A 144,179-nucleotide genomic window follows, 5' to 3' on the forward strand; every position below is an offset into this window, starting at 1 on the left:
CTGTCAGTATCCCTCCTCATCATGTGGCAATAAAACAAAGCCTAAATAGCCAATGCAATTGACTTCTCACTTACTATTTATTAAAAAACATGTATTTGGCTAGGAAAACATGCTGTCACTCTTTATGACATTAGGGCTGTGTATGTTCCCATATTTAGGTGCTCTGCCTAGTAACTGCCCCTGGAGAGTCTATTATCCAGACAACTTAGAATAAGAGATCTCATGCTATGTGCTATATTTGTAGCCCTGCTGTCACAGAAAACTGGGAAATTAACTCGTCGGACAACATGCAGGTTTTCAAGTTGGTAAGCCAAGGCATATTCCCAGGTGGGAACTTCTGAGATAAGAATGGAATCTGTCTGGAGACCTTGGGCTCATGGAAAAGTGAGAGAAGAAGCCTGCTAAATTCTGTGGAGAAATACGTATGAAGAGCTCTTTTTCTGAAGTTAAAAATAAGAGATAAAGACTGGATCCAACAATTTTATGAAATATATATTGGTTGATATTTAGCTGCAGCAGTGTGTTGTTAGATAGTTTAGATGGTGTGTGTAATTTTTAAAATTGTGTACAACTGTGTGGAAAAATAGTTCTGCATGCAGTCCTTCTTGTAGTTAGTGAAATGCCTGCGCAGGACAAAATAAATTGCTGTAATGTAAACAAAGATTGCCCTTTTTCCACCATTCCTCAAATAGCTTGTCCTAGTTCAGCAGGTGGGACCAGTTTATCGCTGTGTGTGGGTGATCAAAGCTATGTATTCTATCCCCTCTATTCATTTCCCAAAAACAATGCACCATTTGCAGCAGCCCAGGGCACACCTGACCCCTCAGGGTGTGAACTGGCTGTGACATCTCCCTTTCAGGGAGTCGTTAGCACCTTCACACCCAGCCTGGGGGGGGCGTGTCTGCCAATGGGCCATCAACGGTTCCAAAATACCCCATGACTCACAGAGTTAAATGACACATTGTGTGATTCCCCGCCCTGGGGGAGGGAGTGGGTGCTCCCACCTGGACCTGGGGATATATATATTGGGGTAAGAAGACCTCAGGGAACCACTTGTCGGACCCAGAGGAGCAGCAGAACCTCGACAGGAGACCATCACTTTCAACCAGACTGCGACCACCACTCTTGACCAGACTGGGACCATCATCTGCACCAACAGGTTTTTTCCTTCCTTCTACTTTGGACTTGGGGGAACCACGTAAGGTTTGTACCCCAGGGTGCTGGGTCATACTGGGTTTTGAGGGTTATAACCAATTTCTCTTTGTGCCATTGTATTTATTGTAATATTGTTATTAAATTGCAACTGTGACTTATAATCTCTTTTGTGTTGAGTTCATTTCTCCTGCTGGTTTACCTTTAAACCAGCACATAGCTGTAACCCATGACAAAGAGGACTTTGAATAAATCACTGTGCTGGTTTAAAGGTGAACCAGCAGGGAAAATGAACTCACCACAAGAGAGATTATAAGAGGCTAAAATTTAATAATAATATTACAATAAATAGACTGAAACAAAGAGAAATTGCTTTTAACTCATAAAACCTAGCAGTATAACCCAGTGTCCTGGGGCAGAAACCCAAAGGGGTTTGTTAGCCCTTGTGCTGAGACCTGCGTGGTTCACCCCAAGTCCAAATCAAAAAGAAGTGAGAAACCTGTTGGTGCAGGCAGGGGCAGTAGTCTGGTCGAGAGCGGCAGTCGTAGTCTGGTTGAGAGCGGTGATCTCCTCCTGTTGAGGTCCTGCTGCTCCTCTGGATCCGACGAGAAGTTCCCAAGGTCTTCTTACTCACCACTTATGTACCCTCAGGGAGCACCCAGTCCCTCCCCCTGGGTGGGGACTCACACAATGAGTGATTAACTCTGGAGCCAGGGGGTATTGTTGAACTGTTGATGGCCCATTAGCAGCCACACCCCCTCAGGCTGGGTGTGAAGGTGCTAATGACTCCCTGGGCAGCTGCTGCTAATGGCCCATTGTCCTTGGGGAATGAATAGAGGGGGTAGAAAACACACCTTTGATCACCCCCACACAGTGTTAGCTGGTCCCTCCTGCTGAACTAGGACATTATCCACCCCTTATTCTACTCCATCTAGTCATTCCCTTTTTACCTATATATATATATGTATATATACACACACATATATACAGTGAAACATTACAAACTCGTCTCACTCAAAATTAGGTCCCCTTGTGGTACACAACGTTTTTCTCCATCTTTTTGCATTACCCACCAAGTGCAACCAGGTCCTTGAGCAAAGACAATCCCTCGGATGGGTTTGCCTTTGTTTGAGGTGGGACTAACCCAAACAGTCTTTCCTAACATACCTCTCATATGGACCACAGGGACTTTATCTCCATCTACAGTATTCAAGAGTTCTGATTGGGCAGGGCCAGCTCGATTGATGGAGCCCCTGGTGTTGACCAACCAGGTGGCCTTTGCCAAATGCAGCTCCCAGTGTTTGAAAGTTCCTCCACCCAACGCCTTCAAGGTGGTTTTCAGCAGTCCATTACATCGCTCAACTTTCCCAGCAGCTGGAGCATGGTAGGGGATGTGATTCACCCACTCAATGCCATGCTCTCTGGCCCAGGTGTCTATTAGACTGTTCTTGAAGAGGGTGCCATTGTCATATTCAATTCTCTCTGGGATGCCGTGTCTCCACAGGACTTGTTTTTCAAAACCCAGGATGGTATTCCGGGCAGTGGCGTGAGATACGGGGTATGTCTCCAACCATCCAGTGGTTGCCTCTACCATGGTCAGCACGTAGCACTTGCCTTGCCATGTTTGGGGAAGTGTGATGTAGTCAACTTGCCAGGCCTCCCCATACCTGTGTTTCGACCACCGTCCACCATACCAGAGAGGCTTCACCCACTTGGCCTGCTTGATGGCAGCACATGTGTCACAGTCATGGATAACCTGTGAGACACTCTCCATGGTTAGATCCACCCCTCGGTCACGAGCCCATCTGTATGTTGCATCTCTGCCCTGATGACCAGAGGCATCATGGGCCCATCGGGCTAGAAACAATTCTCCCTTGTGCTGCCAATCCAGATCTACCTGAGAGACTTCAATCCTGGCAGCTCGATCCAGCTGCTCGTTGTTACAATGCTCCTCATTAGCCCGGCTTTTGGGTACATGAGCATCTACGTGACGGACCTTCACACTCAAGTTTTCTACCAGGGCAGCGATGTCCTGCCACATCTCAGCCGCCCAGATGGGTTTCCCTTTGCGCTGCCAGCCGGCCTTTCTCCAATGCTCCAGCCATCCCCACAAAGCATTGGCCACCATTCACGAGTCAGTGTAAAGGTAGAGTCTTGGCCACTTCTCTCGTTCAGCAATATCCAAAGCCAGCTGAACAGCTTTCAGCTCTGCAACCTGACTTGATCCACCTTGTCCTTCAGTTGCTTCTGCAACTCGACGTGTAGGACTCCATACAGCTGCTTTCCATTTCCGGCTGGTCCCTACAATGCGGCAGGAGCCATCTGTGAAGAGAGCATATTGCTTCTCCTCTTCTGGCAGCTGGTTATATGGTGGGGCCTCCTCAGCTCGTGTCACCTGCTCTTCTTCTTCAGAGGACAATCCAAAACTCTCACCTTCTAGCCAGTTGGTGATGATTTCCAAAATCCCAGGGCCATTTGGATTCCCTATCTGGGTTCGCTGCATGATCAGAGCGATCCACTTACTCCATGTGGCATCAGTGGCGTGATGGGTAGAAGGAGCTTTTCCTTTGAACATCCAGCCCAACACTGGTAGTCGGGGTGCCAGGATGAGCTGTGCCTCAGTGCCAATCACTTCTGAGGCGGCTCGAACTCCTTCATAAGATGCCAGGATCTCTTTCTCAGTTGGGGTATAACTGGCTTCAGATCCTTTGTATCCCCGACTCCAGAATCCCAGCGGTCGTCCTTGGGTCTCCCCAGGTACTTTCTGCCAGAGGCTCCAGGATGGGCCATTCTCCCCGGCTGCAGTGTAGAGCACATTCTTTACATCCTGCCCAAGGGCTACTGCATGGGTCATCTCCTGTTGAATCTGCTCAAAGGCTTGTTGTTGTTCAGGGCCCCACTGGAAATCATTTTTTTCCGTGTCACAAGGTAGAGAGGGCTTACAATCTGACTGTACTCAGGGATATGCATCCTCCAAAAGCCCACGGCACCTAGGAAAGCCTGAGTTTCCTTCTTGCTGGTCGGTGGGGAAATAGCTGCCATTTTCTTGATCACCTCTGTTGGAATGTGACGACGCCCGTCTTGCCACTTCACTCCTAGGAACTGAATTTCCTGAGCAGGTCCCTTGACCTTACGTTGTTTAATGGCAAAACCAGCTCTTAGGAGAATCTGGATTATCTTCTTTCCTTTCTCAAAGACTTCCCCTGCTGTGTTCCCCCATACAATGATGTCATCGATGTACTGTAGATGTTCTGGAGCCTCACCCTTTTCCAGTGCAGTCTGGATCAGTCCGTGGCAAATGGTGGGACTGTGTTTCCACCCCTGGGGCAGTCGATTCCAGGTGTACTGCACCCCCTTCCAGGTGAAAGCAAACTGTGGCCTGCACTCTGCTGCCAACGGAATGGAGAAAAAGGCATTGGGAATGTCAATGGTGGTACCACTTGGCTGCCTTGGACTCCAGCTCATGCTGAAACTCCAGCATGCCCAGCACAGCGGAAGTCAGGGGGGGGTGTGACGTCACTGAGGCCATGGTAATGCACCGTCAGCCTCCACTCTCCACTGGACTTATGGACTGGCCATATGGGGCTATTAATGGGTGAGCGAGTCTTGCTCACCACCCCTTGGCTCTCCAGCTCACAGATCATCTTGTGTATGGGGGTCACAGAGTCTCGGTCAGTGCGGTATTGCCGACGGTGCACTTTTGTTGTGGCCAGCGGTACCAATTGTTCTTCAACTTCCAGCAGTCCCACAGCAGAAGGGTCCTCTGAGAGGCCAGGCAAGGTGCTCAGCTTTCTGATTTCCTCTGTCTCCACAGCAGCTATGCCAAAGGCCCAACGCAGTCCCTTTGGGTCTTTGAAATACCCATTCCTCAGGTAGTCTATGCCAAGGATACATGGGGCTTCTGGACCAGTCACAATGGGGTGTCTATGCCATTCCTTCCCCATCAAGCTGACTTCAGCTTCCAGTACAGTCAGCTCTTGGGATCCCCCTGTCACCCCAGAAATAGAGATGGATTCTGTCCCGATGTATCTTGATGGCATCAACGTGCATTGTGCACCAGTGTCCACTAAAGCTTTGTATTTCTGTGGGTCTGATGTGCCAGGCCACCGAATCCACACAGTCAAATAAACCCGATTGTCCCTCTCCTCTAATTGGCTAGAGACAGGGCCCCCCTAGTCCTGGTCATGGTACTCACTGCGCTCTCCTTGTGAATATGACCAGGAGGTTCCTTCAAGAGAATCGGGCATGACATCATCATTCCTATACTGTCTGGAGCCTTGCCCACGAGAGACCGGAGCAGCCTTCAACCTTGAAGAATTCCCTGTGTTAGTTGTGCCTCTTTGCAATTCACGTACCCGAGCTGCTAAGGAAGATGTGGGTTTCCCATCCCACTTCCTCATATCTTCTCCATGCTCATGGAGGTAAAACCACAAATTGCTGCGTGGGGTGTACCCTTTCTCCTTAGCCGGAGGACGCCTGCTTCTGATGGCACTCTCGCTTGTTCTGGAGAGTCCTTCCTTAATCTTCTCTTCCAGTTCAGCCAGTTTTGTTTCCACAGCTGAGACGTGGGCTCGTAATGGAGCAGTGACAGTGTCTTCATAAATCCTGAGTTTGCTGACCAGTGCGCCCACCTTGTCCTCTCCCTCTCTCCACTGCAATGTTGCAAGGTAGCGGGAATACATTTCTGGCCCAAGTCGTGCAAATTTTAACCACATCTGGGATGTGCACTGGACACCATCTGGACTTTTAGGGAATCTCTCATCCTCTGAAAAGATTATCTCCAGTATGGCTAATTCCCTTAAGCACCGGATACCTTGTTCCATCGTGTTCCACTGTCCTTGCTGTACGTGGAGGTCCTCCTTACAAAGATATCTCTCCCTCACGCTTGACAACAGTCGCCGCCAGAGGCTGAGAGTTTCCTGTCTCTTTCCAATGCCCTGATCAATGACCACATCTAAAGAAAGGGATCCCAGCTGCCTTGCCTCACTCCCATCTAGAATTGTATCATTGGCCGCTGCATCCCAGATTCGAAGCAGCCAGGTCAAGATGGACTCATTTGCCTGTCGTGTGAACTCTCTCCGGAGCTCACGCAGCTCTCCCAGGGATAGGGACCGGGTGATTATTTCTGGCTCTGTTTCTTCTGCTCGATGTGAAGATCCTGCCTCTTCCTCGTCACTCACTATACAAACTGATTTGGTCTTTGATTTTCTTTTCTGGACAGGGGCAACTGATACCGGTTTCTGTTGTCCTTCTGGCTCCTCCACGGTTTGGGTGGACATGGTGCTGCTTGATCTATTTCCCTTTCCCTCCGGCTCAGATGTGGTTTGAGTGGACATGGTGCTGGTTGATGTATCTCTTCTTCCCTCTGGCTCAGCCGTGGTCTGGGTGGACATGGTGCTGGCTGATTGATTTCTTTTCTACTCTGGCTCAGCCATGGTTTGGGTGGACATGGTGCCTGTGGATTTGCTCCTTTTCTCCTCCTCCTGATGATACTGTACCACACCAAGCAGTGTGTGGTAGGCGGTGGCCAGGGCCCAGCAGGTTGCTGTGAGCTGCCCATCTCTGGGGCTGCCAGAGCATTTGCCTTTCACATAGCTTATTATTTTGTCAGGGTCCTGCAGTTGTTCGGGGGTGAACCTCCAGATTACTTGAGGAGAGAAACTCTCCAAATACTGGCCCATGTTCTCCCACTTTCCATGCCACTCAGCATTATCAACTCCCAGAGTGGGCTTCCAGCAAACCTCCCTAGACGGCCCTGTTCTGACCTCAAGCATGGTGTATACAGTACAGAGGAGACAAAGCAATACTAATAACAACAATACACTGTCCTTAACATTGAAAGGAAATTCAATATTCTCAAAGACTATTGTAGCAAGTCTGAAGGGTGAGGAAAAGGTGAAAAGGTCAGAATAACCCTTCCCTTCTGTTCCCCACACAGGCTGGTTGCGGTTGGTATTGAGACTCAAGAGGTAGCAACCCAAGCCAGGACAGGCAGACAAGACAGAATATACATTCATAATGAAACTCACTACCTCAGATGTTATAAACGTAATATATAAATAAGGCAATTTTGATTCCTCCTCCTGGTCTTAAAAAGAGCATCAAAATAGGCAAATAGTTCCCCATATGTGGGAATATGAACAGGCTCAGATACATCATCCACGTGCACACATCAAGCAACATGGTGATCAGGGAGTTTCTATATCTAAATGCACAAAATGGAATTGTAATTCTGACTTCTCTCTCGTGCCCCATGTTGGGCACCAAAAGATGTGCTGGTTTAAAGGTGAACCAGCAGGGAAAATGAACTCACCACAAGAGAGATTATAAGTCAGAGGCTAAAATTTAATAATAATATTACAATAAATAGACTGACACAAAGAGAAATTGCTTTAAACTCACAAAACCCAGCAGTATAACCCAGTGTCCTGGGGCAGAAACCCAAGGGGGTTTGTTTGCCCTTGTGCTGAGACCCGTGTGGTTCCCCCCAAGTCCAAATCAAAAAGAAGTGAGAAACCTGTTGGTGCAGGCGATAGCTATAGTCTGGTCGAGAGCGGCAGTCGTAGTCTGGTTGAGAGCGGTGATCTCCTGTTGAGGTCCTGCTGCTCCTCTGGATCCAACAAGAAGTTCCCAAGGTCTTCTTACCCACCACTTATGTACCCTCAGGGAGCACCCAGTCCCTCCCCCTGGGTGGGGACTCACACAATGAGTGATTAACTCTGGAGCCAGGGGGTATTGTTGAACTGTTGATGGCCCATTAGCAGCCACACCCCCTCAGGCTGGGTGTGAAGGTGCTAATGACTCCCTGGGCAGCTGCTGCTAATGGCCCATTGTCCTTGGGGAATGAATAGAGGGGGTAGAATACACAGCTTTGATCCCCCGCACACAGTGTTAGCTGGTCCCTCCTGCTGAACTAGGACAATCACCAAAAAATTAAATTAGATGCAGTCAAGGTGCTTTATTTAACAACTAGAGGTTGCTGCCTCATCAAAGGCCACTGAAATCTGTGTCTGTAAGAGATTTAGGCGTCGTGACATTAACTCTCTAACCTGTTTGTTATGTTAGAAAGGTGACATTACTTTTGTTCAATGTTGAGGTACATGAGGATAGCTCCATAAAACATGTATGTCAGTTATCAATATTTTAACTGTTTATACATTTTAGCAAACAAAGGAATTAGTGTTCATCGGCTTACAAGTTATGTAGTTCGCTTCATTAATTAGCATTCTATCTTCTATTGGTTATTGATTTCTCACTTCTTATGCTATTTAGTCCTCATTTTAGTATTTTTATTGTCTTTTTTTTCCCAATAGGGAGAGTCTCAGTAATTGTTTTTGTTAGTTTCTTTTTCATCTCTGGTTTCTGTGTCTTTGTGGTTTATAAATTCTGCATTCTTTGTGTCCAGGTCTCAACCATAAATTTCTCTCAAGAGCACTGAAGCATGTCAGGTTCTAAACTTTTAGTTTGTTTTTCTAACACATGGGCATCACCCAGAGCTTGCCTGTCATCCATTATGTGTTTAATGGATTAAATCTCCTCTAAACAGTTTCACCCCCACTGCTGCATTGGCCCTTTTTAAAAGAAATATCACTTGTTCAGTAACAAATTCCCCCTTTCAGACATTAATACCATTTCTTTAAAGTCTCATATCCACTTATTATATCTACTTAGTCCACACATTGTTACATCCTAATTTGCAAATTTGGAATAAAACCCATAAGCCAAAAAGTCAAAACTGTGATCATTATGCTGTCACATAAAAAGGGGGGCAGAAAAAAAAGAATTTTTTGTCCAACCTGTATTAATTTATTTTTGTCTATTAAGGTCCCCCCAAGGTATCAAAGCCTTTTTTGTTAATGTCCAAAACAGGAGACTCTTCACTTAACAGATTCACTGTGAAGACAAAACATTTGACATATTTTATAGAGACTGCACCTGACAGTGATAGAGAAAATTCCTCAGCAAGCCTTCTCTTATGAGTTATTACATTGTCGACCGAGACTGCCAGCACCAGAAAGACGGACTAACTCTAACAGCTCACGTGATAACACATTTATTAATATAGATTTGTGACAATTAAAAGGGTTTGGGTCATCGGTGATAGCAGTTAAATGGCTAATTTACACTTAAACTAACAAAGTGCACCCTCTAAAAGCACAACAAAATACTAAGAACACTATGTAAGAATTAAAGCAAAACATATGCACACACTCTAAAACAAAGTAACCCAGCAATGTAACTTAAATACACATTTTAAAGTACAGTAACTTACTAAAAACCCAGTGAAGTAATTCACTAAAAATGAAACAAAATATAAGCACCAGAAGTCCCTTACAAAGAACAAAACTAAATATAAAGCAAAGTCAAAGTAGTATCTATATGCCCACACATATATATATATCGACCATCTCCGCAGAGCTTGATGGAACTTCTCCCCCCTTTGCCGCAGGTTCGGCCTAGCTGTTGCCAACCCTGGACTGCCCCCCCCCCTTTCCCCTCCCAGAACCTTCCCAGCAAAGGAAATGGAAAAAAAAAACAACAGAAAAGACACACACTCTAAAGAAACTGAACTGAATAAAAAGAATAAATTATATTTACTAACATTTACAAACCACACAGTATACACAATACATAGGATCCCACCCCCCAGGGGAGAGGGGAAGGGAGAAAAGGGGATTGATTAGCCGAAAAATAGGGAAGACAACAACCCAACCCAAAGAAACCGAATGAATCTAAACAAACACAATTAAAAACCTCAAGGAAAGGGAACAAGAATGAAACAATCTCACCCAGGACAGGAGAACCACCAGGGACCGGAGGGACCAGACTTCAACCACCTCCCTCCAGCTCCTCAGCCAAGGAAGGGAAGCAACAACAAAACCACTCCCCCTCTGCTACGTGGAAGACACATGTGGAATACTTGTAACTTCCTTAGATACAATGGTTACTGAGGAAGCCATGGGTCAAACCATTACACCCTTTTTGCTTATTTCCAATCTCTTTTTATCCTTTTCTTCTTAGGCAGTTTGGGTGGCTATAGTCAATGAACTAATTCTTTTGGAGTGACAGGCAGGTGACATAGGCCTAAGGATTGTCTTCCTGTGATCCCATCCTGACAGGATTTGCAAAGAAAGGTTGTGCTATCTCCATAACACTCCTTTCTTCATTTTAATCCCTTTATCAGTTTCTGGGAATTGTCTCCCCCAGGTGCTGGGGTTCTCCAGGAACCCATTAGGAGTTTCTTTGTCCTTTTGTTAGCCCGAGCATATGCAATCAGTTTTCTTGTGATCACACTTAAATTTGGGATCCATGATGTCATCCAATAAAACACAATCTTCCACTTGTTCTTTTTCTATTTCATGAAAGATTTTGGTGTTCTAATTTCTTCCAAATCAGTTTGAATTCTCAAAATCTGATCCGTGTATACATAGCAACTGGTGTTAATGAATGTGCACACACCACCTTTGGAAGCCAAAAGCAGATCTAGAGACATACAATTTTTTGGATTACTTTTGAAAGGCTTCTAATTTCTTGTTGCAAAGAGCTGATTGCATAATGTGTTTGGTTTTTTAGCTGTTTGATAACTGAATATGTTCATCATAGCCTTCTCCAATTCAGGTACTCCTAACCATGGTAGGAATCCTCTCCCAGACTTGTGGAATCCAGAGGACCTCTCAACTAATGGATTTAAACTTCATTTGTGTCTTGTTTTAAAAGATTGGAGATGTCCTCTGGGGAATTCTGATTTATCAATGACATCTACTTTTGGTACTACAGCTCCAATGGTGCATTTTCCTTGCCATCCAGGAAGTAGAGCTTTTCTAGTCAGATTTCCACAAAGCCAGTAGTATCCCAAGGCAGTTAAATGCCACCCTGATGCCTGAACCTGTCTGATCTCAGAAGCTAAGCAGAGTCAGGCCCAGTTAGTCCTTGGATGGGAAGCCTCCTGGGAATACTGGGTGCTGTAGGTTCTAGTCTTGAGGACTTCACTGTTACCGTCCAAGATCGCTTGGCTGTGGCAGATGAACCTTAAGAGTTAAAGGGTGGGGCCAGTTCTGCGCACACTGTGCCTCACCTAAAAAAATCCACTGCGCAGGCTGGAAGGGCACACCCACGTGAGTAGAGCCCTTCCCACAAAAATCTTCATTTGCAAAGCCTAGCCATGAGTATCCCATATTATCCGGAATAGGCTACCATCGTGTATTTAAAATACTCATTCCTGTTACATCCAAATATGAAAGACGCTTGAGATAATCTCCTACTATCAGTCCTTGCTTACAATTAGGTGACTCCATTTTCTGGTGAGGTGCTGCTCCTGGTCCTTTTAGGCATAATTGAACACAAGAGGTCTCAGTGACTACTAATCTACCAAGAGGATTTGTTGATCTATAGGGGTTTGGGGTGTTTCTCCCTCCAAAAGGTACATCACTCCAGTTGCATTTTGCCAAGTCAACCTACTACAACATGTAATTCACAAGGCTTAGTAAAAAGTTGCTGGAATCTGACTGCCTCTGTCCTTCCTGTCCTCTTTGATACCCCTATGAACCACATCCTGCTCATGGCTCTAGGCTTGCATGGATGAATAACAGGGAAGCAACTGTTTCTCATTAAGTATGTCTCAATCTTCAGAGGCTTTTTAGAAAGTAAGATTTCTCTAGAGCAACTTCAAAGAAACTCTCTGGTATTATACAATAGCCTGTACTATTACCTACTCACAAAAGCTGCTGTCTTCTATTTAATTGGGTTTTTTTCTTTTAGCTATGATGGAAGACATTCTTAAATGTTCAGAAAGATGTGTGGTGTTTCTTTTAAGACCTGTTGCAAAACTTGTCAGGATAGTCCTCTGGAGAAGTTGTTCCTATATGCCAAATATGTACAGAATAGTTGGTTCCACAAGTAAATATTCACTCTGAAAACAGAGGCCTTTTGAAAACTATAATTCGGATGTTTACAAAATCAAACCCTTCCCAAAGCAGAAAAGAAATTTCATAGAAGTAAATTCTCATTTGTAATTAATTTTATAGCTTAATTTATTAAACACAGTATGTAAAATCTACATTGTTGTTTCACTTTAAATGTTTACACATGGGATGATTATTTTTTATTTTTAATCATAATGTGACAAGAGCTCCCCATAGCCTACCTTCCTATGGGACATACAAATATTAAATGCTACAAGACTTCCTGGCTCAATTAACTCTCTTTCCATTGCCTTCCCTTTATTTCCTTCCAGGCCTGGCAAAAACAGGCTTGTATTACAAAAGTAATTTTTAAACAATTCCAAGGGAAAGTCTGCTGATATGAACTCCTGGAAATGGAAAGAACTCCTAGAGAGGTTTACACTTCTTCATTTGACAATTCATTCTTACATGAAAGGTCAATCTTTTTGGGGTACTGACTTGCAAAAATAACTTGAATGCCACCACCTAAAAAGTGCTGATACACATGGTGCTATTTGACAGAATTCAGGTACTTATAGGATTTCTATTAGTACTAGGTAGAGGTATTGTGAAAATCCTCAGTTGATGCACTTTTACCTCACTTTTCAGCTGATGGCACTGTACAATGGGAAAAACAGGTATTAGTTACATTTTTTAAAGCAACAGAGCTACTTTAACTATCTGCAAACTACAGTTAATGTACATGTAAGCTTGTCATGCATTAAAGGCCAAATTTTAACAATATGTGAAATGTATTTCTTTAGCTGTATCCCTGAATTTTGACAGTTAGCCTATCCATATGCAGAGGTCAGATTGTACCTTTATTCTGACTGCATTATCACACCATAACACATACTGTATATCTAAGATACAACTCTCCTCAGTACTTAAAATTACCCTTTATTATACAACAACCAATGTATTTTTGTTATTTTTTACCTTTTTTGGTGTTTTTTTTTTTAATTACAGAGAAAATGTTAGATTATATAACTATTCTTTATGGTATTGAAATAAACCTAAATTCCAGATTTTTTACAAGGAAAATGGAATGTACAGCTGTATGTTCACTCTAACAGCTCTTGCAGTTCCTGTTCGAAGGATATGGCACATGTTGTGAAATGCACTAGCCACCAAGTTAAAAAAAAATCACAAAATGCATTTAAAATATACACACACTAAAAGTAATTTATATTGACTAATAAGGAATGTTGTTTGTTAAGTCTGTGCTTCAGAAAGAGGATGTTTAGGGTTAAGTAGCCTTCATCAAGGCACAGAATGGGAAGAGGTAAGCACAGCTGTCTGTAGAAGACAAGTTATATAAAACCACTAGTGAGGTACGCATGCAGCAACACAATTTAAAACTGCACAACTTCTCTTTGCAACAAAACTGAACATAGTTAAAAGGCAATATTGTGACTCTTCAATTGTCACAGTTTTACTTCATTATTAAAAACACGGCAAATATTTCCAAACATAAAAATCACAAATTGAATAAATGAAATATTTTAAACAAAGTGCTTCACAGATCTGAACCCTGTATGGTTGTAATGTCTGGTCTAGAAGCATTTTGTAGACATCATAGAAGCATTTCACACAAAACTGAAAATATAATTCAGATGAATAATAAACAGGACATTTCTAACATTTTTACGCTTTCAAGTAGTTGAGGTCTTACAGCCACTGGGTTTTGTAACAAATGTGTCCTACAGCAGCAGAGGTTCATAGATTCCTTTAGCAGCAGAGGCCCATTTCAAAGGGCACGTGGTCTTTTCAGGTTGATCTGTTTACTGGCCTGTTCCTCCTCTTGTAGAGCTGCCCGGAAAGATTTCACTTTATCTTTAATGAAAAAGAGAGAATGAGTACTGATGTGCCTGTGCTCAACACACATCCTGAAACTAAGGTCTGATACCCCATATACTGGCTCTAATTCAAAACAAAGAACATTCCTCCACAAAAATAGCTGAAGATACAAACTACAAGAGGATTGAGATAAGCTTAAATTTAATACTCACCATACAAACAAGTTGCTTAGCAACTTAGTCCTTTCTTAGAAGCTACCCCTGTCTCTTTGTAGGAAGAAATTCTTCCCTGTGAGGGTGGTGAGGCACTGGCACAGATTTCACAGAGAAGATGTGGCTGCCTAATCCCTGGAAACATCCAAGGCCAGGTTGGATGGGACTTGGAGAAACCTGATTTAGTGGAAGGTGTCCCTGTCTGTGGCAGGGGCTTGGAATGAGATGATCTTTAATGTTCCTTCCAACCCAAACCATTCTGTGATTCTATGATAACTTTTCTATGAATGTGAAAAGCATTTGTGATGAAATTTTGTAAGTAAATAGATAAATGCATCAATCATTTGTTTCATCATAGCTAGAACGATAATGGAAGAAACCTGAGAAAAGAAGTATGTCATCCTTTCATATTTATATTCCTCCCCCACTCCCATTCCCCAGTAATATGCCCATGAATGGGAAGAAGAAAACCAAAATGACAGCATAAAAAAGTCGGTCCCAAAGTAACAGGAATAAAAGCTGAAATAGTCAGTAATCATTATGTGCCATGAGCATAACACAAAAGTTACTGGGAGAAAGAATCTTTAGATTAACAGTTCTTCCTGACTATCATGCTGCCTGTAAAGATGCAAGGATCTTTTAGATATCCTTTATCTCCAGTATCTTATTTCAAAAGCCATAATTAATAAGTTATGGAAGAACAGGGAGTCACATAAACTGTTTTTTCATTGCTGTTATCTCAAATTATCTTTCCTTGAAGAGGAAGAAGCAAAGGAATGTACATCTAATTCTTTGCTAAAGTATACTGGTGCCAATATATGTATACAAAGAAAGCAGGTCATATCCGATTTGCTTGATGTATTATTCTAACTTACAGCAGATGCTCAGTCTGAGTAAAATGTAAGGTTTTATCTTATAAGGAGTTTTCTAACACAGATAAAAAACCCCAAACCAGTATTGCATGTCTGCGGGAATGCAGATAGATACAGAAATTAAAATGAAAAATTCATCTCCATGAGGTACCAAGCTGACATGCTGATTTTGGAAGACAAGTGGAAGAGTCAGTTTTGGGAACTAAGAATTATCTGCAGTTGGTTTTTCAACAAAAAGGCTGAAAAAATTTCAACAGAAAGGCTGCTAAGGAAAAATAGGCTAATAGCCAAGCTACTCAGAACTTGATGTTACTCTTAAGCACAGACTGAAAAACAACAGCAGGCTCCCTGCTACATTACAGAGTGCAATCAAACAGGAACTGGGAATTCCTAATACTTTTTCCTCATTGCATTGCCTTCTTTTTTTCATGCAGTTCTTTTGGATTTTCTTTTTCCTTCCTTTATTCTTTTGGAACAAAGAAAAAAAGTCCCAAAGTTGCAGAATCAAGTTTATAATTCCTGGAGGTAAAGCAGACTCTTCCTTTAAACTAGGATGGATTGAATACAGATGTGAACTTGTTCTTAGGCAACAGACTAAATGTTCCTTTCACAGAACATTACAGGACAGCATAAGGTGAAAAAAAGACCCCAAAACATAACCACACTTTTTCCTCCTCATTATTACTGCAAATGTCCATGGCATATGAAAATGCACACAAAAGTGATTAAAAGCAATCTACCTCTAAGTTTGGTCAGAATATCAATTTTTTGCTCTAGAATTGCTTCAAGTTGGGTCGCATAAGAATCCACATCATAGTCTACTTCTTCTGTCATCTCAAGAAGAGCTTTTTCATCTTCCAGCCATCTAATAGATTCCTAGGTAAAAGTTAAAAAAACTCAACTAAATACATTAGCAAAGTTTCAAGGCAAATTTCAAGACAAAGAGCTGAATTACTCCTTTTCTCACTTATACTGTCTAGTCACCTCACTATAACAGTTTTCAATTCTAAAATGAATCTTTATTCCTAATTCCACAAAACTGTATGTTTTCTACATAGTTTCTTAACTCAAGTGGTCATAACAGCAACAGATAAACTCCAGCTACCCCAGTTCTCTTCAGATTCAGAACTTAGATGATTGTAAAACTAAGAAATCAAGAACTTTACGTCATGGTTATGTACCCTTGGGTAGGTATCAAACTTTGAACCCAGACTTCAATTTTAAGTATGGGCTGATTGCTATTGACTATAATTACAGTGCTGTTATTATAGTCAAAGAGCCAAAATAATTCTGTCCATACTGTAAACCAGCTTTGAGAGAAGGTACATAAGAGCTTTTTTAATCTCTCTATTTGAAGAGCTGACTCCTCAGACAGATAAGAGGACCGTAAAAGATGGTTAAAATAGCTCTTAGGCATCTTTGCACTATAAATACTACAAAGAAAAATAAGAGGAAAAGAAAAAAAGAAAAATGCAACCAGGAGTTTAAAGCTTACAGAATCATGCAAAACTCTGATCAGGAGAACCGATCCCATCGGAAGTGCTTTGATCAAAAATAAAGCAAGCAGCTGACAGTTCTATGCATGCTGAGCCTGAAATACTAAAATTAAGTCTTTTCCACTGCGCTCAGTAGTCCAAGTAATATTTGAAAGCATAGTCCAAATCCCATATATGTTTTGTTGGCTTCCAGGACACATGGAGCTGTCACATAGGATTCATGCCGTTTAACATAAACTTGTATAGTCAAGAAAAAAAGGAAGACTAAGACCTCTAGAGTACAACTCATTCAGCTAATCTATTTTAGACATTTTTGTTAGGATGGGATGTTTTGCATCCCAGAATCAATAGCTTCCAGGAAAAAGCTGACAGAAGACAACTTCTGCATGTTACAGCTTGTAGATTTTGTATTGATGCAGGCCATCTTCACCCATGGCATAAACTAACAAGTATTGCTGCAAACGAAAGTAGCTGAGACTCAGACACATTTCCTTCTAATGACTGCTGTGAGGAGCAGTAATCTCCAGCATAAGGCCAGATGGACACACGGAGGCAGTAACATCTCAAACTAATGCAGTTTGACTCTCAAGAAGTTGCAAGCATTAGGACACAGCTACAGCATATGTCATAAGACTTTCACACTTCTGCATGCTTTACTTCAGGGCTAATGTTTCACAATAACTAAATCTCTACATCTGTCGTAAAATGTGTTATTTAGCATCCTACTGTATTACACGAATGCACATCAATGTTCCACTAACTTAGATACCTAAATTGAGGAGATGTGTGTATTCCCTATAGGTTTAATGATTTGCTATTTTCTTGCAGCAGATGCTCCAAACAGACAGCCTGCCTCAAGATTCTAAGGTTATAAACAGAAGCAATTCACATTTCCTTCTGAAAACTAGCAACTCATAAATATTATTACCATTTATTTTGTGAATGTAAAAGGCTCCATGGTACTGACTAGCATTACACTATGTGGCCAGTACTACTTTCAAAGACCTTGACTAATAGCAAGTGAAAACATTATGTATCTGTAAAAAGGAAGGAAACAGGCAGTTAGAAATATATTTGTTTCTTTTGGATCTCAGTATCTCAGAGGAAGATGTCATAGAAGGATATTTAGAGAAAATATTTGGAGGGAGTATTGCCATATCTTAGAGGGAGATGACCACACAGAAATTATGCTGACAGAGACATTACTATATAGACACATTACTATTAATTGGCAGGTTTGGCATAGGAATACTGGCATAGATTAGACAGTGAAATTGAATATTTTAAGACAAATTTGAGTAAGCTCTCTACAACTAGAAAAGCATTTGCTAATGCTGGAAAAGGACTATCACAGAAAATATACTAAATAGTTGAAAGAGTAAAAAGAAAACAGCAACTTTTCTTACAATGAACACAGTCTGTTTAGAAATGTTTGTTGAGAAGAAAAGCAAAATTTTACTAAATTTCTGGAGTGGTTGGAAAATAGGCTTCTTTTTCATCATGGGGACAAAGAATAATGGTTATGGGATCTAAACATCTATTCCTATTTGTTTCCTACAATGGGATTAGCATATTTAAACAATTTAGAAATCTCTGACAGCAGCAGAATGACCAAATGATATCCTACATCTTCAAGAGTATGCACTTTCATTGGGAAAACCTGAATTCCTGGATTAGGATAAAACAAAGTAGAGCTCCATCTTTTACCTGGAAGATAGCCCTGTGATCTTCGACTACTTGCTCTTCCATTTCCACCATTTGTGAAACAGCTTCATGGAAACTAAACAACTGTGGAGAAACTTCCTCTTCCTAAAAACAATAGTTAAGCTTGTTAGTCTGGAAAGAACTGTGGCTACAGGATATATATTGAATATGATCTATCCCATCACAGAACATGAAAAGAAATATGCAGAAAGCAGAACCTGTCAAAAATAAAACAATACTTCTAACAAGAAAATCTCCAGAAATGAGTGGAGAGAGCAAGAAATTTAAACTGCTCACAGAGTTAAATTTAATTTTTATTCATTAAAAAATTCCAGCCACTAACACTAGTGGATACTGGAAAACAGAATATTCCCCATGAAAAAAACCCCAAGTTAAAATAGTGGGAGGAGGAAGTCACGAGGGAAGAATGTTGATTTCTAGTAGGTTTTAATAAGAAACCTTGTTTTCCATAGGGGCTTTTCAAAAAAGAGAACAGCAATTACATTCAATACATTTCAGGAAATCAAAATTAATTAACTCTTTGGAAAAAAAAAGCGGAATGAATGCAAGGTGAAAATTCTAAAAGTATGTAGCGATTAATACATTAGAAGAATGCACAACATGGATTTACAAACTGGAACAAATAGGACTTCTTCAGACATAAATAGTTAATCACAATCAAAGAGGAAAGCACTAGGTAGGCTGTAATTAATGTTTTAGCAAGACAGTATGGTTCTTTATACTATGCCTTTAAAATCTTTGATCTTAAAGCTTAATTGAATTCCACGTGAACAACAAAAAAGTATGATATTAAAGGATATCTGGCTGTAACGACTTTCCAGTGGGAAGCTCTAGGAATCACTAGCATGTTCTTATAAAATAGAGTCCTGGAAAAAGACAGTTACTAAAATAAGTAATACAGCAAACACTTTGAGAAGGTGTTTGAAAGGTGTTTTGAGAAAAATAAGTTAGGGTAGTAAGGATTTTTGTTTTCTACCTTTCATCAGTATTTTCACAAACAAAGCTGAACATTTAAGGAAACATGACTAGAGCTGATAATCAGTATGGAATGCAAAAATGCCCTTTAGAAGATGCCTCTCAGTCCCAGTTCTCCATTCATTCAGCCCAGGGAGACATCCTGGGAACATGATGTGGCTTTCTCCCAAACATTGCTCTTGGGTTTCACTCCATGAAAATCAGGATGTTGGGAAAAGGAATGATGGGTAGTCAGATTTCTAAACACAGAGAAGGGCAAACTCACTCGAAACAGGTGTTTCATGCAGGAAAAATAATGGTCAAAACCACAGGAGTGTTAAATAAAACAAATGGGTTTCTCAGGCTACTTCTAGCTACCTAATAACAGATGAAGATATACTGGAAAAATGCACACTAAAAATGTGAAAGCCTAGAGCAAACCCTGTATAGATATGTAAATCCCTAATCAGCAAGGAAGATACAGTAAAACATTCTCCTCTCACCATTCAAGAAATCTTTTTTGTGTGTATGGGAATGAACATAATACCATAAAGTGAAAAGGTGAAGAGGCATGCTGTATCTAATGATATTGCTATAAATGCACATTACTCTGGATTTGTTCTGTCACTGTATTTATCATCTCTTTCCATGTAATGCTGCAAACTACTCACATTTTGTTCACAAAGTAGTTTAAGATCATCTCTCTGAGGAGAGCTCCCCGCACCCCACTGTGTCTCTAAGTTATCAATCTGATTGGGAGCATGGTGTATAATAGGACAGATATCTCCTGCAGCACTAGGATCAACCATCAGCTCCTTCACCCTACATTCAGAAAATATTTAATTTGTAAATTAGTAAATTCCTGTGCAAAAGAGTCACAACCAAAAATAAAGCTCATTTAGGCACAATTTAATTCATTTAATAAGGAGGATGATGTCAGCTTCACAAATTTAATGTACTTTCAGTGACAAGAAAATGTTATTCCAACTCCTAAAAGCATGGGCTTTCAAGTACTTACAGGTGGATTACAGTCTATCTTCTAGTAAGAGGCATTTTTGGTTGAAATCTTACTACTCATTAACTGTTAAGAGGGCAAAAATCTCCAAACCCTCAATATTAACTCCTTATCAACCAATATGACTTGAAAAAAAGTTCGTTCAGCATCCTAAACGTGACCATCTTTTTTTTCCTGTATACACAATTGTGCTTTTCAAAAATTAGTCAGTCAGTACCCTACTAGTTGTTATAAGCAAATCCAGCAAGAATTCTGAAGAAAATAAGAATTTGCAACCAAGTATCCCAGAGAATTAATAGATCCTTTAATTAAAATAATTTCAAAGGTGAAAATATCTTATTAAAATGTTAGGTTCTTGCATCATGAAAATATTTTGAAAAATTGATAATGATTCTATCAAAAACCCCCAACATTTAAAAGAACATTTATGAAACAGACACATCAAAATTTGCAAGTATAGCAAGTTTTAGAAAAAAAATCTTCATTTTTAAGGGGATTTTTTTTCAAGTAGCACATATTTACTACAATTGAAACTGCATTTCATTCATCTTCAGAATGATTAGTTTTAAAAATATATACATATAAAATTATTTTTCTTTTTTAAGTAGATATATTCAAATTACCCTAAACACAGATTTGTCAGATTTAGCCCACTAAATATACAAAGGTGACATCACCTTTAGTTTTTTTTCTTTTAATGTATGAAGGAAACTAGCAAGCCTTGATACAGTGTCATTATTGTGAACAAAATAGTGGAAAGATGATTTCAGATCATGCAGAACCATGACCTGACAAACAGAATAAAAACAAAGTATGTGTGACTCAAGACAAGGGGACTGATGAAAGGTTGGTCTGCAAAATTACATTGCCAAAAAGAAAACTCAAAAATAAAGATCCCATATATAGAATGAAGTAGACCTGGCAATTGAAGGAGAACAGTCATCATACTCATAGGAAGGAGACAGATCAGAGCGACTGCCACTACCCTGTGAGAAGGGAATGTCTGAAGGACTAATTCCAAATTCTTTTACTCTGAAGTAGCAAATTAAAAGAAAATGTTCTCATAAACACAGTTAAAATGATAACTCTGTTTAGCATTCTTCTTTAATAGTTTAAGAATAAAATTATTTTTACATTAAAAAATAAGACTGTTGACATATTTAAATCTTCTGGAAATAAAGTTACAGATCACTAACAAAACCAGTGCTGGTAATTTTCAGGAGAGTATAAAAGCAATGTTTTCAGAAGAGTAATTCCATATTTCAGTTTGTGCAGTTAATAAAATTTGCTCTACATTCAGTATTTCATTAAAGTGCTCCTTTTAACATATCAAACCACTACAATGCTTTAAATTCTATACTGTCTTACACTGCACACACACTGGTGTTCAGCACTTAAAAACTAATTGTACTATGAAAATTATATATTGCTAGAAAAAGTTAAAATACTACACAAAACACATGAAGCCACTTTACAGTGATAGGCATAGAAAATTAAGTCTACCCCAGCTAAAATCAGCACAACTCTATAACAACATACAAATTTAACACCAAGGGAAAGAAAGTTTCAGCACAACAATTTAGTACACTAGAAATAGGTATTTAATTTGTTTTTCAGTGTCTATTTCTGGAGTCACTTCAGCAATATGTATTCTATAAGGGATAGAAAGATCCAACGAGTCTTGATTAATGTCACACATTCTTTGTTATGTTACTGTAAGCAGGAGGGTAGATGCCCCCTTTTCACCAGGAAGGAAATCGCATAGACTGGTCCAAGCCAGGTAGATTTGCTACTAACTTGATGCAAACCAAAAGACATTTATACATCATGGAACAACAGTATTCCAAATATCAGTGATTAACAGCCAATATATCTATAAGCAATAAGATTTTCCATACCTATTTGCATATCTTAATGTATTTAGAGTGTTTTCACATGATGCCATCCCTGGAGAAATTGTAGCAATCTGAAGAAAATAATCCATGCATTAATGAATCACTTTGTACAGAACAAAGGGTAGATGAACTCAAATTGACTTTATTATTTTTATCTTCACTTTCATTTGAGATGTTCTACAAAAACTGTCTACTATGTACAGCTCTCCTAATACAATGGCATCTCAAGAAGAGATGTCAAGTCAAAGCTTCAAATATTAGGAATTGATAGAAATTTCAGTCAATTACACTCATCTCACAGTCTTGTAAATAATATGTAAATGCAAAACTCTCATTAAAAAAATAAGACTCCTGAAGGAGGGAAATATGTAACTCAGTAGAAAGCAAGTCTAATATTGTGCTGGTTTAAAGGTAAACCGGCAGGAGAAATGAACCCAGCTCAGGAGAGATTAAAAGTCAGAGTTACAATTTAATACAAAATATTACAATAAATACAATGACACAAAGAGAAATTGCTTTTAACCCACAAAACCCAGAAGTGTAACCCAGTGCCCCGGGACATAAACGCAAAGGGGTTTTGTTAGCCCCTGTGCTGAGCCCCCATGTGGTTCCGCTGAGTCCAAAGCAAAAGGAGGTAAATAACCTGTTGGTGCAGATAATGCTTGCAGTCTGGTGAAGAGCGGTGTTCGCAGTCTGATCGACAGTGGTGGCCTTCTCCTGTCGAGGTTCTGGTCCTCCTCTCGGTGCGATGAGTAGTTCCCCGAGGTCTTCAAAGCCCAAGCTTATGTACCCTCCGGCCCAGGTGGGAGCACCAAGTCCCTCCCCCAGGGCGGAGAGTTCCACAATGGGTGATCTGACTCTGTGAGTCAGGGGGTATTTTGGAATCGTTGATGGCCGATTAACAGACATGCTCCTTTAATCTGGGTGTGGAGATGCTAATGACTCCCTGGAAGGGAGTTATTACAGCTATTATCTCACAGATGTCTTTCACACCCATCTCACACCCTGAGGAGTCAGGTGTACCCTGGGCAGCTGCTGCAAATGGTCCATTGTTAACGGGTCTTCGGAAATGAATAGAGGGTGTAGAATACATAGTTTTGATCATCCACACAGTGATAAACTGGTCCTGGCTGCTGAACTAGGATATTATCCACTCCTTATTCTACACCACCTAGTAATTCCCAAATTAATACCCTTTTTAACTATATACATATATATACACATATACTAACATATGTACAAAGAAAAATTACAAACTTTTTTCACTCAAAATTAGGTCCCCTTGTGGTACACAATGTGTTTCCCCATCTTTTTGTATTACCCACCAAGTGCAACCAGGTCCTTGAGCAAAAACAATCCCTCGGATGGGTTTGCCTTTGTTTGAGGCGGGACTAACCCAAACAGTCTTTCCTAACATACCTCTCATATGGATGACAGGGTCTTTATCTCCATCTACAGTATTCAAGAGTTCTAATTGGGCAGGGCCAGCTCGATTGATGGAGCCTCGGGTGTTGACCAACCAGGTGGCCTTTGCCAAATGCAGCTCCCAGTGTTTGAAAGTTCCCCCACCCAACGCCTTCAAGGTGGTTTTCAGCAGTCGATTACACCACTCATCTTTCCCAGCAGCTGGTGCATGGTAGGGTATGTGATACACCCACTCAATGCCATGCTCTCTGGCCCAGGTGTCTACGAGGCCAATCTTGAAGTGGGTGCCATTGTAAGACTCTATTCTCTCTGGGATGCCGTGTCTCCACAGGACTTGTTTTTCAAGGCCCAGGATGGTATTCCAGGCAGTGGCGTGAGATATGGGGTATGTCTCCAGCCATCCAGTGGTTGCCTCTACAAAGCGCTTGCCTTGGCGTGTTTGGGGAAGTGTGATGTAGTCAACTTGCCAGGCCTCCCCATACCTGTATTTCGACCACCGTCCACCATACCATAGAGGCTTCACCCACTTGGCCTGCTTGATGGCAGCACATGTGTCACAGTCATGGATAACCTGTGAGACACTCTCCATGGTTAGATCCACCCCTCGGTCACGAGCCCATCTGTATGTTGCATCTCTGCCCTGATGACCAGAGGCATCATGGGCCCATCGGGCTAGAAACAATTCTCCCTTGTGCTGCCAAACCAGATCTACCTGAGAGACTTTAATCCTGGAAGTTCGATCCAGCTGCTCATTGTTATGATGCTCTTCATTAGCCTGGCTCTTGGATACATGAGTATCAATGTGACAGACTTTCACACTCAGCTTCTCTACCCGGGCTGCGATGTCCTGCCACATCTCAGCCGCCCAGATGGGTTTCCCTTTGCACTGCCAGCCGGCCTTTCTCCATCTCTCCAGCCATCCCCACAGGGCATTGCCCACCATCCATGAGTCAGTGTAGAGATAGAGTGTTGGCCACTTCTCTCATTCAGCAATATCCAAAGCCAGCTGAACGGCTTTCAGCTCTGCAACCTCACTTGATCCACCTTGTCCTTCAGTCGCTTCTGCAACTCAATGTTTAGGACTCCATACGGCTGCTTTCCATTTCCGGCTTGTCCCTACAATGAGGCAGGAGCCATCCGTGAAGAGAGCATATAGTTTTTGCTCTTCTGATAGCTAGTTATATGGTGGGGCCTCCTCAGCTCGTGTCACCTGCTCCCCTTCTTCTTTAAAGTATAGTCCAAAACTCTCATCTTCTGGCCAGTTGGTGATGATTTCCAAAATTAGGATACCCTATCCGGGTTCGCTGCGTGATCAGAGCGATCCACTTACTCCATGTGGCATCAGTGGCGTGATGGGTAGAAGGAGCTTTTCCTTTGAACATCCAGGCAAGCACTGGTAGTCGGGGTGCCAGGAGGAGCTGTGCCTCAGAGCCAATCACCTCTGAGGCAGCTCGAACTCCTTCATAAGTTGCCAGGATCTCTTTCTCACTTGGGGTATAGCTGGCTTCAGATCCTTTGTATCCCTGACTCCAGAATCCCAGCGGTCGTCTTTTGGTCTCCCCAGGTACTTTCTGCCAGAGGCTCCAGGACGGGCTATTTCTCCCCGGCTGCAGTGTAGAGCACATTCTTCAAGTCCTGTCCTTTCCTGACTGGCCCAAAGGCTACTGCATGGGCAATCTCCTGTTGAATCTGCTCAAAGGCTTGTTGTTGTTCAGGGCCCCACTGGAAATCATTTTTCTTCTGTGTCACAAGGTAAAGAGGAGTTATAATCTGACTGTACTCAGGGATATGCATCCTCCAAAAGCCCAGGGCGCCTAGGAAAGCCTGTGTTTCCTTCTTGCTGGTCGGTGGGGACATAGCTGCTATTTTGTAAATCACCTTGGCTGGAATCTGGCGACGTCCATCTTGCCACTTCACTCCTCGGAACTGAATTTCCTGAGCAGGTCCCTTGAGCTTACTTTGTTTAATGGCAAAACCAGCTCTTAGGAGAATCTGGATTATCTTCTTTCCTTTCTCAAAAACTTCCCTTGCTTTGTTCCCCCATGCGATGATGTCATCAATATACTGAAGATGTTCTGGAGCCTCACCCTTTTCTAGTGCAGTTGTGATCAGTGCATGGCAAATGGTGGGACTGTGTTTCCACCCCTGGGGAAATCGGTTCTAGGTGTATTGCACACCACTCCAGGTGAAAGCAAACTGTGGTCTGCACTCTGCTACCAACGGAATGGAGGAAAAGGCATTGGCAATGTCAATGGTGGCACCACTTGGCTGCCTTGGACTCCAGCTCACACTGAAGCTCCAGTACGTCCAGCACAGCAGCACTCAGTGGGGATGTGACTTTATTGAGGCCATGGTAATCCACCTTCAGCCTCCACTTTCCACTGGACTTATGGACTGGCCATATGGGGTATTAAAGGGTGAGCGAGTCTTGCTGACCACCCCGTAGCTCTCCAACTCACAAATCATCTTGTGTATGGGGGTCACAGAGTCTCGGTCAGTGCGGTATTGCTGAACGTCCTCTGTTGCTGTGGCCATAGGTACTAATTGTTCTTCAACTTTCAGCAGCCCCACAGCAGAAGGGTCCTCTGAGAGGCCAGGCAAGGTGTTCAACTGTCTGATTTCCTCTGTCTCCACAGCAGCTATGCCAAAGTCCCAGTGAAGTCCTTTTGGGTCTTTGAAATACCCACTCCTCAGGTAGTCTATGCCAAGGATACATGGGGCCTCTGGACCAGTCACAGTGGGGTGTCTATGCCATTCCTTCCCCCTCAAGCTGACTTCAGCTTCCAGTACAGTCAGCTGATGGGATCCCCCTGTCACCCCAGAGACAGAGATCGATTCTGGCCCTAGGTATCTTGATGGCATCAAAGTACATTGCGTGCCAGTGTCAACTAAAGCTTTGTATTTCTGTGGGTCTGATGTGCCAGGTCACCGAATCCACACAGTCCAATAAACCCGATTGTTCCTCTCCTCTACCTGGCTAGAGGTAGGGCCCCCCTAATTCTGGTCATGGAACTCAATTCTCTCTCCTTGTGAATATGACCTGGAGGTCTGTTCAAGAGGATCGGACATGACATCACCACTCCTATACCGTCTGAAATCTTGGCCATGAGAAACCGGAGCAGCATTTAACTTTGAAAGATATCTTGTGGTAGATGAGCCTCTTTTTAATTCACGTACCTGTGCGGCTAAGGAAGAGGTGGGTTTTCTATCCCACTTCTTCATATCTTCTCCACGCTCATGAAGGAAAAATCATAGATTGCCGCGTGGAGTGTACCTTTTCTCCTTGGCCGGCGGGATTTCTGCTCCTGATGGCAGAGACTCTTGTTGGTCCTGGTGAAATATAGAAGATTCCTTCCTTAATTTCCTCTCTTAGCTTCTAGTGGCCTTCTTCAATCTTTTCTTCCAGGCTTCAGACATGTTCGGCCAGTTTTGTTTCCACAGCTGAGATGTGGGCTCGTAATGGGGCAGTGACAGTGTCTTGGTAAATGCCAAGTTTGTTGACCAGCGCTCCCACCTTGTCCTCTCCCTCTGTCCTCTGCAACGTTGCTAAGTAGGGGGAATACATTTCTGGCCCAAGTCATGCAAATTTTGACCACATCTGGGATGTGCACTGTACACCATCCAGACTTTTAGGGAATCTTTCATCCTCTTGAAAAGATTATCTCCAGTATGGCTAATTCTCTTTAGCACCAGATACCTTGTTCCATCATGTTCCACTGTTCTTGCTGTACATGGAGGTCATCCTTACAGAGATATCTGTCCCTCACGCTTGACAACAGTCGCTGCCAGATACTGTTTCCTGCCTCTTTCCAATGCCCTGATCAATGACCGCATCTCAAGACAGGGATCCCAGCTGCCTTGCTTCACTCCCATCTAGAATTGTATCATTGGCCGCGCCGTCCCAGATTTGCAGCAGCCAGGTCAAGATGGACTCATTTGCCTGTCGTGTGAACTCTCTCCGGAGCTAACGCAGTTCGCCATGGGATAGGGACCGGATGATTATTTCTGGCTCCGTTTCTTCTGCTTGAGGTGAAGGTCCTGACTCTTCCTCGTCATTCACTATACGAACTGATTTGGTCTTTGATTTCCTTTTCTGGACAGGGCCGACTGCTATTGGTTTCAGTTGTACTTCTGGCTCCCCCACGGTTTGTGTGGACGTAGTGCTGGTTGATTTGTTTCCCTTTCTCTCTGGCTCAGCTGTGGTTTGGGTGGACATGGTCCTGGTTGATGTATTTCTCTTTACCTCTGACTCAGCCGTGGTTTGGGTGGGCATGGAGCTTGTGGATTTGCTCCTTTTCTCCTCCTCCTGACCATGCTGTACCATGCCAAGAAGTGTGCGGTAGGCACTGGCCAGTGCCCAGCAGGTTGCTGTAAGGTGCCCATCTCTGGAGCTGCCCAGAGCATCTTCCTTTCACATAGCTTATTATTTTGGCAGGGTCCTGTAGTTGTTCCAGGGTTAATTTCCAGATCATTTGAGGATAGAAGCTCTCCAAATACTGGCCCATATCCTCCCACTTCCCGTGCCACTCAACATCATCCGATCCCAGGGCAGGCCTTGAGAAAACCTCCCTAGAAGGCCCATGAAATGGGAAATGAATAGAGGGTGTGGAATACATATCTTTGATCATCCACACAGTGATAAACTGGTCCCACCTGCTAAACTAGGATAAATATATATATATATACACATATATATCTTTATCTTTTTAGTCATATTTGAGAGACATATTTTGGTCACAGTCTAAAACTGTACTCAATAATAATAAAGATAAGAATGTGTTTATTTCCCTAAGTAAATATTCTTTTTCTAAACTGAATATTATCTGTAAATAATACTTATTAGCTCATTTATTATCAAACATTTGGAATCTATAAGTCTTTCCTTTTCCAGGTAAATAAAATACCCTGAAGATCTTGCCTTCTTTTCAGCACTCAGCAAAAATAATAATTGTGATCAGGCAATAGTGGCATCATTATTTGCACTAGCTTCTCTCAGTAGTTCAATTTTGTCATCTATGCTTCTTTCAGGAGAGCCATAAAGGCTTTACCCAGGACAAACACCTCTATGATCCTACAAACTAATATTTTTTTTGGCAGCACAGCATCAGGAGACTGAAACTGATGAATATTAGATAATTCTGATCTTCTCATTCATCCTGCTGCTGACATTACTGTACAAAAGCACAGGTAGTCATCCCGAGAGGAATTTCTCTTACTGGGAGGAAAGGAAAAACATGTGGTGGGAGTGAGTTAGAAAGTCTAAAGAGCCTGCTACCACATAGACTTAAGTTTAAATCTCTAATACTGTTATGCATCAGTTATTAATGAATACAAGTGTAGATTTAAAAATGTCATATGATTCCATGTCTCTCTGAAAATCATTCTGAGTGCTAATCAACAAAACCCTATGAGTTCCTAAAAACCTTCCAAAGTCATTGTCTTAGGTTTGAGGGGAAAAAGCAAAATGTTTACCCACAAACAGAGGAGGGGATTCCTCCACAATAATCACATCACTCTTTATCAAATTTAAGAAAAGGAACTTTAATCAGAAAATGGATATAAGAAGGATAACTGTTCTTAACTGATATATATATATATATATATATATATATATATATGTAGGTATAGATATATGTAGGTATAGATATAACTGTAAACAGACCAGAGCAAACTGCTTCCCCAACACCACAAGAAAAAAACCCAAAAGAGAACAAACTCCAAACCAGCAGGTTTCCTCCTGGAGAAAAGTTATACTTATGGGCAATGTCTGTATCACACCCCGGCTCGCTGCAGGGTGAGCTCCCAGTCCCTCTCCATCGAGACAGACGAGCGGTGAGCACTCAGATGAATTCTGTCTCTCCCTCTGTGTCCCTTGTCCCAAACGAAGAAGGAAAGCTGGAAACGGAGAGCCGCAGTGTGTCCCGGGAAGCAGTTGTGCCTTCTCTCTCCCGGGTCACTGCTGCAGCCGGGGCGGGCAGGCCACAACACTGCAGGCGGTGGTGAGACTGGAGTGGTGACCAGGGCCCCAATCTGAACCAGGAGAACGGCCGTGGCAAGGAGAAATGAACCAGCTCACCAAAAAACAGCAGCAGCAGCAGCAGCCAGGAGCAGGAGAAAATGGCTTCTCCTCTACTGCAGCACACACACACACACCCAGCTCCTGCGTTCAGCTGAGCTAAAAAAATTGGACTGTCCCCAAAAACAAAAGACACAGTCTGCCCCCCACCCAAACGATCAAGAAGCCCGTAGCAGTTAGCTACTTTTTTTGTTAACTGATGGTATGGGCAGTTAGTGACACGGAGAGAATTTACATTATAATTCGAAACTACAACAGTCATTTAAGACAAAAGATGCATGCATCTCTTCCATCAGTTTAATGTTCAGAGTACATCACACATGGCAAATGTCATAATGTCAGGGTACTGCTCCAACTTTTTGAAAAGTATAAGGTACAGCTGCTATAGGGAAGTGCCACTGTAGGTGCTGTCAGTCATAATGATACCCCCTTCAGGGCACAACAACCCATGCATAAGAATCAGTCTGTTGAACAGAAACATACACTACATATATCCTCATGTCTCAACAAGTCCAGTCCCGGAAGGACAGGAGGATTACAACCTCTCCATCACTCACTTCCTCATTTGTAATTCCAAATGAGGATGGAAAAAGCAACACTATTTATGGGCCGGAGTATCCTTAAGAACTGTAATTATCATTCTTCCTATTTTGAATGTGTCTACATTGCTTATAAGCCATCACAGTGGGATCAATGGTCCTTTTGGGACACTGAAGTCACCAAGTTCCTACTTTCTTCCCCTGGAGAGCTGAGGGTTTTGGCACTTCAGCTATGGCTGAAGCATGTCAAGAATGCAGCATGTAGAGGATGCAGTACTGGTTAAAAAATGAGACTATACTATGTATCTACCTGTGTTGGGTTGACCTTGGCTGGACACCAGGTACCCATCAAAGCCACTCTATAACTCCTCTCCTCAACTGGAGAGAGGAGAGAAAATATAATGAAAGGCTCATGAGTTGAGATAAGGGCAGGGAGAGATCACAAACTGATTATCGCCACAGGCAAAACAGACTTAACTTGGGGAAATTAATTGCATTTATTACCACTCAAATCAGAATAGGATAACGAGAAGCAAAAACAAATCTTAAAAACACTTTCCCCCCACCCCTGCCTTCTTCCAAAGCTCAACTTTATTCCCAATTCTCTACCTCCTCCCCCCAGTGGCACAAGGAGATGGGGAATGGGGGTTATGGTCAGTTCATTACATGTTCTTTCTGCCACTCCTTCCTCCTTAGGGGGACGACTCCTTCCCCTGCTTCAGCATGGGGTCCCTCCCACAGGAGACAGTACTCTACAAACTTCTCCAGTGTGAGTCCTTCCCAAGGGCTGCAGTTCTTCATGAACTGCTCCAGCATGGGTCCCTTTCCACAGGTGGCAGTCTTTCAGGAACAGGCTGCTCCAGCGTGGATCCTCCATGGGCTGCAGGGGGACAGCCTGCTTCATCATGGTCTTCACCATGGGCTACAGAGGAATCTCGATTCCAGCTCCTGAAGAATCTCCTGCCCCTCCTGCTCCAGTGACCATTGGTGTCTGCAGAATTGTTGCTCTCATATATTCTCACTAGCCTCTCCTCTCTCTGCAATTGCTTCTGTGCAATAACTTTTTTCCTTCTTAAATTTGTCATCCCAGAAGCACTACCACCATGGCTGATGGGTTCAGTCTTGGACAGTGGCAGGTCTATCTTGGAGCCAGCTGGCACTGGATCCATAGGACATAGGGGAACCTTCTAGCAGCTTCTCACAGAAGCCACCCCTATAACTCCACCCGCTACCAAAACCTTGTCATGCAAACCTAATACGCTACGTTGCAAATGTCAAATAATGATATATTATCTACTATGTAGCTCTACAAAAATGACTTAAAATACTGTGTTCAGTTTTGGGCCACTTGCTACAAGAAAGACATTGAGGTGCTGCAGCATGTCCAAATTGCAGCAATGAAGCTGGTGAAGGGTGTAGAGCACAAATCTTCTAAGGAGCAGCTGAGGGAACTGGGAGTGTATAATCTAGTGAAAAGGAGGCTCGGGGCTGGTGCACCTTCTCACTCTCTACAACTACCAAAAGAAGTTTATAGTGAGGTGGGTGTTGGTTTCTTTTCCCAAGTGTCAAGTGATAGGATGAGAGGAAACAGCCTCAAGTTACACCAGGGGAGGTTTAGATTGGATATTAGGAAAAAGTTCACTGAAAGCATTTTCAAACCCTGGCACAGGCTGCTCAGGGCAATGGTGGGGTCACCATCCCTGGAGGCATTTAAAAGTCATGTAGATGTGGCACCTGGAGACATGGTTTAGTGGTGGGCTTGGCAGCGCTGGGGGAACATGATTCTATGAAATGGTTTTTGAAAGTATTTAAGGACAAGAACTTCATTAAAATTGCAATGACTAATAAAATTATTAAAAAAATATGCTGACTGTATGTCTCTGGATTTCTTTAGAATTACATGAATCCTAGTCAGAACTGTCCACAGGGAAGTTATTTTCAAAATAAGTTTTTGATTTTTTTTTAAATTTCACAAGAATAATTTTTAGAATCATATATTAGCCTTCTATATAGTTGTGATGCTCCATGCCTAAAGATGTAACTTTAAAAATTGCAACAAGAAATTACATAAATGATAAAAGGCAAAGTCAAATAAAAATTAAGTGTAGAAATTACCAAAAGAAATTTGACTCAAACATCCCATTCAAAGATTGCATATCAGAAAAGAAGTGGAAAAAGCCCAGGTTGTTTCAGAAATCTCTCAGAAATTTAAAACTACAAGTTTTTACTACATCATTTTATATGCTTTCCATATTAAAAAGTATCACATATTTGCAAAATTTCTTACTCTGTAATAGCACATTAGAACATTGGATCAAATCTTTGTATTGTTGTGGAATTTTATAACAATAAATGCCTGCTTATTGACAAGCAAAACCAGCATCTTGAAAGAGATAAAATTTTGATTAAGTATCTTACGTGTTCAATAAATAATATTCTCCAATTAAACAATACTTCTATGTTTCAATCTCTTCAATTTATTTTGCCTGTAACAGGCTAAAATATTTTTGAGGAAATGTTATCATGTTACCTTGATATAACAGTATTGTACAGTTTTATTAGGTTTTCAAGGCCAGGTTTTGTTAGTGGGGTCGGAGGGCTACAGGGGTGGCTTCTTTGAGAAGCTGCTGGAAGCTTCCCCTATGTCTGACAGAGCCAATGCCAGCCGGCTCCAAGACAGACCCACAGCTGGCCAAGGCTGAGACTGTCAGCAACAATGGTAGCTGATTCGATTGGCAATAAATTAAATTAATTTTTTTCCACAATTTGAGTCTGTTTTGCCCATGACGGTAATTGGTGAGTAACTGAGGCCTTCAGGGCCTCGGGATGGTTGGTAAGGGGATCTGGGGCACAAGTTATATTCTTCTCTATACTTCCAGTTGAAGGCAACAACATTGGAAGAAACAGATGGGCCCAGTCTATTTGTACATGTGTCCACAGCTGGCGTCACTGCCAAAATTTTAGGGTTTTTGACAATGGGATGGCCTATGCAGCACTAGGCATGCTGGCACCAGATGGGATTCATCTTTCTCAGCGAGGGAGGAGAGTCTTTGCTTGGGAACTAGTGGGGCTCATTGGCAGGGCTTTAAACTAGATGTGATGGGGAGGGGGACAATATCAGACTTGGCCCTGGCAAGCTGTGGGATGAGAGGCAAAGGTTACAGAGGCAGGGTGTTAGTGAGGGCCCTCTGACACGGACTCACAGATGTGCTGGCCACACTGAAGCACACTTGCAATCTTATGGAGACAAGACAGGGACTTCTGAGGTAACAGAAGCCAATAGGAAAACACCAGAGAATTATCTCAAAGAAATTAAGGGATGTTCCTCTGGGAAGGCAACACAGCCACCAGCCCAGCTGATGTTCTGGGTTGCACTCAGCTGGAAGCCACTGTGCTGCTAGAAAGATATGACCTTGCTATTACTGAAACTTGGTGGGACGAATCCCATGACTGGAGTGCGACTATCAAAGGCTACAGGCTGTTCAGAAGAGAAAGGGGAGGAAAGAGAGGTGGAGGGGTTGTCCTCTAAATCAAGAAGTGGATTGAGTGTGAAGAGTTGTCTCTGAAGAACAGCCATGTGCAGGTCGAAAGCACCTCTCCTATGAGAAAAGGTCGAGAGAATTGATATTGTTCAGCCTGGAAAAGAGAAGGCTTTGGGTTGACAGAATTGCAGCTTTCCACTACCTAAAGGTAGCCTACAAGAAAGATGGAGAGGGACTTTTTACAAGGGCATGCAGGGACAGGACAAGGGGGAATGGAGTCAAACTGAAAGAGGATACATTACGATGAGATATTAGGAAGAAAATCTTGACTTTGAGGGTGGTGAGGCACTGGCACAGGTTTCCCAGAGAAGTTGTGGAATCCCCATCCCTGGAAGTGTTCAAGGTCAGGCTGGATGAGGATCTGAGCAACCTGGTCTAGTGAAAAGTATCCCTGCCCATGGCAGGGGAGTTAGGGGGATTGAAACTAGATGAGCTTTAAGGCCCCTTCCAATCCAGGACATTCTATGACCTTTCCCTGTCCTTATCTCAACCCATGAACCTTTCATTTTATTTTCTCTCCCTTGTCCAGCTGAGGAGGGGAGTGATAAAACAGCTTTGGTGTGCATCTGGCAGCCAGTCAAGGTCAAACCACCACAACAGTATATAACAGTATTGTTCCTTAAAATTTCTTCTATGCTTTAATTTGCTTCACATAAAGTAGACACTCTTCTAGAGAACATAGCAGTGAACTCTACAGTCAGCTGCAGAAACCTGAAATGAAACTACACATTATTAAATTATATTTGCATTAATTTTTAGAACTTTGTAGCACCACAGTTAATTTTATAGCTCTCCTGCAAACAGGCAGACAGTGCACCCTAATAAAATACTGTTCAACTTTAGCTATTATAAACCATAACTATATGCCCTTTTTTTACCTGTATGTTTCATCAGTAAAATTTTGTCAGTGTATGATATAAAACCTAACCATGAACATGCTTAAAAACCAGGCACACTCTGACAAAGAACCAAATGCATATACCCCACTGGAAGGCTGAATACATTTTCTTGATAAAGAGGCAAAAGAAGACCCAGAAGCTGCAGATCATTGTCCACTCTTCTCACCACTTGGTCACTGGAGTACAAATCTCCTCTCCTCTTTCCAGGGAACTGGGGAGGACTGGAGGTAATTCCGGGCTAAGGTATCTCCTACATCTCCCTCAATTCAATATACATTGTTCAAAAACCTGTCAGATCTCTAGAGGCAATTTTTTTTCTGCATTCATCTAGTTATCACAGGAAGAAGTGCTGCAAATGTAAGAACTCAATTCGAACAACTATAAAGATGCACTTGAGGTTTCTATTCTTTCTCTCCTTCCTTTTAACCGTAATTCAGAGTATGCCATAATCACCCAAGTGCTACTCTTCCTACATCAGTATCTTAAGAAAAAACATTGCTGATTAAATTCTTGATAAACCCAGAATGTTACAAATGGTCCTAGTACTGAGAAACTACATAAAATAGTAACAGGAAGAATGAGTTTGAAAGTAGTATCTCATCATGAAAGGGTTTTCTTATTCTTAATTATAAAGTGACTGCAGTTCTGTGAATGCAAAAATAAAAAAAAAATCAAGCATATTTTCACTCACTTTCAGAGGGGATTTTTCCTTAATTTAGGACTATATTGAATATAAAAGGAAGGAATGCAAATTTTATCGGAAATTAAACACCCACAGTTCATGAATTATTTTCAATTCCAATCTTAAGCATTTAAACAGGAAAAATGTTACATCAACTCTATGAGAAGAGTAATAATTAAATAAAAAAACTTCACCAAAATGAAGTCAGCTTGTTAGCACTTTAAGGAGTGGTAAAGGTGATGGTGAGAACTTCATGAAACATTCACAAATGTTAATCCTTCTATGTACAGAGAGAAATTCCCAACAGGCTAACTTTCAGAAACTTCTTCAGCAGTGTGGATACACTGACTAGAGATGCACAGTTTAGCTTTCTGATCTTGAATATGATTTTTGAAGTTATGTCTCAGTGGAAAGAAAACAATTCTGTGTTTTCCTTAGAAAATCAAAGAAAAATAAAAGATTAATCAAAAAGGCTATTTTATCACCAATTTTATATTAGAACCCTACCTAACATCCAAACACAGGACTAGGCTGCCCTAACACCATGGTATCCATGTTGTGGTCTGCAGATTTCTGTGACCTCTAGACTAATTCCAAGGAGCCTGTGGAAAGTAACCAGACGAGATGGAGTTCATTTCCCCATAGCAGCCCTCACAGCATTGTGCTTTGCATTGGTAGCTAGAAGGGTGTTGATAACATACCAGTGTTTTGGCTACTGCTGAGCACTGTTTTCCCCAACATTCCATCCCCTCACTCCCAAAGGACAGTAGGCTAGGGCTGGGCAAAATATTAGGAGGGAATATAGCCAGGCCAGATGATCCAAAATGACCAAAGGGATATTCCATACCATATGACGTCTGCTCAGCAATAAAAGCTAAGAGAAAGGAGGAGGAAGTGGGGCATTCATTATTATGACCATCTTACAGAGCAACTGCTACGCGTGCTGAAGCCCTGCTTCCCAGGAAGTGACTGGACATTACCTGCTGATGGGAAGCAGAGAATAAAACATTTTAGTTTTCCTTTGCTTTTGCACATGACCTTTGCTTTTGCTTTATTAAACTGCCTTTATCTTCACCTGCAGGTTCTTTTCCATCTTATTTTTTCCCCCACTTTCCTGCTGAGGAGAGGAGTGATAAAGTGGCTTGGTCGGCACCTGGCAGCCAGGCAAGGTCAACTCACCACAGCAAACAAGCCTAACAGTCAATGTTCACTGCAGAGAGTTTACATTTCCATAAGAAGAAACACTAAGGATGCACAAGTAAAACCACTGAACATCTGTGCTTTTATCTGTTCTTTCCACCATCTGACAGAAGAATTCTGTTTTTTCAGATTCATGCAAATGCACATTTATACAGTACACAACTATTTATCCCATCTATCCCAATCACTTCTCCCCTTAACAGCTCAGTTTATTCTGATGACTTTGATACCAGTTCTAAATTTGCCTTTGTCATTTAAAGATCATAACTCACCACTACACTTCCAGTCTATATCACTTTTTCCAAAATTCTGATTCAACAAGCAATATTCTCATATAATTAATACATTATTTAAAACAAGCAATCAAACAAAAAAAACCCTCAAGCTTAAGTGCTTCTAGCTATGTGTCTAGCTAGAAAACTAGAACAAGCAAAAAAGTCAATAACAAATGAGAAGGGAGCAAGTTATCTGAAATTACTCTGCTGAAAAACTCACTCCAAATATAGTCTCAGTTAATGTATAAACTTAAATTAATTGTTAAAACATACAGCTAACTAAACAAACTTACCATACAGGTACGGGAGTTTTCTCCTATGAATGAATCTCTTAGCACCTGAGTAAGTTTACTTGCCCTGAATGGTGTATGAGGTTTGTTTCGGCCTAAGGCTCTAATGCACTCCTGAAAGAACAAACAGGTTTATATTTAAGAAAATCAGAGTAAAAACTCATATTTATAAGATCCATATAAAAGAAAAATATATAATACAAATGCAATTCAAAATCAGAAAATATATGCCTTAGTTATGTTGAAGTTATGTAAGCTTGAATTCAAGAAGTGTTAGGCTTTCATCTCATCAAGCTCAGTAGAGAGGTAGGAACCTAAAAAGGACTTAGGAGCCTAAAAACTTTCTAAATCTCATCCAAAATGTTTATATATATTGTATTCAACAACAACAGAAAAAAATCATTGTTGATGTTAAATCTCGAGATTAACAACTATTTCTGATTATGATCTGCAAAAGCTTGAATGATCTACAGCCTCTGCCAGCAGAAGTGTGGACAGTGACTCATGTTACCTCTATCAGTTAAAAGCAGTAGCTTTGATTCCAGCTCTACTAAAGTAAACTAAAAATAAACGGCGGAGGAACTGGACTACACACAATCTATGAGATTCATAGTGAAGACATTTTATTACACAAAGCACACAGTTTATATAGGGTTAGGACTACAGCTTATTGGCTAAAAGAGTTACACACCACCACGCCAGATACTTCAATTGGTTAAAGCCTATCTCTCACAAGTCCCATGTTTATATTATTTCATCCTGGCTGTTTTCATGCACCTGCAGAGTCTTGTGAATTCTTACTATGTGAATTCTTGGGGAGCAAACCTCCTCCCTGTCAGCCAGCAGCAGCTGAGCTCTTTGCTGCTTCTGGCTGATAGCTAAGTCTCACAGGGCTTTCTATAGATCTGAATTGCTCACTTTTCATTTTGCTGAAACAACACTCTACCACTGACTTTTTTTACAGCTCAGAAGAAAACACTGGTGCTCAAAATTTCTGAAAGCCTCCACAGATCGCAAACCTAGTAAGCATAGCTCTGTATTGATGTACTCAATATTGGAAAACACTTGAAAATGTCATTCCCTGTTATAAAACATTCATGTGAAGAACAGGGAAAACATCTCCCTCCCCTTTCACTCACATGAAGGGTATAGGGCTAATTAAATAAATATTAAGAAATTACTATAGAGTTTCATCAGTAACTAAGTACAATAGTGCAAACCAAGATCACACTAATCTAAACATCACTTCTGCCCACTCAGAGCTCTAACATCAGCTAATAAATGACTTCTTACAGAAAAAAGTTCAAATTTAAATTTGTTTTGCTGTTGTTGTCATATTTTGATCATTAATTCCAGTTTCTGGCTTTGCTTTAATACTTTGTGTACAAGCACCTCTTGAGATTCGGGGCTTCCTTTGTACAGTTTTAACATGTTTACACACAGAACTTCTTCAAACAACTGTGCAACAAAATCTTTTCATATTATAGCTCTGCTTTTATCAGGACTAACAGATGGAATGGCTTTTGTGTTAGATGAATAGTTCTACAGTAATTCAGCTAATCCTTATGTTGCATCTATATCCTTGTGGCCTATTGAAATTTCCTAGAAACAGCTTCTTCCAAAAGCCAGGCTACAAACTGTGGCATGATAATCTAAGAAAGCATTGCAACCATGAAGCAGCATAAACCAACTAAACAGGCTGTTAAAGGTTAAAACAAAAGTGGGATGGGGGGCTGGGAAGAAATTTTTCTCTCCCTCCCAACACAAAGGTTTGTTGAAGTCCCAAGACTGAGAAGAAAGGACTGCTTGATGACTCTAGATTCCAACTTAATGGTGGGGATGAGGACGGACAGGGGGTTTGCACTGGTTTTTCCAGTGGCTGCGGGGACTGCAAGCTAGTTTGCCGAGCTGGTGAGTGCCCCTTTTCCTAGCTTGGTTCTTCCTGCTTTCCCCCTCGAACTTCTCCATGCACCCCTGGGTTTCAGAGAGAGCAAGCCTTTTGGATTTTGCTGCAGACTTCCTGATTTTCAGCTGTAAGGGGTTGCTGAGAACCACCACCCCACTCACCCTCAGCTCCCAGCGCCTCTTTCTTAGGACAAAGGCACAAGGAGAGAGAGCCTACTCTGCCTTGAGAACAGTTCCATCTTGACCCTTGTGACTGCTATTACCACGTGACTCCTTTGGAGGGGTCAATACCCCACCCCCACCCTTTTCGTCTTTGTCTTACTGGAAGACTTTGCAGCCAGTTGGGACGTGGCAGTGACCCCTACTGTCTGTGAATATAATTGCACCAGACCAAAGACAAAAATTCAGTTTCATTTAAAGGGGTTGTCCTTTTCTTTGGGGGGTACAGTGTAGTTGTTTATTCTGTCCTAGTTTTGGTTATATATATCTATTTGTAGTTAAGAACTGTTATCCTCTGAGCATTTTTATAAATTTTTCTGATTAAAACTCCTAAATTCCAAAGCGGTGGTGACTCTTTGGGGGAAGCTCCTCTTTTCCTGGTCCATATAAATATCTTAGTTTCTTCTAAACTAAAACATAGGCTCAGAATAAAATCACCATGATACAGAACAGAACAAATACAATGGAAAGCTGGCTTTAACTAAAGTGATTATTTAAAAACTCATCAGCTGAATGTTATAGAATAACTGATAAACAGAAAGTCCAAAGATGGTTGAATGTGAATTTCACATGTGTGCTGGTTTAAAGGTAAACGGGCAGGAAAAACGAACCCAACAAAAGAGAGATTATAAGCCAGAGTTACAATTCAATAACAATATTACAATAAATACAATGGCACAAAGATAAATTGGTTTTAACACATGGAACCAAGAAGTGTAACCCAGCACCCGGGGCACAAACACAATGGTGCTGGCCCCTGTGTTGAGCCCCACGTGGTTCCTCTGAGTCCAAAGCAAAAACAAAGTGAAAAAAACCCCTGTTGCTGCAGATGATGCCTGCAGTCTGGTGAAGAGTGGTGGTTGCAGTCTGGTCGAAAGTGGTGGTTCTCCTCCTGTCGAGGTTCTGGTCCTCCTCTGGATCCGACGAGTGGTTCCCCAAGGTCTTCAAATCCCAAGATTATGTACCCTCCGGTCCAGGTGGGAACGCCAAGTACCTCCCCCAGGGCGGGGAGTTACACATGGGTCAGTGAGTCATGGGTTATTTTGGAATTGTAGCAGGCCCATTAGCAGACACATCCCCTCAGGCTGAGTGTGAAGGTGCAAATGCCTCCCTGGAGGGGAGTTATCACAGCTCTTATCTCACAGATGTCTTTCAAACCCAGCTCACACCCTGAGGAGTTGGGTGTGCCCTGGGCAGCTGCTGCAAATGGTCAATTGTGAACACTTCTTGGGAAATAAATAGCGGGTGTAGAATACATAGCTTTGGTCACATCCACACAGTGAGAAACTGGTCCTGGCTGCTGAACTAGGACATTATCCACCCCTTATTCTACACCATCTATGTAATTCCCAAATTAATATCTTTTTTTTTTCTAACTGTATACAAGCATGCATATATATATATATATATATATATATATATATATATATATATGTATATACAAGAAAACATTACAGACTGGTTTCACTCAAAATTAGGTCCCTGTCTCGGTTTGAGGGGAAAAACCAAAATGTTTACCCACAAGCGGGAGAGGGGGCCTTCTCCACAATAATCACACCACTCTTTATCAAATTTAAAAAAAAGGAATTTTAATACAAGAAGGATAACTGTTCTTAACTGATATATATATATATATGTAAACAGACTAGTGCAAACTGCTTCCCCAACACCACAAGAGAGAGGAAAAAAAAACAACAACAAAACCCAGCAGGTTTTCCTCTGGGAGGAAAGTTATACTTAGGCAGTGTCAATGTCACAGCCCGGCTGGCTGCGGAGTGAGTTTCCAGTCCCTCTCCAGAGAGACAGACGAGTGGTGAGCTCTCAGATGAACTCTGTCTCTTCCCCCTGTGTTCCTTGTCCAAGAAGCGGAAACACGAGCAGCCAGAAGCAGTCCAGGGCAGGGCAGGCAGCAGCGAGCAGCCAAAAAGCAGTCCTGGGGCAGGCAGCAGCAGCGAGCCGGCTTCTCCTCAACCCCGCACACACCCCCAACTCCCAGCCGTGTGTAGTCCCCAAGAACAAAAGAGACAAACCTGCCCCCACCCAAGTGATCAGCAGTTAACTAATTTTTTTGTTAACTACTGGCATGGGCAGTTAGTGGCAGGGGAGAGAATTTACATAATAATCCCAAACTACAACATTATCCACCCCTAAATTCTCTTCCATGCCAATACTCTACATTAAACTTAAATTTTCTTTCAAATATTTAAATGTTTACAAATACAGTAATATGAGTCGTTTACCCAGAGATAAGTTCCCCTTGAGGTATACATTGTGTCTCTCCATCTTCCTGCATCACCCACCAGGTGGAACCAGATCCTTGAGCAAAGACAATCCCATGAATGGGTTTGCCTTTGCCTGAGGCAGGGTTAATCCAGACTGTTTTCCCTAGCATACCTCTCAGGTTGTTATGGGTTTAGCCAGGTGGGCCTAAACTTAGGTTTTAAAGTTCAGCTAGGCCTAGGATTGTCAGCTGATTTAAGCTGGGCTGAGCTAGCTAACAGCTGACTTCTTCCAGCCAATAATATTGTATTCCATACCATACTGCATCATCTCAAAGGGTGTAAAATCCAGTGTGTGGGAGTGGCTTAGTTAATTCCATCATGGCTGCACTAAGAGGAGGACATCTAGCAGCTCCTCTACTATGCTAGGCCCTGCTCCTGTTGCCTGTGCTTGCATTTTGTTTGCATTCAGGGAAGTAGAAATATTTTGTTGTTATACTTTCTCTTTCTTGCTGAGTGTCTTTTGGAGTGCTTATGAATTTAGAGTAACAGACTTTGCTTTGTATTAATTGGGGAGTGGGAAGTTATTCCTTGTTATATATATGTAAGTTGTGTAAGTGTGTGTTGTATTGTAGTTTCCTCTTAATTTTTCTCTTTTCTGTATAAATACATGTAGTTAGTTTCAGCATAAACCTGGCTTTGGAAGTTTTTTTTTCCTCTCTCCCTCTTCTTTTCCCCTTAGCTGGTTGGGGGGAGGAGGAACCCTTTTCACTCTGTCCTGGACAGTTGGTGATTTGCCAGCTCAACCCAGGACACAGGTGTATTACGGGGACTTCATCTACAGTGTGAAGGGGTTCTGACTGGGCAGGACCGGCTTGATTGACAGAGCCTCTAGTGTTGACTAGCCATGTAGCCTTTGCTAAGTGTTGATCCCAGTGTTTTAAAGTCCCTCCACCCAATGCCTTCAAAGTGGTTTTCAACAGTCCATTACACCGTTCAACTTTCCCGGCAGCTGGTGCATGGTAGGGGATATGATACACCCAGTCAATGCCGTGCACTCTCGCCCAGGTAGCCACTAAGCTGTTCTTGAAATGATTTCCATTATCTGACTCAATTCGCTCTGGGGTGCCATGTCACCACAGGACTTGTTTTTCCAGGCCTAGGATGGTGTTCCAAGCAGTGGCGTGAGGCACTGGGTGTGTCTCCAGCCACCCTGTGGTTGCTTCCACCATGGTGAGCACATAGCGCTTGACTTGGCGGGTCTGTGGCAGTGTGATGTAGTCAACCTGCCAGGCCTCCCCGTACTTATACTTATCCCAGCGTCCACCATACCACAGGGGCTTCACTCTCTTAGCCTGCTTAATGGCAGCACATGTCTCATAGTCATGAATAACCTGAGAGATAATGTCCATGGTTAAATCCACCCCTCGGTCTAATGCCAATTTATAAGTGGCATCTCTGCCCTGATGGCCCAAGGCATCATGGGCCCATCGAGCCAGGAACAGCTCTCCCTTGTGCTGCCAGTCCAGATCTGTCTGTGATACTTTCACTTGTCCAACTCGGTCTGCCTGTTGGTTTTTGCAATGTTCCTCATTGGCTCGATTTTTGGGCACGTGTGCATCTACGTGGCGGACTCTCACAATCAGCTTCTCTACTCGGGTGGCGATGTCTTGCCATATATCGACAGCCCAGATGGGTTTCCCTCTACGTTTCCAATTGGTTTTCTTCCATCGGTCTAACCATCCCCAGAGAGCATTGGCCACCATCCATGAGTCAGTGTAGAGGTAAAGCTTTGGCCATTTCTCTCGTTCAGCAATGTCCAGGGCCAACTGCACGGCTTTAAGCTCTGCAAACTGACTCGACCCACCTTCTCCTTCAGTAGCTTCTGCAACTTGTCGGGTGGGACTCCATACAGCTGCTTTCCATTTGCAATTAGTCCCTACAATGTGACAGGAGCCATCAGTGAAGAGGGCCTAGCGTATTTCCTCTTTTGGCAATTGATTGTATGGTGGAGCTTCTTCCGCACGTGTCACCTGCTCTTCCTCTTCATCTGCTAGACCAAAATTTTCACCTTCAGGCCAGTTCGTGATGATTTCCAGGATCCCAGGGCGATTTGGTTTTCCCATACGGGCGCGCTGCGTAATCACGGCAATCCACTTGCTCCAGGTAGCATCAGTGGCGTGATGTGTAGAGGCAGCCTGTCCTGACAACATCCACTTCAGCACTGGTAGTCGAGGTGCCAGAAAGAGCTGTGCTTCCGTGCTGTCCTAGTTCAGCAGGAGGGACCAGCTAACCCTGTGTGGTGGTGATCAAACCTGTGTATTCCACCCCCTCTATTCATTCCCCAAGGTCAATGGGCCATTAGCAGCAGCTGCCCAGGGAGCCATTATCACTTCACACCCAGCCTGAGGGGGGCGAAGCTGCTAATGGGCCATCAACAGCTCAACACCCCCTGGCTCCCAGAGTTAATCACCCATTGTGTGAGTCCCCGCCCAGGGGGAGGGACTGAGAGCTCCCTGAGGGTACATAAGGGGTGGGTAAGAAGACCTCGGGAACCTCTCGTCGGATCCAGAGCAGCAGCAGGACCTCGACAGGAGGAGATCCCCGCTCTCGCCCAGACCACAGCCCTCGCCTGCACCAACAGGTTTTTCTTTTCCTTTTGCTCTGGACTTGGGGGAACCACAGGGGTCTCAGCACAAGGGCAAACAAACCCCCTTGGGTTTGTGCCCCAGGACACTGGGTTATACTGCTGGGGTTTTGTGAGTTGAAAGCAATCTCCCTTGTGTGTCAGTGTTTGCTATTGTAATATTATTATTAAATTTTAGGTCTGACTTATAATCTCTCTCTCGTGGTGAGTTCATTTCCTCTGCTGGTTCACCTTTAAACCAGCACACAACAAAAAGCCAATATATTATACAGGATGGCCCTGATGAACCCTAAACTCAATACACACATGGTGCCACAAGAACAGTTATCCTTCTTTGTTTACAAGCCTCAAACTTTGGGCACCAAAAATATGTCTCGGTTTGAGGGGAAAAACCAAAATGTTTACCCACAAGCAGGAGAGGGGGCCTTCTCCACAATAATCACGCCACTCTTTATCAAATTTAAGAAAAAGGAATTTTAATACAAGAAGGATAACTGTTCTTAACTGCTATATATATATATGTAAACAGACTAGTGCAAACCGCTTCCCCAACACCACAAGAGAGAGGAAAAAAAAAAAACAACAAAACCCAGCAGGTTTTCCTCTGGGAGGAAAGTTATACTTAGGCAGTGTCAATGTCACAGCCCGGCTGGCTGCGGAGTGAGTTTCCAGTCCCTCTCCAGCGAGACAGACGAGTGGTGAGCTCTCAGATGAACTCTGTCTCTTCCCCCTGTGTTCCTTGTCCAAGAAGCAGAAACACGAGCGGCCAGAAGCAGTCCTGGGGCAGGCAGCAGCAGCGAGCCGGCTTCTCCTCAACCCTACACACACCCCAAACTCCCAGCCGTGTGTAGGCCCCAAGAACAAAAGGGACAAACCTGCCCCCACCCAAGTGATCAGCAGTTAACTACTTTTTTTGTTAACTACTGGCATGGGGAGTTAGTGGCAGGGGAGAGAATTTACATAACAATTCCAAACTACAACAGTCCTCTTGTGGTACACAATGTGTTTCCCCATCTTTTTGCATTACCCACCAAGTGCAACCAGGTCCTTGAGCAAAAACAACCCCCTGTATGGGTTTGCCTTTGTTTGAGGCGGGACTAACCCAAGCAGTCTTTCCTAACATACCTCTCATATGGACCACAGGGACTTTATCTCCATCCACAGTATTCAAGAGTTCTAATTGGGCAGGGCCAGCTCGATTGATGGAGCCCCGGGTGTTGACCAACCAGGTGGTCTTCGCCAAATGCAGCTTCCAGTGTTTGAAAGTTCCCCCACCCAACGCCTTCAAGGTTGTTTTCAGCAGTCCATTACATCGCTCAACTTTCCCGGCAGCCGGAGCATGGTAGGGGATACGATACACCCACTCAGTGCCGTGCTCTCTGGCCCAGGTGTCTATGAGGCCATTCTTGAAGTGGGTGACATTGTCATATTCAATTCTCTCTGGGGTGGCGTGTCACCACAGGACTTGTTTTTCAAGACCCAGGATGGTATTTTGGGCAGTGGTGTGAGGCACAGGGTATGTCTCCAGCCATCCCGTGGTCGTTTCTACCATGGTCAGCACGTAGCGCTTGCCTTGGCGTGTTTGGGGAAGTGTGATGTAGTCAACTTGCCAGGCTTCCCCATACCTGTATTTCGACCACCGTCCACCATACCAGAGAGGCCTCACCCACTTGGCCTGCTTCATGGCAGCACATGTGTCACCGTCATGGATAACCTGTGAGACTCTGTCCATGGTTAGATCCACCTCTCGGTCGCGAGCCCATCTGCATGTAGCATCTCTGCCCTGATGACCAGAAACATCATGGGCCCTTCGAGCTAGGAACAATTCTCCCTTGTGCTGCCAATCCAGACCTACCTGAGAGACTTAAATCCTGGAAGCTTGATCCACCTGCTTGTTGTTACAATGCTCTTCATTAGCCTGACTCTTGGGTACATGAGCATCTACATGACGGACCTTCAAACGCAGCTTCTCTATCTGGGCAGCAACGTCCTGCAACATCTCAGCTGCCAAGATGGGTTTCCCTTTGCGCTGCCAGCTGGCCTTTCTCCATTGATCAAGCCATCCCCACAGAGGATTGGCCACCATCCATGAGTCAGTGTAGAGGTAGATTCTGGGCCAAGTCTCTCATTCAGCAATATCCAAAGCCAGCTGAACATCTTTAAGCTCTGCAACCTGACTTGATCCACCTTGTCCTTCGGTCGCTTCTGCAACTTGCGGTGTGGGACTCCATACGGCTGCTTTCCATTTCCAGTTTGTCCCTACAATTCAGCAGGAACCATCAGTGAAGAGAGCATATCGCTTCTCCTCTTCTGGTCGCTGGTTACATGGTGGAGCCTCTTCAGCTCGTTTCACCTGCTCCTGTTCTTCCCTCATATGATTGTCCAAAACTCTCACCTTCTGGCCAGTTGGTGATGATTTCCAAAATCCCAGGACAATTAGGATACCCTATCCAGGTCCGCGGCATGATCAGAGCGATCCACTTACTCCACGTGGCATCCATGGCGTGATGGGTAGAAGGAGCTTTTCCTTTGAACATCCAGGCAAGCACTGGTAGTCAGGGTGCCAGGAGGAGCTGTGCCTCAGTGCCAATCACCTCTGAGGCAGCTCGAACTCCTTCATAAGTTGCCAGGATCTCTTTCTCAGTTGGGGTATAGGTGGCTTCAGATCCTTTGTATCCCTGACTCCAGAATCCCAGCGGTCGTCTTTGGGTCTCCCCAGGTACTTTCTGCAAGAGGCTCCAGGACAGGCTATTCTCCCCAGCTGCAGTGTAGAGCATATTCCTCACATCCTGTCCTTTCCTGACTGGCCCAAAGGCTACTGCATGGGCAATCTCCTGTTGAATCTGCTCAAAGGCTTGTTGTTGTTCAGGGCCCCACTGGAAATCATTTTTCTTCCGTGTCACAAGGTAAAGAGGAGTTATAATCTGACTGTACTCAGGGATATGCATCCTCCAAAAGCCCAGGGTGCCTAGGAAGGCCTGTGTTTCCTTTTTGCTGGTCGGTGGGGACATAGGTGCTATTTTGTTGATCACCTCTGTTGGAATCTCGCGACGTCTGTCTGTCCACTTCACTCCTAGGAACTGAATTTCCTGAGCAGGTCCCTTGACCTTACTTCATTTAATGGCAAAACCAGCTCTTAGGAGAATCTGGGTTATCTTCTTTCCTTTCTCAAAAACTTCCCCTGCTGTGTTCCTCCATACGATGATGTCATCGATGTACTGTAGATGTTCTGGAGCGTCATCCTTTTCTAGTGCAGTCTAGATCAGTCCATGACAGATGGCGGTACTGTGTTTACACCCTTGGGGCAGTCAATTCCAGGTGTACTGCACACCACTCCAGGTGAAAGCAAACTGTGGCCTGCACTCTGCTGCCAACGGAATGGAGAAAAAGGCATTGGCAATGTCAATGGTGGCACCACTTGGCTGCCTTGGACTCCAGCTCACACTGAAGCTCCAGTACGTCCAGCACAGCAGCACTCAGTGGGGATGTGACTTTATTGAGGCCATGGTAATCCACCTTCAGCCTCCACTTTCCACTGGACTTATGGACTGGCCATATGGGGTATTAAAGGGTGAGCGAGTCTTGCTGACCACCCCGTAGCTCTCCAACTCACAAATCATCTTGTGTATGGGGGTCACAGAGCCTCGGCTGGTGCGGTATTGCCAACAGTCCTCTGTTGCTGTGGCCATCGTTACCAATTGTTCTTCAACTTTCAGCAGCCCCACAGCAGAAGGGTCCTCTGAGAGGCCAGGCAAGGTGCTCAACTGTCTGATTTCCTCTGTCTCCACAGCAGCTATGCCAAAGTCCCAGTGAAGTCCTTTTGGGTCTTTGAAATCCCACTTCTCAGGTAGTCTATGCCAAGGATACATGGGGCCTCTGGACCAGTCACAATGGGGTGTCTATGCCATTCCTTCCCCGTCAAGCTGACTTCAGCTTCCAGTACAGTCAGCTGTTGGGATCCCTCTGTCACCCCAGAAATATAGATTCAGCCCCTACGTATCTCGAGGGCATCAAAGTACACTGTGCGCCAGTATCAACTAAAGCTTTGTATTTCTGTGGGTCTGATGTGCCAGGCCACCGAATCCACACAGTCCAATACCAATAAACCCGATTGTCCCTCTCCCCTGCTTGGCTAGAGGCAGGGCCCCCCTAGTTCTGGTCATGGTACTCACTTCACTCTCCTTGTGAATATGACTGGGAGGTTCCTTCAAGAGGATCAGACATGACATCATCATTCCTGTACCATCTGGAGTCTTGCCCACGAGAGACTGGAGCAGCATTTAACCTTGAAGAACATCTTGTGGTGTTTGTTCGTCTTTTCAATTCACATACCCGTTCAGCTAAGGAAGAGGTGGGTTTTCCATCCCACTTACTCATATCTTCCCCATGCTCATGAAGGAAAAAAACATAGATTGCCGCATGGAGTGAACCCTTTCTCCTTGGCAGGGGAATGCCTGCTTCTGATGGCAGAGACTCTTGCTTGTCCTGGTGAGATATGGAAGAATCCTTCCGCAATCTTTTCTTCCAGTTCGGCCATTTTCGTTTCCACAGCTGAGATGTGGGCAGTGACAGTGTCTTGGTAAATGCCAAGTTTGTTGACCAGCGCTCCCACCTTGTCCTCTCCCTCTCTCCACTGCAACATTGCTAGGTAGCGAGAATACATTTCTGGCCCAAGCCATGCAAACTTTAACCACATCTGGGATGTGCACTGGACACCATCCGGACTTTTAGGGAATCTCTCATCCTCTGAAAAGATTATGTCCAGTATGGCTAATTCCCTTAAGCATTGGATACCTTGTTCCATAATGCTCCACTGTCCCTGCTGTACATGGAGGTCCTCCTTATAAAGATATCTCTCCCTCACCCTTGATAACAGTCGCCGCCAGAAGCTGAGAGTTTCCTGCCTCTTTCCAATGCCCTGATCAATGACCACATCTAAAGACAAGGATCTCAGCTGCCTTGCTTCACTCCCATCTAGAACTGCATCATTGGCCGTGGTGTCCCAGATTCACAGCACCCAGGTCAAGATGAACTCATTTGCCTGTTCTGTGAACTCTCTCCGGAGCTCACACAGCTCACCCAGGGATAGGGACTGGGTGATTATTTCTGGCTCCATTTCTTCCACTTGATGTGAAGGTCCTGCCTCTTCCTCGTCATTCGCTATACGGACTGATTTGGTCTTTGATTTTCTTTTCTGGACAGGGGCGACTGCTATCCGTTTCTGTTGTCCTTCCGGCTCCTCCACGGTTGGCATGGACACGGTGTTGGCTGATGTATTCCTTTTTCCCTCTGGCTCAGCCATGGTTTGGGTGGACATGATGCTGGTTGATTCATTTTCTGTTCTCTTTGGCTCAGCTGTGGTTTGGGTGGACATGGTGCCTGTGAATTTGCTTTTTTTCTCCTCCTCCTGAAGGTGCTCTACCATAAAGAGCAGTGTCTGGTAGGCACTGGCCAGGGCCCAGCAGGTTGCTGTGAGCTGCCCATCTCTGTAGCTGCCAGAGCATCTTCCTTTCACATAGCTTATTATTTTGGCAGGGTCCTGTAGTTGTTCCGGGGTGAATTTCCAGATCATATGAGGAGAGAAGCTCTCCAAATACTGGCCCATATCCTCCCACTTCCCATGCCACTCAACATCATCCGATCCCAGGGCAGGCCTTGAGAAAACCTCCCTAGAAGGCCCTGTTCTGACCCTAAGCATAGTGTATACAGTACAGAGGAGACAAAGCAACATTAACAACATTACACTGTCATTAACATCGAAAGGAAATTCAGTATTCTCAAAGACTGCTGTGGCAGGTGTGAAGGAGGAGGAGGTGAAAGGGTCAAAAGAACCATCCCCTCCTCTTCCTTCCACAGGCTGGGTGCTATTTTTAATGAGGCCCCAAAGGTAGCAACCCAAACCACGATAGGCAAACAAGACTGAATATACATTCACAATGAAACTCACTGCTTCTGATGTTATGACAACATAAAAATAGTATAGCAATAAAGCAATTTTGATCCTTCTCCCTGGTATTAAAGAGAGCATCAAAATAGGCAAATAGTTCCCCATATGTTGAGATGTGAACAGGCTCAGATACAACATCCACATTAATACATCAAGCAACATGGTGAACAGAGAGTTTCTGTATCCAAATACACAAAATGAAATTGTAATTCTGACTTCTCTTTCTCCTGCCCCACATTGGGTGCCAAAAGATGTGCTGGTTTAAAGGCAAACCGGCAGGAGAAACAAACCCAACACAAAAGAGATTATAAGTCAGATTTACAATTCAATAACAATATTATAATAAATGCAATGGCACAAAGATAAATTGGTTTTAACACACAAAACCCAGAAGTATAACCCAGCACCCTGGTGCACAAACACAATGGTGTTTGTTGGCCCCTGTGCTGAGCCCCACGTGGTTCTCCTGAGTCCAAAGCAAAAGGAAGTGAAAAAAACCCCTGTTGGTGCAGATGATGCTTGCAGTCTGGTGAAGAGTGGTGGTCGCAGGCTGGTTGAGAGTGGTGGTCTCCTCCTGTCGAGGTTCTGATCCTCCTCTGGATCCAACAAGAGGTTCCCTGAGGTCTTCAAATCCCAAGATTATATACCCTCAGGTCCAGGTGGGAGCACCCAGTACCTCCCCCAGAGCGGGGAATTACACAATGGGTCATTGAGAGTCATGGGGTATTTTGGAATTGTTGATGGCCCATTAGCAGACACATCCCCTCAGGCTGGGTGTGAAGGTACTAACAACTTCCTGGAGGGGAGTTATCAAAGCTCTTATCTCACAGGTGTCTTTCACACCCAGCTCACACCCTGAGGAGTCGTGTGTGCCCTGGGCAGCTGCTGCAAATTGTCCATTGTTAACACTTCTTGGGAAATGAATAGACGGTGTAGAATACATAGCTTTGGTCACACCCACACAGTGGTAAACTGGTCCTGGCTGCTGAACTAGGACAACATGCAATTGCTAAAAAGTACTCAGTATTTATAGGTGAGCATGGCGGTGCATTCACTAATTTTTTTTCATTTGTTTGTACATTACTACTATACTTAAGTAAGAAGAAAAGCAGATTATACAGGAAAAGGGGCGACAGAGTTTCAACAAGTGGCATTACAAAATGAAAACAATATAAATGTGTATGTTGAATTACTGATATGGCAACCAATAAGTTTAATTAAGATATTTTAATAAACTATAATGATTTTTAGTTTGGTCACCCTTGAAAACTTAGTTACATTGTCTCCTTAATAGTAAAAGGATTATAGAAGGACACTGGCAGCTTCTAAATTAATGGAGTTTTTAACTGCTTTTACTTTTCATCATAGCTCAGAAAACCAGGTACCAAAATGACAACACTACTTCTATGTAGAGACATTACAGAAATAATTTCCTGTACCAAAAATCTGAACAGGTAAAGACCATATGCAAATAGCAAATCTTGGAGCAGCATCAAAACTGCTTCTCAGAATATATTAGTTCCATTAGAACATGACAATAGCTTGAATACAAATAGAAAAAGCTGTGTAATGTTTTTGGGGATAGATGAAAAATGGAAAACATATAATTGAGAAACCTTTATATCTTCCTTTACCACATTTTAGACCTCTGCAAGGCTTCCACTTATTTTTATTTTCCATTTCCCATATAATTTAGATCACAATCACCAGTACAGTAACAGCAGAGCATTTCACTATAATTAAAAAGACAAGTTGTATGAAAATGAACTAATTATGTTGTATGAGTATTGCACTGAAGGCACTAGATACCATGAAACCAACAATAAACTAAAAAGATCAAAACAGTGTTATTCAGTTACATATGGAAATGCATGCTAATGTCAACACAATGTTGTTTCCATTGTTTATTTTTATACTAAATCAAAACAGTTTTGGAACTGCTACTTCCAATTTTTCAACATGAAATACAATTTTGTAATGACACATTACAATTTTCTGGTGTCTTGTAAGATCTGCTTTGAGTCTGACACAAGTCTTACAAGTTTATACTGGGATAAAAAAGTAGGCACAGTGATTTTGGGGTTTAGATGCAATGAGATTTTGGTGCAGTGAAGAGTAAACAAGCAAAGCTGACTAACAACTGAAAGAAGTTCTGGGCCATTCAAAACTACCATTTTCCCAACTGAGACAAAAAAATTAATTTCCCTATTTAGACTGTCTTTTGAGTACTATAAAACAAATAATAAAAGCATTTGAGTATTTAAATAATATTTGTTAGCTCTCCTGATATCTTCTTGATTAATGTATGAAAAACTGCAGTGATTGTGTCAGCAATTTGCTATAAAGAGCAGTCAAAAAACTCAAAAAAGAGCAGTGTTTCAGATGTTTTACTGTAAAATATTGTAATGAGACAAGAGTCCTGAAATCCTCATTTAGGCAAAGTCTCTCAATATCGGGAGGAGTTTCTTTGGGAAAGACTTCTCTGAAAGTGTTATGAAACCCTGACACAGGCTGTCCAGGGCAGTGGTGAAGTCACCATCCCTGGAGGGATTTAAAAGACATGTAGATGTGGTACTTGAGGACATGGTTTAGTGGTGGGCTTGGAAGTGCTGGGTTAACTACTGGGCTCGATGATGTTAAAGGTCTTTTCCAACCCAAATAATTCCATGATTTTATGAAAAATGGATTCCAAATTTGAAGGGTTATTTTAGTTTATTCATTAATTTTTTCTGGATGTAGTGCTGTTGTGTAGTTTTCTTCTTTAGTTAATTAATTAACAGTGGTCATAAAGCAAAATATATGCAGGTATTCCCCCAAAGAATGGCAAAAGAGTGGAAAGGATTCAAAGGTTTATTTCAGAGGTGAGAATGCTGAAAACTTATAGATCCTAACGGCATTGTATGGGCAGCACCGGGCCTTGGAGCACAACAGAAAAAGCAAGGCTTTCATTTGTTCCTCAGGCTTTATCATCACTTCATCCCACTCAGCTCCCCCATTGGCTGCTAAGGCCTTGCAGCACATCTGTGTTCTCTCTCTTGTGCCTGGGGAGTAACCTTCTGTGGAATGCATGCAGAGAAACATCCCAAAACCATGTCTGGGAAAGATGCCTCGTTCCAGGCAGGAAAGCTTCCTTGGGGAAAAATAACTGCCTCCTTGGTAGCAATATCTTCCAGGAAAGAGCTATTTACCCCTACAGTGGTAAATAAATCTGTCATAAAAGTGTTCTGGTTTTGGCTGGGAAAGAGTGCTGGAACTGAAGTCAAAAGCAGCTGAGTAGTGCCACAATTGATATTGCTAATGCGTTTCTCTCAATCTTTTTGGGGGCAGAGTGCAGGCCACGGTTTGCTCTAACTTGGAGAGATGTCCAGTATACCTGGAATCTACTGCCCCAGGGGTGGAAACACAGCCCAACCATCTGCCATGGACTGATCCAGAGTGCACTGGAATAGGGTGAAGCTCCGGAACACCTGCAATACATTGATGACATCATCATGTGGGGCAATACAGCAGAAGAAGTTTTTGAGAGAAGGGAAAAAAATTGTCCAAATCCTTCTGAAAGATGGTTTTGCTATAAAAAAAAGTAAGGTCAAGGGTCCTGCACAGGAGATCCAATTTTTAGGAATAAAATGGTAAGATAAACATTGTCAGTAGCAATGTCTCCACTGATGACGTGAGAGACCCCTAACAAAGCTGGACTCTGAGCCACATTAGTATGGGATAAGATAAAAAGTTAAGTCCTTTAATAACAGGCCGAAGGCCCACAGGAATACATGATGACATGCACGTGCCCCCCCAAGCTCTAGTTTCCATGGCTTTTATAATATGATCTATCCAAATGAAGCAGAGCAAAACCAGAACCTAGGGGGATTTACTAAAGGCACCCAACTTTCAGGGGAGTTTTCAACAGATAAGGTTTAATTTACTGGAGGCATCTAACTTTCAGGGAGTTAAAATTTAAGACCCATCCAAGACAGGGCAAAGTATGTATAAACAAAGACAGGACAGAACAAGTTAATCCCAAGAAAGAAGATAAGAAATTCAAAGTACCATGTTTGGCAAGACCAACTGCAAGAGTCAGCAAAAACCAGACCAAGTTGAAAAGTTCATGAAGATGAAGAGTAAAAACTACAACCACCACCAGATGAAGTAACAGGATCTCCCACCATAATATTCCTCAAAATGGACAGCTCCGCCCCAACTCCGCCTGCTATGAATATTATAACTAGATGTTGCAATATTATAATTGTGCATGAATATGTATGTAAAACTGTTGTAATCCCTCATTAGAGATGTATAAATACTGTAGCTTCTCACTGTTGACTTTGGAGCTCTTTGTCCGATGCTAATCGGAGGGTTCCCCAACATTGCCTTAATAAATACCTTGCTGTTTATTGACTAAAACTCTGTCTCTAAACAGTTTGTTCTGCCTCTTTGGGCATCACAATCATTACTTTACACATCTCTCAGTCCAGCCCCGGTTCCACCCCTGTTCCACCCCCCAGGATTTGGGGCTGGGGTCGTTGAGACCCTCTGTCTTCATCATCTCCTCTTTTTCAGCACACAAAGGTCTCTTGGAGTTCTTCCAGTTCTGACTTCTGGGTCACTTTGCCCTGTGTTTATGTCTTGTTCTGCAGGCATTCTGATAGTCGTCAGCATTCTACCTTGAAGAGAATCTAAATAACTAAAAGAATTTGAGCTCCCCATTCTGGGGCAGGGGTAGTGATAGAAAGACATTAAACTTAAGCCAGAAATATTAACCTACTAAAAATCTACTTTGCTACAGATACAAGTACTTCTAAAATCTATAAAAATGGAAAAATCAAAAATCGAAAATCCCTTTGGCATCACCACCAACTAGTAAGAAAGAAACAAGCTTTCTTAAATGTAGGATTTTGGAGAATGCACATTCCATATTAGTCTGATTGTCAGCCCTTGCTATCAAGTGACCTGGAAGAAGAATGATTTCAAATGGGTCCCTGAACAACGGCAAGACTGAACAAATGAAACAGGAAATAGTTCATGCTGTAGCCTTCAGGCCAGTCCAGACAGGGCAAGATGTATAAAATGTGCTCTACAGTGCAGCTGAGGAGAATGGCCCTACCTGGAGTCTCTGGCAGAAAGCACCAGGGGAGACTTGAGGTCGACCTCTAGGCTTTTGGAGTCAGGGATACAGAGGAGTTGAAGCCTGCTACACTCCAACTGAAAAGGAGATACTGGCAGAAGGAGTTCGAGCCGCTTCGGAGGTGATTGGTACTGAAGCACAGCTCCTTCTGGCACCCCGGTTACCCATGTTAGGTTGGATGTTCAAAGGGAGGATCTCCTCTATGCATCATGCAACTGATGCTACATGGAGAAAGTGGGTCACACTGATCACACAACAAACTCAAATAGGAAACACAGTCATCCAGGAATCTTGGAAGTGATCATGGACTGGCCAGAAGGCAAAGATCTTGGAATGTCACCAGAGGAGGAGGTAACGTGCTGAAGAGACCTCACTGTATAATGAAGTGCCAGAAAGTGAGAAGTAATATGCCTTGTTTATTGATGGATCCTGCCATCCTGTGGGAAAGCATCAGAGATAGAAAGCAGCTGTATGGACCCCCCTACAACAAGTTGCAGAAACTGCTTAAGGAGAAGGTGAGTCAAGTCAATTTACAGAGGTGAAAGCCATCCAGCTGGCCTTAGACATTGCTGAACAAGAGAAATGGTAAATACTTTATACTGATTGATGGCTGGTGGCAAATGCCCTGTGGGGGTGGTTGAAACAATGGAAGCAGAATAACTGGCAGTGTAGGGGCAAACCCATCTGGGCTGCTGCATTGCGGCAAGATATTGCTGCCTGGGTGGAGAATCTGGTTGTGAAGATACATCATGTAGATGCTCATGTACCCAAGAGTTGGGCTACTGAAGGACATCGGAACAACCAGCAGGTGGATCAGGCTGCTAGGATTGAAGTATCTCAGGTGGATTTGTATTGGCAAATAAAGGTGAATTATTTCTAACCTGATGGGCCCATGACACCTTGGGACATCAAGAAAGAGATGCAACATATAACCATAACCATGGACACTATCACACAGGTTATCCATGAGTGTGAAACATGGGCTGCAATTAAGCGGGCCAAGCAGTCAAAGACTCTGGTATGGAGGACAAAGGCTGAAATATAAGTATAGGAAGGCCTGGCATATTGACTCTATCACACTCCCCCAAACCCATGACGGCAAGTGCCATGTGCTTATGATGGTGGAAGCAACCACTGGATGGCTGGAAACATATCCTGTTCCCCACGCCACCGCCCGGAAAACTATCCAAGGCCTTGAAAGCAAGTATTATGGTGACACGCTCCTCCAGAAAGCATTGAGTCAGACAGCGGAACCCATTTGCGAAACAACCTCATAGACACTTGGGCCAAGAACATGGCATTGAGTGGGTATATCACATTCCCTATCATGCACCAGCCTCTGGGAAAATCAAACAATGCAATGGATCATTAAAAACTACACTGAGAGCAATGAGTGAGGGGACCTTCAGACATTGGGATACAAATTTGGCAAAGGCCACCTGGTTAGTCAACACCAGAGGATCTGCCAATCAGGCTGGCCCTGCCCAATCAAAACTATTACATACTGTAGAAGGGGATAAAGTTCCTGTAGTGCACATTAAAAACATGCTAGGGAAAAAAGTCTGGTTTATCCCTGCCTCAGGCACAGCCAAACCCATCTGTGGGATTGCTTTTCTGGGTGTACTTGGTGGGTAATGGGACAGGATGAGGAAGTCCAGTGTATGCCTCAAGGGGATTTGACTTTGGGTAAGAATGCCAATGAATTAAATTGTATGATGTCAATTGCTATATAACACTGTATATTATCACTTCTATGGTGGCTATACATCCATCATTGCAAGTCTATGCCACTCCATATTTGGCGATCTGAACCCAACTCCCCTTCAATTGCCACATTAATGAAGAATGAACATTGATGAAGCTGGACAAGTGCAGCAGTGATGGAATCAGAACTGGCTTCAGAATGCAACAATCCAACACCACACATCATCTTTCCTTCCCTGAAAGACTGTTATGACAAAAGGTTATGGACTAAATGAACTCAATGGACTTTGATAGGGATGGTCCATAGACTAAGGGAATGATATCTGTGTATATCTATCAAAAGACAGGAAAGGTGATAGGGTATAGGGAACTGTGCAACCTGGCATGATGTAAATCATATGGAATAAGGGGTGGATACTGTCCTTGTTTCGGCTAAGATAAGAGTTAATTTCTTCTCAGTAGCTGGTACAGTGCTGTGTTTTGGATTCAGTATGAAAATAACACAGTGATGTTTTGGTTGTTGCTGAGCAGTGCTTATCCTTAGTCAAGGGCTTTTCAGTGTCTCAGGCTCTGCCAGGGAGGAGCTGCACAAGAAGCTGGGGGAGAACATGGCTAGGACAGTCAAGCCAAACTGGCCAAAAGGATATTTCACACCATAGAACATCATGCCCAGTATATAAACCAGGAGGAGTTGGCCTGGAGGAGCTGATCGTGGTTCGGGAATGAGTTAGGCATCAGTCAAGTGGGGGGTGAACAATGCTATTGTGCATCACTTATTTTTCTTGGGGTTAATTTGTCTCTCTCCTTTTCAATACAATTATTATTATCATTGCTATTATTATTGTCTTTTACTTTATTCCCATTATTAATCTGTTCTTATCTCAACCCATAGGTTTTACCTTATTTCTGATTCTCCTTCCCATTCCACTGGGGAAGGAGTGAGGGAATTCAAAGAGCAGCTGCATGGTACTTAGTTGCTAGCTGGGGTTAAACCACTACAAAAGGTATCTTTTTTATCTTTTCTTAATAAAAAATAGGTGTGTATCAAAAAAAAGTGTTCAAATTCAACTACTAGGGATTTTGTTGGGATTTGTTTTAAACAGCATGAAAATTGATAGCACAATGTTTCTGCAATTTTCCTACTTGGAAATTACCAAGTGTTTTTTCAGGCATTTAAATGAAAAACAAGATGTTATTTTACCTGTCACATCAGTAGACAATGTAGACAAGCAAAGCCTGCAAAACCACTTGTTTCAGTAGTCATTGCTATTATATGTAGAAGGTTTTCACCTACTCAAAAGCAATGGAAATATTTCAGTTACCTTGAGTGCTAAAAGGCTCTTGTTAATTTCCGCACCTTCCAGTCGAGTCAGCCTGTCTGCACTGGAAGTATCTGTTCCTCTTTCATTGCCAGCCAAATCAATCAGAGAAAATTTACCATGCAATTTCCCTTTCCTTCTGAGAATAATCTGAAACACTGCATGGCTTCGAGATGAGTGTGCATTTGCAGATGTCTGGCCAGAAGTCCTTTAACAAAAGGAAAGAAAGGAAGGACATATGAACAGGCAAAGGACCATACATGTCAAACACATTACCCTCAGAACATTAGTTTCTTCAGGGCAGAGTCCTGTTTTTACCCTAATCATTTGATGTACATAGTATAATTATACCTATTTTTCCAATTCTTCAAACAGAAATGGAAGATTAGTAACATTTTACTCCCCTCTTAAAAGCAAGATTAATCAGATCTCCAAAGATTTCAGACTATCAGAGAGCTTATATGCAAAACACCACGTGTAGTATTTTTATCTAATCATGCAGCAGTCTATCACAAGGCTGATTTTAAAAACAATAAAGCTGGATCTTAACAAAACCCCAAATTTTATGCTTCTGACACTACATATCAAGGCCTTTTAGAACTGAAGAATCTGGTAGTATTCCAAATTATAAATTATGTGAATTTAAGTCAGCAAACTGATTATATAATGCATGCAATTCACATTCTGTAGAAAAATCAGTTATTTCTCTCTAGCTGAGAAACTCTAGACTATCTTTATTCAAAAGATAGGCAGATTCCTCACTTGCAGTCAACATTATCAGAAATACTACTGCATATTTAAAAAGCCATCATTATGAAGAGACACAAAAAATAATCTTGTTCCAATTCTTTGATTTACAATGAAAAATTGGTGAAAGCTATGGGAGATACCTGCAGCTGTTGCCTATTTCAATAAGCTTAAGAACATCTTCAACACATTTGACTTCCCGTTCCTGTAATCCAACCACCTGGACTTGCTGTTTACCATCTTCTAACACTCTTAATTTTGTCTTCCTGTTCAACAAGTCAAAAACCTTGGGGAGGAGTGGAACAGAACAGTTATAGAGGAGCTTTAAAAGACATTTTTGCTTCAAATCTCATATCAAAATATGCAAAGCTTTCCATGTGCAATCCTGCTTTAGCAGGGAGGTTGGGCCAGATGATCCACTGTGGTCCCTTCCAATCTGACTGATTCTGTGATTCTGTGATTGAAAGGGAAGTGTAAAGAATTATTTGAAATAAAGCTTTCAGTACAAAATGAAAAAAATCTTTTATGTACACAAGCTCACAATCTGTTTTGTGAAAAAGAAACTCTACCTTCCTCAGAAAAAGATCAGGTACTTACCTTGCCACTATAGATCTCAAAAAATGTTGCATATACTTGAAGTTCTAACTTCTTATGGTTTGGCTTCTTTAGCATTAAAAAGACATCTCTAGCTGTGAATACATTTAAAAATAAAAAGAAATATAGTTATATATTTTCATTTAGTGGAGATTTATTAATATATAGCAGTCTATTTTATAGCATCTCATATTTTGCAAGTGTAACAGTCAATCAAGTCAATCAAGTAAAAAACACTGCTGTTTAAACTGCCACATTACATTGGAAGATGCAGAAGACATCAAATTTATAAACTCAATCATCATTTATATTTCTTACATTTTTGAAGTTATCTATATATATTTACCTTACTGTGTAAAATCTACACACCTAGGAATTAATTTTTATGTTACCAAAGTTCCACTGTAATGCAAAACATGTAGATCCTTATTTTTGTTCAAAGGGAAGTAGAAATGTATTGACCTCAACTAATTTGCAAAAAACCAACAGAAATATAAAGTCTCACCTGCAAGTGCATATATTCCTTTAGAACAATCTTGTTTTTTTCCGTAAAAGTCACCACCCATAGTCTAAATCAAGAAAACAAAAAAGACCAAAAAACACTATAAAGATCATAGAACTGTAACTTACATATCTGTTACTTATTAGAATTTATTGAAGTGTATCATACATAAAAAGATGTGTATTGCTGGCATGTAGAAGAAACACTTACATGGGTTTTTCCACTGCCTGTTTGTCCATATGCAAAACAAGTGGCCATTCCCCTTTCAAATATGGTCTCTACTAATGGTCGAGCTGTAAACCTTTAATGCAAAAAACAACAGTACTTAAGAAATTTAACTACATTAAAATCCCACACTACCACAACGACACTATAAATTTTAATGCCAGAAGTGACAAAACTGGTTCTGTACTTTGAGAGGCCAAAGGACATCTCTACATTAATTCCAGAACTAGAGAGGCTACCAGCGCTACGACATTCAAATATCCTATACAATTAAAGAAAAGCTACAAGGTGTTTCCCATTTATTGTACAAAAATATTATCTTCCTACAAACCTGGAGAAAAAAACACCTTGGTTTGGTGATGCAACATGGTACAGCTTATTACATGGAGTTTGGAGCTCCCTAAAGAAGGCACCATACAGAAGCAGGACAGGGCAGCAGCTAAATACTTATATGTTGCCAATACAAAAATTCTACTATAGTTTTTTTTCCTAAATCAACTTCCAAGATTAAGTTTATGTCCTATTTAAAGCAGCCAGGACCAGTTTATCACTATGTATTCTACACCCTGTAGGTCATTTCTCATGAACCGTTGTCCTAGTTCAGCAGGAGGGACCAGCTAACCCTGTGTGGGGGTGATCAAAGCTGTGTATTCTACCCCCTCTATTCATTCCCCAAGGACAATGGGCCATTAGCAGCAGCTGCCCAGGGAGCCATTATCACCTTCACACCCAGCCTGAGGGGGGCGGAGCTGCTAATGGGCCATCAACAGCTCAACACCCCCTGGCTCCCAGAGTCAATCACCCATTGTGTGAGTCCCCGCCCAGGGGGAGGGACTGAGTGCTCCCTGAGGGTACATAAGTGGTGGGTAAGAAGACCTCGGGAACTTCTCGTCGGATCCAGAGCAGCAGCAGGACCTCGACAGCAGGAGATCCCCGCTCTCGCCCAGACCACAGCCCTCGCCTGCACCAACAGGTTTTTCTTTTCCTTTTGCTCTGGACTTGGGGGAGCCACAGGGGTCTCAGCACAAGGGCAAACAAACCCCCTTGGGTTTGTGCCCCAGGACACTGGGTTATACTGCTGGGGTATTGTGAGTTGAAAGCAATTTCCCTTGTGTGTCAGTGTTGTTATAATAATATTATTATTAAATTTTAGCTCTGACTTATAATCTCTCTCGTGGTGAGTTCATTTTCCCTTGCTGGTTCACCTTCAAACCAGCACAACCGTTAATAATGGATCATTTGGAGCAGCTGCCCAGGGCACACCTGACACCTCAGGCTACAAGCTGTGTTAGAAAACCCTGCTAGGCACGGAAATGTTTCTCTTCACACCCATGACTCAGCTGTGATAACTGCCATCTGGGGAGGCATTAGCACCTTCACACCCAGCCTGAGAGGTCATGTCTGCTAATGGGCCATTAGGGACTGGCACAATAGGCAGTTACAACAACCTAGACCATCAAAGATTCCAGAAATATTCCATGAGTCACAGAGTTAAATCACCTACTGTGAAACTCCTCACCCTGGGGGAGGCACTGGGCATTCCCATCTGTACCTGAGTGTATATAATCTTTGGGTTTTGGGACTTCAGGTACCATTCGTGATATTCAGAGGAGGACCAGAACCTCAACAGGACTGCGACTGCCGCTCTTGACCAGACTGTGACCATCATCCTCCATGGATGTAAAGTTTAGTCCCAACTGCCACCACAGCATGTCCGTGGCAAGGGGAAGGGGGGGTCACCATGAATGGCTGGCTGGGACCAGGTCAAAGTGGCTGTGTTGAACATGTGCAACCGCTGGTCCGTCACCAGCTCTGCGTCCCTGTGCCCACCCCCGAACATGAACAGCTGGGCCCCGATGGCTACCAAGGATGTGTGGAATGTCTGGGGCTGCGGCTGCAGCCCCTGCCCCACAGGGGTCTCCCATGTGCCTATTTCGGGGTCCAGCACCTAGACGCAGCTGCGGTTCCCCGTGGGGTGGGCGCCACTGAACACCCAGAGGTGCAGAGGGCCGGGGTCGGGCAGGAACATGGCGTGTTCGTAGCATGTCTAAAGCCCACGCCAGCTGGCAAGCACCCAGCGGAGCGCAGCTGTGGGCAGGGACAGGCAGTTGGACTGGCCTCAGTGCCTCCCAGCACCCTCCGGCCCATCCCCGGCCCTGCCCTCACCCAGCTCCATGAAACGCGTGCTGCCCAGCAGGAGGACACGTCCAGGCAGGACAAGGCACCCGAGTCCAATGCGCACACGGGGCCACTCCCTGTGCAGGCTCAGCCAGTACCATTGCCCGTGCCTGGGTTGCCTCCCTGGTGGCAGCTCCAGCAGCGGTTGCAATCCCATCACGGCCTCAGCCCGGCAACTTAGTGCCGTGATCTAGTAATCACAGTGGTGTTGGATCAAGGGTTGGACTTGGTGATCTCGGAGGTCTCTTCCAACCCAGTTGATTCTATGATTCTATGATCCTCACCTACAGGTTTTCCTTTCCTTTTACTTTGCACTCAGGGGGACCATGTGACGCTCAGCACAGAGGCTAATGAACACCATTCTGTTCATGCCCCAGGGTGCTGGGTTATACATCTGTTCTTGGTGGGTTAAAACCAAGTTTTCTCTATATCATTGTATTTATTGTAATCTTTTAAGTAAATTGTGACTCTGACTTGTAATCTCTCTTGAGCTGGGTCCATTTCTCCTGCTGGTTTACCTTTAAACCAGCACAGTTTAGAAGACAGGTGGCCAAAAAATCATTGCACATGTCTTTGAATTTTGAGAACAATGTTACGCTGAGACAAAGCTCAATAAAACAGGCAGCCAAGCTCATCAGAATGGAAAAATCTAGTTATCTCTTAATCATTATTTGATGTGCGAAAAATATTTTTCAAATTATAATTTTTCTATTTTAGAGAATTATTTTTTACTTAAATAAATGTTGCTATTGCTCCTACTTCAGCTGCTTATCACCATTACTCATTAAAACCGCCAAACGCGAAGGATAACTTTATGGAGGGTTACCTCCACCAGGTGATGGAAGTAAGAGCCTCTCTTTCAAAAAATTTTCCACGTGTTTACAAATAAATTATGTTTAGTGACAGAAACAATTGTTTACAGAAACACTGAGATCTTATAACATCCTTTCATTCTACTTTGGAACAAGCACAACATCACTGGGTAAGACCGAGCTACCCAGCAAACAAGGGTTATAAAAATATCTAACTGAATCAGGTTACAACTGAAGGGTCAAACAAAGTGTGTCCACAGGCAGGATGGGCTCGCTAGCCCCTTGGCAACCAACCAAGGAGAAGGACAACTCTAACTCCAAAACCCAGGCAGATGGAGCTGGCTTAGCCCTGTAAGGCCATCCATCTAAGAGAAGGATACTCTAACTAAACCTACGTCCTGAGGTATTCGCTGTCACCGTCCAAGTTTGCTAGGCCCTGGCAAATGAACCTAAGGAGTAAGGGGTGAGGCCAGTTCCGCACACACTGTGCCTCACCTAAAAAATCCATTGTGCAGGCCCGAAGGGTTCACTCACATTGCAAAGCCCTGTAGTGACAGGCGAGGGTCGAAACGGCAGAGGATAAGATGCACTGGAAGCCGCAGACCCAACCCTTCATGCAGGTGGTTCAGGAAATTGGTTGCTCGAGGCTGACCCCAGAGATGACAGTCTGGTTCGGCAGCATCCTGAATGACCAAGCAGCCTTTTTTAAGGAGAGCACTGCTTGCTCCACACAGAGTGGCCTAGAAAAGGGGGCCTAACCAAAGCTCATCTCCACCCCCCACGCAGTTGGATAACCGGTGCCAATGGGCATCTTCTGATGCGGTCAAACAAAGACAAAGAGATTTCAAAGGCATACACCTGCTTCCAAAGGTGCGTACAAATTAACACTTGCATGTTGGAACATCAGAACCATATGGCGGATAGTGGATGTCCTGAGCGTCATTCTGCTTTAATTGCCCACGAACTGTCACAGCTCAACATTGACATTGCTGCTCTCAGTGAAGTTCATCTTCATGAGGAAGGCAGCCTTAAAGAACATGGTGCTGGCTACACACTCTACTGGTCAGGCAAACCCAAAACAGAAAGACACCTTTCAGGAGTTGGCTTCATGATTAAAAACTCCATTGCCTCCAAACTTGAAAATTTGCCGACAGGTCATTCTGATCACATTATCTCCTTACGCCTCCCACTACACAACAAGCAACATGTTCTTTTTAGCATATATGCCCCAAGTCTCCAAGCTGCCACGACAGAAAAAGACAAATTCTACACTGACCTGCGCCGCCTCACCCAAAAGGTTCCTGCAGATGATAAGATCATAATCCTTGGTGACTTCAGTGGCAGAGTAGGAAATAACTCTGAAGCCTAGAAAGGAGCACTGGGCAAGCATGGTGTTGGAAACTGCAATGACAACGAACGTCTCCTGCTAGAGTTTTGCGCAGAACAGCAGATCACCATCACCAACACTATCTTTCAGCAGAAAGACAGCCTGAAGAAAACCTGGATGCATCTTTGATCCAAGCACTGGCACCACATCGACCATGTCTTAGTCCAACAGAGAAATGTTTGCGATGTCCGTCATACCCAAGTGATGACTAGTGCACCATGTCAAACAGACCACCGCCTTGTGCATTGTAAACTTAACCTCCACTTTAAGCCCAAACGTAAGAGGGGCGGCATTCCAAGGAGGAGGCTCCAAGTTAACAATCTTCATCCAGGCTGACCCTGCTTAGCTTCTGAGATCTGACGGGATCGGATATCAAATGCTGTGTTGCTTATCGCCTTGCCTTCGCAAAGAGCTGAAATCACTGATGCTTGAGCTGAAAGTGCTCAACGCTGATATCACTTGCTGAAATCGCTTATTGCTTTTTTTAATAAATAAAATTACTCATTTTTTTCCTTATTAAATAAAATAAATGCTGATATCTCTAGCTCATCGCCTCGATGCCTATAACAAAGGAGGCAGCTATTTTTCACTAAGGAAGCTTTCCTGCCTGGAACAAGGCATCTTTCCCACAGTTTTGGGACGTTTCTCTGCATGCATTCCACAGAAGGTTACTCCCTGGGCACACATGTGCTGCAAGGCCTTAGCAGTCAACAAGGAAGCTGAGGGGGGGGGGGAGCGGTGATAAAGCCTGAGGAATAAACAAAAGCCCTGCTGTGCTGGTTTAAAGGCGAACCAGCAGAGGAAATGAACTCACCACGAGAGAGAGATTATAAGTCAGACCTAAAATTTAATAATAATATTACAATAAAAACACTGACACAAAAGGGAAATTGATTTCAACTCACAAAAACCCAGCAGTATAACCCAGTGTCCTGGGGCACAAACCCAAGGGGGTTTGTTTACCCTTGTGCTGAGACCCCTGTGGCTCCCCCAAGTCCAGAGCAAAAGGAAATGAAAAACCTGTTGGTGCAGGCGAGGGCTGTGGTCTGGGCAAGAGCAGTGATCTCCTCCTGTTGAGGTCTTGCTGCTCCTCTGGATCCGACGAGAAGTTACCAAAGTCTTCTTACCCACCACTTATGTACCCTCAGGGAGCACCCAGTCCCTCCCCCTGGGCGGGGACTCACACAATAGGTGATTAACTCTGGGAGCCAGGGGGTATTGACCTGTTGATGGCCCACTAGCAGCCCCGCCCCCTCAGGCTGAGTGTGAAGGTGCTAATGACTCCCTGGGCAGCTGCTGCTAATGGCCCATTGCCCTTGGGGAATGAATAGAGGGGGTAGAATACACAGCTTTGATCACCCCCAAACAGTGTCAACTGGTTCCTCCTGCTCAACTAGGACATTATCCACCCCTTATTCTACACCATCTAGTAATTCCCAGATTGAATTCCCCTTTTACCTATATATACATATATACAATGAAACATTACAAACTTTTCTCACTCAAAATTAGGTCCCCTTGTGGTACACAACGTGTTTCTCCATCTTTTTGCATTACCCACCAAGTGCAACCAGGTCCTTGAGCAAAAACAATCCCTCGGATGGGTTTGCCTTTGTTTGAGGCGGGACTAACCCAAACAGTCTTTCCTAACATACCTCTCATATGGATGACAGGGTCTTTATCTCCATCTACAGTATTCAAGAGTTCTAATTGGGCAGGGCCAGCTCGATTGATGGAGCCTCGGGTGTTGACCAACCAGGTGGCCTTTGCCAAATGCAGCTCCCAGTGTTTGAAAGTTCCCCCACCCAACGCCTTCAAGGTTGTTTTCAGCAGTCCATTACATCGCTCAACTTTCCCGGCAGCTGGTGCATGGTAGGGGATATGATACACCCACTCAATGCCATGCTCTCTGGCCCAGGTGTCTATGAGGCTGTTCTTGAAGTGGGTGCCATTGTCAGACTCTATTCTCTCTGGGGTGCCGTGTCTCCACAAGACTTGTTTCTCAAAACCCAGGATGGTATTCCGGGCAGTGGCGTGAGATACGGGGTATGTCTCCAGCCATCCAGTGGTTGCCTCTACCATGGTCAGCACATAGCGCTTGCCTTGGTGTGTTTGGGGAAGTGTGATGTAGTCAACTTGCCAGGCTTCCCCATACCTGTATTTCGACCACCGTCCACCATACCAGAGAGGCCTCACCCACTTGGCCTGCTTCATGGCAGCACATGTGTCACCATCATGGATAACCTGTGAGACACTGTCCATGGTTAGATCCACCCCTCGGTCACGAGCCCATCTGTATGTCGCATCTCTGCCCTGATGACCAGAGGCATCAGTGGCCCATCGGGCTAGAAACAATTCTCCCTTGTGCTGCCAATCCAGATCTACCTGAGAGACTTTAATCCTGGCAGCTCGATCCACCTGCTCGTTGTTACAATGCTCCTCATTAGCCCGGCTCTTGGGTACATGAGCATCTACGTGACGGACCTTCACACTCAGCTTCTCTACCCGGGCAGCGATGTCCTGCCACATCTCAGCCGCCCAGATGGGTTTCCCTTTGCGCTGCCAGCCGGCCTTTCTCCAACGCTTCAGCCATCCCCACAAAGCATTGGCCACCATCCACGAGTCAGTGTAAAGGTAGAGTCTTGGCCACTTCTCTCGTTCAGCGATATCCAAGGCCAGCTGAACAGCTTTCAGCTCTGCAACCTGACTTGATCCACCCTGTCCTTCAGTCACTTCTGCAACTTGCCGTGTAGGACTCCATACAGCTGCTTTCCATTTCCGGCTGGTCCCTAAAATGCGGCAAGAGCTATCTGTGAAGAGAGCATATTGCTTCTCCTCTTCTGGCAGCTGGTTATATGGTGGGGCCTCCTCAGCTCGTGTCACCTGCTCCTCTTCTTCTTCAGAGGACAATCCGAAACTCTCACCTTCCGGCCAGTTAGTGATGATTTCCAAAATCCCAGGGCAATTAGGATTCCCTATCCGGGATCGCTGCGTGATCAGAGCGATCCACTTACTCCATGTGGCATCCATGGCGTGATGGGCAGAAGGAGCTTTTCCTTTGAACATCCAGCCCAACACTGGTAGTCAGGGTGCCAGGATGAGCTGTGCCTCAGTGCCAATCACTTCTGAGGCAGCTCGAACTCCTTCATAAGCTGCCAGGATCTCTTTCTCAGTTGGGGTATAACTGGCTTCAGATCCTTTGTAGCCCCGACTCCAGAATCCCAGCGGTCGTCCTTGAGTCTCCCCAGGTACTTTCTGCCAGAGGCTCCAGGATGGGCGGTTCTCCCCGGCTGCAGTGTAGAGCACATTCTTCACATCCTGTCCTGTCCTGACTGGCCCAAGGGCTACTGCATGGGTAATCTCCTGTTTAATCTGCTCAAAGGCTTGTTGTTGTTCAGGGCCCCACTGGAAATCATTTTTCTTCCGTGTCACAAGGTAGAGAGGGCTTACAATCTGACTGTACTCAGGGATATGCATCCTCCAAAAGCCCACGGCGCCTAGGAAAGCCTGAGTTTCCTTCTTGCTGGTCGGTGGGGACATAGGTGCTATTTTGTTGATCACCTCTGTTGGAATCTGGCGACGCCCGTCTTGCCACTTCACTCCTAGGAACTGAATTTCCTGAGCAGGTCCCTTGATCTTACTTCATTTAATGGCAAAACCAGCTCTTAGAAGAATCTGGATTATCTTCTTTCCTTTCTCAAAAACTTCCCCTGCTGTGTTCCCCCATACAATGATATCATCGATGTACTGTAGATGTTCTGGAGCCTCACCCTTTCCAGTGCAGTCTGGATCAGTCCATGGCAAATGGTGGGACTGTGTTTCCACCCCTGGGGCAGTCGATTCCAGGTGTACTGCACCCCCTTCCAGGTGAAAACGAACTGCGGCCTGCACTCTGCTGCCAACGGAATGGAGAAAAAGGCATTGGCAATGTCGATGGTGGCATACCACTTGGCTGCCTTGGACTCCAGCTCATACTGAAGCTCCAGCATGTCCGGCACAGCGGCACTCAGGAGGGGTGTGACCTCATTGAGACCACAGTAATCCACCGTCAGCCTCCACTCTCCACTGGACCTATGGACTGGCCATATGGGGCTATTAAAGGGAGAGTGAGTCTTGCTGACCACTCCTTGGCTCTCCAGCTCACGAATCATCTTGTGTATGGGGGTCACAGAGTCTCGGTCAGTGCGGTATTGCCGACGGTGCACTGTGGCTGTGGCCAGCGGTACCAATTGTTCTTCAACTTTCAGCAGTCCCACAGCGGAAGGGTCCTCTGAGAGGCCAGGCAAGGTGCTCAGCTGTCTGATTTTTTCTGTCTCCACAGCAGCTATGCCAAAGGCCCAACGCAGTCCCTTTGGGTCTTTGAAATACCCATTCCTCAGGTAGTCTATGCCAAGGATGCACGGGGCTTCTGGACCAGTCACAATGGGGTGTCTATGCCATTCCTTCCTTGTCAAGCTGACTTCAGCTTCCAGTACAGTCAGCTGTTGGGATCCCCCTGTCACCCCAGAAATAGAGATGGATTCTGCCCCAACGTATCTCGATGGCATCAACGTGCATTGTGCACCAGTGTCCACTAAAGCTTTGTATTTCTGTGGGTCTGATGTGCCAAGACACCGAATCCACACAGTCCAATAAACCCGATTGTCCCTCTCCTCTACCTGGCTAGAGGCAGGGCCCCCCTAGTTCTGGTCATGGTATTCACTGCGCTCTCCCTGTGAATATGACCGGGAGGTTCCTTCAAGAGGATCGGGCATAACATCATCATTCCTATACTGTCTGGAGCCTTGCCCACGAGAGACCGGAGCAGCCTTCAACCTTGAAGAATTCCCTGTGTTAGTTGTGCCTCTTTGCAATTCACGTACCCGAGCTGCTAAGGAAGAGGTGGGTTTTCCATCCCACTTCCTCATATCTTCTCCATGCTCATGGAGGTAAAACCACAGATTGCCGCGTGGAGTGTACCCTTTCTCCTTAGCCGGAAGACGTCTGCTTCTGATGGCAGAGACTCTCGTTTCTTCTGGAGAGATATGGAAGAGTCCTTCCTTAATCTTCTCTTCCAGTTCAGCCAGTTTTGTTTCCACAGCTGAGACGTGGGCTCGTAATGGAGCAGTGACAGTGTCTTCATAAATCCTGAGTTTGCTGACGAGTGCGCCCACCTTGTCCTCTCCCTCTCTCCACTGCAATGTTGCAAGGTAGCGGGAATACATTTCTGGCCCAAGTCATGCAAATTTTAACCACATCTGGGATGTGCACTGGACACCATCTGGACTTTTAGGGAATCTTTCATCCTCTGATAAGATTATCTCCAGTACGGCTAATTCCCTTAAGCACCGGATACCTTGTTCCATCGTGTTCCACTGTCCTTGCTGTACGTGGAGGTCCTCCTTACAAAGATATCTCTCTCTCACGCTTGACAACAGTCGCCGCTAGAGGCTGAGAGTTTCCTGTCTCTTTCCAATGCCTTCATCAATGACCACATCTCAAGACAGGGATCCCAGCTGCCTTGCCTCACTCCCATCTAGAATTGTATCATTGGCTGCAGCATCCCAGATTCGAAGTAGCCCGGTCAAGATGGACTCATTTGCCTGTCGTGTGAACTCTCTCCGGAGCTCACGCAACTCTCCCAGGGATAGGGACTGGGTGATTATTTCTGGCTCCGTTTCTTCTGCTTGAGGTGAAGGTCCTGACTCTTCCTCGTCATTCACTATACGAACTGATTTGGTCTTTGATTTTCTTTTCTGGACAGGGGCAACTGCTATCAGTTTCTGTTGTCCTTCTGGCTCCTCCATGGTTTGTGTGGACATGGTGCTGGTTGATTTATCTCCTTTCCTCTCTGGCTCAGCCATGGTTTGGGTGGACATGGTGCTGGTTGATGTATCTCTTTTCCTCTCTGGTTCAGCCACGGTTTCGATGGACATAGTGCTGGTTGATGTATCGCTTTTCCTCTCTGGCTCAGCCGTGGTCTGGGTGGACATGGTGCCTGTGAATTTGCTTTTTTTCTCCTCCTCCTGACGATGCTGTACCACACCAAGCAGTGTGCGGTAGGCAGTGGCCAGGGCCCAGCAGGTTGCTGTGAGCTGCACATCTCTGGGACTGCCAGAGCATCTTCCTTTCACATAGCTTAGCATTTTGGCAGGGTCCTGCAGTTGTTCTGGGGTGAATTTCCAGATCATTTGAGGAGAGAAGGTCTCCAAATACTGGCCCATATCTTCCCACTTTCCGTGCCACTCAACATCATCCGCTCCCAGGGCAGGCTTCCAGCAAGCCTCCTTAGAAAGCCCAGTTCTGACCCTAAACATGGTGTATACAGTACAGAGGAGACAAAGCAACACTAAGAGCACTAACAGTAGGATTATGCTGTCCCTAACATCAAAAGGAAGCTCAATATTTTCAATGATTATTGTAGCAGAGGTGAAAAGGTGGAAGTGACCATCTCCGCCTGTTTTCCCCACAGGCTGGGTGCTATTTTTATTGAGACCCCAGAGGTAACAACCCAAACCAGGACAGGCACACCCGACTGAATATACATTCACAATGAAATTCATTGCTTCTGATGTTATGACAACATAAACATAGTATATTAATAAAGCAATTTTGATCCTTCTCCCTGGTATTAAAGAGAGCATCAAAATAGGCACATGGTTCCCCATGTGTCGAAATATGAACAGGCCCAGATACACCATCCACATGAATACATCAAGCAACATGGTAGTGAGGGAGTTTCTGTATCCAAACACACAAAATAAAATTGTAATTCTGACTTCTCTCTCGTGGCCCCACGTTGGGCGCCAAAAGATGTGCTGGTTTAAAGGCGAACCAGCAGAGGAAATGAACTCACCACGAGAGAGAGATTATAAGTCAGACCTAAAATTTAATAATAATATTACAATAAAAACACTGACACAAAAGGGAAATTGATTTCAACTCACAAAAACCCAGCAGTATAACCCAGTGTCCTGGGGCACAAACCCAAGGGGGTTTGTTTACCCTTGTGCTGAGACCCCTGTGGCTCCCCCAAGTCCAGAGCAAAAGGAAATGAAAAACCTGTTGGTGCAGGCGAGGGCTATGGTCTGGGCGAGAGCAGTGATCTCCTCCTGTTGAGGTCCTGCTGCTCCTCTGGATCTGACGTGAAGTTACCAAAGTCTTCTTACCCACCACTTATGTACCCTCAGGGAGCACCCAGTCCCTCCCCCTGGGCGGGGACTCACACAATGGGTGATTAACTCTAGGAGCCAGGGGTTATTGAGCTATTGATGGCCCATTAGCAGCTCCGCCCCCTCAGGCTGAGTGTGAAGGTGATAATGACTCCCTGGGCAGCTGCTGCTAATGGCCCATTGACCTTGGGGAACGAATAGAGGGGGTAGAATACACAGCTTTGATCACCCCCAAACAGTGTCAACTGGTCCCTCCTGCTCAACTAGGACACCTGCCTTTGCTCTGAGACTCGGTGCTGCCCGTACAGTGCTGTTAGGATCTATAAGTTTTCAGCATTCTTGTGTCTGAAATAAACCTTTGAAACCTTTCCACTGGTTTGCCACTCTTTGGGGGAATACCTGCATATATTTTGCTTTACATTCCGGCATAGCTCAGCTCGTTCCCCAAATGCAGTTCTTGTGGAAAAGGTCGAGGACTGGGGAAGCTGTGTTGGTGGTTCCTCGTGCTGGCAGATGGCCTGAGAATGACCCTTGTGCCTCTGTGGCCACCTTTTTTGCCATGATGATTCCTCTGGAAGCCTGGCTTGAAGTGAGGTCTGTGACAGAAACTGGCCCACAAACGACTGAGGCAGTTCTGTGTACACTGCTGTGGGGCTCAGCTGGTGGCTCTGCTGACTGGACTCAGAATGCTTGACTGGGAGATTATGGCTTTGCAGGGCCAAGTGTTGGCTCTGGAAGAGCAACTCGATTATATGAACTGTGCACAGTGCTTGTAGCTGTGTTGGCAGCCCACAAACAGCACAGCCAGGAGGTGCAACGGGTCATGGTGTCCCCCCTAGCTGATACATGGCTAGCAGAGCAAGGTACAGGTATAACCCCACCTTCCCAAGTGTCTGCTCTTAGCACGGGTCCCTCTATGGGTCCTGAAAGGCAAGGGAGAAGTATTTTGAAAGGGTCTTTGGACTCCACAGTTGACTTTGAGCCTGGGCCAGTGGGCACTGGCTGGGTGTGGACCCTGCCCTGACTTTGCTGTGTTTTTCCGGCCAGGGAGGTGGAGGTTGCTGGGTTGTATTTCCCAGGACCATTGAAACAGTTTTTAAATGCTCGGGGGCTGGGGCTTGGGGGCTCCGTGCTGGCTGGCTTTCGCCGGGCAGAGGATGGGGCTGTTGCGTTTGGGGAGTTTTGCTGCTGGCGGCGGTTTGCGAAGAGGTTTGCCCCCCCCCGCCCCCCCCTTCCGCCGCCACCACCTTGTCTCCCCACCATCCTTCCCCCTCAGTCGCTTGGAGCTGTGTTTCCTGGCGAAGGCCGGCACAAGGGGGAGGAGGGGGGGGGGGGGGGACGGCCAGCTCTGCTGGGTTATTTGTCTTTCTGGTGTGCATCGCCCCCTGGACGGCTTTGTTTCAAGTGCTAATGAGGAAAAGATGGTTATCTTCGGGTTTTGCATTTCGGTCAAGGGGCTGGTAGCCTGAGGCTTTCATGACTACATGGTCCTCTGTTTTTGACTAAGATATCAGGTGAGTTTACCTCACTGCATGGCAGGGAGGGGGTATTTGATTCAGGACAGGTGCAGGACCTTGCTGATTTCTGCATCTTTCTGGGGTGCTGGGGAGCTTCTGCTCCACCTTTGACAGACTTGCTGAGCTGCCTGCGCGACCTTGCCAACGGGGGAGCTGTTTGGCAGTGGGACAAACTATGGTAAGGGCCTTTGTGCATTTGCAGGCCTGTTTTCCTTGCATCTGCTGACTTGTCCCTGAGTGTACTGGAAGGGATTATGTGGTGACCCTTGGAGATGTTGGGGGAGGGTGTTGGTGGGTTGTTTGCGGCCTGGCAGGTGCCTGCCTTGAAACACGTGTTTCCCCCCCCCCCCCCCCCTTCCTGTTCAGGGGGTGGTGGCCAATGGACCACAACTTGCCATCAGGAGTACTTCTGCTGCATTGTTTACTAACAGCAGCTTTTCGAGTTGCTGTGTTTCAGGTGTTTTTCACAACCCCCAAGGCCTTCTCCCAGAGAGGAGGCACTGGACCTGTGTTTTTGGATTTTGGGCTTGCTTCGATTGACATCCAGCTCCTCTGGAACGGTTTGTGCCTCACTGGTCTGGGTGGGCGGTTACCCCATCCTGAGCTACCAGCTTTAGATGTATCCTTGTAGAATTAGCATGTGTGTACTTGGGTATAATACATTTCTGCTTTACGCATAGTAGATACAGAGTACCTGCAATGTGTTTGCACCTGGAAACTTTCCCAGTCTGGTTGCTGCTATGCTGCACATGCTGTTTGAGCCTGGTGGCCTATGCTACTTATTCATGACTGCCGACCCAGCTGCATTCAGAAGGGCCTTGACAACAGCGGGACTCCATGTGACGACTACAGCACCTTGTTGGTGATGCCCTGCTGGCTGGCAGGTTTCATATTGCAGCTGAAGGACTGGGACATTTGCCTCTTGCATTACATGTTTCTCTCTTTCATGTGTGCTGTGCCATTTGCCTTTCCACACTGCTGTGTTCTGTATTTTTGGTTCAGGTGTAGCAGCCTTCCTTAGTGAGGCGGGGGAAATGCAGGGGTAAATAGCTCTTTCCTGGAAGATATTGCTACTGAGGAGGCAGTTAGTTTTTGCTAAGGAAGCTTTCCTGCCTGGAACGAGTCATCTTTTCCAGACACAGTTTTGGGATGTTTCTCTGCATGCATTCCCACAGAAGGTTACTCCCTGGGCACAGATGTGCTGCAAGGCCTTAGCAGCCAATGGAAGAGCTGAGGGGGAGGAGAGGTGATAAAGCCCGAGAAACAAACTAAAGCCTTGCCTTTGCTCTGAGGCCCTGTGCTGCCTGTACAGTGCCATTAGGATCTATAAGTTTTCACCATTCTTGCCTCTGAAATAAACCTCTGAATCCTTTGCACTGCTTTGCCATTCTTTAGGGGAATACCTGCATATATTTTGCTTTACACTATTCCATGACATTACCCACCAACAGAAATATGCATTCAATATAATCAATTTATAATGTAATTTTAAAATGCAATTATTCTGCAGTAATCACAGAGAAGAAATAAGGAATAGAGGAGAAAATATGTATATAAAGGCAATTTTTTGCAGCAAAGCCCTTTAGTTAAAACAGCCAAAAACTGTTTTTTCTTAAACAATTGTTTGGAGTAAGACATTTACCTGCTCCCAGCTATTTGTTATGTCAATCTGTATTCCTTGCTGATAAAATTTTGAAATAGTGTCTCTGAAACCTTCCACAATTATATAATTTCTCAGTTATAAATATATGTCACTGAAATAAAATCATAAAATGTCAATGTGAAGACCTACTTCCTGCAAAGTCAATCCACAGAATGATTAGCAATGAGAACACCTAAAGACTTTGGGATAATTCTGTGTTTGAGAGACTGACAGAAATTGATTTGCGCACTTGATTTCTACTAAATTGCTTGAACACCTTACAGCATTTCAAAATACAGAACATGAAAGGGTAAAGATATAATTTTTGATGTGTTGTTATTGCAATAATAAAGGGAAAGCTATATTTCCTGCTAGGGTTTGGTGGCTGCTGCTCCTCCAACTGTTATTAGGTGAGTCAGAGGTGTGGATTATTCGTTAGCAGGGGATTGAGAGGGCTTGATAAGGGAGGGAATGGAGGTGCTCTGCTCATTTCCTGCTAGGGTTTGGCTGCTGCTCCTCCAACTGTTATCAGGTGAGAGAGAGGCGGGGCTTGCTCATTAGCAGTGGGTTCTGAAGGGTTTAAAAAACATCTCTGGGGAGCGCAAGTGACCTAGAGTGCATCACGTCAGTGAGGGTGTGGCACGTCAGTTTGCGCAGGCATGGCACAAGCCTAGGTGTTTTGTGGGCTTTTTTTTTTCCTTTTACCCAGAACTCAAGGCACTCATGGCTTCCAAAAAAATGAAAGCTGTTGCTCCTGTTACCAGTAAAGGTGTGTCAACACAGCCAGAATCCTCTAAAAAGGATGCAGCCACTCAGACCTCTGGCTGCACAGACTGTTTGAACCTGGAACTGCTACTGGAGGACAGTGTGAGAAGCACCTGCATGCAACGTGAGCAGGTGAATGATTTGCTGTGTCTGGTGGCAGAGCTAAAGGAAGAGGTGGATAGGCTCAGAAGCATAAGGGAGAGTGAAAGGGAAATTGACTCGGGGAGTTACACCCTTTCGACTCCTAAGGAAGCCCAGCAGGAGGTGGTGAAGCCCAGCCCTTCCTGCCATCAGGCAGATAGAACAGATCATATGGATGGGGAGGAATGGAAACAGGTACCTGGTTGTAGAGGCAAAAAAAACCCCTCTCGACCCCTTTCACCTACCGGGGTGCCCTTAAAAAACAGGTATATGGCCCTGGACTCAGAAAGTCTGATGGAGGAAAGTCAGGAGGAAGATCTGTCTACAAGGTCTTCTGGTTACCCCCACCTGCCAGACGGATTACAACTACAGATACAAGGAAAAAGAGAAGGGTTGTTGTAATCGGTGACTCCTTTTTGAGGGGAACTGAGGGCCCTATATGTCGGCCAGACCCATCCCACAGGGAGGTTTGCTGTCTTCCTGGGGCCAGGGTGAGGGATATTACTAAGAGACTTCCTAAGCTCAGACTATTACCTGCTGTTGGTTGACCAGGTTGGAAGTGATGACATCAGTGAAAGAAGTACCAGGGTAATTAAAAAAGATTTTAAGGCAATGGCCCGATCACTTCATGGGACAGGAACACAGGTAGTAATTGCCTCAGTTCCTGTGCTAGCCAGGATGAATGGGGAGATAACTGAGGAGAGGTATAAGGAAAGCCCAGCTTACCAATAGGTGGCTTAGGGACTGGTGATACCATCAAAATTTTGTTTTTTTTGATCATGGGGCAAAGTCCATGTTGCCCAGTCTCCTCAAACCAGATGGGTTTCATCTATCTAGGAAGGGCAAAAGAACTGTAGCCCATAAGTTGGCAGGGCTGGTTAGGAGGGCTTTAAACTTGGTTTGAAGGGGGAAGGGACTGAAACCAGGCTCTCCAGAGATAAGCCTAAGGGTGTAGAGCCTGAGCTGAGAGTAAAATCAATGGCCCAGCTGAAGTCCATGTACACTAATGCACACAGTAGGGGAAACAAACAGAGGAGCTGGAAGCCATAGTGCAGCAGGAAAACTATGACGTAGTTGCTGTCACAGAAACATGGTGGGATGACTTGCATGACTGGAGTGCTGCTATGGGTGGCTACAAGCTCTTCAGAAAGGACAAGCAGGGTAGGAGAGGTGGAAGGGTGGCTTTATATGTTAGAGAGTCTCTTGACTCTGTTGAACTTGTGGTCAGCATTGACAAGGTTGAGTGCCTGTGGACCAGAATCAGGGATAAGGCCAACAAAGCTGACATCCTTGTGAGTGTCTGTTACAGACCGCCGTACCAGGATGATGAAGGAGATGAATTATTCTACAAGCAGATGGCAGATGTCTCAAAATCTCCAGCCCTTGTTCTTGTGGGTGACTTTAACCTGCCAGATATCTGCTGGGAGCTTCATACTGCAGAGAAGAGGCAGTCTAGGAGGTTCCTGGAGTGTATAGAGAATAATTTCCTTCATCAACTGGTAAATGAGCCTACTAGGGGTAAGGCCCCGCTAGACCTACTGTTTATAAACAGAGAGGGGCTGGTGGGAGATGTAGTGGTTAGAGGCCGCCTGGGGCATAACGACCGTGAAATAATAGAATTTTCAATACTCAGAGATGCAAGGAGAGCCATCATTAAAAACTCTACACTGGACTTCCGGAGGGCAGATTTTGGCCTATTCAAAAAACTAATTCAGAGCATACCCTGGGAAAAAACCCTTAAAAACAAGGTGGTCCAGGAGGGATGGACATGTTTCAAGCAGGAAGTTTTGAGTGCACAGGAACAGGCTATACCAGTGTGCCGAAAGGCCAGCCGGAGGGGAAGACGGCCGGCCTGGTTAAATAGGGAGATTCTGAAGGAAATCAGGGATAAAAAGAAAGCTTACCGACTGTGGAAAAAAGGGCTGGCTACTTATGAAGAATTTATAAAGATAGCTAGGTCATGCAGAAAAAAATCAGGGAAAGAAAAGTGTAATTTGAAGTTCATTTGGCTAATTCTGTTAGGGATAACAAAAAGTCCTTCTATAAATACATTAATAACAAAAGGAGGGGCAAGGAAAACCTCCATTCTCTGTTGGACTTGGAGGGAAATAGAGTTAACAAAGATGAGGAGAAGGCTGAGGTACCTAACACCTACTTTGCCTCAGTTTTTACCAGTAAGACAGGTGTCCCTCAAGACAACTGGCCTCTGGAGCTGGTGGACAGAGAGAGGGAGCTGAATAGCCCCTCTGCATTCCAGGAGGAAATAGTGACTTACTGAGCCAGCTGGATCCTCACAAGTCTATGGGACCAGATGGGATCCATCCCAGGGTGATGAGGGAGCTGGCAGTAGAGCTTGCCAAGCTGCTCTCCATCATCTACCAACAGTCCTGGCTCTCTGGGGAGGTCCCAGATGATTGGAAATTGGCGAATGTCACCCCAATCCACAAAAAGGGCTGCAAGGCTGACCCTGTCAACTACAGGCCTCTCAGCCTGACCTCCGTGCCTGGCAGGGTTATGGAGCAGATCATCCTGAGTGCAATCACACAGCACCTTCAGAATGGACAAGGGATTAGACCCAGCCAACATGGGTTTAGGAGGGGCAGGTCCTGTCTAACCAACCTGATCCTTTTTTATGATCAGGTGACCCACCTGGTGGATGAGGGGAAGGCTGTGGATGTGGTCTATCTGGACTTCAGCAAGGCCTTTGACACTGTCTCCCATAATATACTCCTGGAAAAGCTGGTAGCCCATGGCTTGGACAAGTGTACCCTCTGCTGGGTTAGGAGCTGGATAGAGGGCCAGGCCCAGAGAGTGCTGGTGAATGGAGCTGCATCCAGCTGGCGGCCAGTCACTTGTGGTGTTCCCCAGGGGTCAGTGTTGGGTCCAGTCCGGTTTAACATCTTTATTGATGATTTAGATGAGGGGATTGAGTCTATCATCAGCAAATTTGCTGATGACACCAAGTTGGGAGGGAGTGTCGACCTGCTGGAAGGCAGGAGGGCTCTGCAGAGGGATCTGGATAGACTTGAGTGATGGGCTGATTCCAATGGGATGAAGTTCAACAAGGCCAAGTGCCGGGTCCTGCACTTTGGCCACAACAACCCCATGCAGCGCTACAGGCTGGGCACAGAGTGGCTGGAGAGCAGCCAGGCAGAAAGGGACCTTGGAGTACTAATTGACAGGAAGCTCAACATGAGCCAACAGTGTGCCCAGGTGGCCAAGAAGGCCAATGGGATCCTGTCCTGTATCAAAAATAGCGTGGCGAGCAGGACCAGGGAAGTGATCCTTCCCCTGTATTCTGCGTTGGTGAGGCCACACCTTGAGTATTGTGTTCAGTTCTGGACCCCTCAGTTCAGGAAAGATATTAAGGTGCTGGAGCGGGTCCAGGTGTAGTAGTTTTAGCTAGGCCTCAAATTAGCAGGCACAGAGAATCTATGTGGATTGGGAGACAGCTATCACCTGACTGGGTAACCAAGGAAGTATTCCATACCAGATGACGCAAACTTAAGATACAGGGCAGCAGTGGGAGGTGTTACTTCAGTTCCATTATGGCTGGAGTGCAGAGAAGACTGCTGCAGTTGTTCTCTTCTGTTAGGCCCAGCTCATGCTGCCACTGCTTGCATTTTGTTTGAAATCAGGGAAGTAGAAATATTTTGTTGTTATACTTTCTCTTTCTTGCAGGGTGTCTTTTAGAGTGCTTATAGATTTAGAGTAATACACTTTGTATTAACTGGGGAGTGGGAAGTTATTCCTTGTTATACTATACATAACGTGTAAGTGTGTGTTATATTGTAGTTTTCTCTTAATTTTCTCTTTTCTGTATAAATACTTGTAGTTAGTTTTGGCATAAACCTGGTTTGAGGGGTTTTTTTCCTCTCCCTTTTCTTTTTCCCTTGACTGGCTGGGGGGAGGAGGAACCATTTTCACTCTGTCCTGGACAGTTGGCATTTTGCCAGCTCAACCCAAGACACCAGGGAAGAGCAACAAGGCTGGTGAAGAGACTGGAGCATAAGTCCTATGGGGAGAGGCTGAGGGAGCTGGGGTTGCTTAGCCTGGAGAAGAGGAGGCTTAGTGGTAACCTCATCACTGTCTATAAATACCTGAAGGGAAGTTCTAGCCAGGTGGGGGCTGGTCTCTTCTCCCAGGCACTCAGCAATAGGACAAGGGGGCACGGGCTTAAGCTCTGCCAGGGGAAATTTAAGTTGGATATCAGAAAAAAATTCTTTCCAGAGAGAGTAATCAGGCATTGGAGTGGCCTGCCCAGAGAGGTGGTGAATTCACCATCCCTGGAGGTTTTTTAAATGAGATTGGACGTGGCACTGAGTGCCATGATCTAGTAAACAGACTGGAGTTGGACCAAGGGTTGGACTTGATGATCTCAGAAGTCTTTTCCAACCCAATCGATTCTATGATTCTATGATTTTTTTTCTTCAGGGTATTACAGACTAATATCTTTGATTTCTTTATACTTTATATAATTTTATATAATTTTAAAATGTGGCAAGAGAAATATTGCTTCTTATGAACTTTCAAAATTAAAGTGAATGTTCTCAGAACACTGCATTATGTAAGAGATTATCTCTGTGGTTCCTCACCATCATAGATTATTTCATTAATACCTTTTTTTGTGGGGAGGTACAGTGAGTGCATCCCTTAAGGAAAGCTGTTTGGAGTGCAACCTTAAAGAGAACAGAGCTACCTGCAGTGTGTGTGGTGGCTTGTGACCAGTAAGAGGCTGTGGTGTATGTAAGGTGAATTGGTTAACCAATTATGTGGTAGCATGTTGGATGTGAGAGCGCATAAAAGGTGTGGATATTACTGCGTTAGAGTTAGATCTACTGGGACATGAGATGATGTAATAGGAACTTCTAGGAACTATCTACTTCTACTATGAGCTATGAGAACTGTCTGTTACCTATTTTGAATAAACTCTCTAAGTTGTGAGCCTTCTGATCAAGCCTTCTGATGTCTGCTGTGCCTGAGCTCTTCTGACTGTCAGTCCAGCACCCAAGCTCGGTATAATGGGCTCCCCCTATACTTTTTATTATGGCTTATTCTTAAAAACACAAAATAACTTTAATGGCAACCTCATTTTTACTTAGGCACTCATTTTCCTACCAGCACCTCAGAACTACTTTTTAATAGTTCCAAACCACTAATACCCAAGATATGCAACTCGCACAGAATGAAGTCCCACTTCTGAATCCTAATTTATGCCTTATGACAACTTGCTGTCAATTACTGTACTTTCTCCAGCGGTGCAGGTTGAAGATAACGTTCCCCCCCAAATGTATCACATTTCTAAGTCATATTTTATTAAGGATTACCTCCAATGCTTAAACAGAAATTGAACTGTTACCAGACTTGTATATTGAATGCCCTTGCTACATACGTTGTGAAAAATAGTTTCAGTCAATCAGTTTTTGAGATTATACATTCCTTTCAGATCAATAGAAAAAAATACATGGAATAAGAAAACAGTAAAAGTAAAAATAAACAACAGAAGGTAGAGGAAGCAGCAATATGGAGGGGGGGAAAAAGACAAAATAAAGCTAACTATATACTGACATCAACATATAGTTTTTCCCTTTCCCTTTCCTATACAATTCTCCCATGTTCCTCTGGATATCCTCCAGATAATCCTCAATGTGTAGCTGACAGTACAAAAATAATAAATGCATGTCATGTTGTTTCAGTCAGAGCTCTTTGAGTCCTTAAACTAAAAAAAAAAAAAAAGAGAAGAAACATCTTTCAAAATGAAAATCAGCTTACTTTAGTGCTGGATTCAGACAGGATGCAATCCAGAAGCATTTGCATGTCTTAATTTCCCGTGAAAGTAAAGAACTTCATAGAAAGACTGGGATTTAACTGGAGTTGAAAACCTAAATGGGTTTTTTTGTGAGGGATACAGACTGCAGTCTGATCAGCAAGCACTAAGAAAAATGTTGTAATGTGAATCATACATGAAAAGAAGCCACTAGCGAATTATTCCAGTACCTAAAAATAATTGCTTAGTGCCATTCCATATGTCCTAAGGTATGCTGCCCAGCCCTGTGTTGCCAACCACTTAACTCCGGTGGGTCCAGAGGAACCACGTGACACCTCCCTCAGAGGTAAACAACAACAAGCCCTCACCTCACCCGGAAGAAGGCTTGGACTTTACCTTAAAAGTACATGAGTCAGATGTGCTGTGCCCGGGGCGGGGTCATCTCAGGTTATAAATGTTGTCTAATTTGAATAAAGTTGGGATTTGCCTGAACACCACATTGGTGTGTTGCAATCTCCATTGGACCCGTCCGCAATAGCCCTGAGCAACAACTCCAGAAGATACAAGTCTCCAGTTTGTCTTGAACCTGCTAGCCCTGCAAGGATGCCTTGGACACCCTTGAGCACCTTAAATGTCAGAAGACAGCAACATTCAGGCACCGGAATTGTACCCTTGATGTCTGATTCAAGGCTTGAAAGTACAAATATACAGGTATAAATAAAAAGCGTAGAAACATTTTCATTGACTAGTTCACTGATCAGGTGATCACTTAAAGAATAGTTTAAAAAAATGATGATCCTAACACAATAAGAATACTGAAGAAATTGCAGTAGAATTAATTCCCAGATCAACTAAATACATCCTAGATGACCTTGGGAAAAAATTACACTCCATAAAATGGTGACAGTTAAACTATTTTTCTCCCTGTCTTTATTCAGGTTATGATAAGTTTATGAATTTTCTGGGTGCCTCACACATATTGTCTAGTATAACAGTGTTTCATCTTTGATCATTATTTCTAGATCTCTTTAATACAAATAATATTACTACTAGAAGCAGCTTTTCAGAAAAAAAAGAATTCTGCAAAATCTTAAATAGCCATACCTTTTTTATTGAGTGGTCGTTTTCGTACACAAACACATATCTTGTGCTCATCAATCTACAAAGGAAACAATCTTTCAGTGAACTATACCCCAATTCCAGTTATACAATATTTTACTTCTATTCTTGAATAATAATATCATTTAAACAAAGAGAAATTTACAAGACAGAGTCATCTGAATGCGTAAAAGTCCCTTTCATCTGCACAATAAAGGGAGAACCATACATTAATAAAATTCCCCCAGACAGTGATCTGATCCTGCAGAGTACCAGGAAGAAGGGTTTCTACAGGCACATAGGACAAGAAAGGAATATAAAAGAAACTGTACACCCACACCCACCTCCCAGTGAGCAAAATGGGAGACCTGGCTACTAGGGTGTGGTAGTTTTAGTTTTAGCTAAGCCTCAGTTTTAGCAGGCCCTGATAATGTTATGTAGATTAAGAGAGACAGGTGTCACCTGACTTAAGCAACCAAAGAAATATTTCATACCAGATGATGCAAAACTGAGATATAAATACAGCAGAGTAGGAGGAATTTCTCAGTTTCTTCATAGCTGTGGTTCCAGTAGGATGCACTGTGCTGTCCCAGGAGGGACAGGAGGACCAGGCCCGGCACTGGCTTACCACCATGTTATCTTAGGGAAGTGAAATGTTTGTTCTTTGTCTTTCTCTCTGCTTGGGTCTGTCCCTCGGGGGATGGAGTTCTCTGTAGTGATTTGTAGCTAGAATGGTGGCATTTGTGTTTGATGGGGAGTGGGGAGTTATTTTTTGTTATTTCTAACTTGTGTGTGTTATATTGTAGTTTTGTTTTAATTTTCTCCTTTCTGTATAAATATATATAATTACTTTAAGTTTAAATCTTAGAGTTTCCAGGGGGTTTTTTCCTCCCTTTTCTCTGCGGGGGGAGTGAAGCTCTGACACTCTGTATTGGGCAGTTGACATTTTGCCAGCTTAACCTAAGACATATATTTGGTGGAGAATGCGGGCAGTGACCAAGGACCTTGGCAAATTTCCTGGGAGCTCGGCTGTATTCCCAGGAATTGTTATGTAAACATACCTTGCTATCTGCATTGTTTTGAGTACATGAAGAAATCATAACATAAACAATGGTTTCTTGCTGCTGGATGCTTGTTTTAACCCTTTTACTGACTGTGAGTTCAGACAGCTCCAATTGTATCTGCTGTGAACGTACCAACTCCAGGGAGAGGCCTTACAGCCCAAGAGACTGGTCTTTCTCTCCTGCCCCACCTCAATGGAGAGCAAACCCCAAGTGTGGGTCACGTGGTGAACTCTGGTCCTTCCTGTGTGACCAGGGAGAAGACATGAGGAGGTGGGACAGTGAATCTACTTCTCTGATTGAGGCCCAGGTATGGAAATCAAAATGGAAGAAAGCTGGTAAAAAGTTCCCATGACTTGAAAAGGGGAAACATAACCCCAGTTTTTAAGAAGGGAAATAAGGAAGATCCAGGGAACTACAGGTCTGTCACACTCACTTCAGTGCCTGGCAAGATCATGGAGCAGATCCTCCTGGAAACTATGCTAAGGCACATGGAAAATAAGGTGATTGGTGACAGCCAATATGGCTTCACTAAGGGCAAATCACAGAATCACAGAATAGTTAGAGTTGGAAGGGACCTCTGGAGATCATACAGTCAACCCCCCCGCCAAGGCAGGTTCACCTAGAGCAGGTGACACAAGAATGCGTCCAGGTGGATTTTGAATGTCTCCAGAGAGGGAGACTCCATGACCTCCCTGGGTAGCCTGTTCCAGTGCTCTACCAGCCTCAACATAAAGTTCTTCCCCATGTTGAGGTGAAACTTCTTGTGGTTTAGTTTATGGCCGTTGCTCCTTGTCCTGTCACTGGGCACTACCGAAAAGAGTCTGGCACCATTCTCTTGGAACCTGCCTTTGAGATATTTATATACATTAATGTGATCTCATCTTAGTCTTCTCTTCTCTAGACTAAACAGGCCCAGCTCCAGCAGTCTGTCCTCATAAGAAAGATGCTTCAGACCCCTAATCATCTTTGTGGTCCTCCAGTGGACCCTGTGTCTGACAAACTTGGTGGACTTCTACAGTGGGGTTACAGCATTGGTGGATGAGGGAAGAGTGACTGATGTCGTCTACCTGGACTTGTGCAAAGCATTTGACACTGTCCCGCATGACATCCTGGTCTCTAAACTGGAGAGACATGGATTTTATGGATAGACCACTTGGTGGATAAGGGATTGGCTGGATGGCTGCACTCAAAGAGTTGCAGTCAGTGGCTCGATATCCAAGTGGAGACCAGTGAGGAGTGGCGTTCCTCAGGGGTCGGTACTGGGACCAGGACTGTTTAATACCTTTATCAGTGACATGAACAGTGGAATTGACTGCACCCTCAGCAAGGTTGCAGATACCAAGCTGTGTGGTGTGGTCAACATGCTGGAGGGAAGGGATGCCATCCAGAGGGACCTTGACAGGCTTCGGAGTTGGGCCCGTGTGAAGTTTGTGAAGTTCAACAAGGCCAAGTGCAAGGTCCTGCACCTAGGTTGGGCAATGAGTGAATAGAGAGCAGCCCTGCCAAGGACTTGGAGGTATTGGTGAATGAAAAACTGAATATGAGCTGGCAGTGTGTGCTCATAGCCCAAAAAGTGAATCACATCCTGGACTGCATCAGAAGCGTGACCAGCAGGTCAAGAGAGGTGATTCCTCCCCTCTACTCCGCTCTTGTGAGACCCCACCTGGAGTACTGCATCTTGCTCTGGGGCTTCCAGCATAAGAAGGATGTGGACCTGTTGCAGCGAGTCCAGAGAAGGCCACAAAGATGCTCAGAGGGCTGGAGTACCTCTCCTATGGAGACAGGCTGAGAGAGTTGGGACTGTTCAGCCTGGAGAAGAGAAGGCTCTGGGGAGGCATTATAGCAGCCTCACAGTACCTAAAGGAAAGATGGGGAGGGACTCTTTATCAGGGAGTGTAGTGATGAGGGGGAATGGTTTTAAACTAAAAGAGGAGAGACATAGATTAGATGTTAGGAAGAAATTCTTTACTGTGAGAGTGATGAGGCACAAGTTTGTCAGAGACTGAAATGGTTAATGATTTATGCATTCTAGGAGACTTTGCAGGCTTTTGACTTTTGCATTATACCTCTGACAGGCAGTTAGGGCCCATCCCTCCCTCCAGTGCTGAAAGTGTCAAACCCTGAAGAGGCAAGAAGAGCCCTTACCCTGCCCTCCAAATGAATCCTGCGCCCATCATGGAAGGCGGGAAAAATATTGGGGGTTCATGGCCCGGCTGGTGACACAACTTCATGGAAAAAAAACCCCTGCCTCGGGGGAGGTGCAAAAGGCATGCTGAGGGTATATATATGGACTGGTGACTTTTGGGATTTGGGTTCTGTTCTTCGCCCCCACCACCTGCAGATCGAGACCATGGCCTTCAGGACTGCTGAGATGCAACGCTGGATCCCTGGGTGGTGACTATGTGAACCTTTTCATTCTCATCTTTTCTGTTTCCTTGCTGTCCTGGACTCTTCTCCTGTCTTTCTTCCCCCTATGCATCTTTCCCCCCCCCCCCCCCCAAGGTTATTTCTATGTCACATTATACGGAATTGTTAAAATAAACACCGATTATCTAGTGTCGTTTCACTCTAATCCACCCCAAGGGAATTATTGATAACAACCTAGGTTACCCCCATCCCCTTTTCCAGGGGCAGGTCGTAACAAAGTTTCCCAGAGAAATTGTAGATACTCCCTCTGTGAAAGTGTTCAAGGCAAGGTATATACATTGAAAAAATTGGAAACAGAGAGCAAAATTCATGAGGATAAAAAATTTCCACATCACTCAGATACTTACAGGATCTGCAGTTGTCAGTGGTCTATAATCCAAACTTCCCCTGAAATCCCTTATCATACACATAATTTCATAATTTGGGTTTGTAGCGTCAACATCCTAGGGAAATAAACAACAGAACTTCTAATATACTTTTTTCCTGAAATGAACTAATTTCAATAACTTCTAAATTTACTCATTAAAAAATCCACATTAACTGAAATGTTTATTTTTCTCCAAAACACCATAAATGTCTCAACTGCAACTTTAATGCCTTTGCCTATTCTGACATATCTAATTTACTGATCATAAAGCAAAACAATTATATGCTTTCTATTTCCTATTTTTTGTTGGCATGTATTAGAAAGTAGTTTTGAATACAGGACTTATAGAGGGAGCCCCTTATACCGAGCTGGGCTGTGGACTGATGGTCAGAAGAGCTCAGGCACAGCAGACATCAGAAGGCTTGAATCAGAAGGCTCACAACTTAGGGAGTTTATTCAAGATAGATTGACAGTTCTCATAGCTCATAGTAGAAGTAGTTAGTTCCTATTAGTTCCTATTACATCACCTCACATCCTAGTAGATCTAGATCTGACTGACTCTCACGCAGTAATATCCACACCTTTTATGCACTCTCACATTCAACATGCTATCACATAATTGGTTAACCAATTCACCTTACATACACCACAGCCTCTCATTGGTCTCTTAGCCACCACACATACTCCAGGTAGCTCTGTTCTCTTTAAGATAGAACTCCAAACAGCTTTCCTTAAGGGATGCACTTACACTCACCCCTACAAGGAGTCATTAAAATTCTACTAAAGAAAGAAATGCCTGCTGCTTTTTGCCAGAATCTTCACATTAAAGAAACATAGCTGAACAATTGCACAACAGATAGCATATACAGTGAATGCTTCTTAATCTGAGATAAGGTGGTTCAACAGACAGATACACTCTATTATGCAGATACAAAACACACTGCAGAGTAAAGTACAGGTGCCCCAGCCACTTTAAACACAATCCTGCTTCATCCAAGTTGGTTAAAGGAGGTTGATCCTACTTGCTGGTTCTGACTTAACTCCTACAGTTACTTGGATTCATTGGAAACTGTTCTAACACTCCTAGACTCCCCCCCAAAAGCAGAATCAATCCAAATGATACACAGTAGGCTACATCCAGGCACACAAGATCTGTCTCTAAACCTGGAATCATGAGTATCTGATCGAATGGGCATATAAAAGGCCATGCCCAGAGCCCCTCTAAACCTTGCAAAGCTTAAGCTACTGAGCCTATTGTGGGCTGTGCTGGTTCACTGCATAATCATTCAAATGTCCTTCCTGTCAGTTCTCCCTGCAACTATCAGTTTTTACCCCATTTCAGGACATCCTGCTGATGCCATGCATAGCCAGCTCTAGTGCTCAGACCTTATTAAACTGTGCCCTAGTAATATGAAGTTGACTGTATCTTTAGGATGTTGACCCTGACTACAATGAACTGAAACCTACTTATAGTAAGTCCATAATAAATGTATTGCTACTGAAACATTTCCTTCTAACATTCATAAAGGGATATTGCTTATTATGGAAAAGGTATTTGCCTAATATTCTTCAAACTCCTTTTAGAGATCTTGCCCACCAGAAGCCAGTACTTGGCTAATTATGGATGCATTTCACAAAAACAACAGAATATACAAAGCGACACAAAGCATAGATACATACAAGTCATCAAGAAAACCAAAACTTTTTCATACAGAAGTTTAAGGCTTGGATGAAAAGGGAGTTGTCACAGAAGTGATAAAAAGAAAATTTGACGTGTAGTACTACATCAAAGAATTTTAACATATGAAACAAATTATTTGGTCCAATTATTTGCTCCTCACACATAAAGCCATAGTAATGCTTTGCATTTGTTTAAGTGGATGGAGCCTGGGAAGGAGGGAGGGGTGGGGGAAAGGTGTTTTTAAGATTTATTTTCCTTCTCATTATCCTACTCTAATTTGAATGGTAATAAATTCAATTAATTTCCCCAAGTCAAGTCTAGTTTGTCTGTGACAGTAATCAGTGAGTAATCTGTCCCTGCCCTTATCTCGACCCACAAGCCTTTCATTATATTTTCTTTTCCCTCTCCAGCTGAGGAGGGGAGTGGTAGAGCAGCTTTGATGGGCACCTGGCATCTAGTAGACCCACCACTGTATTATCTCTTTAGAGAGACTACACATACACTAACACATACACACACAGGCATGCCAACAAGATTATGATACTAGTTTTGCTAAAGCTTTTACACTTCTATGACAGAAAATCATTTATTATTAATAGATTTTCTCAAAGGATTAACAACTTCATTTCTTTCACACAAGTTTATAACAACTTACTGGCATACTGCATTATGCAGAGCTAATTTATAAATGCATAGACAAGTATAAAGGAAAAAGAAAAAAACACTGTTCAAACTTGAGTCTCAAACAGATCTCCTATAACACATCAAAGATCATAAAGAACAATTTATCATAATGCTATAATTAACCCCATGCACCACTACAGGCTTGGGGAAGAGTGGCTAGAAAGCTGCCCAGCGGAAATGTTATACTAACTAACAAGGAAGGCCTTGTTGGAGATGTGAAGGTTGGGGGCAGCCTTGGCTGCAGTGACCACGAGATTGTGGAGTTCGGTATTGGGCAAGGAGGAAGCAGGACAGTGAAAGAGAAAAGAGACCAAAACCCCCTAGTTTTGTGAAATTTCTATTTCTGCTCTGCAAAGTGTTGTTTGCACAACAAGGCCACTGAACAGCATGAAGTCCTAGAGCCACTATGTTCAAGTACAAATTGTCTAGAGACCAGTATACCATGGTTAGGAGTCATACATAAAATTAAGCTAGACATTTCAATAGGATGAAGTGGTAAAGAGCCAAGATTTTGTAGAGTTAGAGCCAAGGTTTTACAAGTTTTACAGGTCATGTCATCAAACAAAGAAAAGGCAAATGTCCAGCAGTGATGAAAACGTGTCAAGACCACCCCGAGGGATGAAGTCAGGAGACCACTACCCAAATTCGAAGCCAAAAAGAAAACTCTGCCCAAGATTCTGCCTAGTCATTAATATGGAACTTAGAAGGTGTTTACTATAGACTTAAGACTATAAAATAGCTTATTTTCCATAAACAAGCTAGGCAAGTTTTTGCCCAATATGAACTGGCTTGCCTCCAACGTTGTCAATAAACACTTTGCTGCTAAAAGTAAAAATTTTCTCTTAGCAGTTATTTTTGCGACGTTTTTGCTTATCAACAGCAAGTAAGGTTACAACCATGGACTTCAGGAGAGCTAACTTTAGCCTCTTCAGGGATTTTCTTGGAAGAATCCCATGGGAACAGGCCCTGCAGGGAAGAGGGGTTCAAGAGAGCTGGTTGATATTTAAGGATCACTTCCTCCAGGCTCAAGAACAATGTATCTCAATGAGAAAGAAATTGGACCAAGGGGGTAAGAGACCTGCATGGATGAACAATGAACTCCTGACATTACTCAAGCACAGGCAAGAAATACATAGGAGGTGGAAGCAGGGTCAGGCCACTTGTAGTGAATATAGAGAGGTTGTCAGAGTAAGCAGAAATGAGACAAGGAAGGTCAAGGCCCATCTGGAATTAAATTTGGCCAAGGATGTGATGCCCAAAGAGGCAGAATAAAACTGTTTAGAGACATAATTTGGTCAATAAACAGTAAAAGGTATTTATTGACGCAACGTTGGGGAGCTCTCCGATTAGCATCAGACAATAGAGTTCCGAAATCAACAGTGCAAAGCCACAGTATTTATACATTTTTAGTGAGAGGTTACATCATTTCAGCATACATATTCATGTTATTGCAACACTTGATTATAATATTCATAACAGGCGGAGTTCGGGCGGAGTTGGGGAGGAGCCATCCTTTTTTGAGGAATATTACGGTGAGGGTTCCTCTTACTTCCTCTGGTAGGGGTCGTATCTCAGCTCCTCATCCTCAGTGAACTTTTCAACTTTGCTTGGTTTTTGCTGACTTCAGGATAGGTCTTGCCAAAAATGGTGCTTTGAATTTCTTATCTTTTTTCTTCAGGTCAGTCCATTCTGTTATATATCTAGATATGCATATTTTGTCCTGTTTTGGATGAGTCTCAAGCCTTATCTTTTTTGCCTGGCTTGTCTGAATGTTGGATACTTTCCTGTCTTAACTACCTTTTAAGGGTTATTTTACACAGCTCTTAGGTTCTGGGTTTTGCACTGCTTCAGATGTTGTATTGGGAAGTGTTGACATTTTTTGGTCTGTTTTTGGCCGGCCATCTGGACAAAGTTTATGCTTTTCCTACTGGGCTACTGGTAACAAGCATTGATAAGAGAGAAACTTCGCCCTTAAAGACAGAGCTCCCTGTAAAATAAAGTTAATTGGTCTCCTCTGATTCGCTAGTTGCATTTAGAGGTCATTTGGAGGAGAAAGTGAAGAGGAAGGAGAGGAAGGCTACCCCAGGACCCATTTTATTGGAGACCTCCAGGTGATTATGTGCATGCTAAGGGGAAATTCCAGTGCCTGCACACATGCACAGAGAGAAGACCGTTATATAACAAGAAGGTGGAGCTAGAGACCTCGAACTGGGCAGTACTGGCCACACCTGCCCAGTCAGACATCACTAGTAGCCTGTATTTTAAGGGCAGATGACTTGTTATCTGGTTGCTTGCTTGCCACGTGATAAAACTTTGTATTTTAAATAATGGGGATGCCTGTTATTGCAGTGAGCCAGCCAGTACCCAGGGACCTCAGTCTCTGCCTCTGAATCTAAATGTTTGGGTTGGTAAGACATTTTAGCGTGAGCAATTCCCCTTGGTGAGTGGGGGTGCTTACACGTTTGGGCTTATTACTTTTGGTTTTCCTTCCTTTCCTCTCCCTCATCCTTTTTTCCCTTAAATCTTCTGTCAGTTAGCAGCCTCTGGTAATAAATATACTGTTTGTTAACGTCTTAACAGCGCATTTGTTTCACTTTCTGGCATCTCTTACAACCCACCCTATTACAGATGCCAAGGACAACAAGAAGGGCTGCTTCAAATACACCAGTAAGAAAAGGAAAACAATCTGGGCACAATACTAAATGGAAAGGGGACCCTGGTAACAGAGGACACAGAGAAGGCAGAGGTACTGAACGTCTTCTTTGCATCAGTCTTCACTGACAAGATCAGATCTCAGGGATCTCTGACCCAGCAGAGCAGGAAAAACAAATGTTGAAATAGAGACTTTCCCTTAGTCAAGGAGGATTGGGTTAGAGAACACCAAAACAAACTTGGCATCCAAAAGTCCATGGGCCCTGATGGGCTTTTGACCCTGTCTCTCACATCATCCTCAGTGGTACAGGGTCCAATTTAAGGTCTGTCACTAGTGGTATCCTGTAGGAATGCAAAAATGGACAAAAAAAACAGAACCCAAGGAAGGCTCCCAGATGATAAAAGTTAATCTAGCTTGCAGACATCCTTATCTCCTATCTTTGCATTTAAGAAATGTAGTCTGTGTGTGTTCTTGCTCTGTTTTGCAATATTCTTGTTCCCCTCACCCTTGTGTTCATGAGTAATGGATTAGCTTTAGATATCTGCTCTCCTCAGGATAAACAAACAGCAATCCCTTAGTTAAGCCTGAATCCTCCCCTGTTTAACATATCCTAGCCCATATGCCTTTAAATTGTGTGTCACTGTTCAATAAAGTCATTCCAGTTTCTACCCCCATATCTGGGATCGTGTAGTTATTTTTGACCCTCACAGTATCCCCCAAGGTTCAATACTGTGCCCAGTATTGTTTACCTTATTCATCAATGACATGGATGAAGGGATAGAATGCCTCCTCAGCAAGTTTGCTGATGACAGAAAGCTGGGAGGAGTGGCTGATATCCCAGAGTTCTGTGCAACCCTTCAGAAAGACCTCGACAGGTTGGAGAGATGGACAGAGAGGAACTCTCTGAAGTTCAACAAAGGCAAATGCAGGTTCCTGCACCTGAGGAAGAATAACCCCATGCACCAGTACAGATTGGGGCCAACCTGCTGGAAAGCAACCCTATGGAGAAGGACCTGGAGGTCCTGGTAGACAACAGGCTGTCCATGAGCCAGAAGTGTGTCCTTGTGGCCAAGAAGGCCAATGTTACCCTGGGGTGCATTGGGAAGGACATTTTCAGCAGGTTGTGGGAGGTGATCCTGCCCCTCTACTCATAGAATCATAAATGGACAGGGTTGGAATGGACCTTAAACCCCCCTCGCCACAGGCAGGGACACCTTTTGCTAGACCAAGTTGCTCAGATCTCCATTCGACCTAACCTTGAAAACTTCCAGGGATGGGGCATCCACAACTTCTCAGGGCAACCTGTGTCAGGGCCTCACCACCCTCACAGTCAAGAATTTCTTCCTAATATCTAATCTATATGTATCCTCTTTCAGTTTGAAGCCATTTCCACTTGTCCCATCACTACATGCCCTCATAAATAGTCTCTCCCCATCTTTCTTGAAGGCTCCTGTTATAGTTTCAAAATCTTTCACGGAATTTTTTTTTGTCCCTTACCAACACTGTGGTTTGGGAGTTGGAAGCCAGAACAAGATGGCTTGTTGAAGCCCAGCCCCCCACTACCTGCTCCCAAAGCCAGCTGTCTACCGCCTAAACAAAGGGATGGCTGATAGCTTTGCATTCCAACGTGATGGATGGGGGGATAGGATTGGGGAAGGTGGAGGGAGAGAGGTTTCCTGCTGCTCACTGCACTTTTCTCCTCAATCTGCTTGGGTTCCAGTTGCTGCTTGCTGGGATGGTGGAAGAACTGGGAAAGGGGGCCCGCCTCGCCCCCCCAGATTCCGCACCCTGTGCTGTTCTTCTGAGAGAACAATCACCACTGGCTGGATTCGCTACAGGCTCATCAAGGGAGCAGCACCATCTGCAGAGGAGTTGCTAACCCCCAATGCTTTCAGACAAAAGAAGGTGAGAGGGTCTTTACACTGCCCACCGGAAAGGTTTCAGCCCGTCCCTGTGTCTGCCATTCCCACATGAGCTCTGGAATTGGCACCTCCCTACTGGTGTCTTTGCCTCACAGGAACCCATGAGTCACTGCAGTGCCTGCCTCCCGAGGCATGACATTGCCTCCTGCTGTTTGCAAAGATAACTGCACTGAAGGGGCAGAGATAGAACTTGATTTGTTTGAAAGTTTTGCTTATGATGTTTCTGTTTATTCTGTTTTGGGGATTTTGGCTATACATGTATATATTTGTAGTAAAGAACTGTTATCCTTTTCTCTACATTTTCTGATTAAATCTCTTAATTTCAAAGGTTGTGGTGGTTTTTGACAAGAGGCCCCTTCCTAGTCCAGAAGGATTCCTCACTTTCATTGATAGACATCTTGGTTTCTTTTAAACTGAGACAGCTCCCTTCAGGTACTGGACGGCCACAATTAGGTCCTTCTAATCAACTTGGTGACCCTCCTCTGGACTCACTCCAACAGGTTGATGTCCTTCCTCTACTGAGGACCTTGGATCTGGATGCAGTATTCCAGGTGGGGCCTCACCAGAGCAGAGGGGCAGAATCACTTTCCTTGATCTGTTTGCTACGCTTCTTCTGATGCAGCCCAGAACATGGTTGGCTTTCTGGGCTGCAAGCGCACATTGTCAGCTTATGTCCAGCCTCTCATCCACCAGCACCCCCAAGTCCTTCTCGGCAGGGCTCCTCTCAATCTGTTCATCCTCAAGCCTGTATTGATACCGAGGGTTGCCCTGACCGAGGTGCAGCACCTTGCACTTGGTCTTCTTAAACTGCATGAGATTCCCATGGGCCCACTTCTCAAGCTTGTCTAGGTCCATCTGGATGGCATCTCATCCCTGAGGTGTATCAACCACACCACTCAGCTTGGTGTCATCGGCCATAGTGAGGCTGTATCTGGAGTACTGTGTGCAGTTCTGGGCTCCTCCGTACGAGACATGGAGCTCCTGGAGCAGGTCCAGCAGAGGGCAACAAAGATTATTAGGGCACTGGAGCATCTCTCTTACGAGGAAAGGCTGAGAGAGCTGGGCCTGTTCAGATTCAAGAAGAGACAACTAAGAAGGGACCTCATTAATGTATATCAGTATCTAAAGGGAGAGTTTCAGGAGGATGGAGCCAGGATCAGCTTGGTGGTGACAAGCAATAAGACAAGAGGCAACGGGCAGAAACTGATGCACAGGAAGTTCCACCTGAATAAGAGGAAGAACTTTACTGTGCAAGTGACCATACACTGGAACAGCTTACCCAGAGAGGTTGTGGTGTCTCCCTCACTGGAGATATTAAAGAACCACCTGGATGCAATCCTGTGCAATGTGCTCTCAGATGACCCTGCTTGAGCAGGGAGGTGTCCCTTCCAGCCCTACCCTGGCAGGCTTTGTTTGCTGCTCCTTCAGCTATCAGCAGGTGACTCAGAGGGGAGTTGGAGGCGGTGGTTGCTTGTTAGCAGGAGAGTGAGAAGGCTTTAAAAACATCTCTAGGGAGCGCAAGCGACCTGGAGCGCGGCGAATAGGAGCGGGCAAACAGAGGCGTGACACGTCAGTGACGCCGTGGCACGGCAGTTTGCACGGCAGTTCGCACAGGCAGGGCGAACAGGCAGGGCAGAAGCCTAGGTATTTCTGCAGCCTTTTTTTTTTTCTCCTCTGTTCGTTTGTTTCTTTCTCTCTTTCTACCTTTCCCCACAGCTTAAGGCAGTCATGCCTCCCAAAAAAATGAAAGCTGTTGCTCCTGTTACCAGTAGAGGGGTGTAAATACAGACAGAACCCTCTAAAAAGGATGCAGCCACTCAGGCCTCTGGCTGCATAGACTGTCTGAGCCTGGACCTACTACCAGAGGACAGTAAGAGAAGCGCCTGCATACGATGTGAGCAGGTGAACGATTTGCTGGGTCTGGTGGCAAAGCTAAAGGAAGAGGTCGATAGGCTCAGAAACATAAGGGAGAGTGAAAGGGAAATTGACTGGTGGAGTCACACCCTTTCCACTCCTAAGGAAGCCCAGCAGGAGGTGGTGAAGCCCAGCCCCTCCTGCCATCAGGCAGACTGAACAAACCACAGGGATGGGGATGAATGGAAACAGGTGCCTGGTTGTAGAGGCAAAAACACCCCCTCTCGACCCCTTTCACCTGCCAGGGTGCCCTTAAAAAACAGGTATATGGCCCTGGACTTGGACAGTCTGTTGGAGGACAGTCAGGAGGAGGATCTATCTACAAGATCTTCTGGTTACCCCCAGCCTACTGGACAGGTTACGACTACAGGTAAGAGGAAAAAGAGAAGGGTTGTTGTAATCGGTGACTCCCTTCTGAGGGGAACTGAGGGCCCTATATGTCGGCCAGACCCGTCTCACAGGGAAGTTTCCTGCCTTCCCGGGGCCAGGGTGAGGGATATTACCAAAAGACTTCCTAAACTTATCCAACCCTCAGACTATTACCCACTGTTGGTTGTCCAGGTTGGAAGTGATGACATTATGTCTTGGTTTGAGATAAGCAACTGCCAACCCCCCCAAGCACAGAGAGAAAAGCCTCCCTCCTAACACCAGGGAAAGGGAGGAAAAGAGAGGGGAAAGAAAAAAACACTTCAAACCGCATTTATACTAAATCTACATATATTTTTTACAGAAAGAAAGAGACAATTAGAAGAGAGTACAAATATACACTCACACAAGTCTACAACAACAAGTTCCCCACCTCAACTTCTTAACAAACTCACAAATTCTACTGTCTTAACTACACATTACTTAAGAAAAGACTTATTCCCCAGGGAGACAAACTCAAGCAGAAAGGAGAGACCCCGAACAACACATTTTACTTTCCTGAGGTGCCCTGTGAGCCAGTGGTGGGCCTGGTCCTCTCCATCCCCCCTGGGACAGCATCATGCGTCCTCCCAAGAGGAGGGCTGAGAAGCGACTGCCTTAACCACTCCCACACTGGTTCCTACTTCCCTGGAGATGATGTCATAATGTGGTATGGAATACAAAATTACTGGCTAGAAGAGGTCAGCTGTTAGCTCAGCCCAGCTCAAGTCACCTGACAGCTTCGGCCTAGTCTGAACTCCAGAGCCCAAATTTAGGCCCACCTAGGTGAACCCATAACACATTAATAAAAGGAGTACCAGAGTAATTAAAAAAGATTTCAAGGCACTGACCCGATCTCTCCAGGGGACAGGAGCACAGGTAGTAATTGCCTCAGTTCCTGTGCTAGCTGGGATGAATGAGGACAGGTTTAAGGAAAGCCCAGCTTACCAATAGGTGGCTTAGGGGATGGTGCTATCGTCCAAATTTTGGGTTTTTTGATCATGGCGCAAACTCTGTGTTGCCCAGTCTCGTCAAAGCAGATGGGCTTCATTTATCTAGGAAGGGCAAAAGAACTGTAGCCCATAAGTTGGAAGGGTTAGTTAGGAGGGCTTTAAACTAGGTTTGAAGGGGGAAGGGACGGCAACTGGGCTCTCCAGAGATAGGCCTAAGGGCATAGAGCCCGAGTTGAGAATGAAATCAATGGCCCAGCTGAAGTGCATGTACACCAATGCACGCAGTATGGGAAACAAACAAGAGGAGCTGGAAGCCATAGTGCAGCAGGAAAACTATGACATAGTTGCTGTCACAGAACTGTGGTGGGATGAATCACATGACTGGAGTGCTGCTATGGGGGGCTAAAAGCTCTTCAGAAAAGACAGGCAGGGAAGGAGAGGTGGAAGGGTGGCTTTATATGTTAGAGAGTCTCTTGACTCTGTTGAAGTTGAGGTCAGCAGTGACAAGGTTGAGTGCCTGTGGACCAGAATCAGGGGCAAGGCCAACAAGGCTGACACCCTTGTGGGTGTCTGTTACAGACCGCCCAACCAGGATGATGAAGGGGATGAATTATTCTACAAGCAGCTGGCAGATGTCTCAAAATCTCCAGCCCTTGTTCTTGTGGGTGACTTTAACCTGCCAGATATCTGCTGGGAGCTTCATACTACAGAGAAGAGGCAGTCAAGGAGGTTCCTGGAGTGTATAGAGGACAATTTCCTTCATCAACTGGTAAATGAGCCTACTAGGGGTAAGGCCCCGCTAGACCTACTGTTTACAAACAGAGAGGGGCTGGTAGATGATGTAGTGGTTGGAGGCCGCCTGGGGCATAGTGACCATGAAATAATAGAATTTTCAGTCCTCAGGGATGTAAGGAGAGCCACCATTAAAACCTCTACTTTGGACTTCCAGAGAGCAGATTTTGGCCTATTCAAAGAACTGATTCAGAGCCTACCTGGGGAAACAACCCTTAAAGGCAAGGGGGTCCAGGAGGGATGGACATGTTTTAAGAGGGAGATTTTGAATGCACAGCAACAGGTTGTCCCAGTGTGCCGAAAGGCCAGCCGAAGGGGAAGACGGCCAGCTTGGTTAAATAGGGAGATTCTGCAAGAAATCAGGGATAAAAAGAAAGTTTACAGACTATGGAAAAAAGGGCTGGCTACTTACGAAGAATTTACAGATAGAGCTAGGTCATGCAGGAAAAAAATTAGGGAAAGAAAAGTGGAATTTGAAATAAATTTGGCTATTTCAATTAGGGATAACAAAAAGTCTTTTTATAAATACATTAATAACAAAAGGAGGGGCAAAGAAAACCTCCATTCTCTGTTGGACTTGGAGGGAAATATAGTTAAGGAAGATGAGGAGAAGGCTGAGGTACTTAACACGTACCTTGCCTCAGTTTTCACCAGTAAGACAGGTGGCCCTCAAGATAACTGGCCTCTGGAGCTGGTAGACAGGGAGAGGGAGCTGAATAGCCCTCCTGTATTCCAGGAGGAAATAGTGACCGACTTACTGAGCCAGCTGGATCCTCAGAAGTCTATGGGACCAGATGGGATCCATCCCAGGGTGATGAAGGAGCTGGCAGAAGAGCTTGCCAAGCTGCTCTCCATCATCTTCCAACAGTCCTGGCTCTCTGGGGAGGTCCCAGATGACAGGAAGTTGGCGAATGTCACCCCAATCCACAAAAAGGGCTGCAAACAGGACCCTGGCAACTACAGGCCTGTCAGCCTGACCTCCATGCCTGGCAGGGTTATGGAGCAGTTCATCCTGAGTGCAATCACACAGCACCTTCAGGGTGGACAAGGGATTAGACCCAGCCAGCATGGGTTTAGGAGGGGCAGGTCCTGTCTAACCAACCTGATCTCTTTCTACGATCAGGTGACCCACCTGGTGGATGAGGGGAAGGCTGTGGATGTGGTCTATCTGGACTTCAGCAAGGCCTTTGATACTGTCTCCCATAATATACTCCTGAAAAAGCTGGTAGCCCATGGCTTGGACAAGTGTACCCTCTCCTGGATTAAGAGCTGTCTGGAGGGTTGGGCCCAGAGAGTGCTGGTGAACGGAGTTGCATCCAGCTGGCGGCCAGTCACCAGTGGTGTTCCCCAGGGGTCTGTGTTGGGTCCAGTCCTGTTTAACATCTTTATTGATGATTTAGATGAAGGGATTGAGTCCATCATCAGCAAATTTGCTGATGACACCAAGTTGGGAGGGAGTGTCGACCTGCTGGAAGGCAGGAGGGCTCTGCAGAGGGATCTGGATAGACTTGAGAGATGGGCTGATTCCAATGGGATGAAGTTCAACAAGGCCAAGTGCCGGGTCCTGCACTTTGGCCACAACAACCCCCTGCAGCGCTACAGGCTGGGCACAGAGTGGCTGGAGAGCAGCCAGGCAGAAAGGGACCTTGGAGTACTAATTGACAGGAAGCTCAACATGAGCCAACAGTGTGCCCAGGTGGCCAAGAAGGCCAATGGGATCCTGTCCTGTATCAAAAATAGCATGGCCAGCAGGACCAGGGAAGTGATCCTTCCCCTGTACTCTGCATTGGTGAGGCCACACCTTGAGTACTGTGTTCAGTTCTGGGCCCCTCAGTTCAGAAAGGATATTGAGGTGCTGGAGCGGGTCCAGAGAAGAGCAACAAGGCTGGTGAAGGGACTGGAGCACAAGTCCTATGGGGAGAGGCTGAGGGAGCTGGGGTTGTTTAGCCTGGAGAAGAGGAGGCTCAGAGGTGACCTCATCACTGTCTATAACTACCTGAAGGGAAGTTCTAGCCAGGTGGGGGTTGGTCTCTTCTCCCAGGCACTCAGCAATAGGACAAGGGGGCACGGGCTTAAGCTCTGCCAGGGGAAATTTAAGTTGGATATCAGAAAAAAATTCTTTACAGAGAGAGTAATCAGGCATTGGAATGGGTTGCCTGGAGAGGTGGTGAATTCACCATCCCTAGAGATTTTTAAACACAGATTGGACGTGGCGCTGGGTGCCATGATCTAGTAAATGGACTAGAGTTGGACCAAGGGTTGGACTCGATGATCTTGGAGGTCTTTTCCAACCCAATCGATTCTATGATTCTATGATTCTATTCTACCCATTCTGTAATTCTGTGAAAAGGACCTGGGAGTGCTGGTCAACAGCAGCTAAACATGAGCCAGGAGTGTGCTCAGATGCCCAAGAAGGCCAATTGCATCCTGACTTGTGTCAGCAATAGTGTGGCCAGCACAACCAAGGCAGTGACTGTCCCCCTGTGCTGGGCACTGCTGAGGCTGCATCTCGAATCCTGGGTTCAGTTTTTGGTCCTTCACAACAAGAAAGGCATTGAGGTGCTGGAGCATGTCCAGGGAATGGAGCTGGGAAGGGGTCTGGAGGACAAGTATGATGATGAGCAGCCGAGGGAGCTGAGTCTGGAGAAAAGGAGGCTCATGGGGACTTTCTCACTCTACAAACTACCTGAAAGGAGGTTGTGGTGAAGTGGGGGTCCGCCTCTTCTCCCATGTAACAAGTGACAGAATGAGAGGAAATGGCCTTAAAACATTTCTTCAAAGAAAAGGTTGTTGAGCATTAGAATAGGATGCCCAGGGAATTATTGGAATCACCATCCCTGGAAGTGTTCAAAAAACATGTGAATGTGGCACTTGGGGACATGGTTTAGTGGTGAACACACTGGTGCTGGGTTGACACTTGGGTTCTTAGAGGCCTTTTCCAACCATAACTATTCCATGATTCTATTAATACCTCCTGTAGAATAACAGCCCTATCTAAAAGCCAAATATTTGATTATTTTCATGAATATATTTTCCTTAAGCAATAGCTATCATCATATTTAAATAACACATGGAATGGTAAGCAATTGCAAGCAATTGTTTCTGTAGGGAAAAAAAGAGGGACAAAACTGTCTAAATAAATAGTTATCAAAGCAATGCAACCATGCACCAAAATACTTATCAAAACTGTATACAGGATGAAAGCATTTCATTTCAAGATTATTGCTGTTCATAAAAATTATTGAAGACTGAAAAAAGCACATAATGTTGCAAACAACTCCTTTTCATGATATATGTTTACCATGATAGACATTTTCAATCTGAGCTAAAAATACTAACCTGAGCTCTTTTTTCTCGAAGTTCCTGCTGCTGTAACCTTCTTTTTTCACGTTTCTCTTGAAGTTTTTCAACCTCTTTTACACAATTAGATTTTCTACGTGCTTAAAGAAAATGATATAATTTTAAAATATTGTTAATGTTGTATGAATTTAGTATTTACACTATAACATGTAAATTCTACTATTTTATGAATTATTAGAATGCATTTATTTATATCAACTATCTTTTCAAGCAAATCAGTATTAGTACAAAACAATTACAGCAATTTAGTTTCTAAAATGTATAGAATAAATGAATGTGAAAAAATCATAGGAATGGGACAATAATAATACAACTGAAAATATAAAGACAATGACCCTCAAAAAATATTTGGACATGTGATAATATTTGGATACATGTGATCTCTTGGTCTGAATTAAAAGAAAGCTCAGGTAAATTAAAAAAACACTGTCATGGTTAAAAAGAGATATGGAAAACCAAATTCCAAATATTAGAAAGAACAAATGTGACAAAAGTGAACAGTTGTTTAGCCACAGCAATCTGAATAAGCTTCTTGAGGAAGCCTACAGGCAACTGCGTACATAGAACATTTGTCATTTATGGACAACAACATAACTGAAAAAAATGTACATGTAATGCCCAGAATGAATGAATCCTTAATACACATTTTACATACAGGGGGGTCCAAATTCTTTTTTTGCAGCTTGAACTGGAGATATATCTGAAACACTGCCATTCTGATGAGAGGAGCAAGACTGTTCAGGAAGCTGAGTAGGACACATGCGTGCAGAACCAACCACTGCAAATGAAAAGCACAAAGCTCATCTAGAATTGGAAGAGTAAATACCTGTTATGGGTTTAGGCAGGTGGGCCTAAACTTAGGTTTTAAAGTTCAGCTAGGCCTAGGATTGTCAGCTGATTTAAGCTGGACTGAGCTAGCTAACAGCTGACTTCTTCCAGCCAGTAATATTGTATCCCATACCATACTACATAATCTCAAAGGGTGTAAAATCCAGTGTGTGGGAGTGGCTTAGTTAATTCCATCATGGCTGCACTAAGAGGAGGACATCTAGCAGCTCCTCTACTATGCTAGGCCCTGCTCCTGTTGCCTCTGCTTGCATTTTGTTTGCATTCAGGGAAGTAGAAATATTTTGTTGTTATACTTTCTCTTTCTTGCTGAGTGTCTTTTGGAGTGCTTATGAATTTAGAGTAACAGACTTTGCTTTGTATTAATTGGGGAGTGGGAAGTTATTCCTTGTTATATATATGTAACTTGTGTAAGTGTGTGTTATATTGTAGTTTCCTCTTGATATTCTCTTCTCTGTATAAATACATGTAGTTAGTTTCAGCATAAACCTGGCTTTGGAAGTTTTTTTTTCCTCTCTCCCTCTTCTTTTCCCCTTAGCTGGTTGGGGAGAGGAGGAACCCTTTCACTCTGTCCTGGACAGTTGGCATTTTGCCGGCTCAACCCAGGACAATACCGAAATACTTTATGACAAGATAAAAAGAGGCCCCTTTCAAGACACAGCAATTTACTGGGGGGAGAGAGGGGAGAGCCACAGATGTAGAAAGTCTATTAATAAAGACAATTGGTATGCAGGTTCTTTTATCCTAGTGTTACACACCAATGCAACATAATTATTAAGTATCAATGCTGCATGTGCATATTTTTAAATACTCTACTACAAAATAATTGGAACTTATTATGTGAATAGAATGAATTATGTAGTTGGAGATATGCAGATTTGAAGTTTAAAGTGTTGAAATTTTATTTATATTGTAATTATACACAAAAACCCAGTAAGAAAAAAAGACCCACTGTTTCACATTCTCTAGATGTTACAAAATGGTCCCATCCCACTGAACCTACAATTTGTGGATGAGTAGACAGATGAAAATTAAAGGCAGCAAAGTGCAGCTCAGTCTATAAGTGGAATAAAGAAGCCTTTTTGACACTATACTGGAAAGCTAAACTTATTGATTCTATGATATGTGATAAGAATTCCAATTTCTGAAGATGCAGAATGATGTCTTTTCCCAATGAATGAAGTGGGAGTGGCATGCATGCAAGCTTCTTTGATAGAACTGAATGTTTTAAGTTGTTTTTCAAAGAGTTGCTTCAAGCAGCTTTGCTTCAGATGGCCATTTTCCTGTGCATGTTCCTAACAAGGTTAGCCAGAAGAGTATGAAAGTGAAGGTAACACTTTTGATTAGTAGCCTAGAGATGACATTCCAAATGAAGACCAGCACATTGTGCAACATGAAGAAAAATATGGAAAAAGATATCAAATGGAATAGACAAAACAAATCCTCACATCGTTCCAAATATGATAGGAGATCTAGCTTATAGCATGAATTAACTACACTAAACAAAGCACTGTGTTGAGAAAAGTTTAATTATAAGGCAAACAAAGAACAAATACTTAGGCCAACTGTGAATAGTAGGATGCACAGGACCTATTAAAATACAAGCTACAGGGTTATTCCTTGCAAAACAGACCTTTTACTACAAATGATGACATATATGGATGTGAGGACAGCACACTGAGAAGATATCTCAAATTTAAACCATATTAGTTTTAAAAAAATAACCCCTCTTCATGAGATTTCTGAATTAACACTCCCCGAGGCAAATGGCAGAAGAAAGTGATCCCAATTGTCCACCAGAAGAGTCTGAACACTTGAAAGGATGTGCAAGCCCACAATGTGCAAGAATCATTACCATCATCAGTACGAGCTGTGGGGAGGCAGGAGTGGCAAACAGAAGATTTTGGGCAAGGAGGAAGGGCAAGCAGTTTAAGGATTTTCTTTGCTCAAGAGACCTTCTGGACCTGGAAGGTTAAGTCTGGGATCTGTAACATGCTGTCTTTCCCTCAGGCTGTTTTTGCCAAAACAGAAGGAAGTTTTTATTAAGGAAGATAATTGCAGGTTGTTTAAAATTTCAAAACATTATTTCCCACAGGCTTGGGGGGAAGGAAGATAAGAGAAAGTTAGAACTGTAAAAGAACAGCCTAGTGGGTATCTGCGCATGTATCGGTCCTTTGATATGTAAGACAGGAGACGGGCTCCTGTGTGTGTTTTTTCCCACCCATATGTGAATCCTTGCAGCTTGTTGTAGTGTTTCCAGTTTTGAATTAAACTTTCCTCAATGTTTTAGCTGTGGCTTAGCTCTCTGGTTACCTGCACACATATCACGTCTTACAGAGCTAACTTTAATGGAGGAAAGAAAATAAAAACAATAAGCAATAACTATTCTTTCTCCTGTTATTAGATGCATTACATCTATATTCATCCAATACAAACTTTTCACCTATCATCCTGTGATATTTCAGCATTTTTGTAGGTTTTTTGTTATTAACTATAGTGAAAAATAACCCATGGGGTTAAAATTAGAAATGCGGAACTATTAAGAAATGTTATATAAGCAGGAGATAAACATTTTGTCATATTTTTTTACTTCCTTGAAAGGGAAAGTGATAACATTTACCTCTGTTATCTCTGGCAGGAGTGTCATTCTTCATAGGTGCCACAGTTTGTCGACTCTGTAAAGAAAGAAATCTGTTATTTGATCATTTTATTACTGAAAATGTAAACTGCAGCCCTTCACTTCTTTCCAGTGAATAAAAATAACATTATATCAGGAATATAGAAAGGTGATTGCTGCCAAATCCTTCCCTGAAGAGCCCAGGGTGAAGACTGCTTGAACTATACATAGTTTCAAAACAACCTCCAAAACATTTTCTATATTTTTCCTTGAGATATATTTAGTTATATAAATATTAGTCCATAACTCCCTATCTGCTAAACCTCTTCTTAGAAAATTTTTATAAACCCGTATTCACCCTAGGAAAAAGAAAGGAACACAGTTATCAAGTAGCTCCACTGTCCTAGTTCAGCAGGTGGGACCAGTTATCACTGTGTAGGGGTGATCAAAGCTGTGTATTCTACCCCCTCTATTCATTCCCCAAGGACAATGGACCATTAGCAGCAGCTGCCCAGGGAGTCATTAGCACCTTCACACCCAGCCTGAGGGGGCGTGGCTGCTAATGGGCCATCAACAGTTCAGGGATACCCCATGACTCACAGAGTTAATCACCCATTGTGTGAGTCCCCGCCCCAGGGGAGGGACTGGGTGCTCCCTGAGGGTACATAAGTGGTAGGTAAGAAGACCTTGACAACCACTCGTCAGATCCAGAGGAGCAGCAGGACCTCAACAGGAGGAGACCTCTGCTCTCAACCAGACTACAGCCATCACCTGCACTAACAGGTTTTTCACTTCCCTTTTGCTTTGGACTTGGGGGAACCATGCAGGTCTCAGCACAAGGGCTAACAAACCCCTTTGGGTTTGTGCCCCAGGGCACTGGGTTATACTGCTGGGTTTTGTGGGTTAAAACCCATTTCTCCTTGTGCCATTCTATTTATTGTAATATGGTTATTAAAATTGTAACTCTGACTTATAATCTCTTTTGTGTAAAGTTCATTTCTCCTGCCATTTTACCTCTAAATCAGCACATCCACAGACACAAAAGTTAGATTTAAATATTCAAGCATAACAACATGTATAGGAGTACTGAAAGTTTAATGTGCACATGTTGCATAGGTATTACCAACCTTCATGATTTTGTTTGCTTTGGCTGCTGGAGTAGGTGGTGGTGGTGTCTCTGGACTAGGTACAATATCTTCATCAGGTGTAAGATCTGGGTTAAGCAAAAATATACTTTCCAAGTCAATCTGTGTAAAAGAATATAAAATGCATTTATGAGTCTTAGAGCAATATTCACCCTCTCCATTTCTCCTGATACTTTTGAGAATAACAATAGAGTGTTTATTTAGTGGTTTTACTCCACAATTTGTTAATTCTATAACCTGAATGATCTTATTTTATGTTCACTAAAAACAGTGTAAGCTTTGGTCTTCATATAAGTTGAAAACACATCCTTCACAAAAGAGTTTAATTAACAATAACCAATTGTAGAAGCCTGGACAACAAAGAGTTAATGTTCTGCTGTGTTTCAAACACTGATAGCTGTGCAAGGAGACAAGTTAGAACAGAATGTAGCTGGAGAGGGGCTGTACGAAGGTAGGGCAGCACCTTTCTGGGACCCATTTCCCTGTTCTTGTCCATGGTGATCACACAACGTAAAGGATAGTGCAAGCACAGAAGTGGAGTCAAGAAGTGGGCATGAACTGTTGACTGAAGGTCAATCCAATAGAGGGGGATCAAGACCACCAGAGACCCTCAAAGCCCCTCAACCCATTTCCAGAAAGGTCTAGAAAAACGGACTGTGCATGCTAACTCGTTGACACGGAGAGCAAGAAACCTAATCTGAGGGCAGGAAAAGCTTACCTATAAAAAGGTACCTTCATAAAGCCCGGGTGGGGTCCTCAGAACCCTAGACACCCCATCAGCTGGATCGATGCTGGAACTAGGACTGGTGATCTCCTTTCCTCTCCTACTGGATCTCTCTTTCACACTCTCTCTCTCTTCCCTCTTTTCTTTTATTCTTTTCTTTCTCTTACTACTAGAAAATATGGGCAAAATTTATACCTATTCCCATGACAAGTGTATGATTTGATAATAAAATTTTGTAGGCTTTTTTGGACCCTTCTGGCTTTTGCCATTCCTTTTCGACCACAGGCATCTATGAATCTTGGGTTCTCCCTCTTAGGAGTGGGATGGGACAGCAAAAGTATTCATGATTGTGGTAGTTTTAGTTAGGCCTTACTTTTGGTAGACCTCAGTTTAGTAGGCCTTGGTAAGTGCTACGTAGATAAGAAGAGACAAGTGCCACCTGACTTAAGCAACCAGAGATATTTCATATCATCTGACGTCAAATCAGGTATAAAAGCAAGTGTAGGGAGGTGCTTAGTTCTCTTCTCTTCATGGCTGCAGTACTGAAAGGACCCGCTGTCACTGTGCTGGCAGCGATAGGCCTTACTGCTACTTCACATCTGTTTTGGTTTGGGGAAGTAAACATTTTTTGTTGTTTTTCTCTTTAAGTATTCTCTCAGGAAGCCGGTTTTTGGGTTAGTTGTGATTGTAGATTTTGCTATTTCGGTGGGGAAGTTGTTCTCTCTTACCTTTGTGGGATGTGTTAAATGGCATTTTACTTTTAATTTTCCCTTTTCTGTGTAAATATATGTAAACTAGTTTCTGTTTTAAGTTTGAGGTTTCTCTGCCTTGTCCCTTGGGCTGCGTTGCTGTGTTTGAATACTTGGCATTTTGCCAAGGTTTCAAACCAAAATAATAATTCTGTAAAGTGATTAAATTAAAACAGAAGTAACTAGCATTACTGTGGTAATTTGTCGATTACTGCAGAATATGAAAGACATTTTGTAACATATAAAGAAAGACATCTCAATTATTTGAATTTTCCCAGACAGTGCAAAAGAAACAGAGGAATTGCAACCCCCCAAAAATACTAGCACAGTTGAAACCATGTCAGATTTATCATGCTATTTTTGCCTTATAAGTGTTCCTCATTCAAAAAGCTGCAAAATGTAAGGCAGAGAAAGGCAGGAACTTAAAAATAACTGTCTTCAGATCTATTGAAACCTCGTTTCCTAAAAATCTTAAATTGCTTTGGTCTCTATAGACTGCCATTTCCTTTGGCTGGACCTTTCAAAGACTTCACTACTCTATAGATTCTGTGTCCAGCAGGATGAGTTCAGCTGATAAGATCACTAGGACATTCTCATAATCTTTTTTTTCCCATTTTCCCATGTTTTCACAAAACTGGTGAAATGCAATTATTTCTGAACTGCTTCTCCAAATCTCAGCTGAAACTGGCTAACATGGTCCAAAATTTACAGGAAGAGGGTGATGCAGGAAGGATTTTTGATTTTCACATTTTATAGATTTTAGAAGTACTTGTAACTGTAGTAAAATGTAGACTTAGTGTGCTAATATTTCTAGCAGCTTAAGTTCAATGTTTATACATGCCAACCTCTGCCATATATCGGTAGCTCAAATTCTTTTAGTTATTTAGACTCTCTTCAAGGTAAAGAGCTGAAGAATATCAGAAAGACCTGCAGAATGAGACATAAACACGGGGCAGAGTGACCCAGAAGTCAGAATTGGAAGAACTCCAGGAGCCCGAGGAAAAGGAGGACTGATGAAGAGGGGGTCTCACCGACCCCAGACCCAATTCCTGGGGGGTGGAACAGGGATGGGACTGGGGCAGGACAGAGGTGGAACTGGAAATATGTAAAGTCATGATTGGATGGATCATATTATAAAAGCTATGGAAATTAAAGCTTGGCCATGCACGCATCGATGTATTCCTGGGCGAGCCTGGATGCTCATTAAAGTCACTTCCCTTTTATTTTATCTCCTACCTGTCACATGAATGCGGGGGTGTGGGGGTGTGGGGGTGTGTGTGTGGGGGGGGGGAGGGGGAAGAAATGCAAAGACTTTTAGTCCCATCTCTATTAATATAAAGTTTTTAGCTATAAGCGTCCTTGGGACAATTAAAGCTTTATGAACCCAGCACTGCCTGTCAAACTACGGACAGAACACAGGCTGGAAAGATTTTTGACTCCCCTATGAGGACCAGACTTAAGCCAGGGAGAACTTATTAGCAATAAGCACCTCCAGATAATCAGATCCTTATGCACCCAACACTGCCTACCGAACTAAGGAAAGCACACAGGTTGGAAGGGTTTCTGACCTCTGATATGAGACTGTTGTAGTTTGGAATTATTATGTAAATTCTCTCCCCTGCCACTAACTGCCCATACCATTAGTTAACAAAAAGAAGTAGTTAACTGCTACCATCTTCTTGATCGGTTGGGTGGGGAGCAGGCTGTCTCTTTTGGTTTTGGGGACTTTTCCATTTTTTTTTTTTTTTAGCTGGGCTGAACGCAGGAGCGGGGTGTGGGTGTGTGTGCGCTGGGGTAGAGGAGAAGCCATTTTTCTGGCTGCTCCTTGTTGCTGCTGGCTGCTGCTGCTGCTTCTTGGTGAGCCGCTTCTTTTTCTCCTTGCCACGGCTGTTCTCCTGGTTCCTGCATTTGGGGTCCCGGTCTCTGCTCCAGTCTCACCGCCACTTGCAGCATCACGGCCTGCCCGCCCCGGCTGGGGCAGCGACCTGGGAGACAGAAGTTGCGGCTGCTTTCCAGGATACGCAGCGGTTCCCCACTTCCAGTTTTCCTTCTTCATTTGGGACAAGAGACACAGAGGGAGAGACAGAATTCATCTGGGAGTTTACCCTGCAGCCAGCCGAGCTGTGACACTGTTACTACCTATAAGTATAACTTTTCTCCAGGAGAAAACCTGCTGGTCTTGGGGGATTTTGTTGTTTTTTTTCTTGTGGTGTTGGGGAAACAGTTTGCTCTGGTCTATTTACAGTTATATCTATACCTACATATATATATATATATATATATATCTCTACACATATCAGTTAAGAACAGTTATCCTTCTTGTATCCATTGTCTGATTAAAGTTCCTTTTCTTAAATTTGATAAAGAGTGGTGTGATTATTGTGGAGGAGGCCCCCCCTCCTCCGCTTGTGGGTAAACATTTTGGTTTTTTCCCTCAAACCAAGACAGAGACCACACTTAAGTCAGGGAGAACTTATAGCTATATGAGCGTCTCCAGAAAATTAGAGCCTTATGTTTCCCAACACTGCCTATCAACTATGGACAGCACACAGGTTGGAAGGGTTTCTAACCTCTGCTATGAGACCACACTTAATAGCAAGAAAAGAACTTTCCCCACAACAGCTCCCAAAATAACATTTATTAATACAAGTATGTGACAGTTATTCTGGGGTTTGTGTTGCCGGTGATAACGTTTAGCTGCAAGATTGTATTTAATTGATAACAAAAGACCCCAAAAGGAACCAGCACAAAACACATTTTACAGAGACATGCACACTAAACTTAAATTTCAATACAGCAGTATATCCCACTCTCACGACAGACAGAAACTAGCAACAAAAAACTACTAACTAGAAACACAGCCACCCAAAACACTTATCTAGACACCTTTTCAATAACATAGGACAATAAAATAGCTTGCACACCACTTTTTCTGTAACACAAAGCAAAAGGAAAGAACAGAGCTGCTTCTCATCAACACACATGTTTAAAAAGAACTGCACACTGCAAAAGAACACAATAACTAATATAAAGTATATATTTAGTAAATAGCAAAGTGTAAAGCAAGTTACTGTTATTAGTATTAAAGTAGCAAAACAGTAAAAAAGATGCTTATAGAATAAGAATTAAAGTAGCTGTAAGCATAAGATGTAAGATAGAATGTATAAAGGAATAAGCTTTGTAAGAGAGTAAACTGTAAGATATAAAGTATAGAAAGCACATGGTTTCCTCACCCCTACATTGTCCGAAGAGGTGGGAGGAGGCAGGACAAGCTGCTAGCAGTTACCCCCGCAGAGACATGGCATTTCTCCTCACTTTTGGTTTATACTCAATCTCTTTTTATACCTTTTTCTTTCTTAGGTGGTTTTTGTGTGACTAAAGTCAATATTTTGGGGGTGATACAGATGCCTGAGGGGTGGCTCCTTGAGTAGTCATAGAAGATATTGCAAAGGAGGGCCGTGTCATTTTTTACAACACTTTATGCTTTGTTAATCTTATCAGTTTGAAAGCTCTTTGTCCTCTGCTGGGAGCATCCCTCTGGGGGGCTGAGGCATTTCCCTCAACTCATCAAGCCTTATCAGGCCATCACCCCACACCTACCAAAATTTGGCTTGTAGTCTTTTTTACAGACTTTTAAGGCATCAAAGGGACAGCAAAGCATAACAGTCACACACAGACACAGTTTCTTAAGGAAAGCAGGGCTGGAAAATTATTGCCTAAAACAAATAAATACCTCAATAATACAAACAGAAATATTTCTAATCCAGCTCCCACTGGTTTTCTATCTGAACTGCAAGTCATTGTCCCTCTCAAAAATTTGATATTTCTACTTTCAAAAAGGGGTAACAAGGTTGGCCTTTGCAATCTGTTCCAAAACCAATAGATGAAAAGCACTATTTAAAACTGATCACAAAGAGCTCAGGAAGTCAAATTTAACATACCAGAAACCAGCATTTTCCCAATAACTCCCATTCAAAACAGTGATTTGGTTACAGAACCAAAGAATCATCATGTAAATTAAGATTTATATTTTCTCTTTGTTTCCAGTCCAAATTCCAAAGCATAATTCATGCAGATTACCCATTTTTCAAAGAGAAAAGTTCTAAAATAATTAAGTTTACCTCCTTGCCTTTAGTATCTCCATTTTCAATCCATTCAACAGTTACGCTTTCATTATCTTCATTTAGGGATGTTACCATAGCTTGGTGAATTCGGCCTAGAAAGGAAATACAAATGATTAACAGAGGAAAAATTTTTCTAGAAGTTATTTTAATCCCTACTCTGAGAAATGTAGATAGAAGCAGAAAGGAGGAGGTTTAAGAAAAAATAAAAAGTGATAAATAGAAGACTACTCCTGGTCACATACTATAAAATGGCTCAGATTTGATCCACTAACAGAGGCTCTAACAGGACAGTCAGTGTACAAGTGAAAAACTTAATGAACAAAAAACTGAGTGGCAAATAAATAAAATACCACATAAAAGCCACACCACTTGGATTCTCTTTTCTGAGTCTCCCTTGGGTGGGATTGTTTCCTGAGGTGCCCTTCACAAAGGCTTGTTTGTTTCCCTTCAAGGCTGATACAACATTAAACATTTTGACATAGGAGGGAAGTCCCCTGAAATTGTATTCTGATATCCATTCCTTGTGGGCATTCAACCAGCTGGTAATTCAACTAAAATTAAAATGCCTGCAATTTAATACAAATCATATTTTTTAAAACAATTATTAACACAGACTGTTAAGCTGGAATTAAGGTGCCATTGCTATTACTTTTTCAGTGAAATATCCAAAGCCAGCAAGCCCCCATAAAGCACAATAAACCCAGTAAAATTTCAGTAGGAATAAGGATTTTCCTTCTCAAATATATAGTTTTAAATGCCATCTGTCATACTTTATCCTATTTCCCACATGTGGTAGCAAGGAGCTATTGGAAGAGCAGAGCAGCTGTGCACTGATACAAAGGTACATGTCACATTGATTTCACATCTGTGCTTGGCCCTAAGAGTACCAAGTTCTGGAGTTTCTAAAGAACACAAGTCCAATGTGACTGCTCCTCTAACACCTTACTTTAATGAGTCATGGCAAAAACAAGCAACCCTTTACTCCATCTCATTTGAGAGGGAAACACAGGTGATCTGGTAAAAAAATAAAGCTAAATAATATTTCACTGTCTCCCCAAAGGAAAAAAATGGAAATGTAAAGTTTTATACACCTAGAAAGAAGTATTTTCATTGCAGCTGTTCTTAATCCTTCCATGAACTCCCTGAAAACCACTGAATTTTAACTTGTTTTTAGATCGCGACCTGCAGCCCACACATACAGAGACCCCCGCAAGTGTCTCTACCAGGCCACCCTCAGTCCCACCAAGCTCACCTAGGCACATGTCCATGCACGGACACAGCTCCTCAGCAGCTCTGCAGGATGAGTGCTGTCTGGTAATTCTCAAATCCACACACTATAGTTTGTACCTACTCCTGCAGCACTGTCAGGCAAATCCACTCCTCCAACACCAGCAAGTCCCATCTGTTTGCCACCCCTGAGCCACCCTCAAGAGACCACACTTTAGCATCCACTCTGAGCCCCTCCCTTGAGGAGTCAAAGGGCCACATGAAGCTCCAAAAGCACAAGTTAATTGTCCTGGAGCAGTTAGTGCATATGCTGCTGCTGCGTTCTGGTTGCAGAGAGGGAGTGGAGTATAATGCTCTTTGGGCATGACCAGGTTGTTATTCTATACCACCCACATCATTGCTGGGGGGCATGGTTTTGGGAGGAAAAGCCAGGCACCCCATCCAAAGTCAGTCATTTTGACTCTCTCTCCAGTGGTCCCTCTGCCACCCCCCTGCTCCCCCTCCCATTTTCTCTGGTAGGCAGCTACAGGACATAGTGCTGAAAGGGACAGCAGCGCAAATGTGAATCGACCATAGTGCAGAACCAACAGCGCTGGTGGGGAGGCTGCTGGCAGGGACCAGTGGCAGGGGTGACTCCAACCCAGTCGAGTCTGTTGACCAAGAGGAAAGGAGCCCTGCTGAATCCAGCCGAACCAAGCTGAAAGGAGTGCAGCTGAAAGGTAGGAAAAAAGTGGCAGTGACTCACAGGATTGACCTCCAGCATGGTGGAGCGGTAGAAACAGCAGAGCAGGCACCTGTGTGGAACTGAGCCCAATGGATCAGCAGTGCAACCCTACTCAGATGACCTAGCTTTCAGAGGTTTTTTTTCTTATTGCATTTTCATTGTTTTCAGGCTGGAGGGTGGGAAACATTAGCCATGAGAGCTCCCTGTCCATATTGCCTTTGTTCCCAGCAGCCATGTGGGCAGCATGCAGTAAAGGTTGCCATATTGCCTTTGTCTGGGGAAACCATGCAGTCACGGCCTACAGGGAGCGTCTGCCATCTTGTTTTTGTTCCTGGTGTTGAACATCTTTTTGTGGGTAAAACACTTTCTCTTTTTGTATAGTTTTGCTAATAATACTGCTGTTGTTGTTGCACGTGTCTTATTCCATTGCTTTGTGCTTTCGGTAAATTATTACCTCAACCCATAATCTCTGCTTTTGTCCTTCCCTTACTGGAAGGGGCAGGAGGAAGTGAAGTGGCTTATTTGGAGTTTAATTTCTAGCTAGTGTTAAAATCAACACACTGCTGCTAGGCATCCGCTTATTTTGTCTGAATAGACCCTTCCATTTGTGCTTCTTGAGCATCATTCCCCAGATTGCTCAGATGTGTGCACTGCAGGAACAATCTAGATTCCTCACCAAGGCACTGCCATCAGGAGATGCAGAGGCATGGATAACAGCTGTGCACAAGTGTTCTTCCATTTTCCCTCATCTGAATGACACTGTGCAGGAACACATCCTGCCCTCAGGATGCCCAAATTCTGCTTGTGGCTGGATTAAAGCAGATTCACTGAGCATGCCGTTCCCGCACCATATTTCCTTAGATGAGCATTATTGTTTAAGTTTCTTTGTGCAAGGTGCTCAATACACCACTCCATTAATTTTTTCTCTGCATTTAATAACCTCTTGTGCCTTCATTTGGTGCAAGAACACTGTCATAGAACTGTTTCAATTAGCTATCTGGTCTGTTAGTAAAGTAGCAACAGAAGCCACTTCTACAAACAGCATGCTGAGATACAAGGACCCTGTCGCAGGTTTGGCCTAGCTGTTGCCAACCCTGGACTGGCCCCCGCTTCCCCCTCCCAGAACTTTCCCAGCAAAGGAAAGAAAAAAACACTGAAAAGAAACGCACTCTAAAGAAACTGAACTGAATAAAAAGAATAAATTATATTTTCTAACATTCACAAACCACACTGTATACACAGTACATAGGATCCCACCCCCAGGGGAAAGGGGAAGGGGAAAAAGGGGACTGATTAGCCAGAAAATAGGGAAGACACCAACCCAACCTAAAGAAACCGAATGAATCAAAACAAACACAATTAAAAACCTCAAGGAAGGGGAACAAGAATGAAACAATCTCACCCAGGACAGGAGAACCACCAGCAACGGGAGGGACCAGACTCCAACCACTTCCCACCAGCTCCTCGGCCAAGGAGAAGAACCAGTCTAAACCCCTCCTCTCCTGCTACGTGGAAGACACGCGTGGAATACTTGTAACTTCCTAAGATACAGTGGTTACTGAGGAAGCCATGGGTCAAACCATTACAGAACCAAAAACTTTTTCGCACTGCGAGAAATGGAAGATTCATCAGGCTTACAGAGGTATAAGTTTTTGCTACTGTTTTGAGGCTTGGTCCAGCTGTCAATCCAGAATAAAGAGAAAACTGAGATATGAAAAATGCAAATTTAGAGAAATGTCGAGATGCCTGTTTCTCCACAGACACAGTTACAGTGTGCCCTTGTGAGGCTTTAAGAGGCTTCTGCTTCTATAGTTAAATAAAGCACATGACTGCATCTAATTTTAGGGTTTTCTGGTAGTTTATTTCATGGTCCTCTTCATCATGGGTTACATCATCATCATCATCATGGCTAGGTTTCGCGAATGAAGATTTGAGAAGGGCACTACCCACACTTGCTGCAAGCGTGCTGGTGGCTAAAAAGGCCAATGCGGGATAGGCAGGTCTGGTCACAAAAGGCACAGCAGAACGTCTCCCTAGGTGATATTGGCAAGGAACGGTTCTTTCTGCGTTGTCTTTTCTCCTCAAGACTGACTCTCCGTGCATTCTCAAAGGAAGCAGCAGTGTCGTGAATGGTGTGTCTCCACGAATCCCGATTGGAAGCCAGAGTGGACCACTGGTGGCAGTCAATATGGCCAAGGCTGAGGTGTTGTTTCAGGGAGTCCTTGTATCTCTTCTTTGGGGCTCCTCTCTTGCAGCAGCTGGTGGCGAGTTCACCATAGAGCACAATCTTTGGGAGGCGGTGATCCTCCATCCTGGAGACGTGCCCTGCCCAGCGCAGCTGCGTTGTCATCAGCATGGCCTCGATACTGCTGACCCCTGCCTGTTCAAGAACAGACACATTGATCACGTAATCAGACCAGTGGATGTTTAGGATTGAATGGAGGCAGCGCTGATGGAAGCGTTCAAGAAGCCACAGGTGGTGGCGGTAGATGACCCATAATTCAGACTCATATAAAAGAGTAGACAGTACAATGGCTCTGTAGACACTAATCTTTGTACTTTTCTTCCGGTGTTTATTGGACCAGACTCTTTTATGGAGTTTTCCGAAGGCTTTGTATGCCTTTGCTAGCCTGTTGTCTATCTCTTTGTCGATCTTGCCGTCTGAGGAAATGATACTTCCCAGATAGGTGAACTGCTGGACTGACTTAAGCTCTGAATTGCCTATGGTGATGTGAGGATGATGGAAGACTTCTTGAGGTGCAGGTTGGTAGAGAACTTCTGTCTTCTTCTGGCTGACTTCCAGCCCAAAAAGCTCAGGAGCCTCTGCAAAGCAGGATGTTAAGCGCTGCAGAGCTGCTTCTGTGTGAGCAACGAGGGCGGCATCATCAGCAAAACGCAGCTCGCGGACAAGGTGATTCAGGGTCTTGGTGTGGGCCTTCAGTCGCCTTAGGTTGAATAGGCTTCCATCGGTACGATATCGAATGTAAATGCCGTTTTCTTCATCGAGGTCTGCTGTGGCTCTTTGGAGCATCATGCTAAAGATGATTGTAAATAGAGTTGGTGCAAGAACGCAACCTTGTTTCACACCATTGGTTATTGGAAAGGGCTGAGAGAGTGCATCGCCATATCTGTCTTGTCCACGCTGATCCTCATGTAGCAGGATGATCATTTTGAGGAACTTGGAGGGACATCCTAAACGTTCCAAGATCTGCCACAGGCCTTTTCTGCTTACAGTGTCAAAAGCTTTGGTGAGGTCAACGAAGGTTACATAGAGACCTTTGTTCTGTTCCCTACACTTCTCTTGCAGTTGCCTGAGAACAAACACCATGTCTGTGGTGCTCCTATTGGCTCTGAAACCACACTGGCTTTCAGGTAGAAGATCTTCTGCAATAGTGGGTACTAATCTCTTCAGAAGTATTCTTGCAAGGATTTTACCAGCAATGGAGAGCAAAGTAATACCTTGGTAATTTGAGCAGTCTGATTTTTCTCCTTTCTTCTTGTACAGGTTGATGATGACTGCATCACGGAGATCTGGTGGTAGTTCCCCTTGTTCCCAGCAACGCACAACAAGCTCATGGAATTTGGCATGGAATGCTTGACCTCCATGCTTCCAGATTTCAGGTGGAATTCCATCAACCCTAGCTGCCTTCCCAGTTTTCACCTGTTGTATGGCCTTGAGTATCTCTCCCATAGTAGGCGCTGCATCCAATTCATGTTTCACCGGTTGTTGTGTAATGTGCTGAATTGCCGAGCCTTGGACTACATGGTTGGCACTGAAGAGAGTCTGAAAGTGCTCAGACCATCGGTTCAGGATGGAGGTTTTATCTGTTAGAAGCATTTGACCATCTGCACTGAGTAGGGGTTACAGCTACTTGAGGAATTGTGGCAAGAAGTCCAGAAGGACCCACTATTTTTACATTAACACTTTTTATCTACTTCTGCATATATTACAGCTGCAGGAGGAACTTTTCACAGGACTGTTTTCTCACACAGTTACACACAATTATAAAACCTACACACACCATGCAAACTATCTAACATCACACGGCTATAGCTAAATATTAACTAATATAGATTTCACAAAATTGCTGGACTTATTTTAACTTTATTAAAAACTCTTTAGATGTGTCCTTCCATGTAGTTTAACAGGTTTCTTCTCTCACTTCTGCATGAGCTCAAGGTCTCCAGATAGATTCTATTATAATCTCAGAAGGTGGAACCTGCAAATTTGTCCTTGGTTCTCTAACCTAAAAATGTATGTTCTCCAACAGAGAAACATAAGCTATACAATACTATAATCTTTTGCATGTTAAGAGATTTTATAAATATTGAAAAAGGCACTATTCACAGCCTGTGACACTATATTAATCACATAGCTATCATATAAGTTCTATTATCTGCTCCTGTACTCTATAACTTTTGACAGAGAATGAATAATTTAAAACAAGATTAAGTGGTGTGCCTTTTCTGACTTAAAGTTCCTCCCCCTTTGTAGATTGCAGGACTGACAGGCAATTCTAATCACTCACTGCCATAGTGAGAAGGGAGGAACTGGCAGGAATTTGTTGTTGCTCTCTCATACCCCAGAAACCTTGAAAATATATGCCTTGTGATATTAGTTCTGTTAGTTACTGAGGAGGCTTCTCTGACGCTTTACCACCTTTCTAAAAGGTGCCTGCTGGTTATACTTGCTCAGTGTGAACAAGATGATTGTTCAGGGTTCATTAGGGTGGATCTAAGCCAATGACACGAGTGTCAGTGTAGCCGAATTCATTGCAGATGCTCTCAAACTGGGGGAAAATATGGCGGAAAAATACAATAAAATTTAAGTTTTCTTATGTAATTTGCCAGGAACTTATAGCTCAAGTGAAGGCAAATATAGCAAACATACCTGAATGAATGTTTTGATTGTGGTGTGAGTGAGATGTGCAATCAAGCATGAAGTGAGTCCGAAGCTCAGACCTGCTCTTCCATGGTCCTGGTGAGGGGCACGGACAGAGAAGAGCAAAGCACAAAAGGCAAGAGTGAAAGATGGGAAACCAAAAGAGTGAAGAGATACTCCAGAAAAGCCCCTTCGGTTGTATTCTAGCACATTGGAAGGAATTTGGAGACCCGTCTGGGGGAAGTGTCAGGCAGAAAATTTTAATCAAGTGTTGTAGTTCATGGTGGGTGCTTTACAAATTAGATGATGATGAAAAGTGGCCAATTAATGGCAGTCAAATATAACATACTGTTACAGCTGATGCTATTTTTAATACATGAGGGAAAGTGGGATGAAGTGATATATTTAGATATGTTCTTTGTCTTGAAAGAACATCCCAAATGGCAGAAAGCATGTGGAATAAATTTTACCCCTAGAGATTCATTTATACTGGTTCTTGAGAAGGAAAATCACAAGAAAGGAATAGGACAATTAAAACACTGTTGTTCAGCTTGTGATATAGGTCAGAGTTGTTTAAAATTTCAGAATTGGGAACAAGAAGCTGAATTAGATGATTATGTGAGTCCAGTCAGAGCAGAGGCAGTACAAGCTGTAGGTGGTACTACCAAAATAGAGGCAGCTGCTGACGCAGAAGTTGACTCTACTGGTGCCAAGACAAAGACAGGTGAGGACAACAATGTAGAAAAAAAAAGCGGGTGCAGCAAAGGGGAAAAAAAGGTAAAATATAAATTTAAAGCTAAGGCTTTTCCCTTTACTCCACCGGTGACATGTAGTAAAAAGGGAAGAGTAATTCAATTACCCTTAAGGCCAACAATGGGAACAGAGGGTCTGGTGAAGCTTAAAGTAAATTTCTTGATAAGAGACCTGGATAGTTGGAAAGAAACAGATAAGAAATATGGAGATGATCCCTCTGGAGTGGCTCAAAGATTTACAGGATTTGTGAAAGCATTGGATCCTGATTGGGACAATATAGATTTAATGTTAGATGGCCTGACAGATACAGAAAAATATTTAGTTCAAAAAAAAACCCGGACTCATGCTGAAGCTCAGATAACTGCTGGAACTATCACAGGAAATCCAGATGACTATGGGCCTAAAAATCAACCAAACTGCAATTATAATGTCCTGAACGTTTACAAAAAATTAAAACAGTACCAATCATGGGTAAAGTTTGATTTAGAAAATGCAATTCCAAAATCAGTAAATTGGAGAACCCTGTACTGTGTAAAACAAAAGGTAACAGAGACACCCACCAAATACTTGGATGCTTTAAGAGAAGCCATGTCTAAATACACTACTTTGGATCCCTCGTCTCCAGAGGGAAAGAAGCAATTGGTGTCTCTATTTCTGGGCCAGTCTTCAGATGATATTAGAAAGAAACTACAAACATTGAAAGATGAGGATCAGAGAGAGTTGGAAAAGCTTGGAGAGTTTATCGAAACAGGGACACAGTGGAAAAAAGGAGGTTAGGCAGGGACATAGCCACTGCTACTGTAGCAGCCCTTGGGCAAAGGGCAAAAGGAGCACCTAGCGGGAGGGGGGGATTCCCTAGGGTAGAGGAAGAAGACTAACCCATCTGGGTAAGCCAGGATTAAATCAGCTATCCCCCAAACAGGTTAGAAGTAAATCAAAATGCTCACTGTAAAGAAATAGAGCATTGGAAAAGAGATTGTCCTAAAGCAAAGAAAGAAGGGTTTCAACAGCTACCCTATGCACAAGCAGAACCTACAAATGAGTGGTGAGAACTGGAGGATCTTACCCCAGCAGATCCGCTGGTTATAATTGAGCTGGGGAAAGGGAAACAAAAAGTTGAGTTCTTGATAGATATAGGAGCCACATTCTCAGTATTAAATAAAGATGCATATTCGATACTAAATCAAAAGCTCATGCTAGTAGACAAAGATTTCGTCAATGTAGCTGGGGAATCCAATCAGCAGGAAAAAGCATACTTTTGAAAAGCAATAAAGTATCAATTAGGAAACAAGTGCAGATATACAAATTTTTATACATTCATATCCTAGTACAGCAGCCAGATTCAGTTTATCACTGTGTGGATGTAATCAAAACTGTGTATTCTAAACCCTCTATGTAATTTCTCAGGAACTGTTAACAATGGATCATTTGCTGCAGCTGCCCACGGCACACCTGACCCCTCAGGCTACAAGCTGAGTGTTAGAGAACCCTGGGAAACAGGGGAGTGTTTCTGTCTTCACATCAATGACTCAGCTGTGATAACTCCCCTACAGGGAGACATCAGCACCTTCACATCCAGCCTCAGGAGTCACGTCTGCTAATGGGCTAGCAAGGATTCCAAAAATATCCCATGACTCTCAGAGTTAAATCATCCTCTGTGAAACTCCCTGCACTGGGGGAGATACTGGGCATTCCCACCTGAACATGAGCATATATAATCTTCATATTTTGGGACTTCTGGTACCACTAGCTGGATCCAGGAGGACCAGAACCTCAACAGGACTGCAACTGTGACTCTCGACCAGGCTACGACCATCATCCTCATCAACAGATTTTCCTTTCCTTTTGCTTCGCACACAGGGCATCACATGGCACTCAGCACAGGGGCTAATGAACACCATTCTGTTTCTGCCCCAGAGTGCTGGGTTATACATCTCTTCTTTGTGGGTTAAAACCAATTTTTCTCTGTATGATGCCTCAGCGGGTTTTTCATTTTTTCATTTTTATAGATTTTAGAAGTACTTGTAACTGTAGTGAAAATACAGACTTTAGTAAGTTCAGTGTTTATGTATTCTAATCCCTATCACATATCAATGTCTAAAATTCCATTATTAATTTAAACTTCTTTTCAAGGTAGAAGGCTAAATAATATCTTAAAGCCTGCTCCACGAGACATAAACATAGGCCAAACAACCTTGAAGCCAGAACGCTGGAAAACCTCCAAGTGCCCTGCATGCTATGAGGAAGAGAAAGATAATGAAGAAGGGATCCCACTGTCCCCCAGACTCAAATCCTGATGGGGTGTGCCGGGGGCAGGATGGGGCTGGACCGAGGGGATGTGTAAAGAAGGGATTGGGTGAACAATATAATCATCACAATCATGTCTAGGCTTCGCAAATGAAGATTTGGGAAGGGCACTACCCACACTTGCTGCAAGCGTGCTGGTGGCTAAAAAGGCCGATATGGGATAGGCAAGTCCGGTCACAAAAGGCACAGCAGAACGTCTCCTTTGGCGATATTGGCAAGGAACGATTCTTCATGCGTTGTCTTTTCTCCTCAAGACTGACTCTGCATGCGTTCTCAAAGGAAGCAGCAGCAGCGCGAATGGTGTGTCTCCATGAATCCCGATTGGAAGCCAGAGTGGACCACTGGTGGCAGTCAATATGGCCAAGGCTGAGGTGTTGTTTCAGGGAGTCCTTGTATCTCTTCTTCGGGGCTCCTCTCTTGCAGCAGCTGGTGGAAAGTTCACCATAGAGCACAATCTTTGGGAGGCGGTGATCCTCCATCCTGGAGACGTGCCCTGCCCAGCACAGCTGCATTCTCATCAGCATGGCCTCGATACTGGTGAGCCCTGCCTGTTTAAGAACGGACACATTGGTCATGTAATCAGACCAGTGGATGTTTGGGATTGAACGGAGGCAGCGCTGATGGAAGCGTTTGAGGAGCCGCAGGTGGTGGCGGTAGATGACCCATAATTCAGACCCATATAAAAGAGTAGACAGTACAATGGCTCTGTAGACAGTGATCTTTGGACTTTTCTTCAGGTGTTTATCGGACCAGACTCTTTTATGGAGTTTTCTGAAGGCTCTGTATGCCTTTGCTAGCCGGTTGTCTCTCTATCAATCTTACTGTTCGAGGAAATGATGCTTCCCAGATAGGTGAACTGCTGGACTGACTTAAGCTCTGAATTGCCTATGGTGATGTGGGGATGATGGAAGACTTCTTGAGGTGCAGGTTGGTCAAGAACTTCTGTCTTCTTCAAGCTGACTTCCAACCCAAAAAGACCAGCAGCCTCTGCAAAGCAGGATGTTAAGCACTGCAGAGCTGCTTCTGTGTGAGCAACGACGGCGGCATCGTCAGCAAAAAGCAGCTCGCGGACAAGGTGATTTAGGGTCTTAGTGTGGGCCTTCAGTCGCCTTAGGTTGAATAGACTTCCCACGGAACGATATCGGATGTAGATGATGTTTTCTTCATCGAGGTCTGCCGTGGATCTTTGGAGCATCATGCTAAAGAAGATTGTAAATAGAGTTGGTGCAAGAACGCAACCTTGTTTCACACCATTGGGTATTGGAAAGGGCTGAGAGAGTGCATCGCCATATCTGTCTTGTCCACGCTGATCTTCATGTAGCAGGATGATCATTTTGAGGAACTTGGGGATACATCCTAAACGTTCCAAGATCTGCCACAGGCCTTTTTGCTCACAGTGTCAAAAGTTTTGGTGAGGTCAATGAAGGTTACATAGAGCCCTTTGTTCTGTTCCCTACACTTCTCTTGCAGTTGCCTGAGAACAAACACCATGTCTGTGGTGCCCCTATTGGCTCTGAAATCACACTGGCTTTCAGGTAGAAGATCTTCTGCAATAGCAGATACTAATCTGTTCAGAAGTATTCTTGCAAGGATTTTACCAGCAATGGAGAGCAAAGTAATACCTCGGTAATTTGAGCAGTCTGATTTTTCTCCTTTCTTCTTGTACAGGGTGATGATGACTGCGTCACGGAGATCTGGTGGTAGTTTGCCTTGTTCCCAGCAACGCACAACAAGCTCGTGAAATTTGGCATGGAGTGCTTGACCTCCATGCTTCCAGATTTCAGGTGTAATTCCATCAACCCCAGCTGCCTTGCCAGTTTTCACCTGCTGTATGGCCTGAAGCGTCTCTCGTATAGTAGGGGCTGCATCCAATTAATTTTTCACCGGTTGTTGTGTAATGCACTGCATTTCTGAGCCTTGGGCTACACGGTTGGCACTGAAGAGAGTCTGAAAATGTTCAGACCATCAGTTCAGGATGGAGGTTTTATCTGTGAGAAGCATTTGGCATCTGTGCTGAGTAGGGGGCTTTGAACCTTGTGTGTGGGTCTGTACACTGCTTTCAGGGTCTCATAGAGTCCTCTGTGGTCACCCAAATCTGCGCATAGTTGAGTCTTCTCTGCTAGGCTGGGTCACCATTTGTTCTGGATGTCTCAAAGTTTCTGTTGGAGCTCACTGCATGCAAGACAGCAGCTTTTCTTACATGACAAGATGGCTTAGCGAGGTATGCTTGGTGAGCAGTTTTCTTCTTCAACAATTCCTGGATCTCATGATTGTTTTCATCAAACCAGTCTTTGTTTTTCTTGGAGGAGAAGCCTAAGGATTCTTCAGAGGACTGCAGGATGCTATTTTTAATATGTTGCCAAAGTGCTTCAGGAGAGGGTTTTATGGGATTATCTTTAAGTCTAGTTTGAAGGTTTACCTGGAAGCTGTCTCTCACTGTAGCTGTTTGAAGATTGTTAACTTGGAGCCTCCTCCTTGGAATGCCACCTCTCTTAGGTTTGAGCTTGAAGTGGAGGTTAAGTTTGCAACGCACAAGGCGGTGGTCTGTTTGACATTCTGCACTCGGCATCACTTGGGTATGACGAACATCACCAACATTTCTCTGTTGCACTAAGACATAGTCAATGAGGTGCCAGTGCTTGGATCGAGGATGCATCCAGGTTGTCTTCAGGCTGTCTTTCTGTTGAAAGATAGTGTTGGTGATGGTGAGCTGCTGTTCTACGCAAAACTCTAGCAGGAGACGTCTGTTGTCATTGCAGTTTCCAACGCCATGCTTGCCCACGACTCCTTTCCAGGCTTCAGAGTTCTTTCCTACTCTGGCATTGAAGTCACCAAGGATTATGATCTTATCATCTGCAGGAACCTTTTTGGTGAGGCGGCGCAGGTCTGTGTAGAATTTGACTTTTTCCGCTGGGTTAGCTTGGAGAGTTGGGGCATATACACAAAAAAGAACAACATGTTGCTTGCTGTGTAGTAGGAGGCATAAGGAGATAATGCGATCAGAATGACCTGTCGGCAAATTTTCAAGTTTGGAGGCAATAGAGTTTTTAATCATGAAGCCAACTCCTGAAAGGTGTCTTTCTGTTTTGGGTTTGCCTGCCCAGTATAGTGTGTAGGCAGCACCATGTTCTTTAAGGCTGCCTTCCTCATGAAGACGAACTTCACTGAGACCAGCAATGTCGATGTTGAGTCGTGACAGTTCTTGAGCAATTAGAGCAGAACGACGCTCAGGACGTCCACTATCCCCAGTATCAAGCATGGTTCTGATGTTCCAACATGCAAGTGTTAGTTTGAGCACTTCTTTGCAGGCAGGTGTACGCCTTTGGAATCTCTGCGTTTGACCGCATGGAAGATGCCGGTTGGCCACGGTTATCCAACTGGGTGAGGAGATGAGCTTTGTTTAGGCCCCCTTTTCCAGACCCCTCTCCATGTAGAGGAAGCAGTGCTGTCCTTAGAAAAGGCTGCTTGGTCATTCAGGATGCTGCCTCAAGAGACTGTCATCTCTGGGGTCAGTCCCGAACGACCAATATCCTGAACTGCCTGCATGCAGGGTTGGGTCTGCAGCTTCCAGCTGCTTCCTATCACCTGCCGTTTTGACCCTCGCCTGTCGCTACAGGGCTTTGCAATGTGGGTGAACCCTTCGAGCCTGCGCAATGGATTTTTTAGGTGAGGTACAGCGTGCACATAACTGGCCCCACCCTTTACTCCTAAGGTTCATCTGCCACAGCCTAGCGAGCTGGGACGGTGACAGCGAATACCTCAGGATGTAGGTTTGGTTAGAGTATCCGTCTCTTAGATGGATGGCCTTACAGGGCTAAGCAAGCTCCATCTACCCAGGTTTGGAGTAAGAGTTGTCCTTCTCCTAGTCTGGCTGCCCATGGACACACTTTGTCTGACCCTTCAGCTGAGACCTGTCTGGCATGGGAGACCCCACCGGAGGCACATACCACCAACAGCATAGCTCTCAGCCTCATGAGGGCATGCAAGCTTCTCCCCCACGACAAGGGGGTGTCCCCGGAGAAGACAATATAATAAAAACCATGGAAACCACGGTTTGGAGTGGCATGTCATCATCTATTCCTGAAGACCCTAGGCCTGACATTAAACAATGTACCTTTTTATCGTATCCCTGACTAACTTAGCTTGGAGTCTCTGTTTTCTGCAGTCTCTCAAGACATCAGTTTGGCACCGAAAGGTGGAATCAGTGAATCCAGCACTCCAGAACAATCAGGGACTCCAGACCAGGAAATTTCATCCTGAAGGAGTTCTTCTGCTGCCAGCTATTTTGGAGAATCCCTTCAGTGATGCAATGGTTTGACCCATGGCTTCCTCAGTAACCATTGTATCTAAGGAAGTTACAAGTATTCCACATGTGTCTTCCACGTAGCAGAGGGAGAGTGGTTTAGTCTTTCCTTCCCTCCTTGGCCGGGGAGCTCGTGGGAGGTGTTGGGATATGATCCCTCCGGTTGTTGGTGGTTCTCCTGTCCTGGGTGAGATTGTTTCATGCTTGTTCCCCTTCCTTGAGGTTTTTAATTGTGTTGGTCTGATTCATTTGTTTCTTTTGGTTTGGTTTTGTTTCTTCTAAATTTTCTGGTTGATCACTCCCCTTTTCCCTTTCCCCTGGGGGGGGGATCCTACGTACTGTGTATACAGTGTGGTTGTGAATGTTAGAAAATATAATTTCTTCTTTTTATTCAGTTCAGTTTCTTTTGAGTGTGTTTCTTTTCAGGTTTTCTTCCCTTTGCTGGGGAGGCTTTTGAGAGGGGGGGAAGGGGGGCCAGTCCAGGGTTGGTAAAAGCTAGGCCAAACCTGCGACAAGTGACCTTTGAGAGGCAAACTCCAACTCCTAACAATCATGAGTGAGATAAAAAGAGCACTTCTTTTTGGGTATCTTTGGGTATTTTGCTAGAAAAATTACAAAGGGGAGCTTTATCCCTGGAATTGGGCTGGGAGGGGGAGCTGACTTTGAGCCTCGGTCAATTTTCTCAACCTGGTGGGCAAACAGCTGTTTTTGCCTGGTAGAGGGATGGATGGTCCCTTTTGTCTTCAGAAGAGGCAGGGCAGGGGCAGTGGAATCTGTCACTGCTGTACCTCAGGGGGTTTTCCTGGCTAGGTACAGCCGGGAGGAAAAGGGGAGGGATGCCCCTCTGTTGCAGTTAGTGTATGCATGAGTTCGTAATAAATCTTGCAACATAAAGAAATCAGTCCACAGCTCGCAGAGGTCACAGCCAAAGATAGTTTATTAAGTTCACAGAAAAGAACTGGTACCGGGAAAAGCCCAAGGCAAAGGCCTCAGACAAAAAGAAACCTTCTAGCTTTCTATTTTCGAATATCTTTCTACTTTATTCCCACCCATAGCCTCACCTCATAGATTAAACCACAATGTCTATAACTCTTTCACAGCTTCAATTGGATGACACCTTTCAGCAGATGTTTAACTTTTCTATGAGAAAAGCTATCTCTCTACATACCAAACTCATCAGCAAAATAACTTAAGGCCTTTCTATCTCCTTTGTTTTTGCTAGTTGTAGTCTTTTCTTCACAGACTAACTCTGGACCTGCCAGCAGGCTTCAGAACATCGTCTGTTATTCCAAAAACCTTTCTTCTCAACTCAAAAACCCCTTCCTTATTCCTACACCCCTCCACCTAGAAATAGTCTGCCCTGGCCTGAAGTCGAAAAACCTGTTGGTGGTCTTGAGTACCATGGGTTTGAATCCTCGGGAATGAAAGATATGGACTGTAGCCCAGAGAAAGCTCTGGAGAAGAGCCAGTTCCAGCTGACAGCTGATGATATCTATTGACATCTTTACCATCCTGGGATGAGATCTGATGCAGCTCAGCACCGGGCCCCATTTCACCATTTCCCATGGCCAGCTGCAGTACAGCATCTTGCAACTTCTGGAAATCTTGGAGGTGCTTGTGACCAAGAAGAAGCTGCGGTAAGAGCAGGAGCAGTCGCAGTCCCGCTCGCCTGCTGGCTGCTCCTCCGTGCTGAGCCCCCCTGCTGTTGGCAGCGGAGCAGGCATTGACTCAGCTGCCTCCGGCCGTTCAGCAGCTGCAGTGGCAGAAAGGGGGGCAAAGATGACTTTAGTGGAGATCGTGAGAGAAGCACCAGGAGATGAAGCAGAAGCAGGAGGGGTTTCATGAGGTGTGGGTGAAGCTGAAGGAGGGAGAGCTGCCTCCTCCAACGATGGCACTATCCCCAGGAAAGCCCCTGGCAAGAACAAGACCCCTGCCCAGCAGCTAAGTCCCCCTATACCAGAGGAGGGAGAAATGCAGGCGGTAACCAGCACCAGGACCGCGGGGAAAGGCGGGGAGGGGGAGGCAGTGCTGTCCCTTCTCCCATCTCCCGCCTCTGCTGTTTGCGACTATGCAAGGACAGAGACAGTCGGGGACAGAGACAGGCACTGCCCTTGCCTGACAGGCTACCTGTTCTGTACAGAGGGATGGGGGGGGGGGGGGGGGGCAAAAGCTGTGAATAACACCAAGATTGCAGAGAGACACGGTCTCCTTCCTGCCTTCCCTTCCTCCATCCATACCTGAGAGGAGGAAGGGCTGGTTTGACTTTTGTCTGTGGTTGGAGAAGAGGCTTTGTGTTACCTTTATAGTGCAGAGCAAAGAGCAAGGCTAGGCCGGAGTGGGCCCAGTGGGAGGAAGGCATCTTCACCTTTGCCTACTCCTGGGAAGGCAAAGAAACAAAAGTTTTCCCTGTGCTCCCTCACTTTCTTGGGCTTTTGGCATAGCCACTGTGGAGACAGAGGAAATCAGACAGTTGAATACCTTGCCTGGCCTCTCAGAGGACCCTTCTGCTGTGGGACTGCTGAGGGTCAAAGAACATCTGGTACCTATGGCCACAGCAACAGAGGACTGTCGGCAATACCGCACCGACCAAGACTCTGACTCCTTTACACAAGATGATTCGTGAGCTGGAAAGCCAGGGAGTGGTCAGCAAGACTTGCTCACCCTTTAATAGCCCAATATGGCCAGTCCATAAGTCCACTGGAGAGTTGAGGCTGACGGTAGATTACCGTGGCCTCAATGAACTCACACCCTCCTGAGTGCTGCTGTGCCGGACATGCTGGAGCTTCAGTATGAGCTGGAGTCCAAGGCAGCAAAGTGGTATGCCACCATCGACATTGCCAATGCCTTTTTCTCCATTCCGTTGGCAGCAGTGTGCAGGCCACAGTTTGCTTTCACCTGGAGGGGTGTGCAGTACACCTGGAATTGACTTCCCCAGGGGTGGAAACACAGTCCCACCATCTGTCATGGACTAATCCAGACTGCACTGGAAAAGGGTAAGGCTGCAGAACATCTACCGTACACTGATGACATCATCGTATGGGGGAACACAGCAGGGGAAGTTTTTGAGAAAGATAATCCAGATTCTCCTAAGAGCTGGTTTTGCCATTAAACAAAGTAAGCTCAAGGGACCTGCTCAGGAAATTCAGTTCTGAGGAGTGAAGTGGCAAGATGGACGTCGCCAGATTCCAGCCAAGGTGATTTACAGAATAGCAGCTATGTCCCCACCGACCAGCAAGAAGGAAACACAGGCTTTCCTAGGTGCCACGGACTTTTGAAGGATGCATCCCCCTGACTTCAGACAGATTCCATGTCCTCTTTACCTTGTGACACAGAAGAAAGATGATTTCCAGTGGGGTCCTGAACAACAACAAGCCTTTGAGCAGATTCAATAGGAGATTGCCCATGCAGTAGACCTCGCGCCAGTCAGGAAAGGAGATGAAGAACGTGTTCAGCACTGCAGCCGGGGAGAATGGCCCTTCCTGGAGCCTCTGGCAGAAATTACCTGGGGAGACCCAAGTACGACCACTGGGATTCTGGAGTCGAGGATTCAAAGGATCTGAAGCCAGCTATACCCCAACTGAGAAAGATATCCTGGCAGCTTATGAGGGAGTTTGAGCTGCCTCAGAAGTGATTGGCACTGAGGCACAGCTCCTCCTGGCACCCTGACTACCAGTGCTTGCCTGGATGTTCAAAGGAAAAGCTCCTTCTACCCATCACGCCACTGATGCCACTTGGAGTAAGTGGATCTCTCTGATCACACAGCTAACCTGGATAGGGAATCCTAATCACCCTGGGATTTTGGAAATCATCACCAACTGGCCGGAAGGTGAGAGTTTCGGATTGTCCTCTGAAGAGGAAAAGGAGCAGGTGCCACGAGCTGAGGAGCCTCCACCATGTAACCAGCTACCAGAAGAGGAAAAGCAATATGCTCTCTTCACGGATGGTTCCCGTCACATTGTAGGGACAAACTGGAAATGGAAAGCAACCATATGGAGTCCTACACGGCAAGTTGCAGAAGTGAGTGAGGGACCAGATGGATCAAGTCAGGTTGCAGAGCTGAAAGCCGTTCAGCTGGCTTTGGATATCGCTGAATAAGAGAAGTGGCCAAGACTCTACCTCTACACTGACTCGTCGATGGTGGCCAATACTCTATGGGGATGGCTGGAGCAATGGAGAAAGGCCGGCTGGCAGCGCAAAGGGAAACCCATCTGAGTGACTGAGATGTGGCAAGACAACGCTGCCCAGGTAGAGAAGCTGAGTGTGAAGGTGCATTACGTAGATGCTTATGTAGTTAAGAGTCGGGCTAGTGAAGAACATTGTAACAACAAGCAGGTGGATCGAGCTGCCAGGATTAAAGTCTCTCAGGTAGATCTGGTTTGGCAGCACAAGGGAGAATTATTTCTAGCTTGATGGACCCATGATGCTTCCGGGCATCATGGGAGAGATGCAACATACAGATGGGCTCGTGACTGAGGAGTGGACCTAACCATGGAGAGTGTCTCACAGGTTCTCCATTACTGTGACACATGTGCTGCCATCAAGCAAGCCAAGCGGGTGAAGCCTCTATGGTATGGTGGACGGTGGTCAAAATACAGGTATGGACTACATCACACTTACCCAAAGCCTCCAATGTGCTGGCCATGGTAGAAGCAACCACAGGATGGCTGGAGACATACCCTGTGCCTCACGTCAATGGCCCAGAGTACCATCCTGGGCCTTGAAAAGCAAGTCCTGTGGAGACATGGCACCCCGGAGAAAATTGAGTCTGACAATGGCATCCATTTCAAGAATGGCCTCATAGACACCTGGGCCAGAGAGCATGGCATTGATTGGGTGTATCATATCCCCTACCATGCATCTGCTGCTGGGAAAGCTGACCAGTGCAATGGACTGCTGAAAACCACCTTGAAGGAACTGGGCGGGGGGAATTTAAAACATTGGGAGCTGCATTTACCAAAAGTCACCTGGTTGGTCAACACCCAAGGCTCCATCAATCGAGCTGGCCCTGCCCAATCAGGACCCTTGCATACTGTAGATGGAGATAAAGTCCTCATGGTGCCTATAAGAGGTATGTTAGGAAAGACTGTTTGGATTAGTCCCACCTCAAGCAAAGGCAAACCCATCCGAGGGATTGTTTTTGCTCAAGGACCTGGTTGCATTGGTGGGTAATGCAAAAAGATGGGGAAACACGTTGTGTACCACAAGGAGACCTAATTTTGAGTGAGAACTGTTTGTAATGTTTCATTGTGTATATATATATGTGTGTGTGTAGTTAAAAAGGGTATTAATTTGGGCATGACATAGACGGTATAGAATAAGGGGTGAATAATGTCCTAGTTACAGTGGCTGGGACCAGCTTATCCCTGTGTGGGTGTAACCAAAGCTGTGTATTCTACATCCTCTATATCATTTATCATGAACTGTTAATAATGGATCATTTGCAGCAGCTGCTCAGGGCACACCTGACACATTTGGCTACAAGCTGGGTGTTAGAGAACCCTGCAAGGCACAGGAGGGTTTCTGTCTTCACACCAATGACTCAGCTGTGATAACTCTCCTCCAGGGAGTCATCAGCACCTTCAAACCCAGCCTCAGTGGTTATGTCTGCTAATAGGCCATCAAGGATTCCAGAAATATCCCATGACTCACATAGTTACATCTATTCTTCTGTGGGTTAAACCCAATTTTTCTCTGTATCATTATATTTATTGTAATCTTTTTAGTAAATTGTAACTCTGACTTGTAATCTCTCTTGAGTTGGGTTCATTTCTCCTGCCGGTTTACTTTAAACCAGTAAACCCCGTGTAGCCCCCTGTGCTACCAAAACCTTGCCATGTAAACGCAATTCAACAACTCACATAACAGATCCTTAAGTTAACACTTATGTTTCTCCAAAATCACCAACTCAATATGCAGCTGCAACAAAAAAAAGAGCCAGTGAAACACTGTCCATCTACAGGGACCTAGAGAATTAAAGCAAGTGTAATTTTTAAACTGTAAATAAAACTTTGGTGCCCTGACATCTCAAGTACTGTGTGTAGTAGTCTTCACTAGAAGAAAATGATGTAGTAAAATTAGAGGGGGTGAAGGGAAGCACATTGAAGAAGAGAAAGAGAATGAAGCAAATGCATATTAAGGCAGGTGAGATTACTCACTTCTGAGGAAAAGTTTGTGAGTGGATTTGGTTGAGCTTTGCAACCATAAAGGATGAAATTACTGGGAACTGTTATTCACCAAATCCTGCAACACTAAAACTGGGAGCAGTCTCTTAAGGCAGATTGATTTCAGGCAGATAAAAGTAGTAATGTACTTTATGCAGCAAGTAACTTCCCAATCTTGCCTCCACAAGAGATTTTGGAGGCAGACAGTGTAGATTGGATCAGTGTCTGAGCTGGCACAAGCAGGACACAGGAACAACCATAAAACCACAGATGAAAGGCAAAGAGTACATTTTTTTTTGCTAACTCGCCAACTGGGAGATTCCCAAAGCAGCACCCGGACAGAAGCACACAAGCAGAGATGCAACCACTTCTGAGTTCAGTCCATGCTAGAGGATCACCAAACCTGCTGTTTTCACCTGTATATCAGGGATTCAGTGTCCTGGTTGCAGCTAGGATAGAGTTCATTTTCTTCTCAGTAGCTGATACTGATGCCTTCTTAGAATTCTTAAGATTTGTAGCATGTAGATTTTTAATAATATGGCTGTATAGTTTTTAACACTTTAAAATAGCAGTTAACAGTTACTAAACCCCCTTTCTCACACTTTGTATCAAATTCTCAAAATTCTTGAAATTTTGTTTAATGTTTTTTTCAAAGAAAATTATTTTAGCAAGGACATCTTGTTTGGGACACATCTTAGAAGGACATAATAAGATATCACTGTAGACAAAGCAGAAGGCCCAGAAACCTTGGAGAAGCTCCAAAGAAGGCATGTGATGTGAAGGTGATGATGGTGAGGAAGTAGGGGAGTCTTGAGACTTTCGACTCAATTCTGGGGAGGCGTGCCAAGGGGCAGACCTGAGGGAGGTTCTGGGGGTGGACGATTCTCAGGTTGGATGTATCCATTAGATATGATAATTAATTAGTGTTATAAATTTGTAGGAGCCTTATACTGTATCATGCACTTATGTATTTAGTGTACCTTAAAGCACTTTAATTAAAGACCTGCTCTCTATTTTATCTATACTAATATTGTCTTGAAAGTTGTTTTCTTCCATTTTCAGCATCAATACAGTGCTGTGTTTTATTAACACATGGGTGAGTGGTGCAGTTAACACACCTGAAGGATGGGATGCCACACAGGCGGACCTGGAGAAACTTGAAAAGGGGACCCATGAGAACTTCATGAAGTTCAGCAAGTCCAAGTGCAAGGTGCTGAGTCTGGGTTGGGGAAATCCCAGACGTGAGTACAGACTGGAACTCATTGAGAGCAGCCCTGCCGATAACATCGAGCCCCTCAAGATTTGAATCAAGCTTGACAATTTTTCTTACTTGTTAATCTGTAGCAGTAGCTGGACAGTTATGATTAAGCAGTTGCATTGTGAACTTTGTAGGCTTGGCTAATCTTTTGTGTTAAGGGAAGACAATCCCAAGATGAATGGGTTGTCTGGACAAGAGTCACCAGGAGTGAAGTCAGCAAGACTGAGAAGTAACTGGGGGAAAGGTAATTCGAGCAGGGACAATCACGACCACCAACTCACTGACCACCTACTCACTGATCACCTACTCAGAATGGACCCCCAACTCAAATGGAGGGAAGAACTGTGCCTGTGGACTAGTCAGCATGAGAAGAGAGCAAATAGAGGGTTGAGAACTAATTAATAAAAATTTATGTAATTTTTAAGCAATGAATGCTAATGCCTTTGTCTGTTAAAATGTATAAATCGTGTAAAGTTTTGATGAGCCTTTTGTGAGTTACCACTCAGCTCCCTACTTTGTGCAAACTGGAATAAAATACAGGCATAGCTCATCTCGGTGTGTGAATTGGTCCTGCACACAGGGTAAGGAGCTTCATTTGGGACACCCCTGAGAAGAACCTGAGGGTTCTGGTGGATGAAAAGCTGGACGTGAGCTGGTGATGTGCATTTGCAGCCTAGAAGGACAACCACATCCTGGGCTACATCAAAAGTAGGCGTAAGGATAGAATACTCTTCTAGAAGATTTCACTATGAGGAGGGAGAGCTATTTGCTTAAGAAAGCATTCCTGCCTAAAAGAAACATCTTTCTCAAAGGCAGTTTTGATGTTTTCTCCCCCTGCATTCCAGAGAGGCTCTCAGGCTCTCTCTCTGGTATGTGAGGAGAGAGATAATGCTCACAGGCCCACGGACACATTACCGGCCTCCATGACTGGAAGGGCCAGGGATGATAAAGCCTGAATAAGAACAGGGGGCATGTCTTTCTCAGGCCTGGTGTGTTTCAAGTGCCATTAGGACTTTGCTTGTCAGTCTAGTGTTCTCTACTTTGGAAATAAATTTTCCACAATCCTTCCACTGCCTGGCATTTTGGGGGTACCTGCGTGTTACCTTACTTCACAATTGGTATAGTTTGGCAACTCCCCCCTGAATAACCATGCAATGATTGTGGAGAAGGTCAGGGACAGGGGAAGCCATGCCGGTGATTCCCTGTGTCATCAGATGGCGCAATGACAATTGCTGGGACTCTGCAGTCGCCTTCTTAGTGACAATGACCCCTCTGGAAATCTGGCTCGAAATACGGTCTGTGACAGAGGCTGGCCTGCAAACAATGAAAGCAGCTCTGCGTAAGCTGCCATGGGACTCAACATGAAAGTCTGCTCACATGCTAGCAGGAGGAGTGGGCTGGTTTCTGCTCACTGGACTTAAGGCCCTTGACCAGGAGATTGTGGCTTTGTGGGACCAAGTGACAGCCCTGGAAGAGCAGATTAGTGACCTGAAACATGCATGGAGCTTGGCTGTGTTGGCTGCTCACAAACAGCACAGCCAGGAGTTGCAACGAGTTGAGTTCTAGAACGCTTGGTGTCCTGCATCACTGGTACACAGCCAATGAAACAGGGTGCAGGTGCAGTCTCCCCTTCCCGGGTTCTTGCCCTTATCACAGATCCCTCTGGAGGTCCAGGGAGGTGAGATGGAAGTATTTTGATTTAATCTTTGGACTATGAAATTGAATTTGAGCCTGACCCAGCAGATGCTGGGCTAGTGCAGGCCCGACCACTGATGCGGCAAATTTAGCTAAGCGGGACAGTGCAGAGTTCAGGGATGAGTATTCCAAGGGAATTTAAACAGTTCTCAGACCAGCAGGAGCCTGGGGAATGCGTTATGGCATGGCTTCATCAAGCAGAGGGTGGGGCTGCTGCATTTGAAAAGTTTCACCACAGGCAGAGGCCACAGACTGTAAGGAAGTGTAGCCACCCTCTGCTTCCCCTGATGCCTAAGGATTTTAGTGTATATTTTGTACATTTAGAACTTTTAGAATAATACCCAGTCCCGGGGCAGGCAGTGCCAGCGAGCGCCCAAAACAAACAGTCCGGGCCAGGCAGCAGCAGCTTCCCTCCTCGGCAGCCAATGCTCCCCCGTTCCGCTGAGCTAAAAATGGAATAATGTCCCCAAAAACAAAAGGGAAAAACCTGCCCCCACCCAAGTGATCATCAGTTAACTACTTCTTTTTGTTAACTGCTGGCATGGGCAGTTAGTGGCAGGGGAGAGAATTTACATAATAATCCCAAACTACAACATTATCCACCCCTAAATTCTCTTCCATGCCAATACTCTACATTAAACTTAAATTTTCTTTCAAATATTTAAATGTTTACAAATACAGTAGTATGAGTCGTTCACCCAGAGATAATTCCCCCTTGAGGTATACATCGTGTCTCTCCATCTTCCTGCATCACCCACCAGGTGGAACCAGATCCTTGAGCAAAGACAACCCCACGAATGGGTTTGCCTTTGCCTGAGGCAGGGTTGATCCAGACTGTTTTCCCTAGCATACCTCTCAGGTGTATTACGGGGACTTTATCTCCATCTACAGTGTGAAGGGGTTCTGATTGGGCAGGACCGGCTCGATTGACAGAGCCTCTAGTGTTGACTAGCCATGTAGCCTTTGCTAAGTGTTGATCCCAGTGTTTGAAAGTCCCTCCACCCAACGCCTTCAAAGTAGTTTTCAACAGTCCATTACATCGTTCAACTTTCCCGGCAGCTGGTGCATGGTAGGGGATATAATACACCCAGTCAATGCCGTGCTCTCTCGCCCAGGTAGCAACTAAGCTGTTCTTGAAATGAGTTCCATTATCTGACTCAATTCGCTCTGGGGTGCCATGTCGCCACAGCACTTGTTTTTCCAGGCCTAGGATGGTGTTCCGGGCAGTGGCGTGAGGCACTGGGTGTGTCTCCAGCCACCCTGTGGTTGCTTCCACCATGGTGAGCACATAGCGCTTGCCTTGGCGGGTCTGTGGCAGTGTGATGTAGTCAACCTGCCAGGCCTCCCCGTACTTATACTTATCCCAGCGTCCACCATACCACAGGGGCTTCACTCTCTTAGCCTGCTTAATGGCAGCACATGTCTCACAGTCATGGATAACCTGAGAGATAATGTCCATGGTTAAATCCACCCCTTGGTCTCGTGCCCATTTAAAAGTGGCATCTCTGCCCTGATGGCCCAAGGCATCATGGGCCCATCGAGCCAGGAACAGCTCTCCCTTGTGCTGCCAGTCCAGATCTGTCTGTGATACTTTCACTTGTGCAGCTCGGTCTGCCTGTTGGTTGTTGAGATGTTCCTCGTTGGCTTGATTTTTGGGCACGTGTGCGTCTACGTGGTGGACTCTCACAATCAGCTTCTCTACTCAGGTGGCGATGTCTTGCCATATATCGGCAGCCCAGATGGGTTTCCCTCTGCGTTTCCAATTGGCTTTCTTCCATCGGTCTAACCATCCCCAGAGAGCATTGGCCACCATCCATGAGTCAGTGTAGAGGTAAAGCTTTGGCCATTTCTCTCGTTCAGCCATGTCCAGGGCCAACTGCACGGCTTTAAGCTCTGCAAACTGACTTGACCCACCTTCTCCTTCAGTAGCTTCTGCAACTTGTCGGGTGGGACTCCATACAGCTGCTTTCCATTTGCGATTAGTCCCTACAATGTGACAGGAGCCATCAGTGAAGAGGGCGTAGCATATTTCTTCTTCTGGCAATTGATTGTATGGTGGAGCTTCTTCTGCACGTGTCACCTGCTCTTCCTCTTCATCTGCTAGACCAAAATTCTCACCTTCAGGCCAGTTCGTGATGATTTCCAGGATCCCAGGGCGATTTGATTTTCCCATACAGGCGCGCTGCGTAATCAGAGTAATCCACTTGCTCCAGGTAGCATCAGTGGCGTGATGTGCAGAGGCAGCCTGTCCTGACAACATCCACTTCAGCACTGGTAGTCGAGGTGCCAGAAAGAGCTGTGCTTCCGTGCCAATCACCTCTGAGGCGGCTTGAACTCCTTCATAGGCAGCTAGGATCTCTTCCTCTGTTGGGGTGTAGTTGGCTTCAGATCCTCTGTAGCCTCGGCTCCAGAATCCAAGTGGTCGGCCTCGAGTCTCACCAGGCACCTTCTGCAAAAGGCTCCAAGACAGGCCATTATTTCCAGCAGCGGAGTAGAGCATGTTCTGTATGTCTGGTCCTGTCCTGACTGGTCCAAGGGCTACAGCCTGAGCAATCTCATGCTTAATCTGGTCCAAGGCTTGTTGCTGCTCAGGGCCCCAGTGGAAATCATTCTTCTTATGGTTTACCAAGTAGAGAGGGCTTACGATCTGACTGTATGCTGGGATATGCATCCTCCAGAACCCTATGGCACCCAGGAAGGCTTGTGTTTCCTTTTTGCTGGTAGGTGGGGACATTGCTGTGATCTTATTGATGACTTCTGTTGGAATCTGACGGCGTCCATCCTGCCACTTCACTCCCAGGAACTGGATCTCTTGGGCTGGTCCCTTAACCTTACTCCGCTTCATGGCAAAGCCAGCTCCCAAAAGGATCTGGATGATTTTCTCTCCTTTCTGAAAAACCTCTTCTGCTGTGTCCCCTCACACAATGATGTCATCAATGTATTGCAGGTGTTCTGGAGCCTCACCCTTCTCCAGTGCAGTCTGGATCAGTCCATGACAGATGGTGGGACTGTGTTTCCATCCCTGGGGTAGTCGGTTCCAGGTGTACTGCACGCCCCTCCACGTAAAAGCAAACTGTGGCCTGCACTCTGGTGCCAGAGGAATGGAGAAGAACGCATTAGCAATGTCAATAGTGGCATACCACTTTGCTGCCTTGGACTCCAGTTCATACTGGAGCTCCAGCATGTCCGGCACAGCGGCACTCAGCGGTGGGGTAACTTCATTCAAGCCACGATAGTCCACAGTCAATCTCCATTCTCCATCAGACTTACGCACAGGCCAGATGGGGCTGTTGAAGGGTGAGTGGGTTTTGCTGACCACCCCTTGGCTCTCCAGTTCACGGATCATCTTATGGATGGGAATCACAGCATCGCGGTTCGTTCGGTATTGCCGACGGTGCACTGTCGTGGTGGCAATTGGCACCTGCTGTTCCTCAACTTTCAACAGTCCAATACCAGAAGGACTTTCTGAGAGACCTGGCAATGAGTTCAATTATTCAATCCCTTCTGTCTCTACAGTGGCTATTCCAAAAGCCCATCTATGCCCCTTTGGGTCCTTAAAATATCCATTCCTGAGATAGTCAATGCCCAGGATACATGGGGCGGCTGGACCAGTCACAATGGGGTGTTTCTGCCAATCTCTCCCTATCAAGCTCACTTCAGCTTCTAGCACAGTCAACTCTTGAGATCCCCCTGTCACCCCAGAAATAGAAATGGTTTCTGAGCCCACGTGTCCTGATGGCATTAATGTGCATTGAGCGCTGGTATCAACCAAAGCCTTATACCTTTGGTGGGTCTGATGTGCCAGGCCATCGAATCCACACAGTCCAATAGACACAGTTGTCCCATGCCTCTACCTGGCTAGAGGCAGGGCCCCCCTAACACTTATTCTGGTCGTAGCAGTCGGAACCTTTTCTTGATGAGTACACCTGGGAGGTGCCCTCCTGTGGGTCAGATTCTTGCCCATGGGAAACTGGGACTGCACTTACTCTCACTGACCTTCTTCCATTCTCCTTCAGTCCTTGTACTCGGGCTGCAAGGGCACGGGTGGGTTTCCCATCCCACCGTCCCATGTCTTCTCCATGTTTGGCCAGGAAGTACCACATCTCAGTTCGTGAGGTCTGTCCACTTCCTCTGGTTGGGGGGCGTCTGGCTCTGATTTCAGAGGTTCTCGTTCGCACTGGTGCCACTTGGAGACTGTCCCCAATCTCCGATCTAATCTCCTCTCTAAGTTTCCTCTGTTCATTCTTTACCTCTGCAACCAATGTCTTTACAGCAGAAATATGGGCCTGCATTGGGCTGTGGGTCATGACTTCATATATCCGCAGCTTATTTCCTACAGCGCCCTCTGTTTCTTGGTTCTCTTTCCTATACATGGATGCCAGGAAATCGGTGTATTCAGCTGGCACCGAGTGTGAGAGGTTCCACCACATATGTGGTGTGCATCTGACCTTGTCAGGGTCATTATTGGTTTGCCCACCCCTTCCAAAAAGCACTTCCATCACTGCCATCTCCCTCAGATGTAAAATTCCTTCTTCCGTGGTCTTCCAAGTCTTCTTAATGTGATGTTCCTGCAGGATTTCTCTATAAACAAACTTCTCTCTTACACTCATTAGAAGTCGTGCCCAGAGTGAAAGGGGCTTTGATTCCCTCACAAACACCTGTTCAATAGCCACATCCTGGGCCAGAGCCCCCAAAAACCTGGCTTCAGCACCATCCAGTTGTAAGGTTTCACCCATAAGGTCCCAAACTCGGATCAACCAAGTCATGATGGGCTCGCCTGGGTGTCGAGCAATGTCTTTCCGCAAACCACGGAGGTTATCAAACGATAATGACTCAGTGATGATCTCAGGCTCTGGATCTGCTTGCTGTGAAGGTGCAGCAGCCCCCTCATCATCCGCTGGACGGTCTGGTTTGGTCTTATATTTCCTTTTCTGGATAGGGGCAACTTCCATAGGCTTGGACTGTCCTCCTGGTTTAGCCTTGTCCTCCGTCGCTGTGACGTCAGGGGTTTTACCCTCTTCCCCTTTTTTAGCCCCATCCTGCATCACTGTAACGTCAGGGGTTTTACCCTCTTCCTTCTCCCTCTTCACTGTAACGTCAGGGGTTTTATTCTCTCCTTTTTCCCCTTCACTGTGACATCAGGGGTTTTACTCTCTTGCTTTTCCCCCTTCACTGAGACATCGGGGGGTTTATTTTCTTCCTTTTCCCCCTTCACTGGGCTAGGCTTCTGAATGTGTTCTCGAAAAACCCTGGCCCTGCCTTCAAACATACTGTAGGCCACAGGGATACAACCTTGCAGAAAAACCATAAAGAGCAAGATATCTCTGGCATCCAGGGAGAATTTAAACATCTCAAAAGCCGTTGTAGCAGACTTGAAGGAAGAATAAACGAAGGGTTGGGAGAAAACACTCCCCTTTGTTCCTTCCCAAGGGTCAGTACTATTATCACTAAACCTCCAGTGGTAGCAGCTTAGGTTACAGCAGGAAAACAGCCTTGACAACACCATCCAAATGACACCCACAGGCATTGAATTCATAGCACCATAAATCCAGAGTAAGAACTCAATAATAATTGTGGCTATTTGAGTTCTACTCATTGATTTGTTGATAAGACTTAAACCTGCCGCTCCTTTTGGCATGAATTTGTACCAACAAAAAGGTAATATATTATACAGGATGGTCCTGATGAACCCTAAACTCAATACACACATGATGCCACAAAAACAGTTATCCTTCTTTGTTTACAAGCCGCTCCAAGTTGGGCGCCAAAAATATGTCTTGGTTTGAGGGGAAAAACCAAAATGTTTACCCACAAGCGGGGGAGGGGGGCCTTCTCCACAATAATCACGCCACTCTATCAAATTTAAGAAAAGGAATTTTAATACAAGAAGGATAACTGTTCCTAACTGCTATATATATGTATATGTAAACAGGCTAGTGCAAACCGCTTCCCCAAGACCACAAGAGAAAGAAAAAAAAAAAACAAAAAAACCCAGCAGGTTTTCCTCCGGGAGGAAAGTTATACTTAGTGTCAATGTCACAGTCCGGCTGGCCGCAGAGTGAGTTACCAGTCCCTCTCCAGCGAGACAGACAAATGGTGAGCTTTCAGATGGACTCTGTCTTTTCCCCCTGTGTTCCGTGTCCAAGAAGCAGAAAAACACGAGCAGCCAGAAGCAGTCCCGGGGCAGGCAGCAGCAGCAGCGAGCAGCCAAAAAGCAGTCCTGGGGCAGGCAGTGGCAGCGAGCAGCCAAAAGCAGTCCCGGGGCAGGCAGTGGCAGCGAGCACCCAAAAGCAGTCATGGGGCAGGCAGCGGCAGAAAGCAACCAAAAAGCAGTCCCGAGGCAGGCAGTGCCAGCGAGCGCCCAAAACAAACAGTCCGGGCCAGGCAGCAGCAGCTTCCCTCCTTGGCAGCTACCGCTCCCCCATTCCGCTGAGCTAATAATGGAATAACGTCCCCAAAAACAAAAGAGACAAACCTGCCCCGACCCAAGTGATCATCAGTTAACTACTTCTTTTTGTTAACTGCTGGCATGGGCAGTTAGTGGCAGGGGAGAGAATTTACATAATAATCCCAAACTACAACACCCGGGTTGGCTATAGATATCATATATGCTAATAGCTGGGAGATGATAAAAACTGTAACGTCATGGGTGTGCATGTTCTGTGGTGTGCACGTTAGAAGCTTCTAATAAATGGTACCTGTCTATCTTCTCCACTAATGTTGTTTCAAGTGCCTATTTTGCAGGAATTTTAGGCATCACCCCCATCCCCCTTCTCCAGCTGTGGCTGCAGCTCTGTGATGGGAGGGTCAGTCCCACACCCACTCTCCAGGCTCAGGTTATTCTGGCATTAATAGGTAACTTTGTGTTCATGGTGTTTATTACCCTCCTTAAAGATTCTTTTGAAATGGTAATGTGATGTAGATAGTTATCTGCATGTCCCGCATTGGAGGGGGGGTGGGGGGTTGGTGCGGGGCAGACAGCACAGCTGCTAAGGCAGGGAGATAAAAATACCTCAACCGTTTCTACTGGCTGTTGAGTCTGCTCAAAACTTATATAGTATTTGGGGAACAGCTGTTAATCATGACCATTTGGACACAGTCCACCATTTACTCACAGCTACGATATCAGATATGTTTACCCCACTGCGAGACAGGAATTGAGTATTTAATCCAGAGAGGATGCAGGGCCCTAATGAATTATACATCTTCCTGGGTTGCTGGGGAACCTTCATTCTACTGGCAGCATTACTGAGTTCCCTACAAGAATTGACCATGATGAGAGCTGTTTGGCAGTGGGCCAAACAACAAGAAAAAGCTTTGAATGCTTGCAAGAATGCCTTGATTGAGTGTGCCAGTCCAGCTGCATTGAGAGAGACTTTGAAATCAGCAGGACTCCATGTCACGACTAAGGCACCTTGTTGGTGATGCCCTGCTGGCAGAATGGTTTAATATCGCAACAGAAGGACTTGGACATTTACCTCATAGAGTCACATGTTTATCCCTTTCCTATGTGCTTTGCCATGTGCCTTTGCACGCTGTTACGTTCTATATTTCTGGTCCTGGTGGGAAAGCCTTCCTTAAGCAAGGGGGTGGAATGCGAGGATAGAATAGTCTTCTGGAAGATTTCACTACAAGGAGACAGTTATTTGCTTAAGAAAGCTTTCCTGCCTAAAAGAAACATCTTTCTCAAAGGCAGTTTTGATGTTTTCTCCCCCTGCATTCCAGAGAGGCTCTCAGGCTCTCTCTCTGGTATGTGAAGAGAGAGATAATGCTCACAGACATGTTACAGTCCTCCGCAGCTGGCGAGGAGGGCCAAAGGGGGCAGCAATGATCAAGTTCGAAAACGAACAGAGGGTGAATTTTTACATGGGCAGAAAGTGGGAATGGTTTTCAGCTAAAAGAGGAGAGATTTAGATTACATGTTAGGAAGAAGTTCTTCACTCAGAGGGTAGCGAGGCACTGGCACAGGTTGCCCTGATAAGCTTTGGATGCCTCATCCCTGGAAGTGTTCAAGGCCAGGTTGGGTGGGGCTCTGAGCCACCTGATCTAGTGGGTGGCATCTCTGCCTATGGCAGAGGGATTGGAACTAGATGATCTATACAGTCCCTTCCAACCCAAACCATTCTGTGATTCTATGATTATTCCTCTTTCTTTCTCATTTACATTACAATTATTATTATAATTAGCACTGCTCGCATTATTATTATATTTTACTTTGTTTCAATTATTAAACTGTTATCTCAATCCCATGAGTTTTTACGTTTTTTCTGATTCTCCCTGGCAGGGGGAGTGTAATAGGATGGGTTCTACAGTTGCTGGAAAAGTGAGGCTGAGCACCGTAGAGAGTTCAGAAAACAGTATCTTTATTAACAGGAGTGACCAAATAGCAGGAACCCAAAGAGAAGGGAGAGAGAAGGAGGGACACTAAAGCAATGAGCCCAAACGTGTAAGCACCCCAGTCACCAAAGAGTTACTCACGTAAGGTTGTCTTACCAACTCAAAACACTCCCCCGAAGGCAGGGGCTACATCTTCTAAGCATTGGCAGACAGCAGGCATCCCTCCTGTCTTTCTGGGGAAAGAACCACCAACGCCAAGAGCACGAGCCCTCTCACCTTTTATTGAGCCTGCTAGAGTCGTCTGCCTGGGGAGGTGAAGCCACAACCCACCAGGAAGAGGTCGCAGACCCTGCTGCTCTGTCTCTCTTCCTCCTTGCTCCCCCCACTCCCGGCTCTCCTCCCAAGGTTGTCAACCAATAGTTTTTGCCCAGTATGAACTGGCTTGCCTCCAACGTTGTCAATAAATACCTTTGCTGCTAAAAAGACAAAAAGCTTCTTAGCAGTTATTTATTTTGAAGCGTTTTTTGCTATCAGTCGAGTGGTACTAAGTCTATTACAGCCCTGTGTTATCTATACACAGATGTTCTACTTGTCAAACACTCAAGACTAAACAATAACTGGTATGATATATGTGTGTTTTTACACCCCAGCTGAAAGTTACTTGAGCACGATTACGGCTTTCGCTGATTCCGTTGTGGCTCTGGCTGCGAGGGCACTGCCCCCCGCCCGCGTCCCGCCGCCTCTTCTTGCTCCCGCCGCCTCCACCCCCCCAGTCCTGGCAGCCGCTGCGCGGGTCCGGCTCCCGCCTCGTTCGGGGAACGCTGCACCTTCCGCCGCTCCCACTCGCCACCCCCACTCCCCGCCGTCCCCGCCGTCCCCGCCGCCCTGCGAGGAGTCCCGGAATCGGCACAAGACAGAAAGAGAGCGCGACACGGGAACTGGGAGGAGAACTGTGCTTGCAAAAACAGAAAGCCCCCTATTCCAGCTTTTCGATACTGAGAGAATTTTTGCTGCGAAATTTGAAAATGGCGCTGACACTCTGAGATGGGAGGGGCCAGCCCGCCCTCCGATGGGGAGGGAGGCGGGTCCCTCGGATACGTCACCGTGGACAGGCGGAGCCTTGCATACGACATCAGCTCCTTGCACAGACCCCTGGGTAATGTAGTCTCGCAAAGGACTCTGGTTGTTGTGGTTTCAGCATATCCCTGACAGTCTGCATGCCTGTCACTTGACCAGAAAGCAGCTTGAGTGACCTCGCTTTAACAAACATCAGCCCGGCTTGCCTTCGAGACAACGGGACACAGGCACCTGATGCCCTGTGTCACAGCTTTACAATACATCATGCACAGACAAAATGCAGCATCTTTCTCCAGCAATTTGGAGGGCAACAGAGAAGCCTAGGAGAGATCTCTTGAACTGATTTATCTGTTAATTTTGCCTTTTGTTAAATGGTTATAGCGTGTTCTAAGCTTTTAATAATTTGGAGAAAAGTTTCTATTTTTGTCTCC

At 44.4% G+C, this 144,179-nt stretch overlaps 1 protein-coding gene and 1 pseudogene across 1 annotated transcript; both read right to left on the reverse strand.

Moving 5' to 3' along the window:
• Positions 1 to 13,842: 13,842 nt before the first annotated feature.
• On the reverse strand, positions 13,843 to 111,099 carry LOC139682991 (kinesin-like protein KIF2A). The gene is made up of 21 exons (XM_071577693.1): positions 111,022 to 111,099; positions 105,410 to 105,529; positions 104,286 to 104,340; positions 101,475 to 101,597; positions 100,799 to 100,899; positions 86,436 to 86,531; positions 82,604 to 82,658; positions 64,406 to 64,494; positions 63,664 to 63,674; positions 63,525 to 63,578; positions 60,125 to 60,215; positions 59,918 to 59,981; positions 59,416 to 59,507; positions 58,962 to 59,104; positions 58,075 to 58,279; positions 36,993 to 37,103; positions 22,065 to 22,132; positions 19,823 to 19,973; positions 18,180 to 18,281; positions 15,717 to 15,852; positions 13,843 to 13,928 (listed from the first exon to the last, which is right to left on the reverse strand). Exons 1-21 carry the CDS (start codon positions 111,097 to 111,099, stop codon positions 13,843 to 13,845), a joined length of 2,031 nt encoding a protein of 676 aa, XP_071433794.1.
• On the reverse strand, positions 61,805 to 62,474 carry LOC139683009 (rab9 effector protein with kelch motifs-like; annotated as a pseudogene).
• Positions 111,100 to 144,179: the final 33,080 nt, after the last annotated feature.

The sequence above is a fragment of the Pithys albifrons genome, chromosome 26 (genome assembly GCF_047495875.1).
Source record: "Pithys albifrons albifrons isolate INPA30051 chromosome 26, PitAlb_v1, whole genome shotgun sequence".
NCBI lineage: Eukaryota > Metazoa > Chordata > Aves > Passeriformes > Thamnophilidae > Pithys > Pithys albifrons.

Excerpts from the sequence above, each read along its gene's own strand:
- LOC139682991 (XM_071577693.1), bottom strand. The coding sequence starts at position 111,099 with ATGGTAACATCCCTAAATGAAGATAATGAAAGCGTAACTGTTGAATGG. Across the intron at positions 60,216-63,524 it reads GACAGCGAATACCTCAGGAC|GTTTACAGCTCGACCATTAG; the intron begins GTAGGTTTAGTT and ends TTTGCATTAAAG. Across the intron at positions 13,929-15,716 it reads TATTCTGACCAAACTTAGAG|ATAAAGTGAAATCTTTCCGG; the intron begins GTAGATTGCTTT and ends TTTTCATTAAAG.